The sequence below is a fragment of the Eublepharis macularius genome, chromosome 9 (assembly GCF_028583425.1).
Source record: "Eublepharis macularius isolate TG4126 chromosome 9, MPM_Emac_v1.0, whole genome shotgun sequence".
NCBI lineage: Eukaryota > Metazoa > Chordata > Lepidosauria > Squamata > Eublepharidae > Eublepharis > Eublepharis macularius.
The window spans coordinates 2,178,916-2,280,961 of record NC_072798.1 but is presented as its reverse complement, the minus strand read 5'-3'; the positions used below and the strand labels follow the sequence as shown (position 1 = coordinate 2,280,961).

Below are 102,046 nucleotides of genomic sequence, written 5' to 3'. Positions count from 1 at the left end.
TCCCCTACCAAGGGGCATAGCAGGGGGGAAAGAACAGAGAGGCGGCACTGGGGCTGCCAACCTCCAGGTTGGGTCTGGAGATGTCCAAAGTACAGAGATCAGTTCCCTTGTTTTGGAGGGTGGGCTTTGTGGCGTTATGCGCCAATGAGGTCCCTCCCCTCCTCAAACCCTGCCTTTCCCCAGGATCCACCTCCCCCCCCCCCAAATCTCCAGGAATTTCCCAACCCAGAGTCGGCAACCCTAGGCAGCACAGAGATGAGGCTTCCGAGCTCCGAGAGCAGACATGCCCATGGTGTTCATGGGTCAGGATACCAACCAAGCAGCGATGCCTGGCTTCTGGGTCCTGAAATCTCCTGCATGGAGGAGCTCCGGCCAGTCTTAGTCTGAGCGCTGCGGTATTTTGTGATGTTAGATCACCAGCTTTCTGGCCAGCATTTATGAAACGGATTGTATCCGGTTCTCAAGCTGTCCGTATAGCGCTGTTTTTATCTTGCCCTCTGTCCAGGGAGCTCAGGGGCAGCCTTTGCCACTCTCCCTTCCCTCCGTCACAACAACCCTAGAAGGTTGGTGAGGCTAAGGGAAGGTGACCGGCCAAAGATTTGAACCCGCACCCCCCAGGTTCTAATCGGACTCTCCAGCTGCTACAACTTCCTGGTTCCCAAGGAGCAAAGGACCAGCGGCTCCAACCCAACCGATTTCAGTGTTGCTGTGCAACACTGAAATGAGAACAATGAGAACAAGGAGCAAATGTTCCTAGTGCAAAGTACGTAGACCTCCTAAAGGTACTGCAGAGTACGGAAAGCAGCGTGGGGACGTTTTAATCTTCGGAGGCAGGCTGTTTTCTCCGCCTACAGAGGAACTGCCCAAGGGAGGATGCAACACAAAAGTGCTGAATTAGGATTCATCAAGAAGTTTGTCACTACCTTCCCCCCGCACACCGGGTTTGAACAAAGATTCGGGATTTCTCACTCACAATACCTTAACACGTGCACCCTTGACACCGATGGCGATATGTTCAGCTAACCTCTGTACAGTCTCCTCTCATCGTGTTTCCCTTCTATTCCCCTGGATTAGACGTGATGTTCATTCTACTTTGCGTATCCATCTACTGAGGGGAGTGGCTCTCAGTGGCAACCAGGTACTTTTTTGATGGGACCTTATTTTAAAGTGGCCTTTCTTGGTAGCATCTGCCCCACCTCACCCTCTGCTGTTTATAGCCTTAGGCTTGAAGGTATCTGCCTAAGGGAAGTTTATGCATTGTGGCCGTGGATTCTTTCTGACTCACAGAAACTTCTGCTGAAAGACATTTGGTCCAGAAACAGCGGCCCCAGCCACGTCCTACTGGAAACCCGGGGGGAGGCACTGTGGAACTCGTCCACTTTTTGTTTGCTTGTTTGTTTTCATAGATCTCAGAATCCTGTGTGTTCAGCAGTTCAGTCCTGCTGTGTCAAAGAATCCCTGGTCCATGAACAACCTGTTGCCTTCAGAAGCCAGTTGCTCCCTGCTAAGGTTGGCTCGATCCTGTTTTGCTGGCTTCTGCCCCCCGTCCCCCCCTCTGCTCTGCCTGGGTGCACAAGTGACTCAAGTGCTGTGTGTGTGTGTGCGCGCGCACCTCCTTTCGGCATGAAATCCATCAAGCTACTGCGGCTGTGTGTTTTGGTGTGGCACTCTGAGAAGGGTGTGGAAGTTCACCATCGGCCAGGATCCGGAGGTTAGTTGAGTCCTGCATGCCAGGAACTCGTGGCCTGGCTGGCACAGGTCCCACACTGGGCATGTGGCTTAAAGTGAGTGCTCAGCTGCCCTGGCACCTCCTTTGAAATGAGCTCGATGCTTGCTCAGTGCAAGGGTAGAGCAAAAACAAAGGCGAGGCCCGCTGCAAGGAAGCGGAGATGCAAGCTGCTGGTGTGGATGACGGGTCCTCCAACAGCAGACCACACTGATGCAGAGGAGAATCAAGTGCAAAGAAAAGGGGAGCTGAAGTGGGGGGCGGAGCAGGGAGTGTCGAAGTTGGAGAAAGAGTGAGCAGCAGAGAGAGAGAGAGAGAGAAAGGAGGTGACTGGAGATCTCCCAGAATTACAACTGATCTCCACGTGACAGAGATCAGCTCCCTGGGAGAAAATGGCTGCCTTGGAAGGTGGACTCCGGGGCATTGTACCCTGCTGAGACCCCTCCCTTCCCGAAACCCCACCTTTTTCAGGCTTCACCCCCCAAATCTCCAAAAATTTCCCAACCTGGAGCTGTCAAATCTGATTGTTTCACAAGTCGGCTTTGCATTACAGGTGGGAGTTCAAGGCGGATACCAGGTCTGCGAAAGAGGAACCCAACAGGGTAGGGTTGCCAGCTCCAGGTTGGGAAATTCCTGGAGGCCCGAGAGCCTCATTCCTTGGAGAGGAGAATGAGGTAAGCCACCCTGGGTTCCCACTGGGGGGAAAGGCGTGGTATAAATAAAATAAATACAATCCCCAACTCGCATTGAGAGCCCATGATGGCCCTGATGGTTTTGAAAATGCTGGGCGCTCCGAGCGCAGAACGCTGGTCCCCGTCTCCTCTGCCTTGGGTGGCTGATCTTCTTGACACGGAGCTTCCCTCTTCTTCCCCTTGGATTTGGAAGGCAAGCTCCCCGAGAGAGGGCGTCTTTGCCATGGAAGGAACCTAACCCGTAAATAATAGAAAAGGCCACTCTGCCAGCCTCGGGCAAATTAGATATGTGTGTGTGATGCTTATTCTCCTGAGTCCCAACCCACCACAATGCCAACCAGTAGGGCTTTTTTTCTGGGAAAAGAGGTGGTGAAACTCTCGAGAGGGAAATGAGGGAGAAACACACAGGCCCCCTTACAAAACGGCCATTTCCTCCAGGGGAACTGACCTCTGTCTGGAGATCGGGCGGGCGGAGGGGGGTGGGGAGGGCATTGGACACAAGAGGTGCTGGAACTCCGATCCACTGCGTTCCTGCTGAAAAAAGGTCTTGCCCAGCCATGCACCCCTTTCCTAGCCTGCCTGCCACCGATGCTGCCTATAACAAAGGAAGTAAACCTGAGCCTGCCCACAGAAGTCTTCTTACGGGGTGGAGGAGTCCCTATGGAAGCTGTGCCCACTTGGTCCTGTTCAGAACCACCAGTTTCTCTTCTGGTTAGTAAAGAATCCAGTAGCACCTTTAAGACTAACTTTATTGTCGCATAAGCTTTTGAGAACCACAGCTCTCTTCGTCAGATGCATCTCGAAAGCTTATGCGACAATAAAGTTGGTTAAGTGCTTTCGGCTGATCCTGCACTGGGCAGGGGGTTGGACTAGATGGTCTGTATGGCCCCTTCCAACTCTATGATTCTATGATTCTGAGTCTTAAAGGAGCTACTGGACTCTTTACTATTTTGCAGCTACGAACTAACACGACTAGCCCCTCTGGATCTTGTGGATAGGATGGATTTTGGCCCTCTGCAGCCACAGCTGGCTGAGTGGTGATTTATTCCTTTGACTGGGCCTCTGCTCTTCTTCCAAGAAGTTCTATCTGGAACACATGATTTTTTTTTTATTGTTACAGTCAGAGACCAGCAGACAATTCAATAGTTCAATTCAATAAAACTATTAAATAACACACGATTCTAGGCGGAGAGTGGTTGGAGGGCATCCAGGGAACTCCGTGGCAGGGGGAGGGTTTGCACTCAGGCCTCCCCAGTCCTTGACTGACACTCTGCCCGCTATACCACATTGGCTAGTACCTGTGTGGTCATGAACTCCCCCTCCTCCAAACCTTACAGCAGCGTAGTAACACTTTGAAATTTTATTTTACTTTTTTATTTTAAAAAGGCAAGAAACGAACATTTATATACAAGCAATGCTTGGAAAAGAACTTTCACAGGTGGGCAGCCTGCTCGAAGTCTGGAGAGAAGGACGAGAAAGCTGAGGCCAGAATCCGCCTTAGGAGGACCAGCCATCTGGGCGACTATCTTTGCGCAACAAAGAAGGGCGGAGGCCCGATTTGCCCTGCAGTGACAACCCCGCCCCCCCCCCCCAAGTTGCTGCTGTTTGCCTGTCACAACTCAATGCAGCCCCAGTCCCTTGCTCTTGGAGGTGCCCGGAGCAAGAGGGCTCCATCCCACCATCCCACGCCCACTGTCTGTGGCAAGACCTTGCGATTACAGCATCATGCAGTCAAAGGGGCAGCACAAGACCCTGTCAATGGCTGGCACTGCCTGGCAGCAGCCGAGGGCATGGCAGTCTTTGGGACAAGAGGGAGCCAAGCGCTGAGAAGGTGGAGGCCAAGGGGGCATGGCTGCAATGGAGCCCTTATTGGCACTTCCAGTGTTCAATCAAGCTGCTTTCCCAGCCTGTGAGAACTTCCTGGCAGGGGCACGGTGAGCCACAGCAATTCCACCAACGGTTCCGGTGCACAGCAACCTCCACTTCTGTGGCAGGCCCTCAGACTCTAGGCAACGCTCTCCCCCCCCCCCCCCATCTCTTTGGAAGAGGCTTTTCTCTAAGCATCTTGCCTGGCTGAAGCCAGCCTCTTCTCTCATCCTCTCGCTTTGCAGGGTGGCCCGCGGCCGGGGCACCAAATTCAGGGTGCACCACAAAGGAGCCCAGCAACAAGCCTTTTGCCATTAGGAAGGAAGCCCCCTCCCCCCTCCCCACCCAGCGCTTTGGGTTTTGCCATTGCCAAGCATACGAAGAAAGAGAAACATTTCAGATTCTCTCCTTTGGCCATTTTCCTTGTCCTGCCCCAGGGAAAAAGCGCCCCAACCTCTTGGCAAAGGCACCAGGCTCTTTGGGCCCCTGGCTGGACATGGAGCCCGCCAGCTGTCCATCGCAATGGACTGAGAAGACAGGCAGAGACTGTGCCAATCTATAACAAAGCCTCTGGGGGGGGGCATGAAGTCAGGCTGCTTGTGGTGCATGTGAGTGGACTGGCCCAAGGGATTAGGGGCTGGAGGTGCATGTGTGTGTGTTGTGTGCTGTCAAGCCACCTCCAACCTATGGCGACCCTATGAAAGAAAGTAAAAAGTCCTGTAGCACCTTTAAGACTAACCAACTTTATTGTAGTATAAGCTTTCGAGAGCTACATCTCTGATGATGCATCTGATGAAGAGAGCTGCGGTTCTCGAAAGCTGACCATGCATCTGACGAAGAGAGCTGTGGCTCTCGAACGCTTATGCTGCAATAAAGTTGGTTAGTCTTAAAGGTGCTACTGGACTCTTTACTATTTTGCTACTACAGACTAACATGGCTAACTCCTCTGGATCTATGCCTATGAAAAGAAGTCCTCCCAAACATCCTATCATTAACAGACTTGCTCAGATCCTGCAAACTGGGGGAAGTGGTTTCTTGTATTGAGTCCAGCCATCTCGTTTTAGGTCTTCCTCTTTTCCTATTGCCTACTACTTTTCCTAGCCTTATTGACTTTCCCAGAGAATCTTGTCTTCTCATGATGTGACCAAAGTACGATAGCCTCAGTTTTGTCATTTTAGCTTCTAGGGAGAATTCAGGCTGGAGGCTGAAGATGGGGAAATCCAAAGGGCAGCACTCGGCCCATTAAGCCACACGGCGCATTATCCACCAGGAAGTCCTCCCACTCTATTGCTGATCAGTACCACGTGCCCAGGAGAATTTCCCAGCAGAGCGTGCCCCGTGCAACGGACCTGTCCCCTGCTCGGCCACCCTTGAGGGCTCCCAAAGTCTGCTTCTGCAGCAGCCGTCTTGCCTTCCCTCGTGCCCAACGTCACCTCTGGGTCCTGCATTGTCCTGGAACGTTACCTGTGAGACTCACAGAGGTTGTCCTTAACAAAGTAAACACAACCAAAGATGCCATCTGCCCCCAAGGAGGGGCCTTGGTGCACAGTAGAGATACAAAAATGAGACCTTAACGGGCTCCAGTAACTGCTAATCAAAATCTCTGCTGGCCGCCTGTGCCTGGCCAGCAGGGTCTAAAAGCTGAGCTTCCACACACAGAAAATCTCATAGTGAGCAGACTCCATAGAATGGGGAGGTACCAGAAGGTCATCTAGCCCAGCCCGCAGCCGTGAGGCAGGACAGCTTATCCACCAGCCTCCCGCAAGTAAATCTAGGCGGGCCAAATCACAGTGCATCACATGCCACAAGACAGTGCTCTGCAGAAAGCTGTCTGTGGACCGTTCAGACATGCACGAAGTGTTCAAGTGTTTTTTTCCACAAAGGCCCCTCTCTCATTGGGGGTCTCGATGATTCGTTTTCACGCTCCCTTCCCTACAGCGTCCGCTTGGTTTCTTCTGCAAAACCTTGCCCCCTCCACCCCCATTAGACACTGCTGCGCCGCCGGGTGTTGATCATGGTTACGATGTGGGTTAGATCCAGACTCTTCATCATCACGTCCATGAATTCCTTGTCTTCCTTTGCCCCTTCCACAAACTCCTCCAGTGAAAGTTCACCTGTGGAAGACATAAAAAATGCAGAAAATGTGGAGGAGAGGAAAGCCCCCCCCTGCCAACCGAGCCCCTCCACCCACCCCCCTCCACAGCAAGCCGGCTTCCATCCAGTTGTATTCCCAAATGGTGGCCAAAAGCAGGATGCTGGGCACGTCTAAGCTTGCCAGGTGTTTGGCTGGGGGGGGCACAGTGAGGAGGGGGCTGTGCACTGCAGGGAAGTTGATCTCTGCTTGCAACTGTCTTTGCAATGAGCACTCTTGTAGTCTAGCAGTTTTGGGGGGGCAAGCCTTCCTTTTATTAACTTCTGGGGGGGTTCTCTTGGAAAGTATGGATTTGGTCTAGCAAGCTCAGCTTTTATTTATTTATGTCATTTATAGTCCGCCTTTCTCACTGAGACTCAAGGCGGATTACACAGTATGAGATTAGTACAGTCAATATCAAGGACATTTCAATGTAGTATCAAGGACATTTCCATACAGTATCAAGGGCATAATAGATACAGGTTTAAAAGACATAGCATTAGCAAGAATCCAATACAGAGCAGAAAAAATAGCGAGGCAGAACATAATCAATTCTAGGACTAACATGAGACAACATGGAGCGCTGGTGGCACATAGGAGTACATATTTAATGCAGCAGATAATACGTAAGGCAAAAATGGTGATGAAGTCTATAATCCCCAACTCATTAGCGAAGCATCTGAGACCCCTTCCCTACAATTCAGCCCTCCCATTTGAGTGAAAAGCCTTTTTGAATAGTTCGGTTTTGCATCATTTACAGAAAGCCAGGAAAGTGGGGGCTCTCCTGACCTCCTCAGGCAGGTCATTCCACAGGATAGGGGCCACCACAGAGAAAGCCCGTGTAAGGGCTTTTCAAAAGCCTTGGCTAAATGGTGAACTGTGCCGTTTAAGGGATGTGGCAGTCTTCAAACCTCCCACACCAATGGGTCTTCTGAATCACCCCTGAGTGTTTTCCAGGGACCCCCTGAGCATTGCAGAAGCTCCTGGGGCAGGGCTGGGGGTGCACATGGAGGTGGTCTGAGCACAGCCCCACTGCCCTGCGCATTGCACAAGATCAGCACTGGCTGGGTGGCAGGCGCACACGTTTGTGCCAGCCACGATGAATCTTCTCTCTGGAGAACCCCTGGGAGGAGAACACAGGCTTCTTGAAGCACACTTGCACTCCAAGGATGGTGTCAAGGAAGGCCAAACTCATCAGTGCAAAAAGCCAGCCAGGGAATCTGATTGCAAAGGGGGAGCACCCCTTTCCTGTCACTATGGCTTTGGGTCTCCTACCTCAAGCACTGGAAGAGCATGCCCCATACACACAATCGCCACTTTGTGCGAAAACTTATTTATTTACTTATACTTCATTTACTTCTTTATACTGCTTTGGGTGCCCCTACCTTCTGAGATCAGGCAAGTAGCAATGCAAGAAGGGCCTTCTTGGTAGTGGCACCAAAACTATGGAACTCTCTTCCCAGAGAGACTTGCCTGTCTAGGGTTACCATTCCTCCAATACTGGCAGGAAATCCCTCAACACCAGTGAGTATTTCCCACAGCTGCTCAAGTGGCCAGTTGAGAGAAAAGGCAGGAAACTGAGGGGAAGATGGGCTGCACGGCGATCCATTAATGTCACTCCTTGTGGTGCCCATAAGTGATGCCAGCATGTCACTGGGGGATGCTGGGGACACTCTGGTATTTGGGCAAAACTCTATGGTTTAAGCACAACGTTTTGCCCATATATCAGGGTCCCCAGCATCCCGTAGCAACATGTTGATCTCACTTCCAGGCACATGAGTTATATCAGTGTGTTACCGGTGATGTAGTTATGTCACCAGTCACAGCCCCTGCCACAGGTAAATGCCCCCCACACTTTCCCCCTTCTGTCATCAAGGGGATCTTCTACCCACGCTCCTTTTTCCTGCAACAGCTGGATATTTTTTTTTTTAAAAAAAAGGTTGTCAGGTCAATGACGTGATATCACTTCTGGGAAAACCTGGAAGTGACCTTAGTCCTCTCTAGGAATCACCACAAAGGGGGATTCCTAGAGTGGTATGAGGTCACTTCTGGGTTCTCCTGGAAGTGATGTCATGCCGTTGTTGAAGGTTGTCACTCATGTCCCCTCCCCTTCTCCTGCCGGTTGCTATGCCATGCCTAGCAACACTCTGTCACTGTCTTCCACCAGCAGGTAAAAGTTTTTGCGTTTCATCTGGCATTCCCTCAATAATCCTTCCTTACTGCCCTATATTTTAATTATTATTTAATTATTCTTTAGCTATTGCTTTCCTGTGCTTTTACATATCTATTTAGTTTTCATGATGTGTTTTCATAATGCTTATTCTAATTGTTAAGCTGCCTTAGTGGCTCCGTGGGGGAAGAAAGGTTGGATTCAAATGCTGTCAATCAATAAATACCCCGCCTTTCTCCCCTAGGGAGACCCAAAGGGGCTACATCATTCGCCTCTCCTGAGTTTTTATCCTCACAACCCCCCCCCCATGATTGTTTTTGTGGGTGGTATGCATTTGTGTGTACCAAAGCTGAAAAATACCCGTGTTGCCCTATTTAAACGAAAGGGCAAACACACAAGTTGACAGAACCGCACGTTGTGCGCTCCCCCAGAAAGCGAGGGGGGAGTGCTAAAACTGTGACGACTGAAGAGGGCTAAGGAGGGCAGCCCCTTGCAGAAGCTCCTGGAAAGGGGGGAGCAGTTTCAGGACTGTATCCATTGCACCTGCCCCTAACCTCCACGGATTCCTCTGAAAGTCTGAGCAGAGCCAATTGTGAGAAAATTGTACGCACGGAAGCTCACGCAGCACAGCTGGCCTCTCCAACACTTCCATTCCATGCGGTCAGTGTATGTTAAGTGCACTGTTAGACTTGATCAATGCATGGGGGAGTAGCTGCATCTTGCATCCCGCCTCCCATCCTGATTCTCACAAAGCAGAGTACTGGGAGCAGGACTCGGAAATCAACCGAGAGTGCTCGAAAAACTGGCCGGCCATGGCTCCCCCCCCCCCCCCGCCTGCTCAGGGCTGTCTTTCTTCTCTCTCCCTCATCTGTAACTTCAGTCCTGTTGATTGAACATTGAACTTTAACAGGACGTGAACTGAGAAAAGAGGAAATGTGGGTTACTGGTTAAAATACAGTTCAGCAGTTTCAAGGTTCAATATAGCCAAGGGAGAAAGACTGTGATTGTCCTCATGATGCAAAACTAAGGCTGACTACAACTACACGCGTGCCTGCAAGAGAAGCACCCCACCATTTTCTTTAAAAGGGAAAAAAAAACCAGAAAGGGGGGGAATTAGAAGAGAAGCAGGAGGCTATATTTTTGTGGAACTCTCTGTACAAGGGTTGTTTTGCACAGATGAAGTTTTCTCTCATTGTCAGCTGCAAAAAAGAATTGAAACTGGGGTTCTAGGTATGATTTAGATAATGATACATTCCCCATGAAAATCCCCAGAAAATCCATAGGTAGATCCTATTGTGTTATATAATTGTACTGCATTCACCTTGCAGGTGTAAAGCTGCATTTAGTTTTTTTAAATCCTGCCGAAAATCTGGTCTGAAAAAGTCAGGTGGGCAACAGGGAAAACATTGGAACACCACAGGCAGATGATGTCATCTGGATTCTCTGCAAAAGCTGAGTGAACGAACAATGGCATTTCCAGACTGAACAGCTAGTGTGGAGGTTCCCCAACAGATTGCTCTCTTTACTGTGTGATTTATGCAACATCTGCACACAGCACAAATAATGCAAGGTCAAAGATGCTGGTCAGTGCGGCATGGGGGAAACAGTTTCAGTTTTGGAGACAGAACACATTTTCAGCTCTCAAATCAGGAACCCACGAGGGGGTGAGAGGGAGGATGAGACCCTTGGGTGCCATGCGAAAATGAAGGTGGAAGCAGATGGGATGCGGAGATCCCCGGGTGGGGAGGGGGCACAAGGGAGAGGCTCTGGGCTCTCACCATCGCCATTGAGGTCAATCTTGTCAAAGACACGGTTGGTGAATTCTTGGGCAGTCGTCTCGTGGTTGCAGCCGTTGATGGCACGGATTGCCTGCAATGGAATATTTTTATCACTCACTTATTCAGATTAATCGTCCACACTTTCCAAGAAGACTCAGGGCGGGGACAATGCAGTGAAAACAAATAAATGGACTCTGAAGAACAATGGCAAAACAGCCAGTGTGAAAATCCAGGCTAAGTCTGGTGTGACGAAGCCCCCCCGCCAGCCACCGGAAGAGGCAGCAGTTGCTCTAAGAAGGCCTCCTGACTATCCCCCTCCTCTGGTCCTGATGCAATGATGAACGTAAGAGGTGCAGGATCAAACCAGGGGTCCATCTAGTTCAGGATCCTGTTTCACAAAGTGGCCAAGCAGTCCCATTGAAGTGCCAACAAACAAGGAGGAGAGGCCTTCCCTGATGTTACCTACAAGCACTGGGGTGCAGAGGTTGGCTACCTCTGAACATGGAGGCTCACTTCATTCACCAGGGCTAGTAGCCGTTGATGGGACTCTCCTTTGTGGATGAGCAAGGTTCGGGTCCAATAGCACTTTAAAGGCCAACTACATTTCCAGTTATCCTGGAAATCTCACTGGTCTTTAAGGTGCTACCGAACCCCGAGTCTTGCTCTTCTACTGCAGACCAACACAGCTGTAATGGATTTTTATCCGTGTCTTACTAAAGCTTCCACTGCCTCAGACTAAAGATTTATCGTTCCCCTTGGACAGCTTTCAGCACTTAGTCAAGACGTGCAAAATAGAACTTGCTTTTTAAAGAAGGCTGCTAATCAGTACAAATTATTTGTAGGGTTCTTCTTGCAAAATGTTTCCCCGTCAAGACACACAGAGTCCTTCTAGAGTTTATTTATATCTTTTTAATTGAAATGCACTCTCGTCTTTTTAAAGATATCAAAAGCAATAAGAATTAGGTTTGCTAACATTTCCTAATTAACTCTAAGTTTAAAACAAGCAAAGTTTCTATGAAATGCATTAAGATTCCCATAGCAATGGTAAAATTCTCACCTAAGTCCTCATGAGATTTCTTTCAGTCAGAACTCTGACGTACTCTCTGAGTTGGCCCTTTTATAGGTTATCTTATGCAAAGATCTAAGATCTTTTTTATGTGTTAGAATAAACACATTGGTTTAATGCTTAATTAAATATTCATACTTTCTATTGTATAACATTCTAATTACCCAAAAAGTGACGTTATATCCAACTTGCAAAATAAAATTATAAATCTGTGAAAAATGACAGGAAGAGTTAAGTGAGGAGATCAGCTCTGGTCCATTCAGGTCCATTAATCTAGATACTGCCCACTATTTTTAACTAGCAACAAAGCCCATTGTGTGAAAACATACAATGGGCTCTAAAAAATTGTTGTTGGTCATTAATATTCTACTCTTCTTCTCCCGAGTGCCCTCCCGCTCTGGTCCGGGGCCCTCTGCAAAGCGCCTACTCGCTGCTGCGAGGGGGCCTGCCAAACTGACAACCTGAGCACTCCTTCTGGTGGCAAGCGGGCGCTTCGCAACAGCCTGGAGGCCAGAGCAGGAGGGTGCTGAGGAGAGAAGTGCTCAGGCCGTTGATTCGGCAGTCCTCCTTCTGGCGGCAAGCAGGCACTTCTCAGCGGCCTCAAATAGAAAGTGAGTCATCGCCAACACGGCTTGCCTTTTATCTAGTAGGATTAGCTGTCAAAGATGTAAGTACATCTGTGTTGGTTATACAACAAGTGAGAACAAAAACTACAAAAGAGTCCCTGCAGAGTTCAGAAGTTCATTAGAATACATTGCTTTAGTATAATGCGCTCTAATCTGTATTACTGTGACACAGCTACCCACCTGAAACTCCTTCATGTATCTGACTTAAGGCCATATTATGTTCTTGTGGCCACCACTACATCCTCTGGCATTGAATTCCACAATGTATTTCCTTGTTGAGTCAATGATTGGATTACACTGAGCCAGCATAACATATTCATTCTCTCTCTCTCTTTCTCTCTCTCCCCTCCTTCTTTTCTCCCCTCCTCTTTTCCCTTTTCCAAGATCCCTTATGAGTCCTGCTCAGGCGCATAATCATGCAGAACATCTTCTGTGGGTCGTCACTTTGGGCTCACAGAATATTCAACTGTTTAACCAATGTATTGTGCGTGAGGGTGAGTATTTGTGGCACGTTAGCAGTTCTCTCAGGGCATAACACTTGTGAGTTAGCGCATTAGCATAAGAACATGCAAAATATCTTGCACACTATCCCAGCAGCTGAACTCCAGCGCATCTGCACATCTCATGGCATGGCCCCAGAATGGCTGTGAGAAGGTTCCAGGCATGATGATCATGTTGAGCATGTATTGTGTAGGTCAAGGTCAAGGTAAGCACCGAGTCATTACTGAGACGTCACATCACGACGTTTTCTTGGCAGACTTTTTGTTATGGGGTGGTTTGCCATTGCCTTCCCCAGTCATCTACACTTTACCCCCAGGAAACTGGGCACTCATTTTACTGACCTCAGAAGGATGGAAGGCTGAGTCAACCTTGAGCCGGTTACCTGAATCCAGCTTCCGCCAGGATCGAACTCAGGTCGTGAGCAGAGTTTGGGCTGCAGTACTGCAGCTTACCACTCTGCACCACAGGGCTCTTTTCTATTGTGCAGACACAGCTACAAATCACTGTGGCAATGCCGCTACTTGTGAGTGTAAATCGGCTCTGCCTTCTCTTGCTCAGCCCCCTTGTAGAGCAAAACTGCTGGTGGATCCAGCCAGCTGACCCAGAGGATCCGTCTGAAACTTACCATGGAAAATAGGTCTAGAGGCAATTGTCGTTGGGGAACGAGGCCCGTGTGAACGGACATAAGATAAAATAACCAGCGTTTCACTCAACGAAGAGGATGCCTGAATTATCCCGGGTCGCTTGAGCTTCCTGAGTGAGGTTGGTTCCAACCCAGAGTTGGCAACCCTAGCTCCCATGCCCCCCCATGGCCATCCTATGGGGGAACCATGCCACACAGTTTGCCTTTACCTTAATGATATTGAGCAGTTCTTGTCGGTCGATGCAGCCATTGCCGTCCACGTCGTAGAGCTTGAAATACCAGCGTAGCTTCTGCTCCATCTTTCCCCGCAAGACGAGGCTGAGGGCAGCCACGTACTCCATGAAGTCAATGTAGCCATCCTGGGGAGGGGGGATAAGGGAGGGGGAGCCAAAGAATTATGAGGACAGAGCCAAGAAATCTAGATAGTGGGGGGGGGAGTCTTTTGCTGCCCCGCACAAGCAAGCAGGACTCACTCTCCTGCTCATGAAGAGCCCCCGTTACAATTATCCTCAGCCCCAACAGCCATGTGGACTTCCGTCCTTGACATAAGGCCAAAATAAGGCCAACACCTCAGGGGGGCTCACAACTTCTCTGTTTCTCCTGTAGCGCCGGTTTCAAGGTGGGAACCACTTGCCAACCCACCCCATGGTCCTCTTTCCTGAGACATGGGGCAGGTGTCACATGGGGGAATAGTGCTCAGAAGAGCCACAAGCGCCGTGTCAAATTGCTGCACGGGACTCCTGAGCTACTGAGTATCCCTCTGCTTGGCCTTAAGCTGCACCTCCTGCCTCCTCCTGGGCATTTGCACGGCAAGATGGTGAGCAGGGGCGGACGGGGACATCACAATGGCCCAGGCACATCCTGGGTGGCACGGCCCCTGTGGCACACTCCATGCGGCGGAGGCAGATCAGCTTGGACCCAGCCAGAGGCAATCTCCATAGCTGTCACTGCTGCCCATTGCTGGCAAGCCACCCCTGCAGCCCTGGCAGAGGTCCTGCAACCCTACTATGGACGTAGCGGTATTACTGTTGCTGTTTTTTGTTGTTATTTCTGCTCTCCCAGGGCCACCAAGGTGGCTAACAAAATTAAAACATGGACTAGATGGGGTTGGACTAGATGACCCTGGAGTTCCTTCCAACCTATGATTCTAGGCAGGGCTTTTTTTCTGGGAAAAGAGGTGGTGGAACTCAGTGGTGGAACTCAGGACTGCACAATGACGTCACTTTGGGTCAGCTAGAACACGGGGGGGGGGGAGTTTTTAAAAGTTTAAATCGCCCTCGGCGAAAATGTTCACATGGCCGGTGGCCCCGCCCCCTGATCTCCGGGGTGCGGAGGGCAATGTCAACTCCCCTCTGTCTGGAGATCAGGGGGCGGGGCCACCGGCCATGGGAACATTTTCAAGAGTTGCCGGAACTCCATTCCACCGCGTTCCAGCTGAAAAAAAGCCCTGATTCTAGGATTCTATGAACATACAAATTAAAACTGCATCTTAAAAGCCACTCAAACCAACTCATAAATACATCATTGAAACCAAAACTTAAAATAATACAAAAATTAAAAACAACAGTTAAAACATCAGGGAGGGAGGAATGATTACTGAGGGAATGCCAAGTGAAACAAAACTTCTTTACCTACTGGCAGAAGATGAAAATAGAAGGGGACAGGTGAATCTCCTTGGGAGTAGTTTTGGTGCCACAACCAAGAAGGCCCTGTCCTGGGTTGCCCCCTGCCTAATCTCAGAAGTGGGGGGGGGGGGGTGCCTGAAGCAGGGCCTCCAAAGACGACTGCAGAGGTTGGATGGTGGATTCATAAGGAAGTAGGCAGTCCCCTTCCCAAACCTTGTAGGGCTTTAAAGTTCAGCACCAGCACCTTGAATTGTGTCCAGAAACAAATTGGGAGGCAGTGTAGATGAGCTAGGACTGGCGTGATATGGTTCCTTTGACCCACTCCAGGCAGCATCCTGGCTGCCGCATTCTGCACCAATTGAAGTTTTGACTATTTCTCAAGGGCAGGTAGAACTCATTTCAGTAATCTAAATTAGACATAAACAGGGCATGTACCACACTGGACAGATCCTTTCTGCCCAGGAAAGGCCGCAGGTGGCTGACCAGATGTAGCCGGTAAAAGGCACCCCTGGCCACCGCTGCCACTTGCTTATGCAACTGTAGATCTGGGACCAAGAGCACCCCCAAACTACAGAACTGTTCCTTCAAGGGGAGTGCAACCCCAACCAGAACAAGTGACACCTTAAATCCTGGGGCAGACCTTCTGCTCACCATTAGCACTTGTGTCTTGTCACAACTAGGCCTCAGTTTCTTAGCTTGCATTCCCTCCAAAACTGCTTACAGGCACCAGTGCAGGGTTTCTGCACCTCCCTGTGATCAGCCGGAAGCATGAGAGAGATCTGGGCGTCATCCGCATATTGGTGATGATGACCCAGCCCAGATCTCCAGAAGACTCACCCAGTGGTTTCATGCAGATGTTAAAGAGCAGGGTGGATGGGATGGAACCTGGCTGGATCTCACGGACCAAAGCCCCAGGGGGTGAGCAGGAGCCCCCCAGCACCACCTTCTGAAACCTTCCCCCCAGGTAGGACTAGAACCACCGCAAAATAGTGACTCCCAGTCCCCTCTCAGAAATGTAGTTCAGAAGGACATCACAACTGATGCTGTCGAAAACCGCTGTCGAAAACCGCTGAATCCAACAGAACTGCACTCCTTCTGTCCCTCTCCCAGCACAGGTCATCCAACAGGGCTGTTTCGGTCCCCTAACCAGGCCTAAAACCAAACTGGAAAGGATCTAAACCATTTGCCGCATCCAGGGAAGCTCGAAGTTGTCCAGCCACCACCCATTCGATCACCTTGCTCAGGAATGGAACATTTGAGACAGGGAAATCGTTGTTAAGATCTCCTGGGTTCAGGTAGAATTCCTTAGAAGCAGGTGCACTATTGGTGCGACCACCGCCTCCCTCTAGGAGGCATTAACCACCTCTTGGACCCAGACAGCCAGCCAGCAGCCAGGAAGGACAAGGGTCATGCAAGCAGGTGGTGGGCCTCAACCCCCCACAGACCCTGTCCACATTCTCACACTGACTAAACTGAATAGTATCTCCAACCACAGGACAAGTTGGCACCCTGGCACCATCTGACCCTGACATTGCTAATGCAGAGTCCAAGTCGGAAAGGCTGCAAGAGATTTTTATCTACAAAATGCTGAGCAAAACGGTCACAGGGGGCCACCGAGCAGTCCAATTCCTCCTGCAGGTCGGACCTCAACCGGCCTCGGCCCACCCAGAAGTGCTCCACCGGCCTACACTGTGCAAAGGCAACGGAGGTGGGAAAGCGTTGCTTCTTTGCCACTATCACAGCCATGGAGCATGCTTTAAAATGAGCTGTGCCTGGGTCTTATGGGATGCACTCCGAGTCTTCCTGTAGTGCCACCCACACTAGCCATCACTGTTTTCTTTTCAGTGCCTACAGGCCCTCAGTAAACCAAGGGGGAACGAGGGCTCTGATACTTGAGAGAGGGGGCTCAGGAAGGATCGTGCCCACCGCCCAGGCCATTCCTCCATTCCAGAAGACCACCAGGGCAGCGACAGGGGCACCAGCCTAGGGTGCCAGGTCCCCTTACCCAGACCTGGCGCTTGCCTTCTTCTTGCTTCCTCCATTCTTCACTCCCACAGCTGTGTGGTGATGTCAGTTCTGGTGACATCACTTCTGGTGACGACACCGTACAGGCGCAGGGGGCGCGCTCGCTTCACAGCAGGCCCGTTTGGGCCCGAATTGGCTCATGGCGAAGCGCAGGAGTGCTCCTGGGGCGGCGCGGTGACATCAGTGGAGGCAGGGGGAGGAGAGCAAAAGTGGGGGGTCCCCTGCTCCCACTGGGGGAACGGGATCCCTACACCAGCCACATCAGCCGGAAAATCCCCTCCAGACATCAGACAGTTGGCTTGGGGAGGGGGTCATTTTAATAGACTCCCTTACCCCACCCCTGCCTGTAGAGTCTTGGTATCCCCATGTGTCTAAACTGAAGCAGAGAACGATCTGTGCATGACAAAGAACAGGCCTCCATTCCTCCCACTCTCATCAGATCACGCTCATCAGACCAATGCCCTCCCCCACCTCTGCAAATGGCAATGCTTAGTTCAAATGCAAAAGCCGTCCCAGCCTGCTTGGGGAAGAGCGGGAGTCGTGTAGAACCCTAAAGACAAGCATCAACTGCTGTGCTCCAGTGGGGCCTGGCAACTACGGTTGCCAGGTCCAGGCTGGGAAATTCCTGGAGATTTGGGGGGTGGAGTCTAGAGAGGGCGGGGCTTGGGGAGTGGAGGGGCCTCAGAATGGTATAATACCATTAGAGTCCACCCTCCAAAGCAGCCGTTTTCTCCAGGTGAACTGATCGCTGTCGCCTGGAGATCAGCTGTAATTCTGGGAGATCTCCAGCCACGTTGCCACTGCTGGCCCGGCAGGATCCAAAGCTTGCTTCCGGCTGCTGCATAGAAGCGGCCCAACAGGAGCCTTAAAGAGCCAGTCCACTCCTGGGCAGGGCTGCCAACCCCCAGGTGGGACCCAGAGATCCCCCGGAATAACTGCTGATCTCCAGATGACGGAGAACAGTCCCCTGGGAGGAAATGGATGCATTGGAGGGTGGAGGACTCTATGGTATACTAAAGATTCTAGGTGAAAGCAATTCCCAAACTCCCCTTTCACAGGCCCTGCCCCCAAATCTCCAGGAATTTCCCAGGATGATGTTGGCAACCCTGTTCCTGAACTCTGGTCCCCTGGGGTGATCAACAGGGGCTCTGGAGGCCACCAGCATTTTGCTGCTCTTCCCGTCTTCCAGGATGAATAGCTGAAGACAGCCCCTCTCTCCCCCACGAGTCCCGCGGCTGTAATCTCCTTTCCTCTGGGTCAAACACTCCCAGTTCCTTCTGCTTCTCTTTGCAGGATTGGCCTTCTGGAGCGCCACGGGGCAGGCGAGGGTGGCCTGGACAGGTCAGTTGGCCGCACTCCTCCCTCGGCCTCCAGCCCCGTGAAAAACCTGTAGAAATCAAAGCCCTTCCTTGGCCCGTAGCCAGGGCTCAGAGCGCTTTAAGCTGTGGGGAGGAACTGGCTTTCCGGTGCCCCACAGCTAATCCTGCCAAGGTGGGGCATTTATGTAATTTGGCTGGACTCCTCCAAGGGTTGCCAACCTCCAGGTGAGGCCTGGAGCTCTCCTGGAATTTCTACTGTTCTCCAGAACCATTTTATTCCAAGAATAAAAGGGGTACCGAGTTTCAAGCAAGAAAAAACACTCTGAGCCCACCCTAAAATGGCGGGGAGGATCTTTTATGCCCTTTGCTCCATTCTGAGACAAACATCACCTTCTTGCTGAGACAAAAGGCCCATCCGCTTCTCTCAGTTCCCTTCCTTATCCTTAGCTGGCTGGTTTCATCTGGCAGTTGTTTATTGCTTCTGGTCTTGCTGGCTAAGCATTTCTCTGTTCAGTTATACATGCAAGGCCAGGTAAAAGCTGCTTTGTGTTTCAAGCTAGCAAGCGAGAAAAATGGCCGTGCTTTTACTCACACCTTTAACCTACAGTTGCCAACTCCAGTCTGGAAGATTCCTGGCAATTGGGGGGCAGAGCCTGGGGAAGATGGAGTTTGGGGTGAAGAGAGACCTTAGTGAATTATAATGCATGCAACTCGCCCTCCAATGTTGCCATTTTCTCCAGGCGAACTGACTTTTGTCATCTGTAATTCCAGGAGATCTCCAGGCCTCACTTGGAGGTTGGTGACCCTACCCTCTTGTAGTAAAACCAAAAAGGAGCCAGAAAGAGCTTACAGTTTAAATGTTGGCATGTTTTCCTCTTTGGGGACTGTACCTTGCTGTCTAGGTGGGTATGTAATTGTTATGCCTGAAGCAGCTCGCCTTCTGCTCCCTTCCCAATTAGACACCAAGGGCTGGAGTGGAGGGAGTGGTCTTTAGAACTTTAATTGCAATGAAAGGAAAGAGAACAAAATGCTGAAAATTGGTTCCCCTCTGACCCTCCCCTAAGCAGAAAAACGTTTATAGCAATTATGACATCAATACATCCGTGTAATTAATAACAATAGTTCACAGTTATGTCGCAGTTAGAAATTTCAGTACGCATGTCACCTTCTTTAGTCCAAAGTCAGCTCCTGTTACATTGCACATTAGGGTTGCCAGCTCCAAGTTCGGAAATTCCTGGAGATCTGGGGGGTGAAACCTGGAGAAACCTGGAGAAAGTGGGGTTTGGGGAGGGAAAGGACCTTGGCATGGCATAATTCCATAGAGTCCACCCCCCCAAAGTAGCCATTTTCTCCAGGCCTGGAGACCAGTTGTAATTCCAGGAGATCTCCAGCCACTACCTGGAGGCTGGCAACCCTATTGTGCATGTGTGACCCTACGTAATAAGCCATTGTCTGATTTATGTTACCTTTTAAGAATTCCTTTCTGCCTATATATATCGGGCACACACAATGCTAGCTTGTCCCGTTATTGCTGAGACAGAGCTCTGAATTCTTGCTTTCAGCACTCAATGTAACTAAAGTAACTAAGTGAATTGCTGATAGCAAGCACATAATCAAGAAGTCACTGCTTGTATTAGGCCTATCAGCATTCAATTAATTGTTAATTAATATAATTGAACTTGGCTGTGGTATCATTACTAAACAAAAGAGTAAAAATCTGTCTGTGTGTGTGTGTGTGTCTAATCTATAAAGAGCACTGAGGCGAGGCCAGAGGCTCTGGTGGAAAAAATCCACGTGCTGGAGTGCACAGGACAGAGGCTTGAGCCTGGCTCAGGATTGGTCATGTTTAGGGGTCACGATAGGCGTGGATTCTTTAACAGTCTACCTATTAGAAGGGGATGGAGATAGAAATTTGCAGGGATGCGGAGCTGGTTTGTTGGTGATAAAATGGCCATAATCTCGGTGTTTGGGCTGAAAATGTAGATTTCATTATTTATTTACATATTAGAGGAGAGCAGACAGCAGAGAGTGGATCTCAGTTCATGACAACCGCTGGCCAATTTCTAGTGGACCCCTGACCATTGCTGCAGGTCTGTGTTGAACTGCATGGATCTTGGATCAGTCTTGTAAGGGGGCAAACTTGGGATACTTTCATAAAGGCTGATTATGGCTTAATCCTTAAAGGATCCTGTATGATTCTTGTTAAAGAGTCCAGGAGCACCTTTAAGACTAACCAACTTTATTGTAGCATAAGCTTTCGAGAACCACAGCTCTCTTTGTCAGATGCAACTTTATTGTAGCATAAGCTTTCGAGAACCACAGCTCTCTTCGTCAGATGCAATTTTATTGTAGCATAAGCTTTTGAGAACCACAGCTCTCTTCGTTAGATGAAACTTTATTGTAGCATAAGCTTTTGAGAACCACAGCTCTCTTCGTTAGATGCAACGGTTGCATCTGACGAAGAGAGCTGTGGTCTCGAAAGCTTATGCTACAATAAAGTTGGTTAGTCGTGCTCTACTATTTTGCAACTACAGACTAACTCGGCTAACTCCTCTGGATGTATGATTCTTGATTTATGTAAAATGTACTGGTGGATGATGGGAATTGTAGTTTTTTTTTTTAAAAAAAGTTGACAGTATAGCGAATCCCTTATTTTAGTTGCCTTGAGCCAAGAGGAACGGCAGGGGACAAATATTTTAATAACATGGAATAGTAAATCATACTATATCCTGTGCTTCCTTTTGAGATATCTCAGGGATATATAAAGAAGGACTCTGGGTCTTCCTCACTGCAGGTGCTGTGGAGGTGCCCACCTGCTTCACTCAATCCATGATACGGCATTAATGATGTTTTAATGCAGGTGAATTTTTATTGTATTTTAATATGTTGTTATCCACCCTGAGCCCGCTCGCGGGGAGGGCAAAGTAAAAATTTGAAATAAATAAAATAAAAAACAAATAATTGGGGGTAATCGAGATGGGAGGAGAAGCATTTAACAGAGGAACCGCCATGCTTCTCTGCACACACTGAGCTCAGGAACAGAAGCAGGCCTCCGAAGTATGGCTAGCAGGCCCATTCACAAGGCTGAAGGCACTGGGAATAGCATAGGGTTGCTAACCTCCAGGGGACGGCTGGAGATCTCCTGGAATTACATCTGCTCTCCAGGCCACAGAGATCAGTTCCCCTGGAGAAAAGGGCTGCTCTGAAGGGTGGACTCTGTGGCATTATCCCTTGCTGAGGTCCCTCCCCTCCATAAACCCTGCCCTCTCCAGGCTCCACTCTCAAAATCTCCAGGAATTTCCCAACCCGAACATGGCAACCTTAGCGTAGCATCCAGACAAGACTAGGCCTTGGAGTGCAGGGAGGCCCACGGGATCATCAAGCTGGGATAAACCAGCTTCACAGAAGATCAGGCCTCGTGTGAACCCCGGTCTCCCGGGCCATAATGCAACTCTATCACCAATCCATTTTGTCCAAAAACCTGCCCTCAAGTCACAACCAGCACCCCACAAGGCAGGCCACGTAATCCAAGGCAGAGTGCCCCCAATGCACACAGATCCACAGGACGTTTTCCCAAGAAAAGCAAGCGGCACCAGGCCGCCTGCTGTTATTACCCTCCCTCCCCTCCTGTGTCCCAAGAAGACTCCCCAAATTGTGCCAGCCTATCCCAGGATTCACATTTAAAATGGTCCTAGATCCAGAGGAGTCAGCCGTGTAAGTCTGTAGTTGCAAAATACTCAAGAGCCCAGTAGCACCTTTAAGACTAACCAACTTTATTGTTGCATAAGCTTTCGAGAACCACAGCTCTCTTCGTCAGATGCCCTCAGGGGTTTCCGGAATCACTCCTGCTCTGGAGCACCAGTGGTTTCCAGCTGACAATAAGCACCCCTCCCCTTTGCATCTGATTCTTCCTTCCATATTTCCGAGGGGATGTGGCATCATCTAGGGTTTCCAGCTCTGGGTCGAGAAATTCCTGGGGGATTGGGAAGGGGAGGGATGTCAGCAGGCTATAATGCCCTGGAGTCCACGCTCCAGAGCTGCCAGTTTCCTCCAGGGGAACTGATCCCTGCAGTCTGGGGAGCAGTTGGAATTTGGAGGGATCTCCAGGCCTTTTATAGGGCTTCCTTCTACTGCCCCACCCCTCTTCCAGCCCAGTCTTGGGTTGCACCAAGCAGTTGCAGCTGGGGTAGCTGATCTGGCCCCACTGACCAGCACCAGCTGTGCCTTGTTCCCTGGGAGGGTGGCATCACCCCCAAGGTTTGCTAACTCTGGCTCTTGCTCAGGCGGGGACTGCTAAGTTTCAGGTTTTTGCATGCCTTGGGAAACACTGGCCAGAGACCCCGATTATCTCCGCTCCTTTCCTTTGCCCTTCATTATAGCTTGCTTGACCTCCACTGGCCCTGGTGCTGTGCTTCTGGGACACGTGCCTTGCTGTGTTGGGAGCTGAATGGGAGATGCTCCTGCTTTGGGATGAGCCTTTCCCATTCAGCCAACAAAACTGCTTGCTCATATCATATTTAAATACTCAGGAAAATAAAATTTTGCAGAATGAAATGATAAACACCATGACCAGAGAAGAACTGGTTTCCCTTAAACTTGCCTTCTGTCCATTATGTTGAATGAGCTTTTATTTTTTTACTGTTCATTCTGTTCATACATATAACCTTAGAGGACACAATCAACCAGGAAGTTCTCCTGAACTACATATGCATTTATATTTTGTTAAGCTGCAACTAGGGTTGCCAGCTCCTAGTTGGGAAATTCCTGGAGATCTAGGGGGTGAAACCTGGAGAAACCTGGAGAAAGTGGGGTTTGGGGAGGGAAAGGACCTTGGCATGGCATAATTCCATAGACTCCACCCCCCAAAGTAGCCATTTTCTCCAGATGAACTGATCTCTGTGGCCTGGAGACCAGCTGCGATTCCGGGGGATCTCCAGCCACCACCTGGAGGCTGGCAACCCTAGCAACAACTGACTTATGGTGGCGAGCCCAGCATGAAGCTTTCATGGCAAGTGAGAAGCAGAGGAGGTTTGCCAGCGCCTTCCTCTGCAGTCCTCCTTGATAGTCCCCCATCCAAGTTCCAACCCTGCTTCGCTTCTGAGATCTGACAAGATCGGGCTATACCATTCCATTCCACATCTCTCTCCTGAACTAGCCTCATCGAAATGGAAAGTAGAGCCTTTGGCAACCTGGCACTTTAAAGTATGATTCGCTGAAGCAAAGTACAGCTCTGTTGCTCTGGGATTTTCGAGGGGGACTGTTGGGGAAGTGGGAAATGAACCGCTACTGTTCATTTCAATGGAGATACCAAAGGGGTAACTCCTGGCAGATTACTGCACAGAAACAAACTTCTAGAGCCTATTGCACTTGATCAAAGTTTTTGTAAGTTAAAACTGCTCTGGTTGGGGGGAACGGATGACATCATGGGAACTAGCCAATAAGCTTCCTCCAGAGGTCACTTATCTCCCGAACGATGTATGTATGCATTTATGTGCCGTTAAGTTGCAACTGACTTACGGTGAGCCCAGCAAGCAGCTTGTAAGGCAAGTGAGAAGCAGAACCATTCCACAAACCTGCAGAATTCCAAATCTTGCTCAGGACAGAAAAAGCATACATTTTGTTACGCACCACCAAGCTGCCTTTGCATCCGTTAAAATATTACACACTTTTTGGGGGTAACTCATCCCTGATTTTGGTGGATCTGTCTGGATGACGAGAGCCCGGCCTTACCTTGTTCATGTCGAAGGTGCGAAACATCTGCTCTATATACTTATTCGCCTCTCGATCTAGACCCCGGAGCCCAAAGAACTGCTTGAATTCGTGTTCCGTCAGCTGCCCAGAAGGACACTCCGTCATGAATTTCTTGTACCAGTGGTGGATCTCCACCGTCTGCAGGTCATCCAGGGTGCTGTTGCTGTTGCCTCCCATGCTGCGTGGCGACAGGGGCCCTGGGCGCTCACGCTGTCCCACGAGGAGCTCTTACAGGACTGGGGTCTGGCTACCCTCTGCTCTGCCTAGCCAGGAAACAGCATCCTGCAGGGAGGAATGAGGGGGCAGGCCTGGCCCAAGCCAATTACAGCCATCTAATCAGATCAGAGACCAATTTAGAAGCCTTAAAGCTTCTACTGATATAAACAGCCTCCAGGGAAGAAGGGGAAAGGGTAATCCGGGAAAACGCTGCTATTTTGGGAGCCAACTCTGAAAGGACAGGGGGATTAATGAGATTCTGGCCCTGGACCCAGCCTCCTTCTCACGGGAGTTGTCTTTCTTCACACAATATCCATCATTATTCCCAGGTAGCAACACCCTGTGGCCTGTAGCAGTCTTCTCTAACATCCCCGAATAACCTAGTTTCGGGGATAGCCATGTTGGTCTGCAGTAGATTTTAAAATTTGTTTTTACTTCATTTATACCCCACCTTTCTCCCCATTGGGGACCCATAGCAGCTTACATCCACCTGTGAGGTAGGCTAGGCTGAGAACATGTGACTGGCCCAAGGACACCCAGCAAGCTTCCATGGCAGAGGAAGGAATTGAACCTCAGCCTCCCATGTCCTAGTCCAACACTCTAATCCAGTAGCTCCTTAAAGACCAATGAAGGGTTTCCTGCATAGAAGCTTTTGAGAGTCAAACCTCCCTTCATCAGATATGAGTAGGAACAGGGATCTCTGAGTCTTTTTATCAGAAGGTGGGAAGATGTGGATGTACAGTGTGAAATGTAATTAGAGCAGAGGTGTGCATGCATATGTGAAGTCGCAACCAGCTTATGGTGAGCCCAGCAAGGATCTTCCAAGGCAAGTGAGAAGCAGAAGTGGTTTGCCATTGCCTTCCTCTGCAGTCTTTCTTGAGGTTGCCCATCCAAGTACTGACCGTGCTTAGCTTCTGAGATCAGACAAGACTGGGCTATACCATGCCACCATCCCTCCCAGAGCAGGAGGGAATGCACAAAATTAGCATCTACCAACACTTAGCATTCAGGTGGGGTAGCCGTGTTGGTCTGTGGTAGAACAGCAAGGTTTGAGCCCAGTGGCATCTTAAAGACTAACCTGATTTCCAGGAGTTCAAAGTTCTCTTCTTCAGCCACACAGTCTCAGCCTAGCTGACCTCCCAGGGTTGTTGTGAGGATAAAATTGAGGAGAGGAGAAGAAAAGGACATGCGCTGCTCTGGGTCTCCATTGGGGCGGAAGGCGTTGTTTATGGGAATGTCCTTGATATTGACTGTACTAACCTTACGCTGTGTAATCTGCCTTGAGTCTTAGTGAGAAAGGCAGACTATAAATGACATAATATGGAACGAGAAATGCTAGATGTTCAAACTGGATTCAGAAACGGAAGAGTCACCAGAGATCACATTATGATGATGGCTAATGAAACGTACCAGGGAATTTCAGAAGAAAATCAGCCTGTGTTTTATAGATTACAGCAAATATTTTGACTGTGTGGATCATGAAAAGCTATGGAGGGTCTTAAAAGAAATGGGGGTGCCACAACATCTGATTGTTTTGATGAGCAACCTGTACTCTGGACAAGAGGCCATTGTCAGGACAGAACATGGGGACAGAGAATGGTTTCCAGTTGGCAAGGGTGTCAGACAAGGATGCATATTATCTCCCTACCTGTTCAACCTCTACGCAGAGTATCTCATAAGGAAAGCTGGATTAGATCTAGAAGAAGGTGGAGTGAAAATTGGTGGGAAGAACATTAACAATTTGAGATATGCAGATGACGCCACATTACTGGCAGAAAATAGTGAAGACTAGAAACAACTACTGATGAAGGTTAAAGGGGAAAGCTCCAAAGCAGGATTACAGCTGAACATCAAGAAGACAAAAGTAATGACTACCGAGGAATTACACAATTCTAAAGTTGACAATGAGGAAATTGAAGTTGTCCAAGATTTTCTCTTCCTTGGCTCAGTCATCAACCCAAAGGGAGACTGCAAGCCCCCAGTCTGCAGGATCTGAGCAAGTCTGTTCATGATTGGGCGTTTTGGAGGTCTTTCATTCATAGGGTTGCAATAGGTTGGAGGTGACTTGAAGGCACATCACACACATAAACGAAGCAAATAAATAACTATGTTAGAATCTTGGATTTGGTGCAAAAGGGGTATCCTTATTTTAATAAATGCGCAGAAACAGCAAGGCGGTCAAATCCTGTTGTGCCACTTAGCATAAATTACCAAATGCAAAACTCTTCCCCCAGCTAATCTCTGTCAATGTTTTTATTCAGGAGCTTTCTACAGTGACGCCCCTCCCATTGCACTCTCTGATTGGTCTAAGAGCCAACGACCCTTATTTCCCAGACATTGATTGGTCCAAATCGCTAACGACCTCCTACTCTCTTCTGATTGGTCCTCTTTGTTTGTTTTCGTGCACCTCTTCGGCCAGGGCTTCCGATTGGCGGGCGACCACGTTGAGAGACGCGCCAACGCCCTCCGCCGTGCAACCACGGCAACGGCCCAAGCCGCGCGCGGCGGTTGGGCAAAGTGTCTGTCCGTCTTGTCGAAAGGCGGCTTCTCATTGGTCCGTTGTGGAGCGAAGGGGGCGGGAAGGAAGCCAGCCGGAAGAGGGGAAGGGAACTTCCGCTGCTGATGTGGCCGGAACCCGGTGAGGGGAGTGCGCGGCCGGGCGCTGAGGTGAGTCCCCGGCGGAGGCGATCCGGGTCCCAGGAGCGCTGGCGAGAGGCGCCCCGGGGAAGCTGCCCGGCCGGGCCTTCTCCAGCAACGGGCAGGCGCCGCTCCGGGGCGGGCGGGGAAGGGCCTCCCTCCGCGGCAGCCCTTGAGGAGGGGGTGGCCGGCCTGAAGCAGGGCCTCGGGGCGCCTCGGGCAGGGCCCGGCCAGGACTGAGGAGGCTCGGCGGCTTCGGCGCAGTCGCTCCCTCAGCCCAGCCGAGCTTGCTCGTCTCCCGGTGACGCCTGGAGATCTCCCGGGATGGCAGCTGATCTCCAGGCTGCAGAGTTCATTTCCTGCCCGCTTTTATTGTTTATTATTGTGCTTTGCTCAGTGAACGTTGTAGCTGTTGATTATATGGTCTTTTCACTCGCAGTGCTGTGATCCGCCTTGGATCTCCGTGAGAAAGGCAGTCTACAAATAAATAAACAATAACAATAACAACAACAACAACAACAACAATAATAATAAATGTCACTAGAATGCAAGCCAACCGGTAAAGACCTCTATAACACCATGCGCTGCAGAGAATAAAAAATACATGTATGTGTTTGTCTAGTTTCAAAAAGTTCTGCAAAAGATGAAAAACAGCTCTATGGGCATAGTGAATAACTCATAGAAAAGCTTCAGATATTGTTTAACTACTGCAATAATTCTCAGCATAGGATACATTACCTATCTGTATGTTGAAAAAAGTGTATTCCGTTGAGTCCTTCCGATGCAAAGTGGGCTCTTAATGAGAAGTGGGTTCTGGTCCACAAAAGCTTCTGCTGGAATTAAGTATTATTTGCCTTTAAGGTGCCCCAGAACTTTATTTTTTTCTGCACGGTGCTTTCCCTGAAAGTATTTTTGTTCTGATAAGATCGTGGGAACAGGGAGGAAGACAGGCAGCGTTTTAGGTTCAAAGTGCTCTCATCTTCTGTTGCTTGCTATTCCAGTAATCCCCTGAGGAAGGCAAACTTCCAGGAGCAAGCTTTTGGGGATAGTGTCCTATCCCACAGCTTTGGGGAGTATCCTGCCCCAGATGGTCAGGAGAGAACAGTCCCTTAAAGGGCACCTTTATCACAAGCTCTTACATTGTCAAATATGGCAAATTTAGATTTTTATTATTGATGTTCGTTGTGGTGAAAGATTATTTTAATTTTTGCTATTGATGCCTGATGGCATATCTTTCTATAAGCCTCCTTGAAGTAACAACAACAATAACATCATTGTATTCTACTTTTCTTAATAAGACTAAAAGCACATTACCTAGAGTCAATGAGATCAGTAAGATGAGTCATTGAATAAACAATGTAATAGGACTACGATTACAGCAGTCTGAAACAACAGAGTATACATAATGTTATTAATATAAGTAGAAAATGCAGTGAGAGCAGGACAATACATACTGAAAGCTGATATAAACACTACACAGAGTGATATAGCAGTTCACAGTCCCATTCCCTTCATTAAAGCTCCCTCCTGAACCATATTTTAATTTAGTTCTATTGCCTTTATAAAATCGTAGCGTGTGCATGTAATAAATAGATCAAAAGTGGTAAGTTTATGTCTACCTGCATTACATGAGGGATTTCCTTACAGTACGGTTTTGAATCATCAAGAAAACGGAGAATGCACATTGATACAGTTTCAAATCATCAGTTAATTGGCTGCGACTTGGGTTGCTGAGTCCCCTGGGGTTGGATGGGGCAGGATGGGGCAGCAGGTACTTAACCTGCACGTGTGCTCTCACAGCACCAGAAAACTATGACTTTTCCTGGCGATGCGGGAGTGTGCATGCCCCTTTCAGCTGCACACCTCCTGGGCAGAGTGAATGTGGTCAGCCAGTCCCCCTGGGTCCGCCAAGTGAGCAGGGGACTGGCAACACTAAGATTTCTTTAACTTGGTGGTTTAATATTCTTTAGTTGGTAATCCTCCTTTGTGAGGGAAATGGCAGATGGGCTCTAGCTCCAGTTCAGCAGGCTGGTGGTTGCATTGCATTGATAATGAAAACCCGGAAGATGGTGACAAAAATATTTTGATGGAGCAGCAGCAGATGGATGCCCTGTGGAGCAGATCAGGCCTCTTGCTAACATGGGTGTAGCTGTGTGCCCTTAGCCAGTTCTCTTGGGCTGGCTGTGCAACCTGCTTGGTGGTTTATCCTCTCCTGCTTACCTTCCTGTAGGGCAGCTTTGCCAGTTCGCTCTTCAGGAAAACCATATGCCGACGGTTAGGTGGAAGGGGCAAAAAGGTCTTTGTGTTGCGACATGCCACGTGGCTTTCCCACATTGAAACAACATCTATACAGGGTGATCAGTGCTTGGCTGGGATTCAAAGACTGACTTCTGTTTCCCCCAAAATGGAGCTGTAGCCGTGAGGTAGGCTGAGCAATATATTTTGCCCCTACTCCCTCCAAGCTTTTCATAGTTGGTGGTGGTGAGTAAGGCTTGCTTCTAGATGACCAAGCAGGGAAGCTTTTGTAAATTGGGATACAGGTTTGTTGGTAAGAACATAAGAGAATTTGCATGCGAAGGCAGGCTAGTGAAAGTTGTTGTGGGCAAGTAATTTGGATGGACTTCTTGCCCCTGTCAGCTGCCTTCTCATAACTGGCATTTTACGGTACTATATATGAAGCTTGCTGTGAAAAATCTAATGCCGTTAAACTGGAACTTGTGAGTTCGAAATTCACATGTCGCTCTGCATTTTTCCTCACCATGATTCCTACTGGTGGTCGTAGTTTAATTGTTCAGCACTTTACATAATTTATAAGAATATTATTTATTCAGTGTTAATCTTCTTGTAATTCTGATCACGGCCCTCTAAGAGAGGTCAGTCTTATTCCCCCTCACGTGGGAGACAAAAGACTGAGCTGGAAAGCCAGAACCCATTGAGTGAATTAATGCCGGCTTTGAATTGGAGACATGAATGCGCCCGAAGCTGCTTATCCTGAATCTGACCACTGGCCTGTCAGGGTCAGTCTTGTCTATCCAGACCGGCAGTGGTCTTTCACATCATCTGTTACCTGATTTTTTAAAAACTGGAAATTCCAGGGATTGAACCTGGGCCCTTCTGCATGCAAAGCAAGCGCTTTCACACTGAGCCACAGCCGCCTCTTTAAACGGGCGGCTTCCTAATTTGTGTCTCAGTCTCTTAGCTGCTGTGATGCACTTTCTGCCATGCCAAGGAAATCTCTGATCAAAATTAACAGCCCCAAGAAAAAGGCTGTCGTTGGTGTGCACAGCTGCCCCACCCTGCCTCAGGGAGTTCTAACCGGAAACTCTTATCAGGTGTTTGAATTTCGTTCACTGGAGTTCCTGTTGGCACTTAAGGGCCGAGCCCGCAAAAGTGTCCTGTGTGCTTTTCATAAGCCTGAAGTGTGTATTGGGAGGGGGGTGAGAGTCATTGTTACTGGGAAACGACCTGGCTTCTCTAGCTAAATGTATATTGAAAGGTTTCCTGTTTGGGGGTGAGAGGCTGGGGCTGACTTCTGCTCTGCAGTGGCTCACCTCCCCCCCTCCCCCGGGATTGTCTCCACAGTTTTTTGCAAAGAAGGGAAAATACAGAAGGTGAGCCCAGGGGGGCCTTGGACCACTCTGCCCCTGCCCCTCCCTGTTTGTTTCTTCCAGGGTTTTGGGGTTCTGCTGCCTGCTTGATGCAGAGGAAAGGCAGCCCCACAAAATAAGTCTCTGGAACATCTCAGCCCATTACAATAACATAACAACATAACAATAACGTAACAACATAAAATAACATAAATAAATAAACAAGGTTTTTGTGCGTTCAGTCATTTGTGCTGCACTGTGGGCCCAAGAAGGAATGAAGAACAAAAGCTTCCTAGCCTGCATGATTGTAGAAGACCAAAAGAGCCCCCCTGGATGTCTGGCTGCAGAATGAGGGGCAGCCCAGGTTCAGTGGAATCTGGCAGTTCAGGGCAAGATGAGTGCTCAGCAGGGACAGACGTGTGGGTCTGGCTCTTCCTGCCAGGGTGTGTTCTCCTGCACAGGGCTGGGATGCTGGTGGTATGGTGCTCTAGGGGTGGCTCAGAGTTCCTGTGTTGGATGCCGGTCCCTTGTGCAGTGGCTGCATCAATCGGTAGCCTTCTCAGGCCTCCCCCACTGCTTTTGTGTCTCCGCTAAAATGTGCTCTCCCCTCCTCCCCCTTTTCTGTCATTCAGCCACAGGTTCAAGATGCTGAGCCGTTTGTCAGGGCTGGCCAATACAGTCCTGCAGGAGTTGTCGGGGGAAGGCGAGGATGCAGGGGACGGGGCTGTGCCTGCTGTAAGTACCCTTTCTTCTCCCTTTGTCTAGTCCATTTTCATTCAGTTCCATATTTTATTCCTTACCATAGTCCTGTGAGATCGATGAGGTGTGTGACTGTCCCAGGATCCATCAGCGAGCTTCATGGTGGAGGGGGGACTGGAACCAAGGTTTCTCAGGATCCACACCAGCATTTCTGCAGGCGGAATAACCTCTGCCCACAGCGTGTGACCTTTTGGCCTCCCTGCTTTTGTGACAGCCCAAACTCATGTCCCTTGGCGGGGAGGTCTTCTCTCCCCCAAGAAGAGGATTTCAGGTGACAATATGGGCTGCCATAGATGGGGGACAGAGAATTGTACTTCATGGGTGGAAGTATTTGTTTCCATAGAAATTGTGGAACGAACCCCAGCCCGATATTGTGATCTCTGTACCACACTGGCTCTCCTCCCAGAGTGGTTCAAAGTCCAAATGCTTCCCCCATTCCCATCTTGGTTTGTTTGAGCTTGGAGGCTGGACGTGAGGCAGAGGAGCTCTCTGAGCTGCTAATACTGAGGCAGTGCTGAACACCAGCGTCCAGAGTTGTTTCAGAAGGCAAGAGACAGACAGCCCAGATCCCAGAGTCCCGGCTGTATTGGGCTTCAGCAGCTTAACCTTATGAGGCAAGACACCATCAGCTTCTGTCTCCAGACAGGTATCAGGGCAGCGCCGTGTATTGTGCCTTTCCATGGGCCATCCTCAGTTCAGCTGGCTTCCAGTCTCAGCATAACCACACCATTTAAACCTCTACACAGCCTCATGATGTCTTACCTCTTGTTCTTTTAACGCTTGATGGCTCGTAGCTGAATGTGAGGATTGGCTCAACTGGGAAATATTGCAGTTGAAGCAATATGGAAACTTGTTTGTGGTGGTCAGTCTGCAATGGCTTGTTCGCCCCTGCAGCTTGTCACTTGTTGGCAACAGGACCAAGTATGGTTCAGGTTGGAGTCACAGGTGAGTGTTCATGCTGCAGCCTTCCAGTGTTGTGTCTCCTGGGCCTGCCTTCTGATTAGGGCCTCTGGACCCATCAGGAATTTGATCCTCGTGATGAAGCCAAGCTTCTGGGCAGACATTTGTGGTGCCGTGTGCGTGTTTCATGCAGTCCATCTTTTTGTTCCAGCAGGGGCCGGAGTTGCAACCCAGCCAGCAGAATGGGGAGGAGCCCCCAGAGGACGTGTTGGAACGGCTGGCCCACATGGAGAGGCTGGTGGTGCAGCTGAAAGATTTGGTGCGGGAAAAGGACGCTCAGCTTCAGCAGAAGGATGCTTCCCTCCAGGTACCTCTGGTTCGTTCGAAGGGGCTGCTGCTGGTCCCGTCCCCGGCCTGGAGCTGCCTTGTAGCCATAGGGCTAGGAAGGGGCCAGAAGGCCATCCAGTCCAGCACCTGCCCTGCAGCAGGAGGTTAGCCCCACATCACCAGCCCTTCTGGGATTAACCCCATGGCAAAGAGTTTCTGCAGCACGCACCCGATAGTGGCTGAGGAGCAAATAGTTGTAAATGACTCAGACAAGTAAGCCAAGGAACACCCAGTGGGAGAAGGCCAGTGAGCAGGATCCCTTCGTAGCTTGCCTTAGACATCAGCTTTTTAAGTCTGTTTTGTTGCTAGCATCCCTGTGGTCCACCACTGAGTTAAATTTCAGAAGCAAATTTCAGAACTTCTGGCAGTTTAAGGCAAAACAAATCTTGTTTTTTTGTGCAAGAATGCAATTGCTGGCTGGGCTATAACAGTGTCTTCCTCCTCTACCCTTCTTTTCAAAAATCCCAACATCTGAGAAATACGAGGCGACCAGTCAGAAATTGAATGTGGTCTGCCGAGGACAAGGGTCTGCCTTCTGTCCTAGACAGACCATTCTTTGCTCTTCTTGCCCTAAGAGTTAGGAACCTTCTGATTGCTAAACTCACTGCTCCTTTATAGCCACCGGTTCTTGTACACACACAGTCCACATTGGTTGCCCTGTGCCATAAGCCGCCTTGATGTACACCTTTCCAGTGAGGAAGCTGCTGCCGCCGCCTGTGCAGCGCCAGTGGTGGCCCTCCCCTGTGTCCTTTCCCCTCAGCTGGACAGGCTGAGTTCTGTCTCTCAGCTCTTCCCAGGAGATAACAACGTCTGATGCCCCTCCTCCTGCAGATACTGAAATGTGCAATTCCCCTCAGAGTGGATGCGGTGTCTGCTTTTGTGGCATGCTGTTGTGCTTTAAGCTTGTCGTCTCTCTGTGGCGCGCCCGTCTTTAGGAGGAAAGGCAGGCTGCTGACGCCAAGCTGGCCAAGCTGAAGCTGCAGGCCAAAGCCAAGCTGGCATCGCTGAACAAGCGCATCGAGGAGCTGGCGGAGCAGAGAGCTGCCGTGCCGACGGAAGAGCCACCGCCTCCTTGCAAGGTGGGCCTGCTGTGACCCCGCTCAGCCTCTCCAGCCTTACTGCTGGGGCCCTCTTAGTTCTCCCGCTTTGGAGGCAGAGCTGTGAACGCTCTTTGCTCGTGGAGCTCAGTCTCTGCAGTGGGAAAACGGAGCTCCCAGGCCGGGATCAGTGGTGCCACTTAGAAGAGATGCGTCCACTTTCCCTCTGTTTTGCATGAATGTGTATGGATTTTTATTGTATTTTGTTCTTATTGTATTTTGTATTTTAATATGTATCCATCCTGAGCCCGCTCGCGGGGAGGGTGAAATAGAAATTTGAAATAAATAAAATAAAGTAAAATAAATAATTGAACATGCACCCCACACTAAGCCATGGTGAAGGCCAGTGAGTCCCCCCCCCACCCTGCAGAGTGTGCTAAAGCGTCCTCCCAGTTGTGGGAAGTCCTCCTTGGGCCCTTCGCTGGCTTCTGAGATTTCTCCAGGCAGCACCCACAGCTTGCAAGCTGAGCTCTTCAGCCTCAGTGACTAGGCACTTAATTTTTAAAAATGGAGTTATCGGAACATCCTTCGAAGTCCCAGAGTCTCTAGAACTGAGACTGAGAAGTGGGATAAGGGGTCAGCCATTTGGGACACTCGTATCCACCTGGGCATGTGACCGATCTGTCCATATCTGTGTGGAATCCCTGTGTTAGGCTCGCTGGGGGAAGCAGTGTTGACTCCTGAGGACCCTTATTTTCTGTGGGGGGGGGGGACAGTGACTGCTCGATCCCTGCACTTAAGATTCCCTTCTATAACGGAGTGAGCTGGCTTCCTCGGAGGCAGTAGGAGCGGGAGAGTGCAGCTGAGCCCTTGGTGTAACTGGGGTGATTGGCCATTTTTGTTTAGGCATGAGAGAACTTTATTAGATACTAAAAGAATGGTATATGATTAAATGCATATAAATTAAAACTTTATTGGGTTTATACCTTTAGATGTGCCATTGTATGATGCACGTGATATATCTTTTTGACTTATGACGTAGTTAGTTTTCACAGCTGGTTGTTTTGGTTTGGCTTTTTTCCGTGATACTTTCCTTTGTGCACATCCTCAGAGTAGCAGCAAGACAGTAGTCCATGTGTGCAGCTGTTGATGGAGTTCTCTTGCTCCGTCTCTTGCCGCCATTCTTTACAGAGTGACCAAGAGACATGTAAAAAACAGGAGGAGGAAGTGGAAGCGCTGCGAAGGAAGCTTCAGGAGCAGGAGGCAGTGACTGGGAAGCTGCAGGAACAGCTGGGGGAGGCCACTGGAAGCTTGAAAGAAGCACGGTCCCAGGTACGGAGACCTTAGTTGAAGCAGGGATGCCTGTTGGCGGCTGTCGTTAGCCTCTAGGGCAAGGGAATGGAGAACGCGTTCTCTGTACATCCTTGAAGTGCAAGAGATGTGTCCTAGCCTTGCTTTTCAGTAGATAAACTCACTGGTTTGACCTGAGACATTGTGTGCAAGATGCGCTCAGTGCAGTCCACTAGAGGGACGACAACATCCGGTGAAGGAACGGTAATAAAATCACAATGAACACAAAGTCACACGCAAACCCCTGTACAAGTCACATTGAAACACGTGGGAGCTATTATTCATTTCAGTCGGGCTTGTGCAGCAGAGGTTCCCCATGTGTTTGTATCCAAGGGTGCCATAGCAATGGAGCAATCCAGAGTGGAGCCTCCTATTGTGCCCCTGCATCAGCGTCCTTGGCATGCTGCAGACGGGAGCTGTGGGGAGAGGGCCTGATTACAGCAGCGGGATGGATTAGAGCTTTGTTTGGGAATCTCCAAGTCCCATTTTGCCTCCAACATGCCAGGTCTTTTTCTGAAAGGCTTTGTGATCTGTGTGTTGTGTCGGCAGCTGAGCTCTCTGCAAGGGGCGATCCAGGAGAAAGACTCCCTCCTCGAGGAGCAGGCCCGCCAGCACCGAGCAGAGTTGCACCAACTCGCGGCCCAGTCGACTCTGGAAGCAGAAATGCAGCAGGTGGGTTAGAGGCAGCGTTGCGCAAGGAAACTCTGCTTTTGGCGGGATGCATGGGGAGCTTTGTCCACTCTGACGGCAAAGGCCCCGAACTCCGAGGGGCTGTGGCTCTGTGCTGGAGCACATGCTTGGCACGGAGAAGGTCCCAGGCTCAGATGTATGGAGCATATAGAGGAAATCCTGTACCTAGTGGGCCCTGGGCCAGGTAATAGCCAGCATCTTGAACTGAACCCAGAAATTAATCCGTAGCCAACAGAGTAACTGCAGAATGTGTCTAAACTGCACACTCTGTTTAGCGCCCCATTTCCGCACCCTCTGGAGTTTCCAAATTGTCCTTGTGGTCAGACCTATTTAGAGTCTGTTAGCCTGGTTGCTGTGCCATAGATCCATGTGGCCAGATCAGCTGGCCTGAGGTGGGGAGTGTTGGGGCTTGCGGGAGGCCAAACTGCCCCTGCGGTGCTCTCTGGCCTGCTGTTTCTTAGCCTGGCAATCGATCTTCTCTCTGTCCCAGAACCTGAGGCTGTTGCAGCGGAAGCTGGAGGAGCAGGAGGCAGCCCTGCTGGGCCGGACTCAGGTCGTGGAGTTGCTGCAGCAGGAGCTGAACAGCCTCGAGGAGCAGAAGCAGGTACCTGGGCGGAGCCGAAAGCGGCTGGAAGCTGCCAGCTGCCCTTGGATAGAGGTGTGGGGGGGGGTCTCCCTGTCAGCCTCCCTGCCCTCCAGCACAAATCACCCCACAGAATCCAGCAAGCAGGTGGCCCAGTGTGCTGAGTCGTCTGAAGTTCGGTCACACGTTGCAGGCGAAGGCAGACCCCCGACCCCCCCCCCCCCCCGGACTGGCAGAGAATTCCTTCCCAGTCTGATTGCGCCAGTCAGTCCAGAATCTTTTGAGAGGCAGTTTCACAACCTGCAGAATCTCTTGTCCCTTATCTGCAGCGCCTCGTTTGGGTTGGCTTTCTCCGTGACAATATCTGGGGATGCAGAAAGCTTTCAAACGCAGCTCACTGGCTGAGCAGGTTACAAACTGAGCTTTCTGCCTCCAAGCCCAAGATTCTGGTGTTCCTGAAATCCCCCAGAGAGCCGGGAGGTTTTCTTCAGTATCTCATCACAGAACCTTACGGGATGATGTCTTGCTGCTTTTGGGGAGGTCGTGTCATTCCATGGCGGTGTGCCCCAAAAGAGAGTTTGTCTTGCTGTTCTTTCTCAGGTCCTCTTGGAAAAATTCCAGACCTCCGAGGCAGAGCTGGAGTCCCTGAGGAGAACCTCTGCTTCCGAGAGGCAGCAATCCCAGAGCTTTGTGGAAAAGTTGGAACTGGAGTTAGCAGAGAGGAAGCAGGCTTGCCATCTCTTACAGGAGGAGGTACAACAGCTCTCTCAGGAGCTGGCCCAAGCAAGAGCAGCAGAAGAGGCTCACGGGCGTGAGAGCAGAGACGCCGAGAAGAGACGCCTGGAGGAGCTGGGAGAGCAGAGCCAGCAAATAGCTCAGCTCCAAGGAGCAGAGCAGGACCTGCATTCCCGCTACGATGCCCTCCTCGCGGAGAACAGCCGGCTGTGGCAGGATGTGAAGCCACCCCTGGAGTGCTCTGCCAATCAAGTTTCCAGCCCGCAAGGTTAGGAGACAGGACTTTGGGGGGGGGTCTGCTGGGTCTCTTGATTTAACGGTACCTTCTGCAGTCAGGAAATAACTAGTTCTGCTGCTAGGAGGGAACCCTGCAGTTTGTACCTTAATTTGTCTGGCTGGAATGCTGAGTGTTATTTATGTCACTTGTGGCTTTGATGGGCAATGCTTTTGATGTATTTGTTATGCACATTTGGCTGCCGTGGAATCAGGACCGACCCTAGTACCTGTCTGGGTGGGAGGCAGAGGGCCACTGCCTGAAGACCATTTATCCCGATCACTGGGGCTGTTGGGGTGGATCCAGTGGTTCCCTTCCTACGAGTGAAGAAACTTCCACTAGAGGAAAGGACCTTTTTTAAAAAAAAGAGAGACTGGAAAATCTCTTATTCAGCCGAAGAAAGCCATAATGTCCCGTCCCTTGAGAGCTGCTGTCTTATGTATGTAAGAATTTAGGAAATTCCTCTGCTTCCTCTCCAGGGAGCCTTCCCCAGGCAGCTTGTCTCCATGTTTCCAGACACATTTGTTTTCCAGCTCTGAGCACGGGGGACCTGAGTTCTAAAGCTAAGGCTGTTAGCAAGCCCAGCTTCAGGCTGGAGAGCCAGCTGCTCACACAGAACGCGTGGAGTCACACAGTTCTGTCTCTGTCTTCTCTTGGCACCGGGGCGGAGGGTGAGCGTCTGTCCTCGGCAGGGGCGTTGAGGGGGGCGAGGCTGATGGTCCGTTTCTGTGTCTTAGGGGAGCTTCCTGAAGGGTGCCCGGAGCAGGGCTGTTCCCAGGCCCCACCTGAAACACTCGCAGCCCACACACTGGAACTGGTCTCAGCGCCGGATAAGGTACTTGCTGCCTGGAAAGCCTCCTGCCTTCGGATCCTTCTCCCATCCCGTGCTGGCAGAGTTATATTTTTGTAGGGGGTGGCCGTGTCGGCCTGCAGTCGGAGAGTAAGATCCAAAGGTCCCAAGGGACCTTTGGACCCACATCTTGCGCTTACATTTTTTAGCACAGAGACTTCATCTCTTTGAGTGTCCTCTGGCTAGCCCCAAAAGGGGAGATGGCAAGGGAAGGCGCAGCTGCTTCTGCTTTTACGTAGAAGCCACGTAGAGATCTTCCGGCCATGCAAATGGTGTGGGAATAAGACCCTGCTCTTTCTCCTCCCCCCAGTGTCTCTGCCCGTGGTGGAAAGTGTCCACTGAGACTACGCTGAACGGAGCTGAGATCTCTGGGGACTCCCCATAGGGCTTCACTGGACATGGGCCCCCTTCAGTGGGAAACCACGTTCAGGCTTCTGGGGAGGGGCCTTGGCTCAGTGGCAGAGCATCTGCGTTGCATGCAGAACGCCCTTGGTTCCGTCCCTGGCATCTCTAATTAAAAAGGCCAGGAAGTTAGTGATGGGGACGAGCTTCACGTGTAGCGTCTCCTTGCCTGTCAGAACAGAGGAGTCTGACTGTGGCAGACTAGTTGGCTGACTCAGTGTAAGGCCACATCATGCGTTAGATACAGGCGCACATAAGCAACGCGCCGACTTCTGCAGCACTCCATCAGAAGAACACTGTCACGGCGAAAACTGTGCGACAGCTAAAAAGGCCGTGAAGGCTTTGTTAAAGTTGCAGTAGACAGAGTTGTGGACTGGTCTGTTGCCGTTCAGATGGCGACACGTGGCCCGGGGCCTTACAGAGGACTTTCACCTGACATGCTCCCTTTCTGTTCCCTGCCACTCACTGAACAGGACGAAATATCTCTGCTGAGAAAGGAAAGTCAACTGGAAAGTGAGCAGCTGAAGACTGTGGTGAAGAAGCTGGAAGCTGAAAACGGTACCTGCTGTTCCTTTGGGCCTCTCTCTCCACCTCCAAACCCCTGCTTTTATCTATCCCCTTCCCCCCTTCCCCCACACCCCTCTCCCATACTCAGGTTCCTTCCGATTCTGATTGGGCTTTGGTGTTTTGGTGCAGCTTCAGACTCCGGTTCTACTCAGGTTTCGTGAGAGTGCACCTTGCAATCTGTGTTTTAGTGCAGCCATTTTGGCTTTAGAATGAGGGCGTAGCAGATCGGCATAAAGAAACTGAGTAAGGGAAATGGTGGAGTTCTACCTTTACATGGCTGGAATTGGGGTTGCCAAATCTTGACCGGTTCCTAGTCCTTAAGCAGCAGGGAGCAGTTGCCTTTCTGTGGTGGTGATGCAGAACAACCTGGTCAAGGGTACCTCTGCTTTGGTTTCTCCCCCCGGTCCAAGCACGAGGGGCTTTTGGTGGGCTCCAGCTCGTGTGTCCGCGCACACCTCCACAAGCCGCGGGGGTTAGAAACGGGTTCAGTGGGCTCCACTTTTAAGGCAGCCCCCAAGGAGAAGGGGCTTTCCTGCCTCACCGTCTGCTGTAGCCTGCTGAGGCCCCCCCCCCCCGATGACGTTTCGCTCCAGCGGGCATCAGATCCTCAGGAACAGCGCAGGGGGGGGCGGGGGGGATCTGTAACTGAAAGGGGAAATAGGTAGCAGCTGGGGGGGGGGCTTCAAAAAATGTAAGTGCCCTTAAGTCTTTGGGGGTGGCTTCAGGTGGGTGGGCGGCCTCTTTGGTCTGCAGTAGAAGAGCAGTGGAGGAGCCCAGCAGCCCCTTACAGGCCAGCAGGACTTCCAGGGCAGAAGCATTCAAGGGTCAAGGTTCGGACCTGAGGAAGGGAGCTCTGACTGTTGAGAGCTTCTGCTCTGGAAATCCTGCGGGTCCTTGAGGTGCCGCTGGGCTTGGACGTGGCTCTTTAAGTATCTGGAACTGTGTGGTTGAGTGCAGGTGACTCTTTTTAAAAAAGCAAGCTCCCAGGAATCCAGCTCCTGGGCCAGTGGCTTGGATTAGATGCCCAGTCCCCTCTCTGTGTTTCAGGAGTGCTGGCGGAGAGGGGGGCTGTGTGGAGAGGACTGAACTGTCCAAAGTGAAACGAACAGAATATTCACTGCCTGAAGGCAGACTCGTTCCATGCCAGCTTAAGGCCAGCCATCAAAAGCCACCCCTCAGGCGATCTGATCCTCATGTGGTTGCAGGAGCAGTACTCCAGCCTTAGCCTTCGAGTTTCCAGAGTCAGATGGTCCCACAGGCACCGAGAATCTGCTTGGGCCTGTGCTTGTCCTTGGCAGAGGCCCTGATCCTCCCTAGCAAGGGGAGCCAGTCTCTTGAAGCCGGGGTGGGCCTGAGAGGGACACGCCTCGAGTGGGGGTCCTCCTGCTTTCGAGGTCTCCCCATTGGATCCTGGCTCTTCCTGCTTCCAATGGCAGTCTCCTGTGGTTTCCAGCTTTCCTGCCTTTACGTCTGAGTAAATGAGCAGCGCCAGGGAGCCACTGGAGACTGTTGCCTGCTGGGAGCAGAGCCCCCCCCCCCCGCCGCCGTGTCCCTCCCTTCTCCTCTGCCATCCTTAACGTCTCTCGGCCTTCGAGCTGCTTAACATTTTTGGAAAACATTGGCTTACCAGGTGATGCTGCAGTTCGGTGGGCCCAGGCTCCCCAGAAACGCTTGAAGAGGTTGAGGGCTACCTGCAAAGTCCCCAAGGGCTGGATGCGACCCCCGGGCCATCATTTGCCCACCTGCTCTCTAAAGCAGCGTTTCTCAACCTGTGGGTCCCTGGATTTTGCAGTTTTACTGATTTCTGTTCGCTCTGTCTTTTAACTGGGCCGCCATACCCTCTGAGCCACCAAGTAGATTTGGACTCGGTTGGCCACCATACCACTGGTCTAAAGCATGCAGGGCCTGAACAGTTTTGCTTGGCTAGAAGATCCCAAGCGAATGGATTCTGCCTGCATGGGCTTGCAGAAAGCAGCCCCGTGGCGGTCTTGCTGGCAGGCCTGCGTAAAATCCAGCCTCCCCGTGTATTACAGCCCGCCCCGTGACACACCACTGTGTGCCCTCTTTTCGGTTCTCCAGAACTCTCCTTCAGGCCGGGTGTTGATGGACGCAGTGTGAAACCTTGGTGTCGTCTGAGTTATGCTTAGAGGTACTGCAGGCAGCTCTGGTCTGGTGCTGAAATCCAGGGACGCCCAGCTTGTCATGAACAGGAGGCCATACCATGGCTGCTTTCCCCAGGCAGCCTGGGTAGCAGGCATTGCTTTGGTCTCTCTGCCAGCGAGAACGTCCTCGGGTTCCTCGCCTTTGGAACTTCACAGCCTCGGTCGGGGCTGTCCCATGCACAGGCCCTGGGAGCCTTTTCCTCGGCCGCCTCTCTTCAGGGTGCCTCCTTTGTCGCAAGCCAGGTGCTTTTGCTGACTCGTGGGTGATAAGAATAGTCTTGCTGCAGGTTGGTGTCCCGCTGACTCGTCTCCGACAGGGCAGCCGGCAGCTTTCCTGGCTGGAGCCCGTGGCCTGGCCTGGCCTCACCTGACCCAACACTTCCTGCACAGCCTTAGCAAGGGGCTCCTTCACCTTGCGTTTCTCCTGTCTTTCCAGAGTCCCTCCGTGCCAAACTTGCCTCGTTGGAAAACAGGCTGGAATTCGCAGCAAGTGCCCAGGAGTCAAGCCAGGTAAGCTCCCAGCAATGAGGAGGACTGGAGCCTGCTGGAGAAAAGGGCTTAGCCTCAAAACAGCTTCTTCTAAGCTGCTCTCCTGGCCATGTCCAGAAATCCTCTTTGCTGTGCTGTTATTAGGAAGCTTAATGTGTGGGGGGGAGAGAGGGAGAAACGCCTCCGAGTGCCGCTTGGTGCCCGGCTGCTTTGCAGGCTTGGGGAGTTCTGCTCTCGCTTCCTCTGAGGCGCTCCTTCTGCTCTTACAGGCCTGCTTCAACTGGGTGGGAGTTGTTGCTGCAGTTGGGAGAGTCTCTGGGCTTGCATGGGGCCACACTTAGCAGAACTGGGAGAAAGATGTGAGTGGCAAAAGACCTGAAAGTTTTGCAAGCAAAGTGCAGGTGGTATTTGTGACTCAATGGAAACTACCGCTAAGGCTACGCTGTAGTTGTATGCGAGGGCTAGGAATTCGCTGTAAAAAGACACACTCACACACAAAAAGCTGAGGTGAGAAACCTTCTGTGTGCAACTAGATTGCTATTCAATAACCAGCACTGGCTGCTGTGCTGTTAAAGTCCTCTGCTATTCCCGTTCTCTTTTCTTAAAGGTCGGCTGTGCTGATGCAGGCAGGGAAGTGCCCCCTCTGCTGGTTTCGGGGGTCTCATCCACCTTTGGTGATGGCTCTTCAGGGCCTGGGGGTAAGGTGCACTTTGCAGTTGGGCTGGGGAGGCGGGACAGACCCAGGAGGAGGGGGTGCTCTGAAGACCGACGGGGGACTCTGATGCCAGTAGTGGTGGCCATCTCCCTGGGGAGGAGGACTGAAAAAAGAAAGACGGGGGTTGAGCAGAGGGGAATGGGGCTGGACTGCCTGTCCTTCTTCGCCTTGTTTCTCCCTCCCTCTGTGCCCCCTTGTGTTCTGTAGAGGGGGTGTGTGTGTGTCAGGGCTTGCCAGGTATCTCCCCAAACACTTCACTGCACCACTCAAGTGTGTGAGTTAAAGATGTTTTATTAAGGGTTAATACCAGTATCAAGCTACTATGACAGTGGGATTGGCTGGAATGCCTAAAGGTGATAAGAGTACAGTCAGTTACAGGGTGATGTCCCCACCCCAGTGGGAAAAGCAGTCAGGAGTTTTGGCCCGCAAGGCCTGAGAAGAAGGGAGGGGGGAAGAAAGGAGCTCCGCTCAGTCTCTGCCTTGAAGTCAAGGTCGAGTTCCCAAGCTCGGCAGGAACTCCGAAGCAAAGTGCCTCTCCCTGCCGGATAAGCGGTTAGCAACAGTGCAGCAGATACCAGGCTCCACTCTGCATGTCCTCAGAGACCTGCTACTATAGCAAGACACAATTGGATACACTGGATGCATCCCTTAAAGTTCTTCGGGAACCAAGAGTCCAGAATCTCGCTCCCTGTTCGATGGCAGACATGCTGGGGCTTATCTGACAGGGGGCTTGGTATCCTGAGGAGGGCAGGCGAGAGGTCCGGAGGCCCCCCCTACCGTGGCGTTGCTCCCAGGTAGCTCTCCTTATTGTTTTGATAGCCGAGGCTGGTGGAGGGGGTGGCACATCTCTCTCCCAGCCTCTGTCCTTTGGCAGAGAAGGAAGAAGGCTGAGAAAGGGGGTCCCACCCCCACCCCCCAGTCGCTGGCAGGGCAGCAAACATAAACTTGGAAGTTTGGGTAATGATCTTGAAATTTGAAATAAATAAATAAATAAATAAAATCTTAGAGTTCAACAAAATTAACGGGAGGCAAATTCAGAGTTGGATCTAATGAACCGCAGTCTCTTCCCCTTCTCCATACAGTTGCCTGAGCAAGATAAATGCTGTTTCCTGAGTCAGCAGACCCTCACATGCAGAGAGGGATGCAGCATGTGTGTGGGGGGGGCGGGGGGGAGTGTAGTAAGAAGGGGGAATCAGCAGACCCCCCCCATCGCGTGCAGTGTGCTGCTGCAGTAAAGGCAAAGGGGGGCTGTTTCTGCTGATTTTTTTCAGTCTCTCTCCCTGTGCTGTACCTGCTGTTTCCGAAAGCTACCTGGGCCTCAAGCTTTTCAGGCTACGAGATCAAGGGGGAAAGATCCTCTCTGTTCATGGTTCAGTGGACAATCCCGGGATCCAGAAAACACCTGAGCAGCAGAATGATTGAAGGGGAAGGGGCCAGGGAGGGCTCGGTGTTAATCCAGGGGTGGGGTGGGCAGGTGATTTGCCCTCAGCCCTTACCAGAAGGTTTGACTCCCCTGTGTCTTTTTGGCTAGACTCACTGGATGCGATTGGAAGCATCAGAGCAGAAAGCCTGGATTCGCCTGATGTGCCCACCGTCCTGACCCAGGTGAGCTCCTCCCTTTTCCTGGGCTCTGCTTCCCTGCACATTTCAAGTGTGTGCGTAGACCGAGGCTTTACTGCAGCCCTGTGGGGTAGTCCCTTGCTGTGTCCCCAGATTGGAGGCGGGGAGGTGGGGGTGTTTCTGGGATCAGAGAGGATGCTTCTAGCTCATCCCACTCTTCCATTTCCTTGATGCAGCCCAGCTCAGGAGGAAGTGTCGAAGAGCCGCCTGTTAACGCCAGTGGCCATCCCGACGTCCTGCAGTCCCTCTCTGCAAAGAAACGGAAGGAATTGTCTGTCTTGCTGCTGGAGCTGCAGGAGGCTCAGGAAGAGATGACCTTTTTGAAGGGGCAGCTGCAGGACTCCGGCAGTCCAGCCCTTGAAGAGGATGCTCAGCCGAGAGGGAAACCACCGGCCAGTGGGGTCGAGGAGGGGGAAAGAGGAGAGGCGGGCCTGGTCCAGAGCGATTCAAGTAGCAGTTCGTTAGTCACTGTGGAGATTCAGGAAGAGGCGCCTCCCCTGCTTGGGATGCCATCGGAGCAAGGGGACATGCGGGCAGAGGGTAGCGGGCCTCCTCCAGCGCCTGCCTGGGACTCTGTGCTTCAGCCACAGGAACTGGGAAAGGCGCCCCTGGGAACAGCAGAGCTCCACAGCAGCTGGCAGGAAGTAGAGGAATGCCACGAGGAGGCCTTGGGCCAGAAGGCGGCAGAAGTCGAGAGGCTGCAGCAGCAGTTGGAGGACTCCCGCGTCACCTTGTGCACTCTGACTGCCGAAAGAGACCAGCTGCTGTCCCAGCTGAAGGAGCTGTGCTCCCTGGCTGAACTGAAGGAGCAGGTGAGGCAACTGGAGGGCGACCTCGCCGATTCGGAGAAACAGCGGCTCTCCGACTACGAAAGCGGGATCTCCCAGCTTGGCCTGCTGAAGGAGCAGATCCAGAGCCTGAAGAATGAGGCCAAATCCAAGGAAGTGAAGATCGAGGCCTTGCAGAGGGACCTTGACGAAGCTCAGCACCGCCTCGCGGAGCAGGACCTGCTTGCGAGGAGCCTGGGGAGCCAGCTGCAGAGGGAAGAAGAGGCAGGGCGGGCGTTGGCGGGGCGCCTGCAGGAGAGCACCGCAGAGGTCGAGCAGCTCTCCCAGAGCATCGTCTCGAAGGGCATGGAGGTCGGCAGGCTGGAGAAGCTGATCGCGGAAAGGTCTGCCCAGGTGGAGAGGCTTCAGCAAGACGGGGTGGAGCGGGAGCAGCAGCTGGCGGAAGTCAGCGTCAGCATGTCTGACCGGATGGTTCAACTGAACGAGGAGAAGTTTGTGCTGGGGAAGGAACTGAAGGGCCTCCGAGAGCAGCTGAGCCAATTTCAGCAGGGAAAGGAGACGAGAGACCTGGGCGTGGGCACCGACGGGGAACCTGGGCAGTGGGCCGAAGGGGTGTCCTCGGCCAGCGAGGAGTTGGAGGCCCTGAGGAAGGAAAACGAGCACGTGAGGAAGAAGCTGCAGGCAGCCCTCGTCAGCAGGAAGGAGCTCCTGAGCAAGATCCACAAGATGGAGAGCGGAGGACAACCGGGGGAATTGGGGGCGAAAGCCCCGGAGATGAAGGAGAGTGCGGGAGCAGGAGAACCCTCTGAAGTCAGCACGGATGCCAGCGTGGAGGAGAGTCCCGACAGCCAAGGGCCGGCCGCCTCTCTGAGCCAGCTGCTTCCTGCCAAGGAGGCAGAGTTGCAAATCATATCCAGGGAAAAGGGATCTGCAGTGGCCGGGTTGCAAGCAGTGGTTGAGGAGCTGCAGCAGGGCCTGCAGGAGAAGGACCTCCTGATCAGCGCCCTGAGAGCCGAGGCTGAGGACCACAAGAAGCAGGCCCTGGAGGTGTCTGCTGCTCTTGCACACGTGAAGAGTTGCGCCACTGCCCCAGGCCAGGAGGAACAGGAGAGAATCGCGCTGGAAGAGGGGAAGACCTGCGCTCTGGAGCAGGAGAAGGCGCAGCTGCAGAGGAAGCTACAGGAAATGCTCGCTTCTCGCAAGAACACCCTAAAGAAAGCACAGGAGAAGGACCGCCACCACCGAGAGCAGCTCAGGCAGCAGAAGGAGGAGTACGGCCTCCTCCAGGAGCAGTTTGAGGAGCAAAGCAGGGAGAAGGAGCGCGTCCACAAACAGCTGCAGCTGCTGCAAGCTCAGATGGAGGCCCTGGAGAGCCCCTCTTTCCCTACGCCTGACGCAGGAGCTCTTCCAGAAGGAGCCCCGCGTCTGCCGGCATCTGTGCAGGAAGCAGGCTGGGAGGTCCCCGGAGGCTCCGAAATGGGAAACTTCCTAGCCAGCAGCAGCTGCCCAGCAGCGGGAGACTTGGCTGTCGAACAGCTCGAGACTGAGCTTGGGAAGCTTCAAGGGGAGAAAGGGGAGATGGAGGCCCAGCTCCACCGCCTGAGAGGAGAGCTCCGAAGCAAGTCGGAGGAGGCTGGGCAGCTCCAGGAGCAGTCAGGGCAACTGCTGGCCGAGATGGAGGCAGTAAAGATGGCTTCCCACCAGGCAGAAGCCAACGTGATGAGCCTTCGGGCAGAGCTGGAGGAGAGCCGAGCAGAGCTTGGCAGGCTGGAGAGTCTGAGGGTCCGTCAGTTGAGTCGGGAAGAGGAGAAGGAACGTGCAAACAAAGAAGAAATCAGGGCCCTTAAACTCCAGCTGGTGGACAAAACTGAATTGCTGCATAATCTCGAGGCACAGCTGCAGGAAAGAGCGGAGGCCGCCAAAGCCCTGCAAGGCCAGCTGGAAGTGCAGGCCAAGGAGCAGACCCAACGCCTGCAAGCCGAGCAGGCTGAAATGCAGCAGAAGTCAGCCACAGAGGAGTCGTCAAGGGCCCAGCTGCAAAGAAAATTGCAGGCTGCGCTCATCTCCAGGAAGGAGGTGCTACGAGAGAACAAGCTGCTGCAGGAGGAGTTGGCGACCACCAAAACTGCTCTGGAGAGAGAGTCTGGCCGCCTGTCAGAGGCAGAGAACCAGGCTTCTGAGCTGGAGAAGGAGAAGCAGGCGCTTTTGGAGAAGCTGGAGGCTGTCACCGAGGAACGGGGGAAACTCATTGCTGAAGTGGACAAAGCCCTAGTGGAAAACCAGAGCCTGTCTGGCTCCTGTGAGAGCCTGAAGCTGGCCCTGGAGGGGGTGACACAGGAGAAGGCGAGGCTGGGGCAGGATGTTGATGCTCTCCGGTGTTCCCAGGCCGAGGCGCTCTCCGAGTGGCAAAGGAAGCACCAGGAGCTGCAGAAAGAATACGAGACCCTCCTGCAGTCATACGAGAATGTCAGCAACGAAGCGGAGAGGATCCAGCGGGTGGTGGAAGGGGTCCGGCAGGAGAAGCAGGAGCTCTTCCTCAAGCTGAAGAGCGCAGAGGCCGAGAAGAGGGAGGGGGAGGCGCGGCTGCAGGGGGCTGAGCAAGAGATGGAGGGGATGAGGGAGAAGATGAGGAAGTTTGCCAAGTCCAAGCAGCAGAAGATCCTCGAACTGGAGGAGGAGAATGAGCGGCTGAGGGCGGAGGCGCCTCCCCTGGATGGTGGCCCAGGAGGGGCGGGAGAGCTGAGTGCCCAGCTCGGAGAAGAGCTGGAAAGGTCCAAGGAGAGCTGCCAGGCCCTTTCCAGGCAAGTGGAAGCCCTGGTGGCCGAGAAGGACTCTCTGAGTCAGGAGATCTGGGGCCTGAGGCAGAAGCTGCAGGGCAAGGTGGAGGAGGCGGGAAGAAGTGACGTTCCAGGGGATGCGGCGGCAGAGAAAGAGGCGGCCACTTCCCCCTTGGTGGCACCCTCAGAGGCAGGCGAAGGGCTGGTGGACCCAAACAAAGCTTCTGAAGCACCGGAGCTGGCTGCCGTGAGCCTTAAAACAGAGGAGGAGGAGGAAGAGGGAAAGGCCGGTGGTCCTTCATCTGATGATATAAATGGGTACCTCCAGCAAGTGGCGCAGCTCACCGAGCAGGTTGCGCAGCTGGAGGAGATGAGGAGGGTGGAAGCGGAGAAGCTGGGCCGGGCCCTGGTGGACGTGGAGGCCCTGGCCGAAGAGAGGAAATGCTTGGAGGAGCAGCTGGCGGCGAAAGCCCAGGAGCTGGGATCGTTGCAGGATAAGGCCCTCGGGCTGGAGCAGGCCCACCAACGGGCGGAAGAGCAGCTGGCCGGAATGACGAAGCTGAAGGCGGCTCTGGAAGCCGAGAAGGACGACCTGGAGGAAAGACTCATGAACCAGCTGGCCGAGCTGAACGGGAGCATCGGCAACTACCAGCAGGACGTGGCGGACCTGCGGAGCCAGACCCGGCAGCTTCTCGCGGAAGTGGAGGCTCTTCAGGGAGCGCTGAGCCGGCTGGAGGAGGAGAAGAGACACCTGCTGAGGGAGAAGGCGGAGGCGGAGGCGGAGAAGAAGGAGCACGTGGAGAAGCTCAGGAGCGCCTGGAAGGGAGGCGGGGGCAGAACGCAGGTGAAAGAGCTGCAGGAGCTGCTGAGGGAGAAGCAGCAGGAGGTGAGGCAGCTGCAGAGGGACTGCATTAAAAGCCAGGAGAAGGTCAGCAGCTTAGAGAGAACCATCAAGGCCCTGGAATTTGTCCAGAGCGAATCCCACAAGGAGCTGGAAGCCACTAAGAGGAGCTTAGCCAAGGCCGACGACGGCGCCAAGAAGGCCCAGGCCGAGCTGGGTTCCTGCCGGGTATTGCTGGATGATACCCAGAGTGAGGCCGCCCGAGTCTTAGTGGAGAGCCTCAAGGCCAAAGAGGAGCTCCAAGCAAGCAAGGAGCAGCTCAGAGCGCAGCTGAGGCTCCAGGAAGAGGAGCTGGAGCGGCGGCTGGAGCAAGAGAAGGGCCAGCACGCCAAGGAGCTCAGGAACGTGGAAGAGAGGCTGGAAGCCCGGCAGCGAGAGCAGGCCCGCTTGGAGGGGGTGGTGCGTGGTCTTCAGGAGTCCCTGGGCCAGAAGGACCAAGAAGCCAGGCAGCTGCAAGGCAGCCTGAACCACGCGCTGGCCCAGCTGGCGGCCTTCTCCCGGAGCATGTCCTCCCTGCAGGATGACCGAGACCGTGTGATCGACAAGTCCAGGCAGTGGGAGAGGAAGTTCAGTGAGGCCATCGAGAAGAAGGAGCAGGAGCTGCGTGCCAGGGAGAAAGCCTGTGCTGCTTTGGAGGAGCAGGCGAAGCAAGCGGCGGCCCAGATGGAAGCGCTGCGGAGTCATGTTGTCAGGTAAAGGGAGAGGGCGGGCGGGTGGGGCTTGGTGATGCCGCATAAGGCGCGGGGGAGCCTCGCAAGGTACCTCATGGGAAGGTGCTGGTTCCTTAATTCTTGGCATAGATCTCTGCCCCCCCTTTTTATAATCTACAGGAGCAGAACAAGATATGCAAGATAGCATAGAAGTATATCTCCCATTGTATTGTCGAAGGCTTTCACGGCCGGAGAACGATGGTTGTTGGGGGTTTTCCGGGCTGTATTGCCGTGGTCTTGGCATTGTAGTTCCTGACGTTTCGCCAGCAGCTGTGGCTGGCATCTTCAGAGGTGTAGCACCAAAAGACAGAGATCTCTCAGTCTCACTGAGAGATCTCTGTCTTTTGGTGCTACACCTCTGAAGATGCCAGCCACAGCTGCTGGCGAAACGTCAGGAACTACAATGCCAAGACCACGGCAATACAGCCCGGAAAACCCCCAACAACCATATATCTCCCATTATTTGCACAAACAGAGCTGTATTTTATTTTGGGTGTGAGGTGTGAGGTGTGTCTGTGTTGATGGGCTGAATCTGCCGCTGCGGGCCAGCCTGCGTATCGCCTTCAATTCCCGAAAGAAGCTAGGAGTGGCCTTCCTGCCGCCGCCAAACGCAGCGCCCGGCACACCTTGTCATCCCTCCCCCCCAGCCATTCTTTGTGCCTAAGCACTCTGCATGTTGCCCCAGCGGGTTGGCCGGAACCAGTGGGTTGAAATGAAAGCAAGAGTTCTCCGCTGAACATTAGGAAGACCTTCCTGCCAGCTCAGGACAGAATCTCCCTCCAGGCCAAAGTGGCCAGCGATCCTGGAGGCTTTTTGCCTTCCTCTGGGCATAGAGCAGGGGTCACGGAGGCAAGTGTGTGTGTGTGGGCGGGGGGGGGGGGAATAGCTGTGAATTTTCTGTGTTGTGCAAGGGGCTGGACTAGATAACCCTTGGACGTCTCTTCCAGCTCTATGTTTCTATGTTGTGGCATAGAACCAGAAGAGTTAGCCATGTTAGTCTGTCGTAGCAAAATAGAAAAGAGTCCAGTAGCATCTCAAAGACTAACCAGTTTTACTGTAGCATAAGTTTTTGAGAACCACAGCTCTTTTCGTCAGATGCATCGTCAGCTTTCGAGAACCACAGCTCTCTAACGATGCATCTGACAAAGAGAGCTGTGGTTCTTGAAAGCTGGTGATCCATCTGATGAAGAGAGTTATGGTTCTCAAAAGCTTATGCTACAATAAAGTTGGTTAGTCTTTAAGGCGCTACTGGACTCTTTACTATGTTGTGGCAGTATGTGATGCCCCATTTTACACCTTGCTGCAGCAGTCTAGACCATCAGTTGGTGGATGCTCTTGCCATGGTCCTCCCTGTGATCGAAGTGTTGTGGAACTCTGTGTTTGAGATGAGCCAGGATTCCCCCCCCCCCGCAGGATTACAGGGCTGGCAGAAAGCCAGTGGGCCAAAGTAGTCAAGCCCCATGTCTCAAGGAGGGGTCTCTGGACCCGAGGCACTCTCAGCTGGCGTCATGCCTTCCTTCCAACTCTAGGGTTACTTGGAAGGGCTGCTATGAGCAGTAGCGGGGTCCTGGGTGCCTTTGAGGAATGGCTTGTGCCCAGGAAGGGGGCTGTACCTGACGCTGCCTTCTTTGCTTGCAGCCTGGAAAACAGCAAGTCGGCCGAGGAGACCCGTTCCCAGAAGGAGCTTCAACGACTACAGGAAGAAATAGGTCTGCTCAAGGAGGCGAACAAGACACTTACACTCCAGCTGGAGGAGGTACGGCAGCTGTTCGGGGATTCCCAAAACCAGCTCCAGAAGCAGGAGTCGGAGCTCCGGAGCCTGAGAGAGCAGCTGGCTGACTTGCAGGGCTCCTACGCACAGTGCAAGGAAGCGCGAGAAGAAATGGAGAGCGCGGTGAAACGTCAGGAGGCCGACCTCCGGGAATGCAGGTTGTGCCAGGAGCAGCTGGAGGCTGACCTGCGTGCCTCCAAGGAGCTGACAGACAAGCTCCACGGAGAGATCGGCAGCCAGGAGCAGAGGGTTGTCAGCCTGCTGGCTGCCCGGGAGGAAGCCGTCGCCGCAGCTGTCTCGGAATCACAGCGGCGGCATGAGGAGGAGCGGAGAGAGATGGAGAGCAGACTGGGCCAGGGGGAGGCGGAGCGGGCGGCCCTGGAAGGCGAGAGGAGGAAAGCCCTGGAGAGGGCGGACCGTCTGCTGGAGAAGCTGAAGGGCGCCCGGGAGGAGAGCAGGAAGCACCAGGCCCAGCTGGGTTCCTTCACCCAGGCCATGTCTTCCCTGCAGGATGACCGGGACCGGCTCCTGGGAGACTACCAGCAGCTGGAGCAGCGCCACCTGTCCGGCCTCCTGGAGAAGGACCAGCTGATTCAGGAGGCAGCCGCTGAAAACAACACACTGAAGGAGGAGCTGCGGGGCCTCCACGGCCGGATGGACGACCTCCACGCTGAGAATGCCAAACTGGACGCAGAACTGATGCGCTACCGGGAAGATCTCAACCAGCTCATCTCCATAAAGGACAGCCAGCAGAAGCAGCTCCTCGGGGCCCAGCTAGAGCGCCTCCAGGCCCTGGAGAAGGAGAAGGCGGGTCTGGAGGGCCTGCTGAGGGAGTCGGAGCATGCCCTGGCCGGTCTGCGCCGGGACAAGCAGCACCTGGAGCAGGAGAGGAAGGCCCTGCTGGCCTCTCTTTCCCAGGTGCGAGGGGAGGTGGCGGCGCTGCAGGAGGGCGGGCCCCTACTAGAGCTGCAGGCCCAGCTGCAGGCCAGAGTGGACGAGGCGCAGGAGCTGAGCAGCCAGCTCTCCCTGGCCCAGCGGCAGGTGGCGGAGCTCGAGGAGGAGCTGGCCCTTGTCCGCGAGGACACAGCCCGGCAGATGCAGGAGGCGGAGACCCAGATGAAGAAGGAGCTGAAGAGTCTGCATCACGACGCTGGGCTCATGCGCAACGAGACGGAGACCGCGGAAGAGCGGGTGGCAGAGCTGGCCAAAGACCTCCTGGAAACAGAGCAGAACCTCCTGGCCCTCACCGAGGAGAACCAGGACTTGAAGGCCCAAATTCAGTCCTTTGGGAAGGCCATGAGCTCCCTCCAAGACAGCTGGGACCAGTCCAACGAAGAGCTGCGTGTCCTGGAAGAGAAATACTCGGCGGACGTGGAAGAGCGGCAGTCCCTGGTTCAGAGCCTCCAAGAGGAGAAGGCTGAGCTGCAGGTGGAGCAGAGGGCTCTTGCCCAGGAGAGGAGCCGGCTGGCCTCGGAGCTGGCAGCCCTTCGGCACTCCGTGGAGGAGAACGGTCTCCTGGCCCGGCTGGAGAAGCTCTCCCAGCAGCTTCAGGCCCGAGATGCGGAGCTTCGGCACTTGACCTCGGAGCTTGAGCGGGCCTCCGGCCAAGTGAAGTCCTTCGCCAGGGCCATGGCAAGCCTGCAGGACGAGCGAGACCGCCTGCTGAGCGAGCTGGACAAAGCCCGCAGGGTGGGCGAAGTCTTGCTGCAGTCGACGCCGGACACTTCCACCAACCTTACTGAAGCACAGAGCCTCAAGAGGGCCTTGTCCTCCTTGCAGAACGACCGGGAACGGCTGGTGAGTAGGCAGCCTCCCTTCCTAAGCCTTTCAGGGAGGACCCTTGGCAGCCACTGGCCCCTAAGACCTGAGAGCTAGACTACACATTGAGAAAGAACTCTTAGGTCCAGTTCTCGAGCTGAGCTGCTTTGCCGTGCATTTGGGGGGGATTCTGCTTGGAACTCCCTGTGCATGAAAACGCGGCATGTCAGGAAGCAGAAGAGTGGGGGGGATCAGTTAAGCCATGCAGGTATCCTGTTAGCATGCTGAAGTGGCAGCTGTAGAAGGAGGAGACCATGTGCCTTTTCTGCATCCAGGCGGTGGTGTGTGTGTGTAGTGTTTATGGAACCCCAGCTGGGTCAACCTGCAGGAGCCAGGCCAGCATCCAAGTCGTCCCCTAGGAGTGCTCTGGGACTCTAGCTCCCAGTGGCAGGCAGTTCCCTAGTCACTCAGCTGGAGCTGAACTTTTTACTTTTAGCGCAGGCTTATGATCTGGATCGTCAGAAATGAGAATACATTTCCTGGGGCACTGCTGGCTTTATTCTGCATAGAGTGAATGGTAGGGGTGGGCTTATGGTGCAGCAGGGGAGAAAGCCCAAATCAGCCCAGCTAGCAGCATATCCAGGTGATACAGAATTTCATTCGGTTAGCAGCAGGGCTCTGTGAAAAACAAGACAACACAAAAATAACCTTCTGACCCGAGTAAGGCTGAATGTCATGATCTACGTGTGTGTGTGTGTGTGTGTGTGAGAGAGAGAGAGAGAGAGAGAGAGAGAGAGGCTGTCATGTTGCCTCCGGCCTATGGTGCCATAAGACCTCCATAATATCCTGTCATTAACAAACTTGCTCAGATTTTACAAACGGGAGGACGTGGCCACTTTTATTGAGTCAAGCTATCTCATTTTAGACTTCCTCTTTTCCTACCGCCCTCTACCTTTCACCTTTCCTAGTATTATTGATTTTCCAGCGCGTCTTGTTTTTTCATGATATACGTACGTACGTACATACATACATACACACACACACACACACACACACACACACTCCCCCCCCGCCCCCTAATTAGAAACCCAAAGCCGCTTAGCTTGTTCTCCTGTCCTCCATTTTATCCTCCTAACAGCGCTGTCAGTTAGGTTACACTGAGTGCCTGTGACTGGCTCAAGGTAACCCAACAAGCTTCCACCACAGAGTAGAGAATATGAACCTGGGTCCCCAGATTCTAGTCTGACGCTCTTACCACTATATACTACAATGGCTCTCTTAATTCATTGTGTTCCCTGCTGTCAAGTCGCCTCCGAACTACGGTGGCCCTATGAATAAAAGACCTCCAAAACATCCTATCATTAACAGACTTGCTCAAATCCTGCAAACTGGAGGACGAGGCTTCCTTTATTTGGTCCAGCCATCTCACTTTAGGTCTTTTTTTCCTGCCGCTTTCCTCTTTTCCTAGCATTATTGACTTTTCCAGAAAGTCTTGTCTTCTCATGATGTGACCAAAGTACAATAGCCTCAGGTTTGTCATTTTAGCTTCTAGGGAGAATTCAGGCTTGATTTGATCTAGGACCCACTTATTTGTCTTTTTGGCTGTCCATGATATCCACAAAACTCTCCTCCAGCACCACATTTCAGATGAATCCATTTTCTTCCTGTCAGCTTTCTTCACCGTTCAACTTTCACGTCCATACATAGTAATGGGGAATACCATAGTTTGGATTATCTCGATCTTACTAATTACTTAAACAGATCTACATGTAGCTGCGTACTTTATATGTCATATGGGTTCTAAAACCCCATTGAGGAAATTATTGGAGTCTTCCGTGATTTTCTGCAAGGTGTGCCTCATGCTTTTAAATCTGCTGTGGCAGCCATAAGGACTAGACTCTTGTGCTTTGTGTCTGCGTGAGAGAGTGCAAGAAGTGAGAATTTGTGATTGGTTTGGGAAGAGGGAGCCGGGGGCAAGGACAGCAGACAGCAAGAACAGAACTTTGTGTCCTTAGCTGAGCAGCTGCCAGGCCTGGCCCACCCAGCAGCTGCAGAAGGCCTCCAAGCTTTTGAGTCCGTTGCCAGGGTCTGAGCACCCAGCGAGTGTCTGCCACCGGGAGGCGCTCTCAGGGCACCGGTCCTCGTGTGGGCCCTTGAGGGGCAGTGCTCATGGCCTGCTCTTTCTCTTTGTCCTAAGCTGGCAGAACTGAAGAGCCTCCAGCAGCAGCACTTGCAGGCAGGGGTGGACACAGCAGAGTTTGCGCAGCTCAAGGCCCAGTGGCAGGAGCAGAAGCGGGAGGCGGAGCGGCAGCAGCGCCTCCAGGAGCAACTGAAGCAGGAGCTGCGGCAGCTCAGGTGGGAGCCCTTCTCCTAGCAGAGGCCCGGCTGGCCGGTGGGCAGTGCCCTGGAACTCTGCCAGCTTGGATTTGGTTTGCTGCCCCTTCTGTAAAATACCCCATGGGGTGGGGGTGGGGGGTGGGGATCACTAACAGCAACAACAGCAACATTTGATTTATAGACCGCCCTTCAGGACAACTTAACACCCCCTCTGAGTGGTTTACAAAGTATGTTGTTGTTATCTCCCCAACAATCACCCTGTGAGGTGGGTGGTGCTGAGAGAGCTCCGAGAAGCTGTGACTGACCCAAGGTCACCCAGCTGGCTTCAAGGAGAAGGAGTGAGGAATCAAACTTGGCTCTCCAGATAAGAGTCCTGCTGTTCTTAACCACTACACCAACTGGCTCTCATCTCGTGGAATAATGAGGCAGTGAGGAATAGATCCTGAGGAGTTAGCCGTGTTAGTCTGTAGTAGCAAAATAGTAAAGAGTCCAGTAGCACCTTCAAGACTAACCAGCTCTACTGTAGCATAAGCTTTTGAGAATCACAGTTCTCTTTGTCAGATGCAACTTTATTGTCGCATAAGCTTTCGAGAGCCACAGCTCTCTTTGTCAGATGCAACTGGACTCTTTTCTATTTTGCAACTACAGACTAACATGGCTAACTCCTCTGGATCTGTGACCAAAGGTACAGAAGGCACAGTGCCAGGAGAGCAGATATGGGGAGGGTATTCTGCCTCTTAGGTACCTTGCCTCAGAAGATGGCATCAACGACAGAACCTCAGTCAGTGCTGTGAACTGCCCAGCAGGTTCTTACGGGAAGGGAGGATCTTTGAGATATCCCTGTCCCAGACTGTTCATTGCAGCATTACCAATAATACCACCAGTTTCAGGTGGTTGATCTGCAGTAAAAGAGCAAGATTCGAGTCCAGTGGCACCTTACAGACCAAGTCAATTCCCAGCCATCGAGGCTCCATTCTTCAGAGGCTGTAGTACCCAGCACTTTGAATTGCGCCAGGAAATGAAATCTTGTACAGTCATTTTTAAGACGGGTGAGAGAGGTCCTGTACAGATTGCCCAAGGAAGTCGTCTCTCATCTGCAGTTTGCACCAAATGAATGCTTCTGACCAGTCTGTAGAGGGAGCCCCATGCCGAGTATGTTGCTGCAGTCCAGCCTGGCTGTGATGAGAGCATGGTTGTCTGTAGCCAGGTCAGGCACATCTCCTTGATTTGCTTGCTTCGGTTCTGTCTGGTATGGGACTGAGCAAGGAGTCGTGCAGCATGCTATGCACAGCTGCTGAATGCCTTGTTCTGTCTACCCTTCTCCCCCCGGCTTCTGAGGTCACCTACACAAAACCATCTTGATTGTTCAGATGATCAAGATTCTCCGTGAGCTGCATTCTGCATTTGGGACCCTGTGACACTGGCTCTGCAGGATGATGCAGCACACAAAGTCCCAGCCATACTCTACCAGCATACAACCTAGTCCTGGCTGTCTGTCACTGGCTGGAAGTGGCACGTGATTCTTGTTAAGAACATAAAAGCCAATGTGCTGGATCAGACAATTAGCCCATCTAGTCCTCATGCTGTTGTATCTAGTGGCCAACCACAGGGCACAGAGGCCAGGGCTGGTGCCTCTTGATGCCCCAGAGCCTGAACGCTTCGGACCATGGAGTTCACGTAGTGGCGAACAGAAAGCCCCTTCTCACCAACAAACATTTTGGAGCTCTCTGAGAAGGTTAACAAATACATGAAAGAGATCCAGAGGAGTTAGCCATGTTAGTCTGAAAAATAGAAGAGTCCAGTAGCACCTTTAAGACTAACCAACTTTATTGTAGCATAAGCTTTCGAGAACCACAGTTCTCTTCGTCAGATGAGAGACGAAGAGAACTGTGGTTCTCTCATCTGACAAAGAGAGCTGTGGTTCTCAAAAGCTTATGCTACAATAAAGTTGGTTAGTCTTAAAGGTGCTACTGGACTCTTTACTAAATATATGAAAGATACCTTGGGGTTGTAGGAGAAAACTCAAGGAAAAGTGATGCAGTGTGCACCATTGATGAAAAAGGCAAACTCCATGCTGGGAATTATTAAGAAAAGGATGGAAAATAAAATGGCCAGTATTCTAATGCCCCTGGGTAAAGCTATGGCGTGGCCTCATTTGGAATACTTTGTGCAATTCTGCTTGCCGTATCTCAAAAAAGGATAGTGCAGAGCTGGAAAAAATACAAAGTCCAACCCAGATGATATGGAAGTTGGACCATCTTTCCTTTGGGGAAAGGCTAGTAAGTCTGGCATTTTTAGTTTACAAGAAAGACAACTAAGGGGATCCACGATAAAGGTTTAATAACTTATGCATGGAATGGAGAAAGTGGCTAGGGGGAGCTTCCCCCCACCTCCTCCTCCCCAAATACTAGAACAGGAGGAAACCAATGAAATGGATAGGTTTAGGGCAGGTAAAAGGAAATATTTCTGTACTCAGTAAGAGATAGTGGAATTCCCTGCCATTGAATATAGTGATGGCCGGGAGCATAGATGGCTTCAACGGGGGAGTCAGATTCAGGGAGAAGAGACCAGTCGAGGGCTAATAGCCAGCTCGGCTAAAGGGAATTCCTATAGAGGCAGCACGGACCTCTGAATCCCAGGACTCGAAAGCAACATGGGGAGCAGGCCTTGGCCTTGTTGTGGATGCTCCAGTGCAGCTGGTTGGCCAGTGTGCGAAACAGGGTACTGGACTAAATAAACCATGGGCCTCATCCAGCAGGGCGCTTCTCATGTGGGCATCTCCTTCTCTTTCGGGGGGTGTTTTGTTAGGGAGGAGAAGGCAGCCTGGGGGCTGGAGACAAAAGATCAGCCGCTGAGCCGTGTGCAGACCGCTGTGAGGGAGAGCAGGCCCAGCGTGCCTCTCGTGGAGGAGCAGCACCAAAGACAGGTGAGGGTGGGCACCCACTCAGGTGCTGGGAGGGGGGGGCATAGGAAGGGTGGAGAGGGCTGATGGCTGGCCGGGATGGCTGTCAGGTCATCGTTCGTCCCCCGAAGAACAGGAGGCATTTAATGTAACCCAGGAACTGGCCATGGACATTTTCTTGGGTGTTGCCCTTGAGCTGGCCTGTATTCGCTGTTGGAGAATCTCACTTGTGTTTGCCTTGTTTTGATATTCTTCCTGTACTGCATTGTTAGCAGCCCTGAGGCCTACACGGCCCCATTTTGTCATGGGATAGGTTTTAAAACATCTTCCCAAAGCTTTTGAGAGCAGGCAGTCCACCAGCCGACCATTAGCAGCAATCCCAAGAAGAAAAGCAGGTGGCTGTCGCTGGGCCCCGGCTGTCCTCGGGGGGGGGGGCGGGGCCTGGCAGGGTGTCCTTGTGTGTCTCCGACTGAGGACTCCTTTCCTGCAGGTTCCCCCAGAGGCCGCTCTGCAGCTGGAGGCGTCTGGCCCGGAGGCAGAGAAGAAGCATCTCCAGGCCCAGCTCGGGAGCAGCTTGAAGGAGCTGCACCAGAAAGAGCTGCGGATCCAGCAGCTGAACAGCAAAGTATGTGGGGCAGGAGGGGCCGGGGGGCCGAGGGGGGGGGGCACGAACACTCAAGAGATGGCGGGTGAAGGTTTGAAGCTGGCTGTGTGATATTCTTGTGTATGCAAAGTGCTGTCAAATCACAGCCAGCTTATGGCGACCCTGTTGGGTTTTCATGGCAAGAGACCAACAGGGGGGTTGGCATAGCCTGCATCTGCGTAGCAGCCCTGGACTTCCTTGGTGGACTCCCACTCAAGTCCTAACCATGACCGGCCCCTTCTCAGTTTCCGAGGCTGGGCTAGCCTGGGCCATCAGCGCATGTGGCCATGTTGTACCTTCACTTTCAAGCCTGTTTCTTTGTCAAGACGATTGGGGTTATCAAGTCATTTTCCATGCCTCTGAAGGCCAAAACTTCGTGTTTTATTTCTTAAAAACTTAGGATGCTAAATTGTACACGAGGTACTAGTGCTACACGCATTCTGGCTCCAGGTTATAGTGAGCACCCTGCCAAAGGAGGCTGTTCCTGTGTCCTGGGGGAGTGCACTGTGCAGTTGGGAGGGTCTAAAGTGCTGGCTGAAGCTGGAATCTCAGCCCCTCCCCCACCTGTCCTCTCCCCAGCTCTCGCAGGTCTTTGAAGAGAAGAATGCCCTCTCCCTCCAGCTGAGAGGAAGCAGCCGCAGCCTGCGTGAGAGCCAGCAGCGCTACGGCGACGTCTTGGCCCGCTGCGAGGCACTCGAGAAGCAGCTGCCGCCGCCGCTGGGGAAGGATGTGGTAAGGCTGAAGCAGGCTGTGGCCTCTCTTTGTCTTTGCAGTTGGGGGGCAGGGCTCTGTCCTTTTTGGCTCATAGAGGCAGTTCTTATAGGGCCCTTGGGCTATAGCCATGACACACTCTCTCTCTCTGTTCCAAGATTGATCTAGGGACGGGAAGGGACCACAGCCCAGTGCCACAAGCCATCCTTTGTGTGCAGAAGGCCCTGTGGCCAATTAGTAGGATCGCAGGTGGCCAGGCTGGGAAGGACCCCTGCTCAAGACCTGCTGCCAGTCAGAGTCGGTAATGCTGGGCTGTGCATCCCAATGGTCTGACTCTGCATAAGGCAGCTTCTTCTGCCCCTTTGTTCCGTTCCCCACCTTCAGTTTCTTCTCGGGGGGCCACCACTGGTCACAGGATGCCTATTGTTGGGTTTCCCCTTTTCCCTACCCCTGGCGCATTTGTCATCAGAGTGAGTATGTTTGGGACAGCCCTGTATAGATGCAGCTGTATGGTCACCTGCGTGAAATAAGCACTGCTTGGAGGGGATCAGCCAGGGCACGGGGGGGGGGGGGAGGGGGGCAGCTGCCTCTCTGCCCTTGCTTTAGGCCCGAATGCCTGTGTTTTGCCCCAGGGGTCCCTCCCAACAGATGCTGCTCCGGGAGCCCCCCAAGAACGAAACGAGCATCCTCGGGAGAGCCACACTCCAGAGCTTCAGGAGCTACAGAGGAGGTGAGCGTCCTGGAGGGGAGCCCCTCTCCCAGGCTCCTGGCCACCCACTGAGCGCAAATGCAAGATTGCACCGTCAAGCCCTCCGCTAGATAATCTGGAATAGCCACCAGTCCCTGGTCCCTAATTCAAATCATAATCCCTATTTCATCCAGGAATTACCTCTTTGGCTGGTGAGAAGGAAGCCCGTCTTGTGACAAGGGCCGGCCTTGAGCTGCGAAGGACAGGCCTGGTCTTCATGGCACTTTGTCTCCCTGGGCAGGTTGACGGAGGCCAGGCGGCAGGAGAGCTCCGCGAAGCAGGGCCTGCTGCAGCTGGAGGAGCTGCTGCAGGGTGAACGGGGCCGGCGCCGGGCGGCCGAGGAGGCCTGTTCTGCGGCCCGGGATCACATCCGCAGGTAAACGCGGCCAGGGGGGCTGTCCTGTCTGGCTGGGCTCAGCTGACATCCTTTCCAAGGGAAGCGCTTCAGGCCCTTCAGTCGAGAGTAACTTTAAAAATTCTCCTCGATGCCTTTGATGTCTGGGAACCTTGCTCAGCCGCCCTTTGGGTCCATCCAGCATCGGGATGCAAACTGGCACTCTGCTTGGGTGTTGGCATCTCGTTCAGGGGTGGCCAGGCCGCTCCGTCCTGCAACACGCCATTCCCAAATGGTAAATGAGCTCCGAGAGATCCGGATTTCCCCCCTCTAACTCCTGGATAATGGAGTAAGCAGATGCAGATGCTCAGAACGCCTCAGCGTTTTGATACGTGGCCCACAGACCCTCAGGGCCTGGGTGGTTGGAAAACCTTGTGTTCATCCCAAGCCTCCACTCCATCTGCTCTGCCACCTGCAGGCGCCAGCCTGGAGGCAACATATTTACCAGTCGTAGCATTGGATCCGCTGGAATGTTTCAACTCACAGTGATGGCTGCCTCCAGTGCAGGGAGGCGTCTGTTGCACAGGACTCTTCTCCTTGACAGAAAAGCTCCAGAGGATCCATCCCATAATATACAAATTCAGAGGTTGTTTGCATGTTGATGGCTCGTTTGCCTGACTGCCAAGGAGCTCAGAATATTGTGTGAACCTCACAACAACCCTGTGAGGTAGATCGAGAGGAGTTAGCCGTTGTTAGTCTTCAGTTGCAAAATAGTAGAGTCCAGTAGCATCTTTGCCAACTTTATTGTAGCATAAGCTTTCGAGAGCCACAGCTCTCTTCATCAGATGCAGCTGACAAAGAGAGCTGTGGTTCTCAAAAACTTACGTTATAATAAAGTTGGTTAGTCTTAAAGGTGCTACTGGACTCTTTACTATCCTGTGAGGTAAGTTAGGCTAAGAGCAACAGGCTCACCAGCTGCCAAGTGAGTTTCATACCTTAGCAGGGATTTGGACTCTGCTAAGTTCTCCACAATCCCTCCGGTGACACCACTCTGTCTGTTTCCAATGAGGCTCCGGCTGCCGCCTCAGTAATTCTCCCAGGCCTTTGAATAGAAGCATCAGCCCAGTTGAAAAGGTTCCCAGTCTCTCTCTCATTAAAGCCAATGCCCCCCCCCTTTTCTCACCTCCATTCTGCCTTGAAGTATTTGTAGAGTACTTCTGGAATTGGCTCCCCTTTTCCTGGTCGCCCTGTTGGCCAGAAGGGAGGCAGTTGTGGGCTGGAGCAGAGCAGCGGCTGTGGCGAATAAGGGCTCAGGGTGCAAGGCGAATGCTGGATGCGTCCTGGGCCTGGGCGGCCTGCTCTCTGTGCAGCTGGGAAGGGAGGGTGGGGCCTGTGGCAGTGGACCAGGGCTGTTCCTTGGCCAGGATGCTCTTCCTCGGAAGTCCGCAGGTGCTGATCCCTCTTTGTGCCTGTTTGTCTCAACGCAGGTTGGAGTCAAGTCAGTGGGAACAGTCTTTGGAGACCAGCGTCGATATGCCCCCCACCTCTGAGCACGCGCTGCTGGTTGGCTCCGCGGAGGGCAGCTTCAGCAAGGTACGGGCCCTTCTTGTTGGGTGGAGGTCCACAGCTGGAGCACAGCCTCCTTTTTCTGGAGTTCCTTCCGCCAGTCTCTTGTCTCTCTGCCCTTTGCAGACAGAGACCTTGATGGTTTTGTGCCTCTTTGAAATGCCGCCGTGCGAAGGAGCCCGGAGGCTTTCTCTTGGGCTGTGGTGGGCTGGAGCCCGCGGGCGCCTTCTGCATGCTGTGGCCCTTTCCCCCAAGGCCCCTAGCAGCAGGGGAAAGTGCTGCCGCCCGCTGAACAGATCTGTGGAATTTGATGGGCTGTTTGATCACAAGGACAGGAAGCCCCGTGCCCACCAGATCTCTCGGGCAAAACGGCCCCAGTTCCAGGATCTGCCATTTGCGTTTGGAGCGGCTGTTTCCAGCTCTTCCTTCCAGGTTAACTCTCACATGGACGACAAAAAGTTGTCATCACTTGCCCCCTGTGGTCCCCTGCGGCTGGCGGCGGCAGGCTGAAGCGCCCTCTTCCGGTCTCGTAACCACTGCCTTTCTTTTGCTCTCCCTCTCCAGGCTCGACAGAGCACGGCCCCCCGGCGCCTCCTGCGCTCGCTCTTCTGTTCCCGGACACGCCTGCCCCTCTTGGCCACAGCCTACCTCCTCACGGTCCACGTGCTGCTGCTCCTTTGCTTCACAGGCCTCCTGTAGGACCAGCCTCTGGGCCCAGGGAAACCAGCCCTGTCCTCGGGCTCTGCCTGCAGGGAGAAGGGGAGTGTTTCAGGCCTGGCTGGAGACAGAAGCTCACCCAGGTGTCGTTTGGGGCATCCAGCCAGCCTGTGCAAGCCGGCTGGTGGCAAGGCGGGTGGGGGGTGCTCTAGAGAGCTCAGGGGCACCCTCCCTCTCCCCCCTACCCATGAGAGCCTGGCCCAGAGATGGCTGTTCCAGGCCAGTATTGGCGTGGGGTTGGTCTCACTTCTGTTCCTAAGGAGGAACACTGAAGTTTTCTGTCGGCTTTGCACACTGGATCAGGGCGAAGTTAATTTGCAATTCAGGGTAATCGGCCCACTGGCACAGGGAATCTTTCCCCTTCCACGCTTGACATACCGTGTGAATTGCAGCCTGCGGCCCAGAGCTCCCTGCAGGCAATCGGGTGGGGGCGGTGGCGGTGGCGGGATTTTCAGCGTGCCGGCATGCTGAACAAGACGCCTGCTCTCGGGGGCTGAGGCAAACGTCCTGCGTGATTCCCGAAAGGGGCCAAGTGAGCCTTGGGATGTTGGCCTTGCCGGATGGACCGTTCCGTTGCACCTGCTGTTTCGGGCTCAGTGATTGGATGGAAGCAGCAGCCATGGTGGGGAGGGGAGGGGAGGGGGGTGGCGCAGTGGCCTCCCGCTTGACGGTGGTGGGACGGAGCGGCGCACCTCTGTTCCTTGCACGGTATAGAGGGAATGAGGAGGCAAGACAGAGTATTGCCCTCTCCAGTCCTGGTTCCTGCCTTTCTGTGGGGAGGGGGGACCTGTGGCAAAGCGGAAGAAGGGCAGGGGGGGGGGTCGCAGTCTTTGGCTTGTGGGAGCCCTTGTAGCTCAGCTGTGCTCCTTTTCTCCAGGATGAATTGGGGGCTGGAAATGTTGTGTTGGGGGGGGGAGGTTCTGTCCCTCTTGGGTCCCTCAACAGTGACTTGGGGCTGTTCCCTGTCGATCTCCTGCAGGGCGTTTGCTCTGTGGGCTTCCTTTTCATTTCCAAAATTCTGTCTGCTGCTCCCCCACCCCCCCCCCTCTGAAATCCTGCCTTCTGCAATAAAGTTTATTTTCCGAACCTCCTGAGTGAATGTCGTCTGTGGGTCCAGTTCTGCCTCCAGGGCTCTTGGGCTGCTCTTCTGCAGTTCTTCTGCATCCAGGCCTCCTGAGAGATTCCTCGGTTCCAAGTCCAAAGTGGTGGAGTCCGGCCTCCAGGGCATGACTCACCACAGCCAGACCAGCTGTCTGGGTTTCTTCTGTGCACCCTCCGTGGCTGTGCACTGTAGGCTTTGCCTGTGCCTTGGCTTTGCAGACCCTGCTGCCTCATGACAGGTCAGTCTGCCCCAGGTGCCGCTGGCTGGGTGTTGCTCCAAAGCCACCCCAGAGCTGCTCTTTCTCTCATTGGACATGGGTTCAGAAAAGTGGGGGCCCTGGCCCAGGAGCCCCCTGTCCTCCCCCGGATAGCACCAGAAGCGTGCTTTTGGTGATAGAAGCAACGTCTGACACTACCGGACTTGGATTTTCAATCCAAACTGTCCAAAGCCACACCATCCCAGCCACAGAGAACTGAATCCTACCAAAACAGGAGTTTATCCCCAAACCCTGCCCCGACATCTCGGGCACGCGGCAGTGGGTTGTAGGGCTCACATGCTGTGCCGCTGAGGTGGGCTCGGTTGCCATGTAAGGGGTGGAGCTGCCTCCGGTTTGCTGCACGTTCTACGCCCCGTGATGCTTTCAGCGTTCCCCTTTTCAGCCTGGCCCAGCCTTCTCTGTGATGTGCTGCGAAGTTCTGGCTTGCAGGAAGTGAGGGAGCTTGGTGAAGCTAAAACAGGAACTTGGGCGCAGCTCTCCCTTGCAGCAGAGACGGGTCCTAAGCAGCCGGGAGGCCGTGGACTGAGGTTCCCTATCCAAGGTACAAAATCAGAAGGGCGGGGGGCTCGCTGGCTTGCGTTCTCAGGATCCTTCCCCAGCAAGAGCAGCATGGTTTGAGTCCCGTTCACCCTAGAGGCCACCAAGGTTTTCAGGGTGTAATCTTTTGAGAGTCACAGCTCCCTTCGTCAGCGAGGGTGCTGGCTGCTTAGCTGCTGGGAAAGGACTGGCGAAGACACAACGGTGCTAATCCAGCAGGAAGCGGGGGGCGCGTGGCCACAAGTAGCGGTGTGCTAGGGGTGGGGCAAGGGGGCCTGATGGAAGGGGATGCCCGTAATGGTGGCACGTGTGCCAAGACCAAAGAAGATAGCTTCAGGTGGGTAGCCATATTGGTCTGCCGTAGAACAAGAAGATTTGAGGGCCAAGAAAATGTTCAGGGTATAAACTTTTGAGAGTCAGGTTTTGTATCTGAAGAAGGGAGCTCTGACTCTCGAAAGCCTGTCCCCTGAAAATTGTGTTGATCAAGCTACTGGACTCGAATCTTGCAAGCCCAAAGAATGAGATGCTGCCACGCCACCATACGCTGCAGGACCTGTCCAGTCCCCTGTGTGTTGGAGTGGTTTTTGCACCCTGAGCCAGGCAGCAGCATAGGAGATGCAAGTGAATTGGGCCCCTCAGCTGCACCCCAAGAACCTGTTGGCCATCCTCTTTTGGCCCATGTGTTGCAGGCACCTGGGTGGCGGGCTGGGGCTGGGGCTGGGGGAGAAGCTACCTTGTGACAACCTGCCTAGCCAGCACCTTTCCCCCTTTCTGTGGAGGGCAGGTGCACACAGCCAAAGCATGTGGGTGAGGAGCATGGCTGGCATTTGCTCCGGCTGCTGCCTAGTCCCAGCCTTTGTACGGAGCTCAGCTAAGGGGGGGCTGGCATGCAGGGCTTCCTCATCGGCACTTCCAGAGCTGAGACTAGCGTGATGTTGCTTCCTTCCAATCTCTGTGTTGCTTCCTTCTTTACCATCCGGTTTCTGCATTTGCTTCGACTCAGAAGTTCTATTTAGGTTATGGTGGCAAAGTTTTAAAAGATGCAGGGGCTCTCACGTACTGCCAGCCCCTGGAAATGGGTTAACACCTGAAACAGCCCAATGGTTAATGAATGAACTAGGGCCACATGTCCCTGGGAGGCTGTTGGTGGCCGTGACCTTACAGGGCTGTTCCTGTGGTCTTTTGCCACCAAACGTCACAGTCCTCCCTCATTGGCGTTCCTGATGAGAATGTGTTTAGACTGTTCCCCCCCAGATGCGCACACATGGCTCCCCTGATATTTTCGGCTGCAGTATCCATCTCTCCCCCCACCCCCGTCATTACTGCCAAAGAATCTCAGAATTTCACAGTTCTGCCACTGAGTGAGTGCAGTTATGTCTGTGGTATGGCTTGGCCACAGGCCGGCGGTCTCAGGATAAAGGAAATGTGCTCAAAATCCTTAGTGCTCCGTGAACCAAGATCAAGGCCTGTCAGACTCCATGTGCCTTTTCCTAGGACTGCAGCACAATTAGGAAATGGGTCTGTTGTGTACGTAGGAGACCATCCAAGCTTCTTTGCAGCCTCTGCTTTCCTGCCTAGAAGCTTCGTGCCCTTCCAAGGACAGACGGGGTCCCCGCTGGTTGCAGTCCCCAGTGAAGTTTGGCTTTGTTACATTCTGTCCTTCACTTGCAGGCCTTTGAAAGGCTTGGCATGCGAGACGTCAAATGTGCAATTGTGGGGATGCAGTAATAAATGCAGAGTTAGGTGGTACGTTTTCTGCAGAAATACCAGTTCAGGCCTTTAATGAGAAAAATAATAACATTTGATTTATATACCGCCCTTCAGGACAACTTAATGCCCACTCAGAGCGGTTTACAAAGTGTGCTATTATCCCCACAACAATCACCCTGTGAGGTGGGTGGGGTTGAGAGCGCTCTGAGAGAGCTGTAACTAGCCCAAGGTCGCCCAGCTGGCTTCAAGTGGAGGAGTGGGGAATCAAACCCGGTTCTCCAGGTTAGAGTCCAGCGCTCTTAACCACTACACCAAACTGGCTCTTCTAAGCACAGGCAGAAATGCCTGTCCCCAAATTCTGAGCAGTGATGCCAGACCAAATAAATCAGTGAAGTCTGCCTTGAGGCAGGTCCAAGCCCCTTTGAGTACCTGTCGGGTCCAACAATCACTCTCGTGACCTGAGTCTGGATAGCCAGAGAGCAGCCTTGAGCAGTTGCAGGGGTGTGTGTGTGTGAGAGAGACTTCCGGTGCCATTGCAGGCACCTGCATTGATCTGTCAGTGGGGGGCAGGACACATTTATATGAAACATTAGTAACCCACCTTTCCTCATTGTGCCCAAAGAATCCTCCACAACCCCTCAAACTATTAAAAAATACATTTGAATACATTTAAAACCTTTAAAACCATCAACCCTTGTGGTGAAACGGCTCCGCAGACCCACAACTGCAGCTCTGTTTGGCCTTTTGTGGCATCAGTGGCTGCCCAACCCTCTGCCCAGCAATGCAGCCCTCTACTGGTCCACCTTCCTCTCGGAGGATTTTTCTCTCCCTCCCTAAAAAAATCTCTCTTCATCCCCACCCCTATGTCTCTGTGCCTCTTCTAAATGTCAGCTTCCAGCTTTTTAAAATTAAATCTATTTAAGCAATAAATGGTAACTATAAAAGATAAGAAAAAACGCAACCATCTAAGAACCACACTAAACTAATAATGCATATAAACAGAAAAGAGAAAACGGAAAAGGCACCTAATAAGAAAAAAGACGTAAAGAAGAAAAATAAAAGAAAGACTACACTACAAGCTGGTTTCCAATTTTCTCCATGACAAATATGTTATCATTTTCAAATTCTCACTTATTCTATGTTAACAATAAAAGCCCTCTTTTTTCTATAGTTCATACTCCTTAATCCATATCATCAAATCGCTATTGTTTATTTCCTGTAAAAAAGTCTATAAACGGTTTCCATTCAACCAAAAATGTAGACGTCGTTCTCTCTCTAATCAATGAAGTAAGTTTTGCCATCGATGCAAATTCCAAAACCTGTATCCGCCAGTGTCAGCTTCCAGCTCGAAGTGTGAGCGGATCATTTCACTGTAGCCTTGAGGGTCGGTACCTGAGTGAAGCTTGAGAGCAATTGACTCCCCCCCCCCCGCTCCAACCTGTTCTCTGCTGGGAGAGAGAAAAACCTGAAACATGAAGGCTTTGTACACCCCACGCCTCCAAAGTAAAACACACTTCTGTACAACCACCAAGCACAGCAATAGCCCAGACACAAATGGCCTCTGAACCACAAATGTTTCCAGTCCTCCTGAATCTCAGGAGATGGACATCTTTTGCGCCTCCAAGCGCAGCTCATTCTGTAGTCATGGGGCAGCCACCGAGAAGGCGCTGGAGTGAATTGGGCCACTTCAATAAGCATTCATCTAGAGGGGAGGGGAGGAACTTCAATGGGGTCTAATGCCAAAGACCCCATCCTACAAAGCAGCCCGTTTCTCAAGGGGAACTGATCTCTGTGGCCCAGTCATAAGCCGGATTTCTAGGAGAACTCTGGCCCCACCTGGAGGATATCTGCAACAAAAAGAAGGGGAATCCCCGCCAGGGATATAGAACTACAATACTCCAATAAAGACTTTGTATGCAACAAATCTATTTTTAAATATAGAAAAAATATAGTGCATATAAAGTGATAAGTGCATATTTATAGGCACTATATTCTATATTAAAAAATATCTAAAAATTGATTTGTTGCATTGGAGTATTGTAGTTCTTGACATCCCTGGTTGGATTTTCCCTCTTTTTGTTGCATACAGGCTTTTCCCAGGGAGCCTCTTAATTGTTAACTCACCTGGAGGATGGCAACCTTACTGTATACCTCCAGGCAATCACTTGCAGGCAGGGCTTTTTTTCAGCTGGAACGCGAGGGAATGGAGTTCCGGCACCTCTTGAAAATGGTCACATGGCTGGTGGCCCCGCCCCCTGATCTCCAGACAGAGGGCAGTTGAGATTGCCCTCTGTGCCACTGAGCGGTGTGGAGGGCAATCTCAACTCCCCTCTGTCTGGAGATCAGGGGGCGGGGCCACCAGCCATGTGACCATTTTCTCCGAGGGCAACCCACTGAGTTCCACCACCTCTTTTCCCAGAAAAAAAGCCCTGCTTGCGGGAATTTGTCTTGTTTCCCCCCCCAGCACCCCCCAAACCCTTCCTGTCTGTCTAGTCCCCTTGATCAGAGGAGGGTCTGTGCTGGCTACTTTCCCCCACGGTTGCAGCATCCTCATCTGTCCTTCTCATCTTGTTCCCTCCTCTCCAGACAGAGCCCCCGTGTCCCAATACTGCATGCTGCCGGCTGTTTTTATCTCTGGCCCACCAGCTTCGGTGCTGCATGTGTTTTGAGCATTTAGAAAAAGGGGTGGTGGTGTGGGTGGGGAAACTGCCTCCTGAGAAACTCGGCACGCCCTCCCTGACCTTGTACTCTCACCTGCCCTAGATGTGGAAGGCCTCGGTGGGCCACAGCGTGTCTGTGAAGGCGGAGGCTCCAGGAGACGATTGGGACACCGACCCAGATTTTGTGGTGAGTTCTCCGCTGCTTGAGAGAAGCAGGGAGGGCTCGGCCCTCTCACTTCCTGGGAGAGTTCCTGGCTGGGGGCTGCTGCTCTGGAGGGGCGGTGGTGACGATAATGCTGGCTGCAGGCTCCTCGTCGCCATGGTCAACCCACTGCAGGGTCACGTGGGTCCCTTGCTCCAGGGCTGGGATAACATGCCCGCGTGTTGCAAAAATGCCCGTTGGGTATGACCTGGTGCATTTGTCCAATAATTACACCGAGACTGAAGAACTTTGAAGAGGAAAAGCTTTTATTTCATGAAATAAGGAGACAGAGTTTCAAGCAAGTAAAATATACTCGGAACCCACCCGAGAAAGGTGGGAGAGGGATCTTTTATACCTTGCCCTTCCTGAGACAAAGCCCACCCTCTTCTCTCATCAGCTCTTAAGTGAAACTTTCTTTTCTCCATCCAGCTGGTTTCATCTGCCTTTGTTTTAGGGTTCCCATTCCCCCAGTGGAAGTGGGGGATCCCCCACTCCCACCTTTCACCCGCCCCCCGCCACCGCTAACCTGGCTGGTAGGGGGAAGGTGGGGAATGAGCGGGCCTCCCTGCTGCACTCCCGATGTCACTGATGTCATCATGCTACCCTGAGAGCGCATGCACGCTCCCTGCCTTGTGCGATGATGTCACTTCCCAGAAGTGACCTCATCGTGCCGGCATGGGACTGTGCATGCACAAAGCACACTGGGAACATATAGAAGGTAAGTGCAAGGTCCCTCCCCTTCCGCTGGGGACCTAGCAAACCGACTTTGTTGACCAGCTTCTGCTGTCTTGCTGCCTGAGCTGTTCTCTGCCCAGTTACGCTTTCAGGGCCAAGGCACTAAACTGCTTTGTATTTTAAACTAGCAAGAAAAATGGCTGTGCTTTTGTTCACACATGTGCTACACGGGAGAAGCTGCAGGCCGGTGAGGCCTCGACCTGCCAGATCCAACCTGTCCTAGGAAGGCCAAGGACCCTCGGTGTCCAGCCATTGCATGCTTGGGGTCAGTGCCTCGAGCTCTGCTCTTGCCTTGACGGCCTAGGAGAGTCTGGAGCCCCAGGTTGCTTTGGAACCGATTTCAGCTTGTATTTAGGATGAGTTGACCTACAGAGACTGAGCCAAGATAACAGCCTACTTTTTTAAAAAGACAAGAAAAGGCACCATTGCAAAGTGTCTGGCAATGCTGCAGGAGAATTGATCTTCCCTCACCTCACCCGACCCCACAGTTGGGCAAAATGCAGCCAAAACTCCCAAGTTCCATAGAAGGGCTGCTGAAGGGAACCTTATCGAGGCCAAAGCTCCAGGAATCTTGAAGGGCAGGAGTGCCTAGTGGGGAGAGTCCCACATGGCATGTCCATTATTAAATGCAGACTTAGATGCATGAAGCAGCCCGGCTCAAAAGGGGCAGTTGTCCTGCTTTCACAGGCATAATGTAACATTTTAAAAACATTTTGTTTTAATTACCGCTTGTATGTGAAGCGCTCCGAATCTTAAAAGATCCTCACCTGAATGGCGGAAAGGCCCCGACAAACAAAGACGTCCAGAAAATTTAGATTTCAGGCCCTGGAGCCTCTTACTTGCTTTGGAGCCCTCCAGGAAGGGGAGAGGGGATCTATCCAACCCACTTGATTCCACTGATAAAAACCAGGCCTCCTGCTTTGTTATTAGCATTTTAAAGGGGAATAAATGTGCGTTTGTATAGGGCATGCCTCTTCTCTCTCCTCTAAAATGGAGAGAGGAGTAGTGGGGGCAGCTTTGAGTATCAAAACTGAGAAGATATTGAAGGGTTAAATCCTCACTCCCTTACCTGCACATCCCCCAGGCAAGATGAGGCAAGGCAAGCCAGCCATTTACATTGATAGGAATGGAACAGGAGGCAAGACTGGCTCCTTTATCAGCTCTTCTCTTAAAGCAGCCTGTGAGGGTTGACATTTGTTTGTATTGCTAAAAGCTTGAAATCTGCAAAGTCCAAGAAGCACAGGAGAATTTACACTCCAAAATGAGTTCAGATATTGACAGGGGAGGGGACTCCCTTTGGGACAGCCACAGCAGCAGAAAAGCTCCAGAGTGCGTTTCGTGAGCGTTAAAATCCTTCATACAGGACAGGAGATGCTTCGGCAGAAGTTTGCGGGGGAGGCTGCGAATTCACTGAAATGTCTCTCTGGCGGAGCAAAATCTCTCATACCTGCTTAGGGTTGAAGCACCTGCAATCAAAAGGGCACGAGGGATTCCGGGGGCTCAGAACAATACTGGATAAACGCTCTGAACAGCAATCGTTCCTTTCCCTGATTCCATTCTTCTTGTCTTTCTCTTTTGCAGAATGACATCTCAGAGAAAGAGCAGAGGTGGGGGGCCAAAACCATCGAAGGCTCTGGCCGCACAGAGCACATTGAGTGAGTGGTTTTCTGAACCCCCCCCCATAACCGTTACAGACCCGTCAATGTTTGTCGCGTAAAAATACTTCCTTCTGCTTTATATTGTGCCACGTGCACAGCTGACACAAGACTCACTACTGCCTAGAATTGCCTGCCTTAGGAGCCTGGAGGGGGGGGGGGGCGGCATTACTGATGCGGTGAGATCACTCCTGCTGATCACCTAGGATTCATGTCACCGCATCAGCGATGCTCTAGGAATTTTTCCAGTCTCTATGGTCAAGACCATTAAGATTGGGGAAATTCCCGTAGCGCTGAGGATGCAGTTACTGAAAGTGATGTTGCTGCATCTGTGACCTCCTCCTCCTCTCCCCTCATTTTCTCCTGCCACTCATTTGTCCAAGAACAGGCAGGGGCAGGAGGATACCCCATGTGGGTGGGCAACAGGCAGCCATGAGCGGGACCACAAGTGACGCCTGACACAGGTTGGACACTTGCCAGCTTCCCTCAAGTTTTGATGGGAAATGTAGGCAGCTTGGCAGAATGTTGGACAAGTGACAGTTGGAAAGTCCATTGGACAGCAGTCAGAGAGCCAAGCTGCAAGACCAGGACGCCTACATTTCCCGTCAAAACTTGAGGGAAGCTGACTAGTGTCCAACCTGTGTCATTCGTCACTTGTGGTCCCGCTCCATATTACACCTTCTGAGCAGGGTGGGCCAGGATGCCTTGCCATGCCCCAGAGAGAGCGGCTGTGGGCTGGAGGTGCAGTCGGGGGGGGGGGGATCCTGCAATGCCCCTCTCAGGTCTCCGACAGCTGCTGCTCCAGCATCAACCCCCGGTAGCCCCTTGGCTGGCTGGCTCTGGTAGGCCCGCCCCAAGTGCCGAGTGAGCAGCTCTTTACGGTGCCTGAGAGGCAAGGCTGGCCTTACCCAGAAGCAGAGGCCTCCAGGACAGGCGTGCTCTTCCTGCCTCCGGTCTCATCCCGTGCCTCACTGAGAAATGGGCGCCTGAACAGCGCTCAGGTGCAAGTCCGTCTGTCTCAGGACAGACATCAAGTGACGACTTACTCTCCTGGGGACCAGCAGGGACCTGCCACGAGATCTGGAGCAAAGCAATAAGGCAATGGCTGTTCCTGCAAGTAATGGCAAAAGAAGGGAGGGGAATCCCACAGGAAACGCAACGTGCTCACGTTCCCAACTTATATGTTAAAGTGCAAGTGCTAATTAATTTATCAATACACGAAACATCAAATTTGTAAAGTTCATAATAAATATTGTGCAATGTTAATATGAAATATTTATTATGAACTTTACAAATTTGATGTTTCATGTATTGATAAATTAACTAGCACTTGCACTTTAATATATAAGTTGGGAATGTGAGTACGTTGCGTTCCCTCCCTTTTTTTGCCACGAGATCTGGAGCAGCAGTATCCAGGAGCAGCACTCTGGAAGGGATGTGCAGCGCGGGCCATGCTGGTCCTGAGACTCCGGCTCCTCTCGTGTGTCACGTTGGCGGTTTCTATGGTGACCCTGCTTCTTGCAGGAAAAGGAAGTGGTGTCTTCACTGAGCAACTTGCCAAATAAGGACTTTCGCAGGCCAGCCACCAAAGCTCTGGAGGAGGAAGAGGCGGCTGCATCTGAGAGGAGTGCCGCCTGGTTCACCTCCACAGATAGCAAGAGGGAATCTACCTCTTGCTCATTTTTGTGCCTGTTCCAGAGGAACAACCAGGGCGCAGTTCTGCAAGTTCAGATGCCCCCTGCCCTCCATCCCTGCACGTGAGCATGGAGATGTGAAGTTAACAAAATGCAGAACTGGAAGGGACAGCTAGAAGGCAGCAGGAACCTCATAACCTAATGCACCCTGCCTTTCAGATCTCCTAAGAAGATTACTTTAGATTACTTTTACACGTGTGCATGCGTGCTAGTGTGCGTACTTGTGCACACATGCACACACGCACACATTCTGAGGAGAGGGGCTCACGGGTAGAGCGCCTGCGTTGCCTGCCGGAAGTCCCTGGTTCAGTCCCTAGCAGTTAAAAAGATCAGGCAGCCGGGGATGAGAAAGGCCTCGTCCCAAGACCCTGGGGAGCCCCTGCCGGTCTGAGCAGACTGAGACCAGCCCTGGCCTCACTCCGGGAAAGGCCGCTTCATCTACGCTTGCGATGGTGGCAGCGCTGTTCCTTCTGCTTTAATTTTAAGCCCCTGGTTCCTTGTTCTGTTGTGAGCTCCGGGTGAACAGATAATTTCCTTCTGGGATCCTTCATGTATTCACGTGTTTTAAAACTGTGAGTCCTTAACCCATCCATGTGTTTTAGTTGTGAGTCCCTTCTCTAGTTAAACGTAGGCAAGGGGATTGGCAAGGCATACAGCTTTGATTGTCTTGCACGCTGGTGGTTGCTGTACTTAGCCGGTGTCTCAGGTGCAGCCTTTGGCATGAGTGGTCCAGCACTGCACATGCCCTGGCTCAGCAGGGAGGTCCCCAGATGTAGAGTGCAGTAAGAAATGGATTTATTCATCTTGGCGGAAGGCGGAAATGGGTGAACTCTGTCCAACTCATCTCCATCTTTACTCCTCCACTGTATTTCCCCAGTGCACTACTCAGGATAAATCTCCACCGTACCCCGACCTGTAAGGCCAGAGTTTAAAATCACCCAACTGCCCCATCACCTGTAAGCGTCTCCTTATTGGCCTTCTTGTTTCTCAAGGCCAACATTTGATTTCAGTTCTCTTAATTCTGCTGCTTGTCTCGCCTCCCCCGCTTTTGTCTTTCTCCTCCTCGCTGCGGTTTGCCTTGGTTGCCTGGTCCACCCCCCATTTAATATGTTTCGTCTCCGCAGGACAAATTGCACAAGCTGCTGGGAAATCTGTAAAGGAAACAGCAGCTGGGCTCAGCCCTTAGATGGACGTGGGGCCAAAATGCAAGGGGACAGGCGCCTTGCTGTCTGATCTTTGGTTACCAGCTATGGAAGGGGGGGGGCGGAACACACCAGAAGAGCGCGCCTGTCTCTTTTCTCTTCTAATAAGGGGCGGGGGAAACATCAGTGAAACTATACAGGGGGAAAGGGTAGGGCTGCAAACCTCCAGGTGGTGGCTGGAGATCTCCCAGAGTTACAACTGATCTCCAGAGAGATCCGTTCCCTTGGAGAAAAGGGTTCCTTTGGAAGGTGGGCTCTACAGCGTTATGCACTGCTGAGGTCCCTCCCCTCCTGAACCCCACTCTCTTCAGGCTCCACCCCCCAAATCTCCAGGAATTTCACAGGCTGGAGCTGGCACCCCTAGGAAAGCGCAATGCCCAAGCCCCCTTTCTCGACTCCATTCCCAACCGTGGCCCCATGTGACCGCAGTTTCTTGCTGGGAAGGTCTGCTCAGGAGTCTCTCGGTGTCTTCTGCAGTCTAACTCGCAAAGCATCACCTCCTCTGCCCTCCTCTGTTTTTCTTCACCTGTCTCATGTTTTCTGCACGGGACTCTTTCCTAGCAAGTGGCCTGCTTGAGGCTGCTCTTCTCTCACCTCCTCTTTAACGGCGCTCCTTCTCCTGTGGTTTCCCCTCCCTCGCTGCTATTTACTGGGGGGGGGGTGTAAGTGTCTTTATTGTATGGTGTGCTTCCCCTGTGTGGGAAGTGGTAGTCCCTGGCCCCACCCACGGAGGTTCACCTGGCCTCGACTAGGAAGAGGGCTTTCTCAGTCCTGGCACCAACCTGATGGAACTCTCTGTCTGAGGAGAGCTGGGCCCAGCAGGATTAATTATCTGTCCGCTGGGCCTGCGAGGCAGAGATGTTCCGCCAGGCATATGGAGGTTGAGGCGGGCGAGCCATCCAACTGGCCTCCGGCCACAGGGGGTTGTGTGACCCTCTGGGTCTGCTGGTTTTTTAAGAAATCCGTTGGCCACCCTGCCCCACAGGTTTGTTGATACTGGAGGATTGTGCAGTATGTGTGCTGCTGTTTTAATGTGGCGTGTGTTTTTGTTGATGTATTTTTATGCTGCACGCACACCTGTATTGTGGCTGTCGTCCAAAGCATGCACACACACACCCCACACACAGGTGTGTGCCTAGACACAATAGCCATTTGAGATTCCTAAAAGCACTGGAGAGCCACTAAGAGGTCTGCTGCAGTCTGAAGCTCACTTTTCAGCCCTGCCTGTAGAGGGCTGATTCCGCACATGCTGGATAATGCACTTTCAATGCACTTTATCAATCATTTGAGGTGGATTTTTTGTTCTGCACACGAAAAAATCCGTTCCAAATGATCTATAAAGAGGATTGGAAGTGCATTATCCAACGTGTGCGGAATCAGCCGAGGACAGCCGATCCCCCCTCCACCAATTTCAGAGGGCACCTAATTTCTTGGGGAGGGGAGAGAACCATTACGAAACTGCCACTGAGTCCGGACATTTCTGTTCTCACTTCCTTTCCCCTCTCTCTGCTTCTCCTCTCTATAGCATCCACCAGCTGAGGAGCAAAGTATCTGAAGAACACCAGGTTCTCAAGAAGAAAGAGCTGGAGTCGGGCCCCAAAGCATCTTATGGTTATGGGGGCAAGTTTGGAACTGAGAAGGACCGCATGGACAAGGTAGGGAGGGTCTCCGTGCTGCCAAGGGTTGAAGGCTGTGTCCTGATCCGTTTGTGTCAGTACGGAGGCTTGTGATGCAGTCTGGAAGCCCCTGATTCCTCTCCCACTTGCCCCCTGAACATGGGGGCCCAGGACCCGTCTGTGCCTGCTTGGTGCAAACTTGTAGCAATTCCCCGACACACACTTTCTTTTTCTCTCCTACACCCACACAAAGGATACTTTCCTCTATATACAATCCTATGAATCACAAAAGGGAAAAAATACCTCTTATTTTATTTCTGAACTGACAATTAGCTAGCAGTCCTCCCCTGGACAGCCCAGGCAAGCCCAACCTCGTCAGATCTCAGAAGCTAAGCAGGGTCAGCCTTGGTTAGCAATTGGATGGGAGACCTCCAAGGAAGACGAGGTTTGCAGAGGCAGGCCATGGCAAGCCGCCTCTGATAATCTCTTGCCTTGAAAACCCCAGCAGGGGTCACTATCAGTCAGCTGTGACCTGACGGCACTGTCCACCACCACCACCAGGCTGAACTGCCCCTCGCCTGAGATTCTTGAGCCCCCATAAAGTGTGCACGTTTCCACCATCCGTGGGCTACCAAACAAACACCTGCTGATCCCAATGAACGAAGACTTGACTCCTACGTATCCTTTACTTGGGAGTAAGTGTAACTGAAATAATTAAGACAGTGCCCCCATCATGTACTAATGCATATTATATTGGAATAAAAGTGAAAGCAATTTGCACCAGGTTATACAAAAAATGTTTGCAGGGAAATCTTGCTACAAGATGACAAATCCCTCGAAGTCTTCTTTGGTGAGCTCATGTGTGCTCATTGCAGGCTGAAATAAAGAGGCCGGCGCAAATCTCCCATCATGAGACCTCAGCTGGGCCTTTTCCTGTAGTTGTATCTCTACTTTTCCGGGTGGGGGAGTGACTATAAAAATATGGGGAAATAACAAGGATTTCTCACCTGGGGATAGGATTTCTCTGTAAAACTATTTCGCAACCTCAGCCTAAATGTATGTCTGAACTGTAGACTCAAATCTTTTTGGGGGGGTCCTCCTCCTTTGTAAGTTCTACGCCCAGTTGACTTGCAACTGATCTCTTGCACAGCTACTGTTGTGTTGTAATTGACTTTCAGAGAAACTGAGCACGCGGTGATGGGGCAATTGCCCTGTCGGAGCCCCGGGCACCTTGTATAGGATTTGTTCGTTCTGCAAGATACTGATCTTGATCCTGTTCGTTCTTGGTTCCCCAGAGTGCACTGGGCCATGAGTACGTCGCTGAGGTCGGGATGCATTCGTCTCAGACAGATGCAGCCAAGGGCTTTGGAGGGAAGTACGGGGTGCAGAAGGACCGAGCAGACAAGGTCAGTGTTGCCTTTTGTCCTCTTTTGTGTTCTCTTTACAAGTCCCCTCCATCTTTCCCTCCAGCCACTTACAGGGGGTTGGCACCAGCCGAGAGCACCAGCCCAGGAAGCAACCCCCTTCCGATTCCACAGGCCCTGTGGAGTAAGGAAATGCCTTAACTACAAGACGGGAAAGCAACCCGCGTAAGTCTCCAACCGGAAATTGGCTCCCTCTCCTAGGTCTAGCCTAGAAGACCTTCCACCACCCATGCAGGACAATGCTGTATTTTAATATTTTATACCCGCCAATTTTGTTTTGATATAATGTTTTAATGTTTTTATAATGTTTTTACTGTTTTAAACTGTTGTTAAAGCGCCCTGAGCCTGTCTGATGGGGAGGGTGGTCTAGAAATGTGATTAAATAAATAAATCTGAATTAGTGGCAGAGAGAGAGAGAAATGGGATTCTTGGATTTACTTGTGCTGTTTCAAATGTTTATTCTTGTTAATTTGAAAAAAAACAAAACATTCTTGTTAATTTGAAAAAAACAAAACATTCACAATAATAGGTGCGACTCTTAGCTAGCCAGCAAAGCAGTTAAGTCCCATTACTTGTCATCTCTCCTAATGACCAAATTGGGAAATCACATATTTATGAACAGTAGGTAGAGAAGCATGAGAGGGAATTTTTGTTTTTTGCTTATTTATTTTATTTATTTTCAATTTATATTCCGCCCTCCCCACATTTCCAGCAGGCTCAGGGCGGATGGTTAGTTGTAAATGGTTAGTTCTGTTTTTTGAGACTTGAGAACACAAACTGCTAATTTTGTTTATAATTGGAAATATGGGAAAAATTAAGAGGGGGAAGAAGAAATATCGCATATAGAATGTGGGGTTGGACAAGTTAATACGTACATAGCCTTGACACTGTGTCAATAACAGACTTCATTGTCTTATGAGTGTCTAACAAAATGGACCCTTAGAATCACAATTTCAAAATAGCTCGAAATTGCGGGTTATTGTTGAATCAAAACTTTGTTTCTGCTGCATCCTGGAATGGCTGCTGTGCCCGCCCTTAACCCAGCTAAAGTTCAATAACCAGCCTGTGCTGAAAGAAACCTTCATTTCTCTTCCTTCTCCTCTCCTCCGTCCTGACCTTCAAAATATAGATTGTAGGCCCTTTGGGGCAGGGCCCTCTCCCTTTTATCCCTGATGCAGCTTTTTAAAGTGCCATATACCTCAATGCAACCAGCTATATTCACTTGCGCGACTTTCCCTTCTCAGTCAGCGCACGGCTTCGACTACAAGGGTGAAGTGGAAAGGCACGCATCCCAGAAAGGTAAGCCCAGAGACCCAGCTCAGCGTGGGAGCCATCCCTTCGTCTTCCTTGGGGAGTCTGCTGCTCTTCTCCTCCCCCGGTAGAATATTCTTCTGCTGTGCTTACCACCATCCACCATCTGGTTTGTCCCTTTGGAAAAGAGGATGGAGTAGATGAAAGGCACCCTTTTATGTTCCTGCCTTCCTCCCTGAACCTCACGGCAATGTGGCAAGCGCTGGGAATGTGCTGCTAGGCTTGGCAGCCCTTGGAGAGGAGGAGAGACTTCACAGAGACTTAGCAAACAGTGGGCCAAGGAGAGAGAGGTGCTCAGGAGAAGTGGGAACGGAGAGCAGCTTCGAGGAAATGGGGTATCCCAGCCAGAGCATCCCACCAGAGCATGTGGGTGCCTGTGGGGTGTCTCTGTGTTCAGATTCTTTGTGAAGAGGGGTGTGTTTGTGTGTTGTGCAGTCTCACTCAGTATCAGTGTTTAGTCTACCATGAAATTTTGGGGCCAGACTATAGATCCAGAGGAATTAGCTGTGTTAGTCTGTAGTTGCAAAATAATAAAGAGTCCAGTAGCACCTTTAAGACAAACCAACTTTATTGTAGCATAAGCTTTCGAGAACCACAGCTCTCTTCGTCAGATGCATCTGACAAAGAGAGCTGTGGTTCTCAAAAGCTTATGCTACAATAAAGTTGGTTCGTTTTAAAGGTGCTACTGGACTCTTTACTATTTTGGGCCAGACTGTGCGAGCAGCAGTGGATTGTTAGCGCATTGCCTGGAGCCCTGTGCGCCTTTGTGTGTAGTATGCTGTCTCTTCCCCCTTGCAGATTATGCCATGGGCTTTGGTGGGAAGTTTGGTGTCCAGAAGGACCGTCAGGACAAATCTGCCTTGAGCTGGGCACACAAGGAGGAAGTGGCACCCCATGAGTCCCAGACAGGTGGGTGTCCCCTGACCTCCGGGTTGGAGAAGGATTGCCCTTGTCCAGACCAGTATGGCCCAGGCTAGCCCGATCTCATCAGATCTCTGAAGCTAAGCAGGGACGGCTCTGGTTAGTACTTGGATGGGAGACCAACAAGGAAGTCCAGGGTCGTAGGCCATGGCAAACCATCTCTGTCTGTCTCTTGCCTTGAAAAACCCATCGGGGTCACCATAAATGGGATGTGACTTGATGGCATGAAATGAGGGGAGCACCAGTCTTCCCATGAAAACATTGTGCCTCCCCACAAAAGCAAAGCCTTTCAATGCGAAAAATGAGCCCTGTAAAAATTCAATTCAGCTGGCTCAACCCCAATTAAAATAGAAGCACGGTGGTGCACCTTAAGATCATGTAGAGGGTGGCCCAGGGGAAGATGTGAGCAGGGTCAAGAAAATGGGGATCCCAGAAATACCAGAGCAGAGCATGGGGGTGCCTGTGGTGTGACTCTGTGCCCTCTCTCAGTGGAGAGCAGTGTGAGTACTACACAGTCTTCTAATAGCAGAGTTTAATCCACTATGACCTTTTGGAGCTGGCCAGCAAGAGAGGCTGTTGGGGGGGGGCGGTATCACATTGCTTGGAGCCCTGTGCGCACCTGTCTGAAGTATGCTGTCTCTTCCCCCTTGCAGATTATGCCGTGGGCTTTGGTGGGAAGTTTGGTGTCCAGAAGGACCGTCAGGACAAATCTGCCTTGAGCTGGGCACACAAGGAGGAAGTGGCACCCCATGAGTCCCAGACAGGTGGGTGTCCCCTGACCTCCGGGTTGGAGAAGGATTGCCCTTGTCCAGACCAGTATGGCCCAGGCTAGCCCGATCTCATCAGATCTCTGAAGCTAAGCAGGGACGGCTCTAGTTAGTACTTGGATGGGAGACCAACAAGAAAGTCCAGGGTCGTAGGCCATGGCAAACCATCTCTGTCTGTCTCTTGCCTTGAAAAACCCATCGGGGTCACCATAAATGGGATGTGACTTGATGGCATGAAATGGGGGAGCATCAATCTTCCCATGAAAACATTGTGCCTCCCCACAAAAGCAAAGCCTTTCAATGTGAAAAATGAGCCCTGTAAAAATGCAAGATCATGTAGAGGGTGACCTGGGGGAAAATGTGAGCAGGGTCAAGGAAATGGAGGATCTCTGGGAAAGAAGAGCATGGGGGCACCTGGCATGTGACTCTGCCCACTGTTAGTGGACAGCAGTGCACATATTACACAGAGTTTAATCCACCATGAAATATTGGGGTCAGACTATGGGAGCAGCTGTGAATGGGATGGTTGGCAGATTGCCTGGAGCCCTGTGTGCCTCTGTCTGAAGTATGCTGTCTCTTCCCCCTTGCAGATTATGCCATGGGCTTTGGTGGGAAGTTTGGCGTCCAGAAGGACCGTCAGGACAAATCTGCCTTGAGCTGGGCACACAAGGAGGAAGTGGCACCCCACGAGTCCCAGACAGGTTAGTGTCTTCTGCCCTCCGGGATGGAGAAGGATTGCCCTTGTCCAGACCAGTATGGCCCAGGCTAGCCCGATCTCATCAGATCTCTGAAGCTAAGCAGGGGTGGCTCTGGTTAGTACTTGGATGGGTGACCAACAAGAAAGTCCAGGGTCGTAGGCCATGGCAAACCATCTCTGTCTGTCTCTTGCCTTGAAAAACCCTTCGGGGTCACCATAAATGGGATGTGACTTGATGGCATGAAATGGGGGAGCACCAATCTTCCAATGAAAACATTGTGCCTCCCCACAAAAGCAAAACCTTTTAATGTGAAAAATGAGGTCTGTAAAAATGCAAGATCAAGATCATGTAGAGGGTGGTCCAGGGGAAAATGTGAGCACGGTCAAGGAAAATGAGGATCTCTGGGAAAGAAGAGCATGGGGGCGCCTGGCGTGTGACTCTGCCCACTCTTAGTGGACAGCAGTGCGCATATTACACAGAGTTTAATCCACCATGAAATATTGGGGTCAGACTATGCGAGTGGCATTGAGTGGGATGGTTGGCAGATTGCCCGGAGCCCTGTGTGCCTCTGTTTGAAGTATGCTGTCTCTTCCCCCTTGCAGATTATGCCGTGGGCTTTGGTGGGAAGTTTGGCGTCCAGAAGGACCGTCAGGACAAATCTGCCTTGAGCTGGGCACACAAGGAGGAAGTGGCACCCCACGAGTCCCAGACAGGTGCGTGTCTTTTGCTGTCCAGGTTGGAGTAGGATATAGGTATGTGTGAGAGGAACACCTGGAAAAAGAGGCCGAGACCTGTGTAAATATCACGTCTCTGCACCCTTCACTTTAGGCCCATGATTCGGAGGTAAAACACCTGCTTTGGATTCCAAAGGCTCTGGCTACACCAGTTTCATCCAAGTTTAGAGTGTGTCAGGTTGGTGTCACATGACTACATTGGCACATTTAGGCGAGGGGAATGGACCCATGCTGACTTTGAATTTGACATGTGGTGATGCTATTGTGTGATTGTTTGTCCCAAACCAAACTGGACTGAAGCCCCACAAAGGTGCTGGGCAGGGCATAAGAAGTGAAATGGAGACAGTCTGGAGTGGCCAGCAGGGAGCTTCAGCACCTGGGAGAGCTCCTAGGAATCATAGACATTGCTCCAGTGTTGACTATGATTGGCCAACCTCCAGTATGAGCTGGAAGGCTCTTCAAGGGGCCAAGCCCTGGCATGGATCCTTGTGAACTGACACTGCTGAATATCCTCTAGGTGTGCTTTCCGCCATCTCACATGGGGGGCAACTGAAGAGCAAGACAATTGATTTTGGTGAAAGAGGATTTAGACTACGCACTTGATGAGCTATAATGTGCTAGTCTCTGACCCCGAGTCCTCTTTCTCAAGCTTATGGATTGTTCCCCACTTGAATTATGCACCAGTCCCATCCTGGCGCATACAAGATCCCTGAGGCAGGTTGTTCCACCTCTATCACAGTCCAAGGTGTTCGGGACTGGGTCGCTACAGTGGCCAGTTTGTGACTCCAAGGCATGCTTCCTGTGCCACTACCAATCCCTTTACTTGCCAAACTTGGGTTGCATTAGGAGCATGTCTGTCTGCTACATCACTCAACCGGTGTGCCACAGAGGCCATGTGAACTGATTCTCGTGTGAGCTGTTTTACATACCAAAATTGCAGTCTGTCCATCTTTTAACCCATTGTGCAGTTAATTTGTAGTATGTTGTGCTTGTGCTCTTGCACATCTCATTGTGCACTAAATGCCATGAAACATATGGCTTCTTCATGCGCTGAGCTGCAAAGAGAGTCCATTCCGTGTGCAACAAGGGTCCTTCATTGAAGCAGCTGATGTGATACCGACCCAGTGGGACATACTGCTATTGCTAGCGTGACCTGGGGGTATCCGGAGGCTGAGCTTATTGAGTGCAATCTGTTATTCATACATCCCATAACTGAGTCCTTATTTCTTTCTAGATTATGCAAAGGGCTTTGGAGGCCGCTATGGGGTGCAGAAGGACAGGGTGGACAAGGTAAGTTATGAGCCACTTCTTCACACACTCCTCCCGCCCTTTATCACACAAAGGCACAATCATAACCAAAATGTGGTTATGCAGCATACAAAAAGAAAACAGAGTGAGAGGAATACTAGCATACACACAACACCTTAAAGATGGCACAATTTGTCATGCCACTATCTACTGTCCCTTCTGTAAGAGTCTCTTCTTGCCTAGGTAAGAAATAAATGAGAACAGTTCTAAAGCCCACACTTGCAAATAACAGCTGCAAACCTAGATAAAAGCAAAGCTTTAAAAGATCCATCAGCTTTATTTTCCTCCTGTGCCTCTGCAGGAGAAAATACAAAAGTTAATGCCTGGTAAGTTCTTAATGGGCTCAGGATCTTCCCCGCTGGGTCAGGCTCCTTGTTTGGCGTATCTCCCGCTCTGAGCTCTGCTGGTATCTGCTTTGGGCCACTGCAATGTCCGAGCTCATGCTGGACTTTTCTCTGCTTTAAGCAGCCTGTGAACAAAAGAGTTCCTAAAGCAATGATCCATGTTAATCTTGTGAACAGCCTTACACAAGTTAGGGAAGGTGAGTTATGGGGTGCGTGTGTGTCTTCAGTGCCCTTATGGTCAAGTTCCAGCATGGAGCAGCACAATCGCTTGTGTCTGTTGGCTTCTTTTTGCAGAGTGCTGCCGGTTTCAGTGAGATGGAAGCCCCGGCGTCCTCCTATGAGAAGACCAAGCCTGTGGAGGCTGGTGAGTCTTTCTCCACGTGAACTTGGAAAAGGTTGTGAGTGGATGCACTGTGAGATATCACATGAAATTCCCTGGTTGCAATTCCCATAAGGACCCCCACAAATACATAAATCGTCAGGCAACGGAGATGATGTTCTCAAGGCGCCTGCAAGAGGTGAGGTGAGAGGCCGAAAGACGGGGCTTTTGCAACAGTGGCGCAGTTCCCCTTGAGCCCACCCAGTGCTAGAGATGCCAGTAGGCCTGGCAGATTGCCCACTTACGGTGGGCAATCTCACGGTAATTAAGGCCTCTACCTGTCAATCCCCCGCTGATTGGCAAGAGAAGGCAGGCTAGCAAAAGGGGAGGACACACAGTTGTCGTCTCCGTGCAATGACATCACTTCTGGCGCAACTTGGAAGTGACGGCATTGCACTGGGGCCAATTCATTATTAACGCTTGGCCAAACATGTAACGTTTTCGGTCCAAAGCGCTGCGTTTTTGGCTGAATGCTAAAGAAGCGGCCACCATGTAACAGTGCCACTTCTGGGTCCTGCTGGAAATAATATCATCAGGGGGGGGGACAATTGTGTGCTTGCCCTGGATAAGTTCCTGCCACTCCGCCACCCCCAACCTTCTGCCTGATGCTAGAGGGAAGCTGGCAATCGTAGTTGCCAACCTCCAGGTGGGGCCTGGAGATCTCCTGGAACAGTTGACTTTTAGAATACATACATCAGATTCCCTGGAGAAAGTGGATGCTTTGATGCTCTGCATACAAGAATCTAAGACCGAGCGGTTGTGGAGTTTTCAGTGGCTGTGCTTAAGATTCATGTAATTCCTATGGGATTATACCTCACTGAGATTCCTCCCTTCCCCAAATCCCACCCTCCCAAGGTCCCATTCCCAAATCTCCAGGAATTTCCCAATATTTCTTTCTATCCAGGCTTTTAACTTGGGGGATTCTTTCTTTTTAAAGCTGTTTTTATGGTCTGCTTTTGGCGTGAGGACTTTTTAAATGAATATCACTGTCAGTTGCTAAATGTTGTTTTATGCTGTTTTGATTCTCCTGGCTTGTTTTTATGCCCTGGTTTTATCATTTTATTACGCGGTTTTAATTTGTGAGCTGCCCTGAAATGATCTCTGGAGAATCAGCAAAGAACTTTTATAGCTTCAGTCCATCAATCAAATACCTTTAATGGCATACAAGAATCTAAGACAGAGCGGTTGTGGAGTTTTTAGTGGCTGTGCTTAAGATTCATACAAGCTTTGTATAAATATATTGTCTTCTGATGTTTTATGTAATTTTATACTGACTTGCTTGCTGGCTTAGACTCTTGTACTTTTATAGCTAAATGAAAAAACAAATGCTAATGAACCACTAAAAGCTGAGAGGTGGTTGTCTAATTGCACCAACCCATCAGTGGGAGTTGACCACCCCTGTTCTTGGATTTGGGGTGGGAGGGGGGCGCTCCCACCCTTCTCTTCCTTCCCCTCAGTGATTCTCCCCCCTATCTTAGCTTCTGGAAGTGCTGGCAGCCTGAAGCAGCGCTTCGAGAACATGGCCAAGTCCACCGATGAAGAGAACAGGAAGCGGGTGGAGGAGGAGCGAACGCGCCGCCAGGCCCGGGAGCAGCGAGAGCGCCAGCAGGCTCAGGAGCAGCAGAAGGTGAGTGGATTGGGTCCTCAGTGAAACCCCCAGTCCCGCCCCACAAGGAGGAGCTCAGCGGATCAGCTCCAGGCTACACTTGCTTGTTTATTGGGGGAAGCATCTCCCACTTGCATGTTCTTATGTGGAGCCTGTTTGGTTAAGACTTAACAGCAGCAGGACTCTAATCTGGAGAGGCAGGTTTGATTCCTCACTCCTCCACTTGAAGCCAGCTGGGTGACCTTGGGGCAGTCGCAGCTCTTCCAGAGCTCTCTCAGCCCCACCCACCTCACAGGGTGATTGCCCTGAGGATAATAATAATAACAAAGTTTGCAAACCGCTCTGAGTGGGTATTAAGTTGACATGAAGGACGGTATATAAATTGAATGTTGCTGTTGTTATTGTTTGCTCAGCACTGAGACTGAACATAAAAAATAACCCGGGTCATGGATTTTAATTTTAAATCAGTATTTAGGATGTTTTCCCACAGTGGGCCTCAGAGTTTGCATTCATGTTCTTGTGTTGATCTGCAAACCTGCATTTCCCCCCCGCCCCACTGTTCTAGCTAACTCATAGTTTTCAGCCTTGAAAGGTAACTCATGAATAAATGACCTTATGCCCAGAATAAATCACAGAACAAGTGGAATAGAGTTTGCAATACCTATTGTTGTTGTTGTTTTGTTTTATTTTATTTATAGCCCACCCTCCCTGCAAATGGGCTCAGGGCGGGTTACAACAGTATAATAATATAAAGATAAAACATTAAAATACATTAAAAGCAGAATCATCAATGTACAGTCAAACCCCAGATGGCAGCCTCCTCCATTTTTCCCAACAGAGCATAAAGAAGGGGGGAGAGGGGATACAACTGATGTTATCACTGTGACTTCGCATATGAGGGGGCAGGGGGTTTTCTGCACCCTCCCCCAGCAGGAGACCGGTTGGGAGGCATTCCTAAGAAACTTTCGGCTGGCATCAGCCATACGCCTGGTGGAGCATCCCTGTCTTATAGGCCCACCGAAAACATATAAGTTCTTGGCAGGCCCAGGTATCCTCCAATAGAGAGTTCCACCAGGTTGGGGAGAGGACCGAAAATGCCTTGGCCCTGGTCAAGGCCATCTGAGTCTTCCCGGGGCCAGGGACCACCAGTAGATGTTTTCCTGCTGATCTGAGCATTCTCCGGGGTACATACGGGGAGAGACGGTCCCTCAGGTATGCTGGTCCCAGACCATTTAGGGCTTTAAAGGTTAAAACCAAAACCTTGAACCTGATCCAGAACTCCATGGGGAACCAGCACAGCTGCTGCAAGATTGGAGTGATGTGTGCCCTGTATGGTGTGCCCATCAGGACAGGTGCTGCAGCATTAGGGACCCTCTGCAATTTCTGAGTCCGACCCAAGGGAAGCCCTATGTAGAGTGAGTTACAGTAATCTAGTCTGGAGGTGACAGTTGCGTGGATCACCGTAGCTAGGTCATGGGTGGACAGATAGGGTGCAAGCTGCCTGGCCTGCCGAAGATAAAGGAATGCAGACTGGGCAACTGCCACAACCTGGCTCTCCGTTGATAGAGAAGAGACCAGTGTCACTCCGAGACTTCTGACCGATGAAACGTGCACAAGTGGTGCCCCATCAAAGGCAGGTGTTGTCCTATGTAATAGCGTCTATATAAGTCGGCCACACATTGGCCGTTTCCACACTACTCTCCTTCTTCTGGAATAGGGTGCAACATCACGAAAAAAACACGGAAGCTAGCATCTTCTCGCGCAAGTTTTGTGCAATGTCGTGCAAAACTCGCACAAGAAGACGTTATCTTCCGCGGTTTTTTCGTGATGTCGCGCCCCGTTCCGGAAGAAGGAGAGTAGTGTGTAAACGGCCCTTGTCACCTCTGAGTCTCTCATATTTAGAATTCAGTGAAACCTGTTTCCCCCCTTTTTGGTAAAACTCTGGTAAGTAGCTTTGAAATGTAATCTTTCTTCTTAAAATCAATTTAGGTAGAATACAAATGACATTTGAGCTTTTATAGGATTGATTTCTATGGGGGATGCCAAAGTTCTGTTTTTCTAGGCAATAAGGTCTTGTTTAATCAGATTAGTACACTTACTGTTTATTGGCTGGGAAATACAGGGGCTGTTTCCACGCGGCTTATCTTGTTCCGGAAAATGGCGAAATCTCGTGCGAAATTGCGCGAGAAGACACTGTTATCGCAGTTTCTCGTGTGATAACAGCGTCTTCTTGTGAGATTTCACTGTTTTCCGGAACAAGGTAAGCCGTGTGGAAACAACCAGGGTCTCACGTTGAACCTGGAACAAACAAATAAATTTCAGTATCTCCCTAGGAGATTGAGGTTGTGCTGCAAAGACTGAATGTTTGAAGGAAGCATTTAGTTACCAAACAGAACTGTGATTCAGTGGGTAATACATTGCTTTAACTCAGTCAAAGAGGTTTTAATCTCCAAGTGGCTGTTTAAAGAAATTCCTTGTCGCAGGTGGGTCCCAGTGACAGCCACACCTGGCCACTGGACAAACTTCTCTCTTACAATGTGGACGTGAAAAGGGACGAGATGAGGAGGGTTCCTTTTCGCTGAGAAGTTCTCCTCCTTTTTGATGCACTTTATCAGAACGCAGCTGAATGGAAGGGCCAGCAGCCTTGAGAGCGGGATCCTAGGGCTGGCACGAAGAACTCCAGTGCACAGTTGAGACTCTTTCTCTTTTAAGGTAACCCAGAAGAGCAAACTGCCAACCTGTGACGGTCCAGAGGAGGAACTCTTACCGGAGTCCATCAAGGTGGGCCAAGAGGCCAGCCTCCCACCTGCACCAGCAGTATACCAGGTAAGAAGAAGGCTGCCAAATGGCCAAGAGAGCAATGTTTTCTGGGGTGCAAGAGGTACATGCTAGGATCCCTCACAGGGTGTTTTTTTTGTTGGGATACTAATATACTTTGTAAACCACTCTGAGTGGGTGTTACGTCATCCTGAAGGGCGGTATATAAATCAAATTTACTTATTATTATCTATTATCACCTTAGACACCCTTAATATTCCATTTTAGTATCATAATGCCCCTGTATAAATCAACGGAGTGGTTGGACAGTGTTCCATTTTATGATATTTGAGGTGATATCTGAGGAAGAGTGTTTTATAGTTTCATATCCATAAACTGCCTTTCAGCAAGAGGAAGGGTCTGACTGCTTATGGTGAGGATTACAATTTTGTGAGCGATCTCATGTTGAATATTCCTGGCGGACAGAGAATCAGGAGAGCAGACCAATGGTGCAGCTGGAACAAGTCTCCCTTAGCACTAGTTTTTTTGTGTGTGTGTTTTGCAGGATTTTTGTTAAATGAAGGAACAATAAAAATGGTAGAGATATTCAGCTGGACCTTGAAAACAGGCTGAAGGAAGAGGAGGGACCTGTAGGCCGAGAGAAGCAGGGCACTGGGCAGGGGGTTGGACTAGATGGTCTGTATGGCCCCTTCCAACTCTATGATTCTATGATTCTATGACTCAGCCCCTTTACCTCTGCTCTCTCCTCTTCCCAACGATTAGCTACTTTTAAGGCTCACTAAATGAAGGGGCAAAGGCAGGGGCAGATCCTTTGTCTTCCATAGGTTTACTTGCTTCTCTCTGGCCCAGCTCCAGAATTCTCAGCAGCGAGAGGATACCTTACATTCTGTCAGGATCCAGACATTTAACAACAACAATTTTAGAAGGTGCCCGGAGAATTTATAAGCAAGTGCTCAGTGTCCCAAATCGTTTTGGACTGTGTCAAACGTAGCCTCCCCAAAATGAAATGAGATGCTCTACCTTGATGTGACTCCCTTCTTGGCCACCGTCAGAGAGAAGGCGCTATCTGGTCTGACCCTCCTGGCTGTTCTTTTCTGATGTTCAGGGAGCAGCAGAGGAGCCGGAGGAGCAGCCCCCTGCCCTCCCCCCGCGCCACCTGGACTTGGATGAAGGTGCCCGAGGTCTGCCCAAAGCCCCGCCCGTGCAGCCCCCCTTCCACACGGAGACTGCAGACAGCAGCAATGATTACGAGGACGTCTCTGAGCCCCTGGGCCACTGGGAACAGCCTCCAGGCGTCAAGGAGGAGGATGGTGAGGGGGACTACGAAGAGATGCCGGGGTCCTCCTTTGCGGACAACGAGCCGATCTACGATGACTCTGCCGATGTGGGACAGGACTACGAGGAGATCCCAGACAGGAAGCCCCGCAGCTGTGGGGCAGGTGAGGGGAGACTGGCATTGCTAGAGCTGGGTGTTTTCCTCCAGTTTGGGAAGATCTTGGAGATTTGGGGATAAAGCCTGGGAAGGGAAAGGAGGGACCTCAGGGGGCTGTGATGCCACAGAGTCCACACTCCAAGGCAGCCATTTTCTCCTGGTGAACTGAGCTCTGTCTTTTGGAGAGTAGTTGTAATTCCAGGAGATCTTCAGGCCCCACCCAGAGGTTGGCAACCCTAAAGGGGGCCAGCGGAGACTCCTGTTCTATCTGCGTCAAGGTCTGAGGAGGAGGGGTAGGATTGCCTTGGAAAGACCTATATATTACCAGATGGGGAGTGGGACATACCAAACACCACTTTGCAACCCGTCGGAAACCAGCCATTAGCAGTGTTCCTCCAGGCTTACTCCCCTTCCCCAATCCCCTTTTTTTCCTGCAGAAAGGGAAGGGCCTGTGTACGAGGTGGGTGAGACCAGCTTGTCGGCCGTGGCCCTCTATGATTACCAGGGAGGTGAGTCAATCATTCAGCCCTCTGGCCGGTGCAAGAGAACGATTGGGTGGGGGTGGAGCTTGAATAAAGGTTTGGGGACATGGTTAAGGATGGGTAGGTTGGTGGAGGCAGGAAAGAGCTGGCAACAGACACGGAATTTCAGGGCGCGTGGAGGATGAGGTAGGAGGGCTCCAGATCCAGATATGCTACAATTCAAAGGGCTTTCCCCCAGAGCGGTAGCCTCTTCTCCTCAGGGCAGGGGGCTCTCCATTGTCCAAGGATCTGCAGTGCACGGGGCCACTGTAGGGTCTTGCCTGACCCTTCTAAGGATCGAGGCAGTGGAGCTGCAACAGGAAGGAGTCTGCAAGGAAGCCCCGCTGAGCACAGAGGGTTCTGCTCAGGTTGTTTTGGACCTGAATCGGGGGGGGGGGGGCGCAGGACCCATCCCCATGAACCGCACTCGTGTGCTTGTTCCTCTGCTAAGGAAGCAATTGTATGCTAACCCTCCCCTTTTTTGCCCCTCCTTTTTTTGGGCAGATGGGGATGACGAGATCTCCTTCGACCCTGGCGACACCATCACAAGCATCGAGCAGGTGGACGAGGGCTGGTGGCGTGGGCACTGCCGTGGCCGCACGGGCCTTTTCCCGGCCAATTATGTGGAACTCCTGCAGTGAGGCCCACCCTCTCCGTGCTGCTCCCCAGGCCCCAGTCCAGCTCGGGGGTGAGGGGGATCGGGAGGACAGAGGGGGGCTTCCTGGCTCTCACTTCCTAACGGAGCCCCTGGGGTGATGATCAAATGCTTTCCCTCCAACAGCGCAGCACCATTGGAATCGGGTTACTGGAGCCTCAGCAGCTTCCCCGCCTGCCGCTCCAGGCCTGGGGCAATTTTCTGAGCTTTTGCAGTCTGCATCCAGAGCTGTTCAGTTCCTGGTGGGGGATGTCCCCAGAGAGTCCCTTTGTGGGCACCACAGATGGTCACAGAATCGACACACAGCAAGTCAAGGCCAAGAGTGCACGGAAGGATTAATGTCCAGAGGAGTGAGCCGTGTTAGTCTGTAGTTACAAAATAGTAAAGAGTCCAGTAGCACCTTTAAGACTAACCAACCTTATTGTAGCATAAGCTTTTGAGAGCCACAGCTCTCTTCGTCAGGTGCATCGTCAGATGCGTCTGACGAAGAGAGCTGTTGTTCTCAAAAGCTTCTGCTACAATAAAGTTGCATCTGACGAAAAGAGCCGTGGTTCTTGAAAGCTTATGCTACAATAAGGTTGGCTAGTCTTAAAGGTGCTACTGGACTTTTTACTATTTTGGAAGGATTAAAACTCTGAAGAGCAGACACATGGCCGCATTCTCTGCAACACATGGAAGCGTCGCCTTCCCCTCTTTTCTTTGCACACTGAGCCTTGCATGTGCTTATAGTTCATGTGTGGCCCCCGGAGAAGGGTGTTGCTCTTGTGCACAGTGCAGCCCACCTTTCATCCCACATGAAGCAGTCCTGATGCTCCCTGGGAACTCTTGGGGCGAGTTGCTCTCTCTTAGCCTAACCTACCTCTCAGGGTTATTGTGGGGATTAAAAAACGGAAAGGCAGAACATCAGGATGAATGCAAGGCCGGAAAAGAGGCATTTTCTGGGGTATCCAAAACATTCCTGTGCAATATATTTTCATCTGCAGCTTCTGGACACTTTGCAATCAGGCTGAATTGTGTACTGTTGTGAAGAGAGTCCTGGGTTGTCCACCAAAGATCCCTTCCTAGAGCATTTTGGGGTTTGTGTGTTGTTACTTAAGCCAATAAAAACCGGAGAGTTCAGCTTTACTCGAGTTGGCTTCTCTGTTTCCCGCCTGGCCCTGTGCAGATGAGTATCTATCTGCCCCCTTTACTTCAGAACTTCACGAGAACCAAAGTGGTCGCCAATCTTGACTCACCCACGGTTCATGGTGTCACTGCAACTGTTAGTAATGAACTTGTTTCAGAGATCTCTCTGCAAGCAAAAATTCTGGGTTAAAGAGGTGGCCCTTCCTGGGCCCCAAGTTAGCCACGGACCTCCAGAGAGAGAAATACAGCAACACATGCCTGCATGTCACCTTCACACAGGGCTCATTTCGAGAGGGAATGCCCAAGTCAGGTGGCCCCGCCCACCTGACTTTAAAAGGTTTTGGGCCGTTTAGGCCTCGATTGGGGCCAAAACGGCCACAATTGGGGCCAAAACAGCCCTGATCAGGTCAGTGCCAGATGGGGAAAGCATCCTCCACCTGGCACTGACCCGATCCCGGCCGTTTTGGCCCCGATCCGGGCTGCAACGGGCCTAAAATGACCATTTTCCGCTATTTTGGACCCGTTTCGGCCTGGATTGGGGCCGGAAAAGCCCCAATTTGGGCCGAAATGGCTGGGATCGGGTCGGTGCCGTTTCGGCCCCGGCACCAACACAATTTTTACCCCTGCCCGGCACCAACTCAATCCGGGCCATTTTGGACCTGATCCAGGCCAAAACATGCCCAAAATGGCCATTTTGGGCCTGGATTGTGGGCAAACGGCCCTGATTGGGCCACTGCCAGGTGGGGGAACAACCCCCCCCATCTGGCAGCAGCCGAATCCTAGCCATTTTGGCCCAGTCAAGGGGTGTGGCATATGTTAATGAGTTATGCTAATGAGTTCCTGCAGTTCTTTTTCTACAAAATGACAAACACACACACACCGCGTGTTCCAATTCGCCCTCACCCAACACCACCCTCCTCCCCACTGGATTCCTTGGGGGCTGAAGTTGCCCTGTTGCTGCTCAGCCTTTCATTTTGTGCTCTTATTCACTCCGGTCTTCCTTTCCTCTTCAAGAACAGGCATCAGCCAGCCTCGCCCTTCCAAGCACAAGCAGCCACACAACACCATGATTATGGAAGCAACGGGGAGGGGGACACAGTTGGGAATGTCTGTGCAAAATGCCTCCCTTGTTCCGTATCTTGCTTGGAGACATATCTCCAAGTCCGCCTTTTCCTTTGGTTCATACAGAGTAGGGTTAACTACCGCCAGGTGAGACCTGGTGATCTTCTGGACTTAAAACGGAGATCAGTTCGCTTGAAGAAAAATTGCTGTTTTGGAGGGCGGACTGCTGAGGTCCCTCCCCTCCCCAAACCCTGCCCTCCACTGGCTCCTCCCCCAAATCTCGAGATGTTTCCCAATAGGGAGCTGACAATCCTACTACAGACTTAAATTAAATGAGGGACGTGGAAGTTAACGGGCTTAAGGCCTGTCTGATGCATAGGATGGCAATTCCTCATAGTGAATACGGCAGCTAAGGGGCCACCACATGGTGGGTATGGGAAGATGGAAATTAGTGTGCCCAGGACTCTTGCTCCAGCTTGTCTCTCATTGCTTGCTTTGGGAAGCGTATTCCTTCTCCTGCAGCCCCAGCACCTTCCAGAGGGCCCCCTTCACCTCCTTGTTGCGGAGGCTGTAGATGAGCGGGTTCAGCATGGGGGTGATGATGCAATACAGCGTGGAGATCAGGGTGTCGATCTGTAAAGAGTAGCCAGCGCTGGGGCGGTTGTAGTTCAGATTTATCATCCCAAAGTAGATTATTACCACAACCATGTGAGAAGCACAGGTGGAGAAGGCCTTGCGCCGGCCAGTGTTGGAGCGAATGCGCAAGATGGCGGACAGGATGTAGACGTACGAGATAACAACAAGTAGGAATGGACTCAAGCCCACAAAGACACTGGCTGTGTGAAGGGCCATTTCGTTGACGTAGGTGTTGCCACAGGCAATTTTCAGCAGCGGTGGGACATCACAGAATATGTGGTCAATCTGGTTGGCCCCACAGAATGTCAGATTGGTGGCCAAGGCTGTGTGAATGGCTGAGTCCAAGATGCCCCAGAGCCATGAAAAAACAGCCATAGGGACACGGACCTGAGGACTCATGAGATTAGTGTATCGCAATGGTTGGCAAATGGCGGCATAGCGGTCGTAGGCCATGACGGCCAGCAAGGCACACTCTGTTCCTGCAAACGTCATCAGGAAGAACATCTGCGCCATGCACTGGTTGTACGAAATGGTTGATTTCTGGCGAAGGAAATTTGTCAGAATCTTGGGGACAGTGATAGATGAATAGCAGACATCCAAGCAGGACAAGTGGCTGAGGAAAAAGTACATGGGGCTGTGCAGGCGGGAATCCAACTGGATCAGAGTGATTATCAAGATGTTCCCAATTATAGTAACCAAGTAGATGGCTAAGAACACGAGGAAAAGGAAGGCTTGGCCCCTTGGGATACCAGAGAAACCGAGGAAGACGAACTCCGTCACCTGGGTCTGATTGCCACCTGCCATGTACTTCTGTAAGAAAATAGCCAGGAAGGAACAGAAATTAATATAGATAAAAGCAGGGCTCACAATTCTCTCTCTCTCTCTCTCTCTCTCTGTGCAATTCAATGCAGAACTGTACTCTTAGTACAGGACTATCTCTATTTTTATGAAGAGAAGTATCTGGGACTTATTAGTTAAGGGAAAGGGAACGGTGGGGTGACATGTCCAAGGTTTACCAACTTATGCATTGTGTGGAGAAAGTAGCCAGAGAGAACCTTCTTTCTCTCCCTCCCAGAGAACTAGAACTTGGGCACCCTGTGAAGCTGGCCTTAGACAGACAGGCAAAAAGGAGTAACACTTCACACAAGAATACTTGTGGAATTCTCTGCCATGAGATGGAGTGATGGATGGCCGCTACCACAGATGGGTTGAAAAGGATGTTGGACAAATTTATGGAAGAGACATCTCTTGTTGGGTATTAGTGATGATATATGGAAACATAGAAAGATAGAGCTGGAAGGATCCCCTAAGGGTCACCTAGTCCAGCCCCCTGCACAACACAAGAAATTCACAGCTATCCCTTACTTCCCTCAATGACCCCTGATCTATGCCCAGAGGAAGGCAAAGAGCCTCCAGGATCCCTGGCCAGTCTGGCCTGGAGGAAGATCCTGACTTTAATGTGGCAATCGGCATTATCCTGGGCATGCAAGAAAGGGTCACAAGAGCCAAGCACCAGGTCGTCCCTTCCTGCCCTCCCTCTCTGGATCTTTGTACATTCATATTGAGTTATAGAATCAGCATTGCTGTCAGATGGCCCTCTAGCTTCTGCTTGCAAATCTCCAAAGAAGGAGAGCCCACCACCTCCCGAGGGAGCCTGTTCCACTGAGGGATTGCTCTAACTGTCAGGAAGTTCTTCCTCTCGTTTAGCTGAAAACTTTTGATTTAATTTTGACCCACCATGTAGGGCAACAGAAAACAACTCTGCGCCACCTTCTATATGACAGCCCTTCAAATACCTGAAGACGGCTATCTTATCATCTCTCAGTCGCCTCCTCTCCAGGCTAAACATCCCCAGCAACCTTTCCTCCTGACCCCTCACCGTCTTTGTTGCCCTCCTTTGGACGTGTTCCAGCTTGTCAACATCCTTCTTAAACTGTGGGGCCCAGAATTATACACAGTACTCCAAATGAGGGGTAACCAGAGCTGAGTAAAGTGATACTGTCGCCTCACATGATCTGGACGCTACACTTCAGTTGATGGAACCCAAAATTGTATTTCCCGCTTTAGCTACAGGATCACATTACTGACTCATGTTCAGTGTGTCATCTACTAAGACCCCTAGATCCATTTCATATGTACTACTGCCAAGACAGGTCTCCCTCATCCTATAAGCATATCTTTGATTTTTCCTACCTAAATGAAGAACTTTGCTTTTATCCCTGTTGAAATTCATTTTGTTAGACTCGGAAGCAATATGGCGACAGAACGGTAGTACACTGCGCTCCCATGCTGGCTGTTTCGGTGAAGGCTGGTTTAAGAAAATAAACCCCAAGCCTGTCTCCCAATGATAGGAGATGTGTCAGCTAGGTGTGCTGAGGAATATCAGAGGATTTTTGAGCCCTTTTAATTAGGGGCTTAACAATCTTTCTGTTTTCTCTAATGCAACAACATCGAGCAAAGAAACAGTTAAGACGGCAGATGCCTAGTAAGTCTGCCTTGCAAATTTCTTTTTATCTCTCTTTTCTGGATTTTGGACTTGCTAGGACCTTTTTTTTTTAAAGTGATTTGTTCCTCCTTCCCCCCCTTCAAGAGACTGCAAAGTTTTATTTTGTATCCTGTATCTGTGCTCAGGATGAAAGTTTTTTCAACACTGGAAAACTACAAAGATGTCTGCTAATTAGCTTAGCATTCAGGAACTTACTGACTGAGATATAAAATAATTGGGATTTCCTCTCTGATCGGCAAGTTACTGATAATTAGGAACTGAGTTTGGGAACTCGGCCAGTATTTTATTCTGCTCTTTCAATTGTTGGGAATTTTGCCAGATGTTCGTTCTCTCTCCTTTCACTTTGAACTTGCTTTACTAAACTTTTTTTTTTAAAGAAGGACTACGAAAGTGTTTTTGTAAACAATCGATTTTAGCACATTACATTATTGGGCTAACCTGGACTGTAAATCACTTAAAGGCAAGGATTCAAACCTTTTTATATCTGAGACTCAATAAATTTCTGGACATAAAAAAGGGGGGATATGGTAGATTTTGGAACTGTGTAGTTACACACCATCTATCACCACCTGCTGGACTAAAAAATGGTTGTAGTCATGAATCAGCCTTGAGAAGAATTTATACAGAGGCTCTCTTCCTCCCTCACACAGAAACTTGGAAGTTTGCTAAGCAAAGTAAAGCAAGATTATGGAACTACTTTGGCCAACATGTGTCAAGGGGAGAAAGATATGCCAATGAACCAGCACTGGTTCATTGGCATATCTTTGACAATATGACAATGAACCAGCACTGTTATTGCATCAAGTGGATCAGGCTATGGAAGGAGTTCCTGAAGATCTTGGATTTGAATTATCTTCTGGACTGTCCAAATCAAGCATCTCAAAGACTCAATCAAGGCATTCAAGAACTTAAGAAACCGTGGGAGAATACTACTGATGTGGGAGGGAACTGAATTTCGATATTCATTACAAGCAGGCTTGGAATTCAGAAAAAACAATCTAGGCTTTCATGAAGACTCTGTGAAGATCAATGGTGATTTTGACCCAGGAGTTTCCCCCGCACTGAGATTCCAAGGATTAGAGATGTAAAGGAAATATTGAAGGCTTACATTCTTTTATACGCAAATAGGGTTGACTATCTTGTAAAATAGCCATCAATTTGCTTGATATATAATAAGCAAAGTATGATGTACAGTAAAGTATTAGAGGATTTGGTATTTATAACAAATAATAAAAATTAGGTTAAGAGATAAACAAATTAATTAAAATAGCAATTTATGAGGCTAATAGCTTCTTAGAATGAGTAAATGTTGGAACCAAAATATCTGGTATTCCCCTTTCAGATAGAGTAGATAGCCAAAACTTATTTTTGATGGAATGGGAAATTCTTAATTGCCAGTTCGTTTAAATATCTTCTTAAAGTAATTGTTAATTTAGCTCCTTTTTCTTTTAATTTTTTAGTTTTCTTTTCCTTCTGAAACATTACAGTACTTTTTATGAAATAACATTTTTCTTAGTAATTTTTATTATATTGTGTGCAAAATTGTCATCAATTGCCTCATGTATAATAACTAAAATAATATTAAAATAGCAACTTATGATATTAAAGCTTTCTAGAGCAAGCAAATGCTGGAATTAAATATGGGGTATCTTCCCTTTCTTTTCTTTTCCTTGTTGGAATATCATTTCTCTTTTTTGTGGAATACCATGTTTCTTAGTAGTTTATTATTACTTTCTGTGCTAATGGATTAATATATTAAATAAGTAACAGCTAATTCTTTTACTGAAGATTAAATTAGTTTACTAACTGTAGATAAATAACCAAATATAATGAATTAACTCATTCTTGACAGAGGGAAAATGATTTTTTATTTTTATCTTTTAAAGTAGTCTATATATTTGATTACTTACATATTTGCCTAGAGTAAGTGTTAAGGTGTTTATAGTTTCATTATGCAGGGTCCTCAACAATAAGTGGAAGTATCGTTTGAATTGCTGTGGTTTATCTGCTTGGAATTGAGGAAGGGGTGTGCAAGAAAAATACATATATTTTACTTTATTTTGTAGGTATTGCTATGTATTGTTATTTTTATTCAATGTATTTTAAAGCATATATAATCTGTTAGATTTATATAATAGCTTTCTGTATAAGTTTCTATGCACTATCAATTGTTCTTTTCTATTTCTCAAATAAATCATTTTAAAAAAAAGGGGGGGGGGAAGAAATTCCTTTTGTTAGTTTTAGCCCAATATTCCAGCCTGTCAAGATCACCCTGAATCTTGCTTCTGACTTGCTACCCATCCCAATTTAGAATCGTCTGCAAATTTAATTAGCATTTCCTCTATTCCTTCATCCAAATCGTTTATAAAAATGTGGAACAGAAAAACGTCCCAGGACCGATCCCTGAAGCACTCCACTTGTCACTCTTCTCCAAGAAGATGACCAGATGTGGAACCTTATCAAAAGCCTCACTGAAATCAAGATAAACGATGTCCACAGCATCCCCCTGATTCACCACAGTAGTAACTCTCCCGAGACTGGAGATCAGGTTGGTCTGACATGGCTTGTTCTTGAGGAGCCCATGCTGGCTCTTAGTAATCACAGCCATCCTTTTCTAAATGCTCAAGGACTGACTGGTGATTTGTTCCAGGACCGTTCCAGATATGGACGTCAAGCTGATGGGTTGACAGTTACCTGCCTCCTCCTTTTCCCCCTTCTTGAAGGTGGGGACGACATTTGCCTTCCTCCAGTCTCTTGGCATCTCACCTGTGCTCCAGCAATTCTCAAAGATGATAGACAGAGGCTCTGCAATTACACCAGCAGGTTCCCCTAAGATGCAATTCATCTGGTCCTAAGGACTTGATTTCATTTAAAGAAGCCAGGTGTTTACGTACCACCTCAACATCTGTCCTAGGCAGCAATTCCATTTCTTCCTAAGGGGTCCCCTTTTTGCCAGGGTGAGCACAGTTCACCTCGCAAGTGAATACCAAGGCAAAGTAGGAATTGAGCCGTTCTGGCCTCTCTTTATCACCTGTTAAAACCTCACTTTCCTCTCCCTGCAGTGGGCCTCACACTTCCTTATCCTTTTTCCTGCTCCAAATATAACCAAAGAACCTTTTTTTGTTGTTGTGTTTAGCATCTCTTGCAGTAGAAGAGTAAGATTAGAGTCGAGCAGAACCTTAAAATCCAACACGATTTCCAGGGCATAAGCTTGCTTTCACTCTTGAAAAATAGCACCCTGTTAATCTTGTTGGTTTTTAAGGTCTTTCCGGCGCTACTGGACTCGAAACCAGAAGAGGTGATCCTCCAAGCATGCTGGTCCTTGACCATGAATGGCTTTAGACAGACAAGTCAGAACCCTCAACTGAACCTATTACAGGGAAGCCCCCCCCCTCAGCTTTTGCTAGGGAGTAAGCAGGGGGGGCAATGCTGTGGGTGTCTTCTGGGTGCTGGCAGGAGGAGGGGCTGATTCCCCTCTTCCTTTCTTCTCTGACAGAAAACCTTGTCGTACAATATTGCCGTATTTTCCTTTCAAGTCTAAAATTTGCAGAGCTGTTAAAAATATACTATTATATTTTTGTCTGGTTATAATAATTTTTAGAAGTTTAATTCTCATCTCCGTTACCTTATATTTGTATATAGTACTGTTATTTGGTTCTTGATCGTGTATTACCTATTTGTGATTTGTTAAGCGAAGCTATCGTGTAATTTGAAAATTATCTGTTTTTTATTAATAAAAAGTTTATTATTAAAATATATTTACACTATTATATTAAAGGAAGTTGAGGGTTTGAGGGCACTTCACTATGTCATGTCCTCCCTGAGCCTGAAGTGTCAGGAAATAACTTCATCCATGCCACTGATAAGGGCTTGGACAGGTGCCCTCCCTCCCAACAGAACAGCAGATTTCTATGCACTAAGAAAGTGAAATTTTAATTCTGCAAATGACAGAGAAGCAGACACTTCTATGAGATGGTGGAAGCACCTTTAGGGGTGCAGGATCTCTCTCTCTCTCTCTCTCTCTCTGGTGTGGGGCAGTGGATCTGCTTCCTTGTACGAGTGCCTCCTCGCCAACACCTGTGCTCTACTTTTGAATAGTAACTAACGCAAATATTACAAAAATTCTAAACAAGAGACCAGTGCTCTCTTCTCCTCCAAGGGAAACCAGTCCTAGAACTTCTCAGTGATTACAGTGGCGGGTAGTAGTTAGCCATTAGATATAGAGAAGCCCACCCAAGCTCAAAATTATGAACAGAGTAAAACATCAAGGAAAGCAAGTTTGACTTGGGGCCCATGGAAAATTAACCCCCTGGATTTTTTTTCTATCTCTTGGTGCATGAAAAAAAAAAGAATAGTTAAAACTCGCCCTGAGTTTGACCATTGAAATTGTAAATTGTCCACGTATTTCAATGAATCAGAACAAGCAAAGGAACAATTTCCCCCTGTGGCAAAGAGAAGCTTTCCTGGGGGCTGGGAATCATGTTGCTGGACTCTTGCTCTGCTACTCACCTTTCCCCCTGTCAGCTGAAAGAAATTAGCAGGCTGCAGCTGGCTGTGTGAAGATGTTCAGATGGGGAGGTTTCTTCCAGTGGATTCCGGCAAGGAGGGAGCCAGATAGAAAGCCCTGAGATAACAGAACGATTGTCAAGTGGAGAGTCTGTTCCCAGGTTCCCTGCCCTCCTGCTGGGAAGTGGACGAAACTGTTCCTTGGAGCCTGCCCCACAGAAGGGTCTTCTTGGTTCCTTGCTGCCACCAGAGCTCCCATATCACACGCCCCAAAGCTAGGCTGCTTGCATGCTGCCTCGGTCACGCGAAGCCAGCATGGGCAGGACTGAGGGATTTTGCTTTAATGAAGACTGAGAGGTCCTTGGAGAGGAAGTTGTGTGCATCACAAGAATAACTGCGAAATAGTCCATTAAATGAGATTGCCTCTTGGGGCTTTTTGGCTGGCAAGACTGTACCTGAACCGAGCCATTTGGTGTAGTGGGGGGACTCTATTCTGGAGGGCAGGGTTTGAACCCCACTCCTTCACTTGAAGCCAGCTGAGTGACCTTGGGGCAGTCGCAGCTCTTTCAGAGCTCTCTCAGCCCCACCCACCTCACAGGGTGTTTTGTTGTGAGGATAATAATGACGTACTTTGTAAACTTCTCTGAGTGGGCATTAAGTTGTCCTGAAGAGTGGCACATAAATCGAATGTTGTTATTATTATTAACATAATGGATGACGACCCAGCCTGTGATGGGTTAGCAATGCTGGGACCTGAATCAGGTGTGTTTTGGGTCTGAGTGAAGACTCCCTAAAGTCCGCTAGATCCGTGATTTTAAAGCTTTTGGATATGTGGCCCAGAAGTCCAAATTTCCTTGGTCCAGTGACCCATCCAGGGTGGGCCCAAGGTTTTCTGGCACTCCTACTGAAGTGTGACCTTGGGGCTCATCCAGTCCAGCCACCCACTTTCTACACCAGCCAGCCAGATGTTTTGAGAAACCAACAAACATCACCAAGCAAGTGGCTTGCCGAGGTACACAGCCTTTGCATTAGGAAGGCTACATTCCAAATTACTCCCTCTAATCCCCTTTAAGGGTCTAAAAAGTCTTTCTAATAAGCAGCAGGACACATTTTACTAGATTCTTTATCAATTAACATATTGATGTAGCGAAGAAAAAAAGCATCAATGTGTGACATGGAAAACGCTATAATAGTTTGGAGCCGTGGACACGAAAAACCCACAGGAAGAACAACTTTATGACTAACCAACTTTACTGTAGCATAAGCTTTCAAGAACCACAGCTCTCTTGGTCAGATGCAGAACTGTGGTTCTCGAAGGTTTATGCTGCAGTAAAGTTGGTTAGTCTTAAAGGTGCTACTGTTTTGCTACTGCAGACTAACATGGCTAACTCCTCTGGATAT

General features: G+C 51.0%; 4 protein-coding genes across 7 annotated transcripts; 2 read left to right on the top strand and 2 right to left on the bottom strand.

Moving 5' to 3' along the window:
* Positions 1-6,267: 6,267 nt before the first annotated feature.
* On the bottom strand, positions 6,268-24,096 carry LOC129336038 (guanylyl cyclase-activating protein 1-like). Its single transcript, XM_054988995.1, has 4 exons — positions 23,899-24,096; positions 13,409-13,558; positions 10,364-10,454; positions 6,268-6,398 (listed from the first exon to the last, which is right to left on the bottom strand). Exons 1-4 carry the CDS (start codon positions 24,094-24,096, stop codon positions 6,268-6,270), a joined length of 570 nt encoding a protein of 189 aa, XP_054844970.1.
* Positions 24,097-26,748: 2,652 nt separating this feature from the next.
* Positions 26,749-63,628, top strand: GOLGB1 (golgin B1). 2 transcript variants are annotated; one of them, XM_054989049.1, is made up of 23 exons: positions 26,749-26,802; positions 30,992-31,094; positions 32,233-32,385; positions 33,341-33,484; positions 34,634-34,774; positions 35,342-35,464; positions 35,973-36,086; positions 36,666-37,068; positions 37,812-37,909; positions 38,800-38,884; positions 41,492-41,565; positions 42,152-42,242; positions 43,791-43,864; positions 44,056-49,037; positions 50,694-52,623; positions 54,782-54,939; positions 57,730-57,847; positions 58,314-58,448; positions 59,046-59,198; positions 59,810-59,907; positions 60,167-60,301; positions 61,747-61,852; positions 62,390-63,628. In XM_054989049.1, exons 2-23 carry the CDS (start codon positions 31,005-31,007, stop codon positions 62,522-62,524), a joined length of 9,540 nt encoding a protein of 3,179 aa, XP_054845024.1. In that variant the 5' UTR covers positions 26,749-26,802; positions 30,992-31,004; the 3' UTR covers positions 62,525-63,628. The 2 variants fall into 2 exon arrangements, with proteins under 2 accessions (XP_054845024.1, XP_054845023.1); XM_054989048.1 differs by having other exon boundaries at positions 32,230-32,385.
* A 710-nt stretch (positions 63,629-64,338) lies between these two features.
* Positions 64,339-91,224, top strand: LOC129336248 (src substrate cortactin-like). 3 transcript variants are annotated; one of them, XM_054989343.1, is made up of 18 exons: positions 64,339-64,462; positions 68,932-69,015; positions 71,347-71,420; positions 75,842-75,971; positions 77,228-77,338; positions 78,601-78,655; positions 79,466-79,576; positions 80,242-80,352; positions 80,946-81,056; positions 81,656-81,766; positions 83,022-83,077; positions 83,734-83,803; positions 85,297-85,445; positions 88,137-88,250; positions 89,308-89,641; positions 90,072-90,143; positions 90,660-90,843; positions 90,937-91,224. In XM_054989343.1, exons 2-17 carry the CDS (start codon positions 68,932-68,934, stop codon positions 90,794-90,796), a joined length of 1,830 nt encoding a protein of 609 aa, XP_054845318.1. In that variant the 5' UTR covers positions 64,339-64,462; the 3' UTR covers positions 90,797-90,843; positions 90,937-91,224. The 3 variants fall into 3 exon arrangements, with proteins under 3 accessions (XP_054845318.1, XP_054845317.1, XP_054845319.1); XM_054989342.1 differs by having other exon boundaries at positions 90,660-91,224; XM_054989344.1 differs by lacking the exon at positions 79,466-79,576 and having other exon boundaries at positions 90,660-91,224.
* A 2,256-nt stretch (positions 91,225-93,480) lies between these two features.
* Positions 93,481-94,437, bottom strand: LOC129335761 (olfactory receptor 5V1-like). The gene has a single exon (XM_054988552.1). It carries the CDS (start codon positions 94,435-94,437, stop codon positions 93,481-93,483), a length of 957 nt encoding a protein of 318 aa, XP_054844527.1.
* Positions 94,438-102,046: the final 7,609 nt, after the last annotated feature.

What these genes read in the sequence shown, in the direction of transcription:
- LOC129335761 (XM_054988552.1), bottom strand. Translation starts at nt 94,437, where the DNA reads ATGGCAGGTGGCAATCAGACCCAGGTGACGGAGTTCGTCTTCCTCGGT.
- GOLGB1 (XM_054989048.1), top strand. Translation starts at nt 31,005, where the DNA reads ATGCTGAGCCGTTTGTCAGGGCTGGCCAATACAGTCCTGCAGGAGTTG. An exon ending in AGCCACCGCCTCCTTGCAAG is followed by an intron (nt 33,485 to 34,633) that starts GTGGGCCTGCTG and finishes CATTCTTTACAG; the next exon opens with AGTGACCAAGAGACATGTAA. An exon ending in TGGCTCTTCAGGGCCTGGGG is followed by an intron (nt 42,243 to 43,790) that starts GTAAGGTGCACT and finishes CTTTTTGGCTAG; the next exon opens with ACTCACTGGATGCGATTGGA.
- LOC129336248 (XM_054989343.1), top strand. Translation starts at nt 68,932, where the DNA reads ATGTGGAAGGCCTCGGTGGGCCACAGCGTGTCTGTGAAGGCGGAGGCT. An exon ending in ACCCCATGAGTCCCAGACAG is followed by an intron (nt 79,577 to 80,241) that starts GTGGGTGTCCCC and finishes TCCCCCTTGCAG; the next exon opens with ATTATGCCGTGGGCTTTGGT. An exon ending in ACCCCACGAGTCCCAGACAG is followed by an intron (nt 81,057 to 81,655) that starts GTTAGTGTCTTC and finishes TCCCCCTTGCAG; the next exon opens with ATTATGCCGTGGGCTTTGGT.
- LOC129336038 (XM_054988995.1), bottom strand. Translation starts at nt 24,096, where the DNA reads ATGGGAGGCAACAGCAACAGCACCCTGGATGACCTGCAGACGGTGGAG. An exon ending in GCACCTTCGACATGAACAAG is followed by an intron (nt 13,559 to 23,898) that starts GTAAGGCCGGGC and finishes CCCCCTCCCCAG; the next exon opens with GATGGCTACATTGACTTCAT. An exon ending in GATTGACCTCAATGGCGATG is followed by an intron (nt 6,399 to 10,363) that starts GTGAGAGCCCAG and finishes TGTCTTCCACAG; the next exon opens with GTGAACTTTCACTGGAGGAG.